The 124,691-nt window shown below is 40.5% G+C and overlaps 1 protein-coding gene across 1 annotated transcript; it reads left to right on the top strand.

Moving 5' to 3' along the window:
• Positions 1-66,640: 66,640 nt before the first annotated feature.
• Positions 66,641-108,759, top strand: LOC136877831 (uncharacterized). The gene is made up of 4 exons (XM_067152032.2): positions 66,641-66,734; positions 66,817-66,975; positions 79,918-80,088; positions 108,601-108,759. The coding sequence occupies exons 1-4, from the start codon at positions 66,672-66,674 to the stop codon at positions 108,757-108,759; spliced, it is 552 nt and encodes a 183-aa protein (XP_067008133.2). The 5' UTR covers positions 66,641-66,671.
• Positions 108,760-124,691: the final 15,932 nt, after the last annotated feature.

The raw sequence follows: 124,691 nt of genomic DNA, 5'->3' as shown, positions 1-124,691 counted from the left end.
ATGAGCGAGCTTACACCATTACATGTATTGTCTCTAAAATATATCTGAGTAAGTTTTTAGACATGAACATCATCTTTCGTAGGAACACAACACATAGATTACTCCTATCCTTTAAAGAAATGAATGGATGAGGGTTTTCTTTTCGCATAGCTGCTTCCTTACAAGTATCACTTTGTAGAGAATTGACAAACATCTTTACCACAAATCCTGAGATATATATTTAATAATATTCTGTGATAATAAACCTAATACCTGTCGATTTAAGCAGGCTTACTAATCTTTCCACTCTAATGTTAACTGTAATCCTTACAACATATCCTTAAAGAATAGAAGAGACCAAGGCCACTATTGTTTCATTACTAATATAACTAAAACAAAATCTCAGCATATAACCAAGTGTTGCAGTATCATTAATGTTATTATGTTATTATGAGTACATCCATTTAGGAAGGCTAGGCTTGTGCCGGTAACATAATGGGCTGACTCGGCATAATCAAAGATTCCCCATCTTGATTATGAAACTATACAGATACTGTATACACAAATATTTACAACAGATTATTATTATTATTATTATTATTATTATTATTATTATTATTATTATTATTCCGCTCTCCATAACAAGGGGGCTAATGCTAACAAATATACATCGGAAGGAAGTTATTAGGTATCTTTCATAGTAAATTTAATAGCATTAATAACTAGAGAACAAGTGTACATGAGTACATGTGAGCCACTTACAGGTGTATTGAAACTCCTGTTCCTTCGTTCTTCTTTCTTCGTGAATAGGAAAAAACCACACCCAAACACGACGCCTATTCTACCACACAGCAGTCTGTCGAAAATAATAGAAAAATGTACATAAAAACAATCTAAACCAAAACCGCACGCAACATAGTAACATGCATGTTTACAGTGGAACTGTAGGGACGTAAGATGGCTGCGGCTGCAACTTCCCGGCTTCACTAGCACCAATGCTGCCTGTATATTTACTCTATGTCTGTGGTGCAGCTAAACATTAGGTACCAACCGTGCAAACTGGTAATACCTAGGGGGACGAAATTAGGTGCGGAGATGGAATTTGCCCCACCCCTTCTTATAAGTAAATACGCCCTTGCTCACGACACATACTGTTTATAGTGCAGAGTACCTTCTGATATTTGACAATGTGATAGTGACTGATGTATGAGCAATAGTAGTAATGCCATTCGTAATGCAGCCCGTCCCCTGTTATGAATGGTGTGAAAATGTCACTCTTTTCAGTGGGCTTGGCGGATTGGTACGTAATAGCAACTTCTAGCTATGTGAATTAACCAACGGGAAATGACCAAGCTGGTGCGCCATTTGTGAAAGCTGTTGGTTGATAATTTGAGGATCCTACCAGCCTTCGTGATAAGTACTGAGGATACCAACATACATCATCTGTTTCATAACATCTGGCTGGTTTTTATTACATTTCCCGCAGTTAGATGGATAATAGTATCTGAATTAAATTAGGCAATCAATAAGTCACTCATTCAGTGCTGTCGCTTCAGATTCCCTTACTGTTTTTACCCAGATTTTCCTTAAATGACATCAAAGAACTTGGAAATTTATGAAACATTTTCCTTGCTAAATTATTCCAATCCCTAATTCGACTTCCTATAAACAAGTATATTCCCCAGTCCGTCCTCTTGAATTCCAAATTTATTTTCATGTTATGACTTTGAAGACATTTAAAAACTCCACCCACTAATGTTAATCCAAGTCTTTTGTCCACTGGCAGCTCGAAATATTTCGCTTAGTTGACCTGTTCGTCTCCGTACTTACAAGTCTTCCCTGCCCAAACTTTGTAACATTTTTGTAACACTACTCTGAGATCATACGAACGTCCAGTGGCTTCTAAGATTGTTGTCTTTTGTACAGTGAGTTTCTTTCCTAGGTTGGCTGGCAGGCGGGTCCGGCTTATCTGCCTCCTGTTGGCTCATCACTTCCCGTTACAGCACGAGAATGCCCGCAGTTCAGTTCCGTGCTTAGAACTCCAAGTGTTCTCGAGTTATGAAGTGTTACTTCAGGGTATAATTCTCATAATGCTTCCATATGTGTACACGATAAAGGATAATTATGTGAAATCAGAGTCTTACAGGGAAGTCGTTAGGAAATTTGTAACACAATTTGCAGGTGTACGCCCTCCACATGGACAGACCATGTGGAAACTGGTAAACAAATTAAGAGGAGCTGATTCTTTAGTCGATAAGAACCGATGTGTTAAAAACGTGTACTTAACGAAGAAAAAGTAAAAATCCCTAAGACGACTTGGACAAGAAGGAGGTGTTTCGAAGAGCTCAGCATAGCGGGCTATGAAAATGTTAAAATGGAAACCATACAAGGTAATTTAACTGTAGTAGACGAACCACATCCACGTGAACATGATAAGCGGGTACGTTTTAGTAATTGAATGTTGCTAAAAGTTCATGATGAAATAATTAATCCATGGTTAATATTTTTCTCTGAAGAAGCATGGTTCCATTTGTACGGGTATGTTTCGACGCAGAATAACAGATGTTGGAGTATAGAAAACCCCCATCGCACGTATGAAATTCCTTGACATGACGAACGGATCGGAGTATGGTGCGCAAGGAATGGATATAGAATTATAGGACCTATATTTTTTCAGGGAACTATTAATGCACAAAGATACAGGGATAATATTCTGAAACCATTTATTGACGAACTGACTGATATTTTCAGCAAGACTATGTCACGGCACATACAGCTAATGACACATTAAACTTAACTGAGGAAATGTTTTAAAACCGTGTCATTAGTGCGGGCTCATGGCCAACATGGTTCCCTGATTTAAAAAAATAAAGTGTATGCAAGAAACCCTCACATGTTGGACGAACTAAAACAACATATCCGGAGAGAAATAGCCTCAATTACGGAAGACGAACTTAAGCGCGTAAATCGGGAGTTTCCTAAGCCGATGCCAGAAATTTGTGGATGCAGGAGAACATTTTCAACATCTCCTGTCACAAGGTACGAGCTTATTTTCTTACTTCTTATTTTCATAATTTTACTTGTTATCTCATGTGATACACGGGTAAAGTGAGCGAAGTCCTCTCCTTGTTGGTATGCCGCAGTGCGGGGAGTGATGAGTCAACGGGAGGCAGATAAGCTGGGCGCACTTGCCGATGAGAGAAACTCACTGTATTAATGTCCGGCTCCATGGCTATATGGTTAGCGTGCTGGCCTTTGGTCAGAGGGGTCCCGGGTTCAATTCCCGGTAGGGTCGGGAATTTTAACCATCATTGGTTAATTTCACCGGCTCGAGGGCTGGGTGTATGTGTCATCTTCATCATCATCTCATCCTCATCACGGCGCGCAGGTCGCCTATGGGAGTCAGATCAAAAGACCTGCACCAGGCGAGCCGAACATGTCCTCGGACACTCCCGGCACTAAAAGCCATACGCCATTTCATTTCACTGTATTAATAAGAATCACTACCACTGGTGAACAATAAGTGAATTTTGCGAATATCCATGCTCAAAGTTGTTTCAAATTATGCAAGGAAAACTGCAAGCAATTAAGAAGGATATCTCCTAAATCTATATATATAAAATAGCTTGTCCTGACTGACTGACTGACTGACTGACTGACTGACTGATTCATTCATCATCGCCGAGCCAAAACTACTACACATAAAGAAATGAAATTTTGGGGATTCATTCGTATTAAGATGTAGGTGCTCGCTAAGAGAGGATTTTTGGATATTCCGTCGCTAAGGGGGTGAAAAGGGGGGTGAAATTTTAAAATGAGTGTATCTATATCTCAAAACTTTAAAAGTTTACAAATGTGAAAATTGGTATTTAGAATATTCTTTATAAATAAGGAAACACGTATTTTTTTGTTTTCAGAAAATCCCAATAGGACGGGTGAAAAAGGGTGAAAAATGTGTTGAATGCTTTTAATCAGGGTACCGGTACTTATAACTCAGAAACTGAAGGTATTACAGACCTGAAAATTGGTACGTTTGATCTCTTTTAAAAATAAAGAAATACGTATTTTTTTGTTTTTGCAAAATCCAATTAATGGGAGGGTGAAAAGGGGAGTGAATTTTTAAAATGAGTGTATCTATATCTCAAAACTTTGAAAGTTTACAGATGTAAAAATTGGTATTTAGAATCTTCATTAAAAAAAAGGAAACACATATTTTTTTGTTTTCGGAAAATACCGATAGCAAGGGTGGAAAAGGGTGAAAATGTGTTGAATGCCTTTAATGAGGCTGATTATATTTCAGAATCTGAAGATATTACAGACCTGAAAATTGGTATTTGGGATCTACTTAAAAAATAATAAAGAAACAGGTATTTTTCGTTTTTGGAAAATCCCAATAATGGGGGGGGGGGTGAAAAGGGGGGTGAATTTTTAAAAGGATCGTATCTAAATCTTAAAATTTTAAAAGATTACAGATGTGAAAATTGGTATTTTGAATCTCCTTTAAAAATAAAGAAACGTGTATTTTTTTGTTTTCGGAAAATCCCAATTGGAGGGGTGTAAAAAGGTGAATAATGGGTTGAATGCCTTTAATGAGGATACACATATCTCAGAAACTGAAGATATTATAGAACTGAAAATTTGTATATGGGATCTCCTTTAAAAATAAAGAAACACGTATTTTTTTTGTTTTTGGAAAATCCAATTGATAGCGGTTAAACAGGAGTGACATATTGGGATGAATTTTTTGAAAGACTATATCTACAGAATATCTGAGAAACGTAGAATGTTACAGACGTAAAAAGTGATATTTGGAATCTCCTATAAATGTAAAGAAACATCGGCGATTTGTTTTTGGAAACTCCTCTTAAGGGGAACTAAAAAGGGGGTGAAATTTTAAAATGAGAATTTATACAGTACATCTAATAAAACTTAGCATGTTACAGAAGTGAAAAATGGTATTTCTATCTCTATTAAAAATAAGGAAACGTGAATTTTTACTTTTCGGCAATACCATTTGGGTGGAAGTGGGGGGAGATAAAAGTGACTGAAAATGGTATTGAATTTTTTGAATTAGGCTACTGTTATCTCAAACATGAAGATGTTACAGACGTGAAATTCGATATTTGGAATCTGCTTTAAAAGCAAAGAAACTCGAATTCTCGGAAAATCCAATGAATGGGGGGGAGGTGAAAGAATTGAAAAATTAATTGACTTAATTGTACGAGAATACTTACATTCAATAAAACTACAGTTGTTAGGGCCTACAGACGTGAAAATTGGTATTTGGATTTCCTTTAAAAACAAAGAAAAGCCCGTTTGTTGGGGGGGGGGAATCATCTTTGGGGCCGGGAGTGAAAATGAGTTGAATTCCTTTCATGAGGACATAAATCAAAAATTGAAGAAGTTACAGTCGTGATAATTGGTATTTAGAAGATCCTTTACTATTAAAGAAACAAGTATTTTTGCTGAAAAAAGTCACTTGGTGGGGGAAAGAGTGTGAAAGTGAAAAAATGAATTATTTTAATCTCAAAACTGAAGGTAATAGACGTAAACAATGGTGTTTGAAATATTCTTTAAACAAAAAGAAAGACGCCTTCTTTTAATTCTTTTGGTGGTGGGGGGGGTTAAATAAACTTAACGGCGGTGGGGTGTAAAAGGAGGTGAGACCAATTGATTTTACTGTTCATAATGTATTTATAAGGAGCCTCCGTTGCTCAGGCGGCAGCGCGCCGGCCTCTCACAGCTGGGTTCCGTGGTTCAAATCCCTTTCTCTCCATGTGACATTCGTGCTGGACAAAACGTAGGCGGGTACTCCGGTTTTCCCTGTCATCATTCATTCTAGCAACACTGTCCAATATAATTTCATTTCATTTGTCACCCATTAATCATTGCCCCAGAGGAGTGCGACAGGTTTCGGCTGCCGGCACAATTCCTATTGTCGCCGCTAGATGGGGCTTTATTCATTCCATTCCTGACCCTGTCGAATGACTGGAAACAGGCTGTAGATTTTCGATGTACTTATTCTGATCATAAACCGATCATTTTTAATCTTTCCTGGGTTCGTTTTCAAGAGCCACCTTTTCCTTCGGAGGACGTTCTTAGATTACAGTAGATTTTTCTGGCATATAAATAAAAATTTAAACACATTTGAAATAAACGATAGGAATGCGATTGACCGTCCAATTGTTCACCTCTATAATATGGTCAATAATGCACGGAAGTATGTCATTCGTATGGCCAGAAATCCCCCACACTTGCCTACGCGCAACAATGGTGCTGTCACATTCTGAACAATAACAATGGCAGCAGATGTAATTTACCGCCAAGTAGCGGTCTTGCATCTTGCTGTTGGGTCCAGAGCATCTATTATTATTATTATTATTATTATTATTATTATTATTATTATTATTATTATTATTATTATTATTATTATTATTATGTTCTGGACCGTCGTCAAATGTGCGGAACGCGGTGGAAACGGGTCCTGGACGGGTAATGCAGTCCAGTCGCGGGTTCAATACCGCCAAGGCACCCAAGACGACACCACGCCTGATCTCCTGAAGGATTTGTTGCATATTAAAAACGCTTATAGGAAAAGATGGCAAATATGTAGGGACCCAAGTGACCGGGTGGAATACCTGGACCTAGCTCGGGAAGTACGAAATCGATTGCTGGAAAGAAAGATTGAAAAATGGGAGGAAACTTGCCGTAATCTAATTTATTAGAAAACGAGTCAGATCGCAAATTTTGGCGGATTCTCCCAGAAAAAGTCAGATAGCGAATTTCGGCGGATTATATATAAAACAATAAGCATTCAAATATAAATATCAGTATAATACCGTAGCGAAGCACGGGTATCTTGCTAGTATAAGTATAATTAATTCATAAATCCACTTTTCGAACCAGAATCTACATTATTCAACCAATTCGTCTGCAATGTTTACAGTGAAACACTTGCATTTAGGGAAGATATTTACACCACAAGAATTTCACACATAGTCTCTGATTCTTACATATATGAAAAATTTCAAAATCTTGCATACATTTCTAATAATAGTAGTTTTATTGCTAATATTCCTCTTCCAAGCATATTTGCACAGAATGTGTCCAAATAATCCTCAAACTGGCGTGAACTGAACGGAATATAAGAATTAACTTATGCGAAGATATTTGAATATAATTTCAATGAAATGCAAAATGTTAGAATTTGTAATTTTTTCTTAAGTGACCTTTATATCATAAAGTTGTTAAATACTGTTACCGTGGTTGGTGGGTTAGCAGAGGTGAAAGAAGGTGCCGGGGTGAAGGGGTCTAACTACCAAATCAACGTTAATTTAAAACAGTAACAAGGTTATGTTTTCTTTTTCTCTCTCTTTTTTTTAAAAAACAAAACAACAAGTAACAAGATAACCGATACCAGTAGCAAGAACAAGTCTAGGAAAGACAAGATTGGCGGTATAAACAGAACTTGGGCTTCAAGCCCTCACTTTACACTTCCTGAGCTACACGCCTTACTTAAGGGCAGAAATCCCCTAATGCAGGGTCGGCAAACCGGCTGGCGTGTAATGTAAGAGAGACCGTGTGACGTCGGAGAGACCATGTGACGTAAGAGCGCAGAAGGTGGGGAGCCGCTGTCGTAGACTGGAGACGAAGAGACAGCCTCGCTTTGTACAAAACACGTGAAGTGCCATACATGCTGATGGCTACGGCTTTTATAGACACTTTTCACAACAAGCCATACAAATCCTTCTTATTTAAAAATTTATCTCTTAGTTCTCTATCACACTGTAAATGTAATAACTCTAACTGTAGGTCCAGATAAACGTTATCTGCAACACCTGAAAATGGCGTGGTTAAAAGTTGAATATAAGTTTCCAGACATTCCAAATTGTTAAATCTAGGATCAAATTCCGAAAAAAGATTTTTTAATGATTTTGACATACCTATCAATATCCTCAGCCGTATAGTGTTAGTGGTACAGTACATAAGTATGGACGAACCGGGCACATCACGGTGTTGAAAATGATAGGATTGCTACAGCTAAATGTTTAGTTGGCAGAAAAGAGCTACAGTATGTAAAAATATATAATTTACAACGCCACTACAGTTTGTATCACGCTGCAGACTATGATCAGTATCAAGGCGAGGAAAGGGTACGTGTAATTACAGAACTAAAAGGTAAATTAAATAACCATGTCGAGCATTCGATCAGTGAGTCTGAGTCAGCAGTTCGACTGAGTTATAAAATTTCATATTTAATTGCAAAGAAACTTAAAAACCGTTCAGTGGTGGTGAGTTCGTAAAGGAATGTTAAATTCTGGCAGGTGAGGAGTTTTGTCTAAATATCATTCAAGAGTTCGAAGCTACCAGCTTGTCCGCGCACACAGTGTCGACAAAAATTCAAGACCTATCTGATGATATCCACCTACAATTATTAGAACTGACAAAAAGCTTCCGGGCATACTCCTTAGCAATTGACGAGGGCACAGATATTTCTGACATGGCCCAGCTAGCCGTTTTCATACGAGGGGTTGACAAAAACTTTACAATTTGGGAGGAAATACTGGATTTAGTGCCTATGAAGAATACCACGAAAGGCATCGACATTTTCAAGTGCATTGTAAGTGTTGTTGAGAATGCTTCTTTGCCATGGAACAAACTAGTTTCAATAGCAACAGATGGTGCATCTTCTATGTTAGGGCGCAATTCTGGAGTAGTTGGGCTCATAATATTTAAAAAAAGGTTTCCCCGATTGCATAGGTTTGCAGCGAGAATGTTAAGTATTTTCTGTTCCACATATGCCTGTGAACGAAACTTTTCTATTTTAAATCAACAAAACAAAAACATTGAAGCCAGTTGTCAGATCACGATTTGAAGTGTGCTCTTAAACATAGTGTTTCCTCAAACATTAACTTCAAATATTGCAAAACTAGTAAACGAAACAAGACTACAAAAATCAAGGAAACCCACGAGTGGCAACTGAGTATCGATATCATGAGATAAAACGTATGTTTTGAGTTTACAGGTTACTCTCTGTACTATTTTTGTTGTAAAACTGTGCTGTTTGTCACTATTAGCACTATTTTTTACAGTGGGTGATATTGTAAAACACAGCAATCTTGTGTTCAATATAAATTCCGAAGATTCACCGGAAAAAAGGCTAGTTTAGTTTGTATATGTAGAAATAAAGTAGCTTTATAAATTTTAAGTTAATTCATAACAAAGTTACGTTACAATAAATTATGTGGAGAGAAATATGTACTACACATAACCGCAATGTACTACCTGCAGCCCTTGGGCCTCCCCCTAGAAATGACGTTGTGATTCCCCTCGCCACTCTAGCCTTCACTTCTCAGTTACTGTACTAAGTACCTCGTATCGCTGCCCGAGCAGAGTGTGTGACGTGTTACCTGACATCACACGTACACGCAGTTGGCTGACCCTGCCCTAATGCCTGGAGCACATGCTCCCAAACTATCAATGTCAAGCCTCCCAGAGGCACTTTTACAACGCTTGAAAAGAGCTGACACGCTCTCAGTTTTCCAAGCCTCTTAAAGGCAATACCAGACTTTACAATTAATTGCCATCAAGGCACAACTTACAAAAAATGACACGGGGGTACCTTGTACCCAACATACTGGGCCTTAGCGGAAAAAGAACAGGTTAAGTAAATGGCCCGAAATACCAAAATGTACTTGCACTCCTAAATACTCATTCTAAAACCTAAAAGGCACTAGGCCGATGAAACAGGGGCTATTCCCAAACTATGGAGGTGACTCGCATAAGAATAATTTAAGACATTACAGAAAGGAAGACAACCAGCTACGAAACGTAGTCACCTAAAACCAATATGAAGGGGAGCTCGAGAGGGTACAGCACTCTCTATCTCCGATTTACAGTTAGAGATTTTATGAAGTTTCACATAAGCCAGCAAAATTTACTTATTTAGAAAAGTAGGTTACATGGAAAAGTTTCGGACCTATCCCTCGGGTTAAACTGCGGAGCTAGCAAGAAATAAAGATGTTAAATGGCCATTACCTTTCTGAAGACCTGCTGCCTGATGAAAGAGGCACCTCGCGCCTCCTGCTTCACATACACACACTTAGTTAGATGTTGATCAAGTGGCCAAGAGACGTGAAAATTCGCAGTTTATAAACCCTCAGGGAAGGTTCGAGACCTTTCCTGAATAATCAAGACACACCTACGGCGTTTTATTGGTTGACATCAAAAGTTACACTCAAAATCGAAGAAGAAATACGTGATAGGCTGAAAATTAATTACAGAAATTAGGGATTGGCTGAATTCAAAACTGGCGGAAAGAAAAGATAAATATTGCCAACCCAATGATGAATGAACAAAATATAGTAAAGAAAAAACTTATGAATACAAAATTTCTTCAAAAAAGGTTCTTTCACTTCGCACCAGGGTGCATGATCATAGTTTTTGTAGTGACACATATGGGAGAATGTATACACTTCTTGATCAATGGAAAACAAAACAAGTTGAAATTCACACAGTACTGGCAACTACATAATCACAAAATTACGGTAGTGACATCTTCTGAGGAAAAGTTTAAGTAGGTCTAGTTCCAAGTTCAGTGTTTCTCCTGCAGAGGAGTTCTAATTGGCGCAAGATTTAAATGTGCGGCGTAGAGGTGTACCTCCCGGTACAAATACTATCATTATCTCAGATCATTATACGTTTAATAGTCTAAAATTTGAGATATCAATGGCTTGTATAACTTAAAATTTGAGGAAACTATGATTTTTTTGAATTATGAGAAATGTGGGGGAAATTGACTGGATGGAAATTAGAGCTCGATCATCTCCTGGAACTGAGGAATCGTGTTGGCAGTGGTACATTTAAACGCGATTTATAACCTTCAATGATTCATGTTTGGAATCTAGAAACATCATGCTTTCATATGATATAAAAAACTAAAAATTGATTATGTTGTCCTAAGTAACTATGAATATATACCTTGCTCTTAATAACCTAAAGACTAACAAGTTCTATGTATATTAATTATAGGAATAATGTTTTTCAAAATTTCAAAATATGCATCGGAACACATGAGAAAATGTGTACACAAATTTGAAATTATCCAAAAACTGCATTATACCATAAAATGGGACACTGGCTGTTCCATTATATACCTTATGGCATTATGTGTCTCTAAGGTTAGCCCTACATTAATATGAGGGTTTCTAATATTTAAAAAAGCTGCTGTGTACCCATAACTGGGGGTTAGTTTTATAATTGCTGCAATAGTAGAGATGACTGGCGACAGAACACATCTCAACTAACAACAGTCAGTCACTTTTTACTCAATTGTTTGTCAGTTTATGGGACAAATGAACGGTTAGGGTCGCGCAGCTGTGAGCTTGCATTGGAGAGATAGTGGGTTCCAATTCCCACTGCCGGCAGTCCTGAAGATGTTTTTCGACACCAGGCCAATGTACCTTAATTAAGGCCAAGGCCGCTTCCTTCCCACTGTTAGGCCTTTCCTATCCCATCATCGCCTTGAGACCTCTCTGTGTCGGAGTGAAGTAAAGCAAATTGTAATTGTATCTTCTTGTTCAATAGGGCAAGTGGTCAAGTAGCTCACAAGAACAATCACAGCCACTACGATCACCGCCAGTTACTTTGTTACCATTGTCACTCAAGAGCATTTTTACATCAGTGATGTTCGCCGTTTATAAACTCTGCTTGGGTGCTAAGCAGCGTGTGCTTTAACATGTAAAAGCATAATTTCCTGGAGAACTATTTAACTTAAAAAGAAAATGCACTTGACATTTTTTAAGGAAAGCTGAATTTGAATTACACTTCTTGGCGTATTTTAATATAAATGTGTCATATGCCTGAGGGTCATCACGAAATTAGCGGTACAAAAAGTGTTGTGCCATGATACCTAGCAGGTGGTGGTGGTGATTATTGTTTTAAGAGGAAGTACAACTGGGCAAGCATGCTCTATTAACAATAATTGGGGAGAAAAGTGGAAGGGATCTGACACTTGGAATAAAAAAGAAGATATTGGCCAGAGAAGACAAGGGTCGCGAGGGGCAACCTAATACCGTCGAAAAGAATAAACTTGATCAAGGGAGGTCGGATAGGATAGATGAAAGTGAGAAGCCTGGCACAAGTAATTGTAAGCAATGCCAGGAATCAGTTAAGGGTCCCGTGGTCGCCAACTCACACTCTCTAGTCAGAGGTCTTGAGACCCTTTTAGTCGCCTCTTACAACAGGCAGGAAATACCGTGTGTGTTATTCTACCGCCCCCACCCACAGGGGGATGTTACCTAGCAACTGTGCAGGCTGTGATGTGAAGTATTGATGGATGGCCATGGCCGTGCGACATATAGAGGTCTCAGATTATGAACTCATAGTTCCACAGCCCATAGTCTGTTTCTCCCTTTGGACGCAGTGAATCCTACACTTGTCGACGCAAAATTCCACACTGATGTGTCCCGAAAACTATTCTTTAGGTACAAATACATTAAAGGTTATCAGTTTCATTCGTTGAAAGACATTTTTATGATCATTTGATTCTCCCAAAGAAAAATTTCACACTTTTTTGTGGTAGGTCTAGCGGTTATTGGCGCATTAAAATAAAAAGAATGGAATTTAGAAGCTATAAACTAGAGGACTCGTACTGCTCCACTCGTCTTCATATGTCTGTCGTAGTCACATTGTGTTGCCTGCTCATTTCAATGATTTTATGAACATTTAATAATAAGCCGCAGTTCGCAGTCAGAATTCATCCATTCTCACGTCATCATGCCGTCTGTTTAGTAGAAATCTGTCCATATGTTCGCTTTCTTATCCTGCAGTTCGTGATGTAAAGCTTGGTGTTGTGTCGCAGAACGGTTGTCTTGTGAGAGCCAGCATCATCGTGATGATTGGTTCGTTTCGTAAAATTAATTTTACGGAATAGAAGATGTCCTATTTTATGAAAAGTGTTATCAAAGGTTTCATAAAAGTTGAATTTGACCATGAGCAACAGAAATTTTATAAAATTAAATTATTGCACAATATAATAATTTCGTGTGGCTATTTCTAGCTGAATGCAGCCCTTGTAATGCAGACCCTCCGATGAGGGTGGGCGCCATCTGCCATATGTAGGTAACTGCGTGTTATTGTGGTGGAGGATAGTGTTATGTATGGTGTGTGAGTTGCAGGGATGTTGGGGCCAGCGCAAACACCCAGCCCCCGGGCCACTGGAATTAACCAATGAAGGTTAAAATTCCCCGACCCGGCCGGGAATCCAACCCGGGACCCTGTGATCCGAAGGACAGTATGCTGACCATTCAGCCAACAAGTCGGATATTGCACAATAAGTTTGACAGAAAATTTTACCGTGAGCAACAGGCATATTAGTTCGTATATAATTATACACAGCGTTAGAACTACCATGTTTTGCTCTACAGGGGGGGGGGGGGGGGGGCTGGCCGTTGGTTTCAAGCGATAGCCACACCGAGTAGTGTAGCGGGCAGCTCACTGAAAATGTTACTCTCCTTTTGACAATTGTAAGTTGTGCAAATTATTTGCTTCAGTTGTTGGTATACTGGTGTCTGCTGCTTTCTATGTGATTTTCATTCGTTTACTCTGCCTCTTTACTGTAAAACCGTTTAAACCTGTTCAACAATTGTCAGGAAGGTTTCCTCAAAAAGATGTAATTATTGTGTTGTCACTATTAGCACTAATTATACAATTTTTGTTTAGGATGTTAGCCTACAATGTAAATTAAGTCTATTAATAATATACTGGTTTTCAAAAAATGGACTGGGAAGACTTAGGAGTATGGGAGACGAGATACGCTCGACTATGTGCTATGTTCCGAGCTGTCAGTGGAGAGATGTCGTGGAATGACATACTGTAAGTAGAAGAATAAGCTTTCAAAAGTAGGAAAGATCCTAATATGAAGATAAAGTTGCAATTCGAGAGGAGAGATTGGTGCAAATATTCATTTATAGGAGGAGGCGAAGTAAGGGATCGGAATAAATGATCAAGGAAAATGTTCGATAAATTTTACAACTTCCTTGAAAATAGTTAAGGGTCTGCTAGGAAAACAATTGGTAGGGAATTTTCCATGTGGACGACAGCCCAAATTACAGATGATTGATTGATTGATTGATTGATTGATTGATTGATTGATTGATTGATTGATTGATTGATTGATTGATTGATTGATTGATTGATTGATTGATTGATTGATTGATTGATTGATTGATTGATTGATTGATTGATTGATTGATTGATTGATTGATTGATTGATTGATTGATTGATTGATTGATTGATTGATTGATTGATTGATTGATTCCCAGTTGTACTTTCTCACAAAACAATAATCTTCGCAACCACCACCTCCAAGTCCACTGTCTTGAAAGCCCTCTCTGAATGTCAGCCTGCTGATCCCAAGATTCTGGGCTCAAGTGCGGCAGAGTCGGATGTTTGGATGACGTAAACAGTCTTTTCGGTACCCCTTGACATAGGATGCGATGTAGGCATATAAATGACCTCTGGTGACCTTTGGTACTTGCCCTACAAACTGAATTAAAACTCATCCATACTTCACCTAACAGACTTTCCGTTTATTTGCTTCGTACCGAGCTCGATAGCTGAAGTCGCTTAAGTATGGCCAATATTTAGTGTTCGGGGGATAGTGGGTTCGGATCCCACTGTCGGTAGCTCTGAAGATAGTCTTCCGTGGTTTCCCATTTTCATGCAAAGCAAATGATGGGGCTGCAACTTAATTAAGGCCACCGGTGCTTCCTTCCCACTCCCAAACCCCTTTACTGTTCCATTGTCGTCATGAGACCTATCTGTGTCGGTGCGACGTAAAATAATTTGTAAAAAGAAAAAAGCATCTTTGCTACGTTACGACGGAACGTCGAAACTGACACTAGGGCAGCCTAAAAGGTGTCAGAGTAGGATGGCTGCAGATCGTCGTGAGAACCGGATGCAGTAAATGCTCACGGAAGCGTCTCGTTGATGTATTCACTGAATAGTTGGCTGCATGATATTATCAGCGGAACATTTACGTAATGTAATCACAGAAGCATGGCGATTGTATTAATGGGGGAGCTTTATTTTTCCCACACAGCATGGATCAACGTCATTCAAGGTCAACTGATTTGAAATCTCCCCTTTTACTGGCATTCAATACAAATACGAATAGTTACGCAGAGTTGCAATGGACGAAGTTAAGGATTATCTTAGGGGATACGACTGCATAATGCAACCCATGTAAGTCTACCGAAGGTCTGTAGCAAAAAGAGGAGTGTCTGTCTGTCTGTCTGTCTGTCTGTCTGTCTGTCTGTCTGTCTGTCTGTCTGTCTGTCTGTCTGTCTGTCTGTCTGTCTGTCTGTCTGTCTGTCCGGAAATGTGCACGCGATGCCCAACCAAATCTACGGCACGCAGAGATCTGAAAATTTTAACACACTTGGAGGGAAGGCGATCCAAATGCACCTCGAAGCCGGATTTTTCGTTTTCGCATGCGTTGGATAGTTATAAACAAAAAAACGGCGGGAAACTTGGGCTGGGAGACGACAATCCAACGCGCGAATAGTGCAACGACCCCCTCTGAATCACATGTGAACAGACACGGAGTACATGTCCCCCGCCGCCTGCAACGCTGCTGTCGATGTAAAGGCAAGTAGGCGCGCATTTTGACGGCCTAAAGCAGAAGTGTGTAAACATATTCTCGTCATTTTCGGTAGTATACAATACAATCAATACTGATCTGCATTTAGGGCAGTCGCCCAGGTGGCAGATTCCCTATCTGTTGTTTTCCTAGCCTTTTCCTAAATGATTTCAAAGAAATTGGAAATTTATTGAACATCCCCCTTGGTAAGTTATTCCAATCCCTAACTCCCCTTCCTATAAATGAATATTTGCCCCAGTTTGTCCTCTTGAATTCCAACTTTATCTTCATATTGTGATCTTTCCTACTTTTATAAACGCCATTCAAACTTATTCGTCTACTAATGCCATTCCACGCCATCTCTCCGCTGACAGCTCGGAACATACCACTTAGTCGAGCAGCTCTTCTTCTTTCTCTCAATTCTTCCCAACCGAAACATTGCAATATTTTTGTAACGCTACTCTTTTGTCGGAAATCACCCATAACAAATCGAGCTGCTTTTCTTTGGATTTTTCCAGTTCTTGAATTAGGTAATCCTAGTGAGCGTCCCATACACTGGAATCGTACTCTAGTTGGGGTCTTACCAGAGACTTATATGCACTCTCCTTTACATCCTTACTACAACCCTTAAACACCCTCATAACCATGTGCAGAGATCTGTACCCTTTATTTACAATCCCATGTATGTGATTACCCCAATGAAGGTCTTTCCTTATATTATCACCTAGATACTTACAATGATCCCCGAAAGGAACTTTCACCCCATCAACGCAGTAATTAAAACTGAGAGTACTTTTCCTATTTGTGAAACTCACAGCCTGACTTTTAACCCCGTTTATCAACATGCCATTGCCTGCTGTCCATCTCACAACATTTTCGAGGTCACGTTGCAGTTGCTCACAATCTTGTAACTTATTTATCACTCTATAGAGAATGACATCATCCGCAAAACGCCTTACCTCCGATTCCACTCCTTTACTCATATCATTCATATATGTAAGAACACATAAAGGTCCGATAACACTGCCTAGAGGAATTCCCCTCTTAATTATTACAGGGTCAGATAAAGCTTCACCTACTCTAATTCTCTGAGATCTATGTTCTAGAAATATAGCAACCCATTCAGTCACTCTTTTGTCTAGTCCAATTGCACCCATTTTTGCCAGTAGTATCCCATGATCCACCCTATCAAATGCTTTAGATAGGTCAATTGCGATACAGTCTATTTGCTCTCCAGAATCCAAGATATCTGCTATATCTTGCTGGAATCCTACAAGTTGAGCTTCAGTGGAATAACCTTTCCTAAAACCGAATTGCCTTCTATCGAACCAGTTATTGATTTCACAAACATGTCTAATATAATCAGAAAGAATGCCTTCCCAAAGCTTACATACAATGCATGTCAAACTTACTGGCCTGTAATTTTCACCTTTATGTCTATCACCCTTTCCTTTATATACAGTGGCTACTATAGCAACTCTCCATTCATCTGGTATAGCTCCTCCGACCAAACAATAATCAAATAAGTACTTCAGATATGGTACTATATCCCAACCCATTGTCTTTAGTATATCCCCAGAAATCTGATCAATTCCAGCCGCTTTTCTAGTTTTCAACTTTTGTATCTTATTGTAAATGTCATTGTTATCATATGTAAATTTTATTTCTTCTTTGGCCTTAGTCTCCTCCTCTATCTCGACATTATCCTTGTAACCAACAATCTTTACATACTGCTGGCTGAATACTTCTGCCTTTTGAAGATCCTCACATACACACTCCCCTTGTTCATTAATTATTCCTGGAATGTCCTTCTTGGAACCTGTTTCTGCCTTAAAATACCTATACATACCCTTCCATGTTTCACTAAAATTCGTATGATTGCCAATTATGCTTGCCATCATGTTATCCTTACTTGCCTTCTTTGCTAGATTCAATTTTCTAGTAAGTTCCTTCAATTTCTCCTTACTTCCACAGCCATTTCTAACTCTATTTCTTTCCAGTCTGCACCTCCTTCTTAGTCTCTTTATTTCTCTATTATAATAAGATGGGTCTTTACCATTCCTTACCACCCTTAATGGTACAAACCTGTCTTCGCATTCCTCAACAATTTCTTTAACCCCATCCCCGAGTCTGTTTACATTTTTATTTACCGTTTTCCACCGATCATAGTTACTTTTTAGAAACTGCCTCATGCCTGCTTTATCAGCCATATGGTACTGCCTAACAGTCCTACTTTTAAGACCTTTCTTTCTATCACGTAGTTTTATATGTGCCGGATATCTGGCGTTAACTTTATGTCAAGTGAAAAGTGGTGGTGATTACTATTTTAAGAGGACGTACAACTACGCAACCATCCTCTACATAACACTAATCAGAGAAAAAAAGATGGAAAGGGATCCGACACTCCGAAAAATGAATGTATCGGCCAAAGAAAGACAAAGGCCACGAAGGGTGTGAAAATGAAGGACTCCCTACGCCTCGAAAATCTAATACCTCGGGGTCGTAAAATACAAGAGTTGGCTAAGGGAGGTTGGATAGGATAGATGAAAGTAAGGAGCCTGTCACAAGTAAGTGTATGGAGTGCCAGGACTTAGCTATGTGTTCCGTGGTCGCCAGACCACGCTTCCAAGTTCAGAGTCCCTGGGGCCCCTATTAGCAGCCACTTACGACAGGATGGGGATACCGTGGGTGTTTTTCTACCGTTCCCACCCACAGGGGGTTTTTAACTGAAAAGCGAAACTCTTTTATTATTAAAGATCCCATTCTGTTCTCCAACTGGTCGAAGGCTATTCCACGACTAGATCTGCCTTTGAGTGATAAAAGTCGTGCCCGAGATTTGCATTGTACCGTTCAATCCAAAAATAAGACAGTTTCATTATTAATGCTGAAAAAGTGGAAATTCCAAGACAAAGACGAAGCTGAATTCCACAACAGTCCCACACATTTGTTAGGTATTTATCTGATGTCATCCCGATTAATTGCAATGATCCCATGTGTGCTTCTAACTTACCGTAGAAATGAGCTATTTCAAGCCTGGCTTGGGTCTCTGTTACATTCTTTATCACGAGCCCTAGTATCATTTTCAGTAGATGCGGGGAAACTCTCTACAATCACTCTGGCTAGTGAACCTTCTACTGTAGCCTGAAGCAAATACTGAAATTTATCTGCATCCTCCATATCTCTCTCTTCATCAGGTTTTTTTTTTTTAGTGGTTCCAAAAACTCTAAAAGTATTTTTTTACATTTCCACTGAATTGTTTCAGCTCTACTTTAGGAAGTTTAAATTTTCTCCCACTTGAGGTTAGGGATGAAATAACCAACTGGGCATCATTGACTAGTCCTACTTCAGCGCATTTTATAACAAATGTTTCCATCTTCACCTTAACATGATTCATTCGTTCTCTATATGCTTCTGCAGTGTTATATTCTGTTTCAAAGTCAGCATTTTAATCATCTAAGATCAACGTGACCATCTGTTCCTCTACTTTATTAAGATCGCCACTTAAGTCACGGGTTCTGCCGCCACAACCGCCACAGTAGGGTCTCCTCCTCCTCACGCTGACTAAGAGCTCGACCCTCACCTCACATCCGCCATCTTGGCGGGGCTTAACCTAACTTTTTATGCGTAAGAGAGCTAGCATAACCTCAGTTTTACAGCCGGATGCGATAACTGACACCTAAGAGCATGAACGTAACCTCGCAATCACTACCTTGGAGGGGCTTAACCTAACTTTTTATGCGCAAGAGAGCTAGCCTAACCTCACGGCAGGGCCTAACCTCAGTTTTACGGCCGGATACCCTTCCCGACGCCTAAGAGAATGAGCCTAACCTCACATTTGCTATCTTGGAGGGGCTTAACCTAACTTTTGATGCACAAGACAGCAAGCCTAACCTCATGGAAAGGTCTAACCTCAGTTTTACGACAGGCTGCCCTTTCCGACGCCAATTACACAAGATGGCGACTATACATGACTCATTATGAAACGCCTTAAGGGTGCTTGCGCAAGAACTTTTGACGCGCAAGACAGCAAGCTTAACCTCATGGAAGGACAACCTCAGTTTTACGGCCGGATGCCCTTCCCGACGCAAATTGCACAAGATGGCTGCTATACATGGCTGCTTATGAGATGCCTTAAGGGTCCTTGCGCAAGATGGTGGTCGCAAGATGGCTGCTATACATAGCCTCTTATGAGACTCCCTAGGGATGCTTGCGCACGATGGTGGACACAAGATGGCGGCTATACACAGCTCCTTAGGGGACACCTTAAGGGCGCTTGCGCAAGATGGCTGCTGCTCTTTTGAGACGCTTGGGATGCTTGCGCAAGATGACGGACACAAGACGGCGGCTAGACACGGCTCCTTATGAGACGGCCTAGGGGTGCTCGCACAAGATGGTGGTTATACACGGGCTCTTATGTACAAAGCTAGCTTAGAGGCTACTGCGCAAGATGGCGGCTGCTGTTATGCATGCGGTGGAGGGCAATTTGAAATTCCACGTTCTCTTGTTTGTAAACAAAGCTACGTACGTTTTGACAGCGGCCATCTCTAGTCAACAGAGCATCGTGCTGCGATCTTCAGCTACTACCTTTGAAATGTGGTGGCGGCAATGTCCACGTGACAGCTGGCATCCGCCACCTTTAATTAACAGAGCACCGTGCTTCCATCTTTAGCTACTACATTTGCAATGTGGTGTTGGGAATTTGAAAAAATCTACGTGATTGTGATAGCTGTCAACCGCCATATTTAAACAACAACGCGTCGTGCAGCTATCTTTACGGCACTAAACTTCATCCTTATACATGTGGTGGAGGGTGATTTAAAAAATCCACGTGCTTTTTTGACAGCTGTCATCCGCCATTTTTTACCAACAGAGCATTGAAAATTGTCCTACATGATATCTAATGACGTCTCTTGTGATAGCTTCAGGAAAATGCATTTTCCACACTCTTTGCAAATATACCTAGAAATAGGTTTTGCTATGGCGAACTTTTATCTTCTGGTAAAAGATACTTCTTTAAATCTGCTAGACACTTGTTGCTACTTCGATGTTGCGAACAGCTTAGCACAAAGATAATCAATTCCATGTTCTACGTCGTTAAGAGCAGCATTCAGAATAGCCCTGTTTAAAAGCGTGTACACATCACCTATCGATGATGCATGCATCGACTATCGTACTAAACTTCTTCCGCTAGAGCATGTAGCAATCGCATATGTGTATGGCTAACCTATTTGCACGATCTTAAAGCACATACAATAGCCATGTTTGAAAGCGTGTACACATCACCTATCGATAATGCATGCATCGACTATCGTACTAAACTTCTTCCACTACAGCGTGCGACAATCGCTTATGTGTGCTGGTATCTTAACACAACCTATGTGCACGAACTTAAAGCACAGAGAATAGCTATGTGTAAACATAGCAGAGTTTTAACCACGTGGGCGTGGATTTCGAACTCGCAAGCTGACGTAGCATACCACGAGACCGTAACATCACGACCACGTGCACTTGTTTGCAAAAAAATCCACTTGCTTTTCTTGACAGCTCTCACCTTGATGATCCCTATCCTCAATTTTGAGGAGAATAGGGCATCGCTAACCTCACTGCCGCCATCTTTATGGCGCTAAACCTTAAGGCTGCCACCTTACGTATGTTGTAACGCGGAATTTAAAATCCAACAACAGAACATCGCTAACCTCACTGCTGCCATCTTGACTGGGTTAAACCTAACTGTTGCTACTTTGGTAATACGCTTTTGTGTTAGTTTACTGTTAATCGCTAAGCTGTTTGCATCATCGAAATAGCGAGTAACAAATGTCTAGCAGATTTAAAGAAGAATCGGTTAGCAGAAGATAAAAGTCCGTCATGGAAAAACCTATTTTAGGTATATTTGCAAAGAGTGTGGAAAAACATTTCCCCGAAGCTATCACAAGAGACGTCATCAGATATCATGTAGGACAATGTTTCAATGCAAACATTGTAGAAAAGAGTTCAAGAACGCATACAACGCTCAACGTCATGAAGCTGCGTGTAATGTAGCTTCCTCGAGAAGAAAATACAATGAGCTCAACCATAGTCAAGCGAAAACTGATTTATTTATAAAAAGTACACCTCTGCGAGAGAATTTTAATTCTCCCTTGTTGTCTAGGCCTGCTACAAGTTCTGTTACTAAGCACAAACTTCAAGATAAAGAGAGGCAGGATCATGATTATGATAGTAAGGATAATGATGTTGATCAAACCAGTAGGAAAGGGAAAGTAGAAGAAAAGAAAAAGAAGAAGGTCTCAATGTTACAGCGCCATTAGAGCTTGATGATGTTACTTCATTTTTAAGCCTAGTACACGTTCTGTCGCCGTGCAAACATCTCAAGAAGAGATGCAAGATGAAGAAGAAGAAAAGTTCAACGCTTCATTGCTATCGAAACAAATTAAGTTTATACCTAGAAATGCTACTGCTGAAGCACGTATTACATCAAAAGAAGTCCTTACACATCAACTGTCTGCAAGTTCATAACAAGCCTCTGTTACACTATGTAGACATAAGATACTGTAAAGACTCCAACGTATTCGTAAAACGTTAGCAACTGCTAAGAGCCTATCATGATGCTGGTTACACAGAGTACAAAGCAGATATGTTTTAAAAGAGCAAGAAGTACGTCGTGTAGGTAGTATTAAGTAATAGCTCTCTCTCGACAGTACAACAGCTTAAAAATATTCCTACATTACGAGCGCTTACCCTCACCTAAGTCATCCTTCTGTAGTATATAGTCGATCCAGTAGCTATATTCGTATAGATTAATTTCCAACATTCTCCCTTCCTTAGGGTGTTAATTCCGCCTCTAGATATAGAGCCTGTCTCAAACCCAGATATAGAAAGGAGAGGCACCCTAGCCCATTAGGCTTTTAGCCCATTAGCCCTTTAGCCCATTAGGCCTTTAGCCCTTTAACTTATTAGCCTATTAGCCCTTTAGCCCTACAACTAATGAGCGGTAATCTGATCTTCTTAGAACAAAGGTATCCCTAACATGTTCTAAACACATGTTGTGTCGGGTACAGTGTTCGACTCTAGTCTTGTATTACTTATTTAGTGATCTGAACACATCAAACAATGTTCTGAACGCATGTTGAAGTTAACGACATCGAGCACAGTATTCGATTCTAGTTTTGTTATGTATCATTCACTTCTTTTTTAATCTGCAAATCTAAAAATGCAAAACTATGATGACGTCATCGCTGCAGCACATGCACACTCTCGCTTTCATGATGCATACTTATTGCATTCCTTTGCCTCCTTACCCTTGATGAAAAGATCAAGTCTAAACTTGCACAATGACTTCATCACTGCAGAACGTGCTCACTCTAGCCTTCGCGATGCATGTTTAAATTTGTACCTTAACACAGTAGAAGGTCATAACAGCAGCCTCCATCTTGTGTAGTAACCTCTAAGTGCTATCTTGTGTAATTTAGAGTTGGGAAGGGCATCTTGTCGTAAACTATGGATAGTCTCCTTCAAGATGGTAGATAAGAGGTTAGGTTCGCGAATGCACTAAAGTTTTACTGTTTAAAGATAATAGCTAAGGGAATTTTTAAAATTACCCACCATTACATTTCAAAGGTATGAGGTTTAGTAATGTAAAGATAGCAGCACGATGCTCTGTTGGTAAAAAATGGCGGATGACAGCTGTCAAAAAAGCACGTGGATTTTTTAAATCACCCTCCACCACATGTATAAGGATGAAGTTTAGTGCCGTAAAGATAGCTGCACGATGCGTTGTTGTTTAAATATGGCGGTTGACAGCTATCACAATCACGTAGATTTTTTCAAATTCCCACCACCACATTGCAAATGTAGTAGCTAAAGATGGAAGCACGGTGCTCTGTTAATGAAAGGTGGCGGATGCCAGCTGTCACGTGGACATTGCGGCCACCACATTTCAAAGGTAGTAGCTAAGGATGGCAGCACGATGCTCTGTTGATTAGAGATGGCCGCTGTCAAGAAAGAATGTAGCTTTGTTTACAAACAAGAGAACGTAGAATTTCAAATTGCCCTCCACCGCATGCATAACAGCAGCCGCCACCTTGCGTAGTAGCCTCTAAGCTAGTTTTGTACATAAGAGCTCGTGTATAATCGCCATCTTGTGCGAGCACCCCTAGGCCTTTTCATAAGGAGCTGTGTATAACCGCCATCTTGTGGCTGCCATCTCGCGCAAGCATCGCTAGGGTGTTTCATACGAGCCTATGTATAGCAGCCATCTTGCGACCACCATCTTGCGCAAGCACCCTTAAGGCGTCTCATAAGGAGCCATTAATAGCCGCTATCTTGTTTAATTGGTGTCAGGAAGGGCATCTGGCCGTAAAACTGAGGTTAGGTCCTTCCATGAGGTTAGGTTTGCTGTCTTGCGCATCAAAAATTCCTGCGCAAGCACTCTTAAGGCGTCTCATAAGAGTCTTGTATAGCCACCATCTTGTGCAATTGGCGTTGGGACGGGCATCCGGCCGTAAAACTGAGGTTAGGCCCTTCTATGAGGTTAGGCTTGCTGTCTCGTGCATCAAAAGTTAGGTTAAGCCCCTCCAAGATAGCGAATGTGAGGTTAGGCTCACTCTCTTAGCCGTCGGGAAGGGCATCCGGCCGTAAAACTGAATTTAGGGCTTCCGTGAGCTTAGACTAGCTCTCTTACGCATAAGGAGTTAGGATAAGCCCCTCCAAGGTAGTGAATGTGAGGTAGGTTCACGCTCTTAGGAGTCAGGAAGGGCACGCGGCTGTAAAACTGAGGTTAGGCCCTTTCATGAGTTTAGGCTAGCTCTCTTATGCATAAAAGTTAGGTTAAGCCCCTCCAAGATGGCGGATGTGACGTTAGGGTCGCACTCTTAGCCAGCGGGATGGGGAGACCTCTCCCGAGAGCCTGCGGTGGCGGTGGTGGCGGAGGCCTCTGCGGAGAGCCGGTGGCGGTGGTGGCGGAGACCTCTCCCGAGAGCCTGCGATGGCGGTGGTGGCGGAGACCTCTGCGGAGAGCCGGTGGCGGTGGTGGCGGCAGAACCCGTGACTTACACTACTCACATAACCTATCTAATGTAAAAAACCTTAATTTCACAGTTTGCTCTTTCGGATTCTCAGAGTGTATTTCTTGTGGAAAACTGTCATAAGTTTTAGTGAAACATGCTCTCACCACTACGTTTCTATTGCCTCCATTTCTTCCGTTACGATAATAGACCTATAATAATCAGATTGTGACTCGCCGGTATCTGCGTTATTATATCACGTCGGGGTCAGCGAGTTATGTTGGAACAGCAATGAAACTACCCGTTTCACTCCTTCCCCAAATTCTGAAACCGTATATTTAGATATTCAGTCAATTTCACAGCAATTACATAGCAAAACAAAAGGATCATTCTTTTTTGTTTTTAAAACTTAACTAAGAAGTTCACCGCCTTCTCGATTCACAATAACATTACTTGTCCATACGCAACATTGTTCCAAATCTTCCGATATCTTTATTCTGAAACGTCATAGTAAGAACATCAACATATATCAACACCAATCAGATGTCCTTTTCACTCACGATTATTATATACTGAACTCCCGAAGTATAAGAGTATCATAACATGTATAAATAAACAATATCAAGTTAATTGGCAATGGAGAATAGCATCAAATAAAAGAGCATATAAAGAAATTTTACCGGTATTGAGCACGATTAGGAAAACTCATTCTTTGGACGTCTTATCAGAACACCTGGCAGCGGAATCAGCAGAAAAAGAATAGAAACATTGTGGAATAGTAAGACCAAGGTTAAATGGATTTTGGAAATTAAGGATGATATTAAAGAACTACAAACTGGCGGCATTTCTATATATAGAAGAAGCCTTCAGCAATATGACTCTATGATCAAAGCATTGGAAAAGAGCAAGGTGAGTAAAACCGTCGTCAAATGGATTAAATCCATTTTGGACGGTAGGAAGATAAAAGCAACCTGTTTGAAGAAACGCTGACGGTTAGGGCCACCCGAGGTTGTGCTCAGGGAGGAGGTCTTTTGCCTCTGCTGTTTAACCTTGTGATGAACAAAATCATAGCTATGCTCAACGAACAGGTTTTTTATGCACAATGATACGCTGATGAACTAGTGATTGTGGTACGAGGTAAGGTGATGAGTGTTATCCAGGACCTCATGCAAAGATCACTCAACCTCGTGGAGAACTGGTGTCGAGATGAACAACTATCAGTCAACCCGAACAAGATAACTGTGGTCCCTCTTACAAGAAGGAGAAAATTGGAGGGAAAGAGATCACTGAAGTTATTTGTACAATATATATTGTGACCGTATCGGCACAAGTAATATTGATTTCAGGTGATATGCTTGGTAAGGAAGCAGGCAGCAAGCTTTCTTTGTGTGGATGTTGGAAATAGCATCAGGTTGTGCAATAGGACGCCCGCCAGAGAGGCGCCTCACACGCCCACAGGGTGGCTTAATGAATCCCCGAACTAGGCACACGTCATAGAAGAAGCAGCAGAAGAACACTATTTAGCGACTCCTATTGAAAAACAAATGCCAGCGTGCAGCGATGCCAGAGCGATCGGGCCAAATTTAATGTGTTTTCGGCGTAAATAAGGCTTGATTAACAAAACTGCATCCGTCAGAGCAGTGTGCAGAATTTTGGTTGAATTATGAAGTCAGGAGTTCTGATAGAAAATACTCTCCAAGCGAAAGGCGTTGGTAAACAACTTATATAACTGCGTTAGCGTACGGACGCGATGGCTGAAACCAGATGTCTTTGGGGGTTCACCATTTCCCCGCCGATGTTATAAATTAATTACGGCAGATCCGCCGAACATAATCAACTCCGCATGGCATAGCGCACTTATGCGTAACATAGTCACACAATCCAGCGTATTGCTGATTTCGACAGGCTGGTTTATCCAGGAAAGGCCAGAATAAGAGTGGGGGAGGGACACGCTAACCACCCCTATTCCCGGTTTGGCTATAAGTTGTTGCAGTTCCTCGGGGGAGTCAGTAGTCGAGAACGAGATTCAGAGGTGGAACGACGGTCGGTCGGCGAGCGCTACCTACCTCTGCTTTGTCTGAATAACTGACACAAAGAAACGGCAGTGAAGTTCTAAAATGTTTCCCAGTGTGCAGTGATAATAGGAAATGTAACTATATGACAAGGATATTTATGCGACATCCGATCGCGAATAAAATCTGAATATTTGTCATTATGTCGTAGGTAGTGACTGTGAAAAGTTGAGTCGCCGTGAGGATCAAACTCTAGACGGAGAACGCTCATCGCGAGGGTGATGTCTGTAGCAGTAAGGGAGCTCAACTTTCGAGGAGTCTAACTTTGGGATTTGGTAAACTTTGTTCAAAAGAAAATCAGATCGTGTGAAGAAATACTATCAGTTTAAATCCATGTAACATTGAGAGCAGGATTTCAGGATCAGACTATCACACTAAGTAACGGGGAATGATAAGTACAGGATCTGAATGATCCAGACAAGAAATTAGGAGAAGGACGGTTGATGTAGGTCACAGAAGTAGGAGGCGATAGACTTGGGAAGGAGGAGACCATAAATTTTCAACTCGCCTAATTTAAACGAAATAGTCTAGCTGAGATATCCATCATAATTAGCATCACGGAACTTGCATCGGTCTAGAACGATAGAGGGGAAGTTGGATGGTGTCGAGTGATCAACAAGTGTGCAAGATTGTGTAAATATAATTGCATTGATTTGTTTACCAGGAAGATGGATTACTCCGGCAAAGTCATCAAACTCCTAGAAGCCGGGACTGCACGAGCCAGCGACATGGAGTGAGCACCAATGGCAGGCCCCTGAAAACTTCAGGCGGGGGCCAGAAAAACATCATAAACTGTTGAGTATTGAGCTATTTTCTTCCAATGTTAGTATTTCTCCTTGTAAATAGAGTTACTGTAAAGATAGGGTTAATGATGATGTAATTGATAGGTTAATTACCTGGAGTGGTCGGATGACCCTTGTTTACTTTGATTTTTGTAAGTAGATATGGGAAGGAAGTGAACCAGGAAGGATGTATAGAGTTTGGGACCCCTTTTAGAGGATGCATGTGCATGCTATATTATATTTTTTTGTTATGAGTGCTGAGAAGGATTTAAGGGGGAAAATAAATAGAAAATTGAACAGGTTAATGCCGTAAATTTCATCTGCGTGACTGCATAATACGAGCAGGGATTAGTAGGTGTCAGGATCATTAACATGTGCCTATACAGAAGTTAATGTGGGATAGTGACAGCACTAAATTCATAAAAGTAGAGGCAGTAGTTTGTTTTTGCATGCTAGTGTATAAGTTTGGCTGTAACTGAAGACGTTCGAGAAGATATGTGCGGAGGTTCAAACCTGGTCCACCCTACACATTAGCTAGGCTAATAAAGTAGAGATTTTTCTAGTTGAGTTTGATCATGTCTGAATATTATTATTATTATTATTATCATTATTATTATTATTATTATTATTATTATTATTATTATTATTATTATTATTATTATTATTATTTTCTTAATGTAACTTGATCAGTGTTTTATACCGATACATTTCAAGTAACAGGTTATAGGATTATTATTATTATTATTATTATTATTATTATTATTATTATTATTATTATTATTATTATTATTATTATTAATTTCTTAAAGTATTTTGATCGGTGATTTGATACCGATAGATCTCGAACAGTAGGGTAGTATCTGACAGGTACACAATCTCGCCTCTAAGGGGAGAGATTAGGAGACATTGCTCTTTGGTAAAGGCTGACGAATGTACGATGAAGGCTACGGGAAGAAATGTGTGCTTGAACTCCAGACTTCTGGAAAAATGAGGGAATTTTGCGATAATATGGCTGCTTAATTTGAGAAGTGAATTGTTGGATCATAATGATAGTATGAGTTAATTCGAGCAGGTGTACCCTGCATTAGCTCAATTGTATGGTTTTATTGACCCAGTGACTGCCGCTATTGTGCGTGCTAAATGTCCTTTCGCCCGTGCTGTGGAAGGGAGCTTTGACAAGCAGTGAGTTGTTGCCCGAGGGGACAGGTCCGAGTAAGAAGCAGCTTAGAGAACTTGCCTCGCCAGAGAAGTGTTTCTTTTAAAACGTAGCAGTTTTCTGTGAGAAGAGGGACAGAATATTGATGTAACCACCACACCCAGTCCGTGAGCCATGACCCGAAAGCAATGTAGAATATTTTTATGACTGTTCTCTACATGATTAGACTAATTAGGGCTTGATTACAGTACCCCTGATGGAGACGACCAGAGTCTCAGGTTCGAACCTCAATAGAGCACAGAAGGGACCGATAGCTCGCTCAAGTAGCGGGTGCTACGAGATGAAATACAGCCATGTATACTTTGTGTTGTTGTATAATATGTGTTTCTTTTTCAGAGTGTGATCTTGTTTTATGTTATGTACTGTTCTGCGCGAATTTAGACTTCGTGAAATTTCACTGGTAGTTGTTGGAAGTGACGGTTTCGTTGTCGAGCCTGTGTTCGTGTGATTTCTATTTCATTTGTCTTCCAATTGGTGGAAACGCGTAACCTTATTTTCTTTTCCATGGTTTACGTAAACATATGTTTCTTTCTCCAGCATACTCTTTATTCACGTAGATATTTGGTGGCGGTAGATATCAGATAAATGACCACTCCGGGGTAATAGAGTTAGTGTAAGTAAAGTTTTAACTTCATGATATGGGATTCGGTCCCAGGGAATACTGATATTTGGAGGAAAATGGTTCATAATTGTAAGTGTAAATAGGTAATTTGTGTTTTATTTTGTTTTGTGTAACACTCAACAGTTTTGATATCCAACGGGTGATAGACAGACAAAACCGATGGTATGAATGTAGTATGTCTACGAGAATGGCCATCCCTCGGGGATGTATATTTTTCTGTGTATGTCAAATCAGGTATCCATCAGATTGTTGGTTCAGATGGAAGTCTTCTCTCATTTGAAATATACTTAGGAACTGTGCTCATCCACATAAATATTCTAATGGAATGTGGATGAAGTTTAGCTGATGGATGGTAGCACGGATTTTACCGTTGCTAAGTATTTGTATTCAACTTGTCAATTTATATTAGTTTACCAAGGATGTCAGAGTGTTTGTATAGATTTCAACGAGCGTCTTAGTAAATTTGGAAAACTTATTTGTGCTTATTCTTTGCCGAAAAACAAGCATCCAAAAACCTCTTCCGTTCATTGTAGGCCTTTAAGTTAAAGTTTGATAGCCTCTACATGCCGCGAACGGTCTTCGACCCTGAGGAGTCCGTGTTCAGACCTCAGGAACGAGAGAGTGGTTTTGACCTGGCCGTGCTGTATGGCCGATAACTCTTCATGTGAGTGGATTAATGATACAATCCCAATGAGGGGAAATCGGCACAGGCCGAATAGGTCCCTTGACTATCGACTCCCGTGGAGCATGGTCCCATGTGTTCGTGACCCGAAAGGGTTGGTTTTGGTGTCACATGGTCCCATGAGTCATCGGGGACGGTGGGAAAGGTCCCAATATATATAGGACGTAGGAAAATCAAAAGGAGGAGGATATTAATCCAACAGTTATGGAGATAATACATGTTTGTACAATAATGATGAGGGGGTATGAACCCATTAGCTTATATTTAGCTTACCTTTTTGTTAAAGTTTATGAATATATCTAGGTGTATGAAGCACGAAAGCATTAGTCTTTTAATTGAAGGCTGGAATGAATGGTTTGACGAAACATTATCCACAAATGCTCTATTAAATCGAATCAACAAATAAACCCCTGCCGTAACCAATGTTGATGAATGTACCAAGGCTGATACAGGTGTCGGGGCTGCCATAGCCGCTGGTAATCTTCAGAGGAATCTGTCCTGTAATCGATAGTACACGTTATAATCGACTTGATTTTTTATACCTTTCATGGTTTGTATTGAAACTATTAGAAATATCATTCGCCTGTCAATAAACCCGCATTATAAGATTTAACATTTTGGTAGTAAATAACTAAGCAATAAGGTAGATTGACAGATCAATACTTTTTGAGTGCAAATCAAATGAGTTTGAGGGTTTAGAGGAAGTTATACACTTATGATTGCTCATGGGTTGTGTTCTTAGACCAAATTTAATTAGAATCCTATTGGGCTGAGACGGATTAGGATTTGTTTCTTATTGCTTAGTTATTTACTACCAAAATGTTAAATCTTATAATGCGGGTTTATATATATATGAAAGAACAGGCACTGCACCTAGGTGTAGTGTTAGACTAAAATCTAACCTGGAATCCACATATAGAAAGGAACAAAACCCGGGCCAAGAACTTGCTGTGTGCATGTAAAAGAGCCGTCGGGATGATATGGGGCCTAAGATCATCAGTGGTAAGTTGGATATACACAATGATCATTAGACCGTTGATGGTCTATGCTGCAATCATCTAGTGGCAGAAAGTAAGTCAAGGAAAAGCCAGCAGTAGATTGGATAGCCTACAGAGAATGGCATGCATAGCCATAACTGGGGCTATGAGAACTACGCCGACAGAAGCCTTGAGTACTTTACTAGACCTCCCATCACTATGCAATTTCATAAAAGGACAGGCTAGTTGAGTTCATATAGATTGGCACAATCAGAGTGCTGGAATGCACAAAGACGCAATCTAGGACACTGTAAAATTAACAGAGTAATGACAGAGGAAGCTCTACACATGGCTTCTAATCATATGTTACCAAAGTACAAGTTTGAAAAACTGTTTGAAACCCAGATAATTAAAAAAATAAGACTGAGATATCAACAAATGGAATACCGATAGAGAAGATATAGTGTGGTGGACTGATGGCTCAAAGACTTTGGTTGGCACAGGAGGAGGGATCAACGGGAGAAGACCTGAGAGATCAATGCAGATGATCCTTGGCAAACACACTACAGTCTTTCAAGCTGAAGTGATAGCTATCACAATATGTCTTGAAGAAAATCTGAAAATGAACTATACGAATAAGAACATTTTCATTTTTACGGACAGTCAAGCAGTCATTAAGGCACTAGAAGCAATGCGGATAATATTCAGAAATGTCTGGTATTGCCATTCACTTATCCTGAAGCTCTCAAGGTACAACATTGTCAAAATAATATGGGTACCAGGGCATGCTGGTATAGAAGGAAATGAAGAGGCAGATAAATTGGCCAGGAAAGGGACAGAAACATATTTTGTAGGCCCAGAACCTGTATGCGGGATTTCCTATGGACAAGCCCGACACTACATAGGAAAATGGGTACAAAAGAAACAAATGGAAAACTGGAAAAATACTAAAGGTTGCAGGCTTTCAAAGAAACTGATAAAAGGACCAAACAAGAACATACTAAAATGTAAGATGGGTAATATGACTGTTGACAGGACACTGCCATCCTAAAAACACCTACATAGAATTTGAGTAATAAGAGACAATATATGTAGAAATTGCCATGAAGCAGAGGAATCAGCTGAACACATACGTTTTGAATGTGATGCGCTGGGTAGAATCAGACTCCCCACTCTACGAATAGGACTACCAGGTGAAGAGACAGAAAAATCCAAGAAGACCCAATAAGAACAACCTGCAGCTTTGTGAAGGGAGCAGGTATATCTAGGTGGGAATGAAGGAAAAACATGGTAGCGAAAGATCGACACTAATTAGGAGCTAATATTTAGAGGACCCACGAAGAAAAGAAGAAGAAGAACTGCAGCAGCTGATCTTAAAAAGAAACCAGACATAATTAAGATACTTCAAGACACACCCACCAAGCTACAGACGAAGATCAATAAAAGGTCTAACTGGAGTATGTTTTCAGTTGAAGAGAGGACGACAGCATCTCTTAGAATGAATAAATGTAGGGCTGATAGGAAATCAAAAAATTCTTTGTATAACTAGCACGCTGCCCTAACCCCTGCGCTACCGGGTCTTTTTTACGTGTAATTGACTGCAGTGGTCGAATGTAAGCCGAAAATGTAAAATAAATAATAATAAATAGATGTAGAATTCAATAACAAGAGAGAGAGGGGCACCTAATGAATGAGAAACCAGCGTAACGGCTTCAGCTGTGTGTCCAGCTGATTGCCCCAGACAGTAGAAGCGATTTCATTGTGCTCAGGTACGGATCCTCAAGGAGGTATATTTACTGGCAAGTAAAAGAAATACTGCTGCGGGAAAAAATTATGCCACTCGCAGATCTTCGAAATGCACACTGCCATACACTGCAGAAACACGTAATTATTCAATACATTCTTCTACACAGGGTTGGTGTCATGAAGGACGTTCAGTCATAAAACCGGGCCAAGTCCACTCCCTAGGTCTGAACGTTGGGATCAGATCAGAGAAAGAGTTGACCAAGGAAGGTTGAGAACGAGGAGGCTGGTGGAAGTACAGACTCATCTAGGGATTCCCTGGTCGCCATTTCACACTAAAAAGTTGAGAAACCCTGGTTAGTAAAGTCTTATGACATGTACGATGTACCATGCATGTATTCTATATCCTGTCCTCAAGGAGGTACGAAAATTAAAATTTTGGCTTCGTCTCGCAAGACAAATATTGTCGAGATCGGAAGACTATATGAGGTTCGATAGAAAGACGAAAGTGGTGAAACTGGCAGAAGTGGAAGCAATGTCATACATGGCTAGGGGTCCCGTGATTTGAAGTTTAGAATTAGGGTTACCTCTTTTAGTGGCATCTTACGAGAGGCAGAGGACACCGTAGACATATCCTATGCCCCAACCAACAGGCGTACCGTCCATTTGTTGCACAGGCACTCTCAGAAGGTAACAACAATTACAGCCATAAGTAACGAAAAACAACACCTAAGAAACTACAACAAAAATAAAATTCACAGTTGAGAGCACAATTTAAAAAAGCAGTGGTATCTTCCTCTACATGTGTGAATTTCCCATTGAACTGCTCTACGTGTTACTGCTAAACCTTAACAATGAATCATATAGTGATAGGCAAATTGGCGGGTAAGCTCTCTCTCAGAAACTGCAAGTGGTAATGAAATGAAGCATGACTTCCTGTTTGCAGTGCATGATTTTAATGTTATTTTATGATGCCGAATTTTCCTTCTTAATTCTTCTCATAACCAAACAACTGCCGTCCAGATTACCTGCGCTCATTTTACCGTAGCATTATGAACTCATTGAACTGATAATAAGGTTAAAGGATTAAACGTACACATTTACTGTCACTAGCTAACCTATTTCCTCTTCTTGATACGCATTAATTATTCGATGTATCTTTATACACGTAAATATGTGTTTCCATTCATTATTTAGGCGTTGTGCTATCTATAAGCTGTATGATACGATTAAAAATACCCTGCATTAATATATTTGATTCCAGGATATTGAATCAAACATCAGGTCGACTAGTGCGCGGTGACGTAGACAAACGGAATGGGTATTAACTGTGTGTGTATCTGTGCCATAGATAATGAAGATTTTCAGCGCCTAGGACTATGGACTTCTGCAGCAGCAGTCACAGCCAGCAGATGGAATCTACAGCTATCAACATGGACATGAGTCATCACCAGGATAGCTAACCGAGGTGTCATCGAGGGACAATAAAGCTGAGTAATACCATTTTATTATGCATGACGCGAGGGGTACGAAGAATACATTCTTAAATACTGTAGCTAGTAATTGATAAGGATTCTTAATTTGTTAATTGTAAATGTGCAAATGCATGGCACAGAGTTTATTTTACTAACAAGTCTGAGTGACTCAGAATTAACCCCGCATCACAGCTCATTATAGTGTGCTTATACTATTACACGTCTCCCTTCTCTGTCTCTGCCGACGGAAGCAATAATAATAATAATAATAATAATAATAATAATAATAATAATAATAATAATAATAATAATAATAATAATAATAATAATAATAATAATAATAATAGACCAATTATAATAATTCCAGGAGTTCAAATTATTCTTCAAAAATCATCAACATTATTCCACCGCGCACTTAATTATATCCCCTTTCTTAGTTCTACGCATACATTACTTGAATAAAGTCGTTTCGACTATCCTCTGCATTGAAAGTTCACACACAAAGGAAACTTTACCTTGATACCGGCACACGTCTGTCCCTTGCGAGGTAGAAAACACAGACTGGCTGGGATGACGCTTCCCAAATCTTATATTAGCTGAGAAGTTCCCCCTCTAAAATTTCCTATACACCCTATTCTCGGCGTATTAGAGGAAACATAGTGCAATAATCAGGTAACCAGTTATCTTGTAATATGGTTAAGTGTCGCCGGACGAAATCTGATCGCAGAATCCCCAGTAATAAATAATTAACTGTCTCCAATCTTCAGCTCGCTCACGGGGTTCCCCCTATCAAGTGGGCGCCAAGACATTTAACACACGGCCTTTGTAACTTTCCACTGTTATGTAATCACCTATTCCTTCTTTTAACAGAAGATTATCCCCATAAAGGACGTCACACACTCTAAATAAATTCACAAATCACTAACAGCTCTTTTGAATCGCTGTACAGTGCAGTATTATTAAAATATTTAATTCCTTTAAGGTAGAAAACGAAGTTGGTCAAGCAGTTTCGAAAATGGTTCCAAGATCACGATGTTAAAATGCGCCTCTCCCACTCACCAATGACTTGTGGTGGGGATAACTTTTCCTTCCTTTCCATCAAAGGATTCCCTAGCTCTGCTTTTGGGAAATACATTCTAGCCTCGTCCGTGGCGTTCCAAGCTTCGAGATCCCAAGTGCTTGCTCGCGGATTAAGAAATAGCGTCCTCTTGATCACTAGCCCTTGGTTAATGTCCCAGTCGAGTACAATATATCCAAGTAAACCAACCTTACTACGGCAAAGGAAAGAAAGGCTTAAGGCTTAAACATAAGTTTATTGAAAAGGTTCAAGTGGATGATAAATAAATTCATAACTAGAAAAAAATACAGATCATAAATTCTTTTAGAGAGTACTTACAAATGATTGCGTGTGAATATTGTCAACATATCGCCTTCGTAGCGACCTTCATAAGATAACACAATTTGTGTTCTTCAGTAAAAGAGCTGGGCTAGGGTCCCTACTCATTCTTTCATCAGGAGAAAACTCTTCGCATAATATCCCGTTTGCCTCCGAGATGATATATTTCGATATTAAAAAATTATTTCAAAATAATTTATAACGTACCACAGAGAAGGTACAGACCGCAGAGAAAATAAAAACTCCTCAATAATAGAGCTATTGTTTGTAAACAAAGCCACGTGCTTGGCCACGTGCTTTCTTGACAGCTGCCATCTCGACGGACCCTAACCTGATTTTTTGGACAACAGAGCATCGCTAACCTCACTGCTGCTAACCTGACGGGGTTAAATCTCACTTTTGCCATCTTATGCATGTGGTGGCGTGGGATTTGAAATCCACGTGCTTATTGACATCTGTTAAGATGACAGCTGCCATCTTCAACCACGTGGATTTTAAAAGTGTGAACGTGGGCTAACCTCAGTGCTGCCATCTTATGCATGTAGTGGCGGGCAATTTAGAAACCACATGCTTTTTTGACATCTGTTAAGATGACAGCTGCCATTTTTAACAACGTTGTAATGGTTTTTATTGCCTCAAAGCTGCTACCTTGACGGAGCTAAACCTCATTGTTGCCACCTTAAGCATGAAGTGGTGCGGAATTTAAATTCATCTTGGCGGGACTTAGCCACGCCGCGGAGTTTGAGGACATAGCCAGGGGTCCTAACCACAGCCAAGCTGCCCTTCTCGACATACCTCCATCTTATAACAAGCTGCTTTCTTCGACATACCACCATCTTAAGGCAAGCTGCCCTTCTCAACACACTTACCACCTTATAGCAAGCTGCCCTTCTCAACACTCTCAGACTTTAACCTTACTGCTGTTATCTTAACTACGTTGTCTATGGAATTTGAAAATGTAACGGCCTCCTTCCCCTCCTCCTACTCCTCCTAACGACATAGTTCCTTCTCGACAATTCGAATAGCAAAAGGGCTCCTCATCGCAAAAGGGCTCCTCCTTTTCCTCCTCATCCGTTTAACAAAGGACAAAAAGTTTCCTCCTCCGCAACTATATGGCAAAAGCCAAAAAAGCTCCTCGTCCTGGCGAAAGGGCACATCTTCCACCTCCTGGCCAAAAGGCAAAAGGAATCTTCTTGCTGGCATAATGGCCAAAGAGCACCTCTTCCTGGCAAAAAGGCAATAGGGCTCTTTCTCTTCCTCCTCTTCCTGGCAATAGGGCAAAAGGGCATCTCTCCCTGTCAAAAGGGCTTCTCCTCCTAGCAAAAGGGCTTCTCTTGACAGTTACTGAGGTTAACTCAATTCCTTCCTCCTACGGAGAGATGTCTTCCAGCACAAATAGAATTGAACGTCACATTACAAAAAAATATGCGTACGTTATGTAGCGTTGTCCTCGTCGCATAAGTTTTTCGATTGGGGAGGTAGCGGTAGGAGGAGGAGGCCGTAAGGAGAAAGTAATAATTTTTTTATTACAATCAGCATGCAAAAATATTGTGGGATAAAGCAATGCTGTATCCGACAAGACAAAAGGGGTTCAATCGACTTACAGAATGCAATTAGAAAAAAATATAGAATTGACTTGCTAATGATGTATATCTTCATCCGACAAGACAAAATACAGTATGTTGACTATTAAACAGAAAAAACGTTTAACGCTACTGTGCTGTATGTCTCGATTCGACAAGACAAAATGAATCCTGTTAAAATAGCACACACTAGAATTGATTGTAGAACAACCTAACGCTGTATGTTTTATCCCACAAAACAAAACGTTTTGACTTAGTGTTTGGAACAGAAAACTTTTAACGCTACTGTGCTGTATGTCTCTATCCGACAAGAAAAGTTGCAATTATCACAAACTAGAATTGATTATAGAACACGACAAAACATTATAGCTATTAGTGTTTAGAACAGAAAAGTTATAACGCAAAAGTTTATGAGTTTAATCTCTCTTTTGATACAAACGCACTTCTATCCAATCAGCGCGCACACCTAGAATTGCAAACGTTGTTTATCTCTATCCGATCTACTTCTTCTTAATCACTCCAGATAAAATGATTACTACATAGAAAGGGATACGCTTGTCATAAGGAGATGGATTTTGCAGGATTCGAACACATGCAACATCTGTATAGGGACTTCGTTACCGAAACAGAATAAAACTCATACTACTGTTACAAGAGAGTAATAGAAGTGTACTTCCTCTTAAATCATGCTGGTAAAATATGCTCTGACAGGTATCGGAAATATATATTGTTAACTTACCTTGATTTTAGGGACGGCTACTAACGCGACAATCTTTTTTAGTCGACAGGTGTTCTTAATTGATGTACCTCAACGAACGGAAACCTCAGCCTCATAAACTAGGTCTGAATGCCGACACTTACAAATGGTGTTTTGTGTTTGAAATACTGAACGCCTTATAGAAATATTTCGTGATTATAGATTTAAACAGTAGAGTGATTCTATTACTTGCTGTGATGTTTACATGACTAGAATCGAACAAGAGATAGCCACATGCCCTAACCGCGCAGCCAATTTGCTCGGTGATGCAGGAACATTACAAAATATCATTACAGCTAAGATACAACTTTCATCCTTTGCCAAGAGTGAAAATAAAAAAAACTGCGTAAACATGCCCAAACCGCGCAGCTAATTCGCTCGGCGATGCAGCTACATTACAAAATATCATTACAGCTAAGATACAACTTCCATCATTTGCCTGGTGTGAAAATAAAAAACCGCGGAAACACATATTGCCCTAACCCCGCAGCTAATTCGCTCGGTGATGCAGCTACATTACAATATATTATTACAGCTAAAATCAGAAACCACGGAAACACATATTGCCCTAACCGCACAGCCAATTAGCTCGTTGATAGCTACTTTACAAAATATTATTACAGCTAAGATAAAACTTTCATCAATTGCCTGGTGCGAAAATCTGAAACCACGGAAACACATATTGCAGTACCGCGCAGCTACATCACCCGCCGCGTAACCAACGACCGCTGCTCAGCGTCTTAGCACCTCTGACAATACTAATTATACAATTTATTCGTATTTTTATACATATATGTAATCGCTAATAGGTATAAAAGATAGTCTGCATTCAGTAAGGTAGGTAAGGTAAGGGTTGTTCTGCCCGAAGGCAGGTTCGAACCTCCGCAGAGGTGTTCCTGAGCCGGAGTTTACGTGCGGTAGGGTGGCCAGTTCCTTTCCGCTCCTCCATTCCCTTATCCCCACCAACAGCGCGTGGCAACCCATCCAACTCCTGACCACACCCAATGTTAGTTAACTTCGGAGATCTCACGGGATCCGGTGTTTCAACACGGCTACGGCCGTTGGCGCATTCAGTAAAAGAATGGAATATTTTTGCGATGTGCACGCGAAATCTTGCAGTGTAAATTGCTGGCAAATTTTGAACTTTGGGACAAAATCTTGCAGTGCAGTAAAAATGCTGACATCGGTATATCCGATATTGGCATGCGAATGTTCACATTCTTTTTCTGAATGTAGACCATCACTTACGTATTTATTGCATGTAAGTATAATGAACAGGTGTAAAGTTTACAAATAATATTGTCGGAGGTGCTAGAGAAACTGAGCCGCGGTCACTGGCTGCGCGGCTAGGGCAACATGTGTTTCCGTGGTTTCTGATTTTCGCACCGTGCAAATGATGGAAGTAGTATCTTAGCTGTATTCATATTTAGTAATGTAGCCGCATCTCCGAGCGAATTGGCTGCGTGGTTAGGCAATGTGGCTATCTCTTGTTCGATTCTAGTCATGTAAACATTACAGCAGATCATAAAATCGCTCTACTGTTTAAATCTATAACCGCGAAATGTTTCAATCAGACATTCAGTGTTCTAAGCACAAAACACCTGTTGTAAGTGTCGGCATTCAGTCCTAGTTTATGAGGCTGAGGGTTCCATTCGTGGAAGTAAATCCTTCGAGGTTACATCAATTCAAAGCACCTGTCGTTTAAAAAAGAGTGTCGCTTGGGGAGCCGTCCCTAAAATCAAGGTAAGTTAACAATATATATTTCCGATCCCTATCCTGACAGTAGCAATTATTGATTTAAGAGGAAGTACACCTCAATTCCTCTCCCTTGTAAACAAAGTTTGAATCCAATGATTTTTTATTGTGTTAGAAGAGGGTTTAAATCCATAATTCTTCTCCTTAAGACAATATGGTGTAGGACAAAGTTATATCCTGCTAAGTATTAAAATCGTTTTATCAGCGCATTAGTATGATTTTTAATTATTTTTCGCTGACCTGAGTTTCTCAGACAGTTGAGGCGCTGGCCTACTGACCCCAACTTGACGGGTTCCATCATGGCTCAGCTCGGTGGTATTTGAATGTGCTCAAATACATCAGTCTCGTGTCGGTAGATTTATTGGCACGTAAAAGAACTGCTGCGGGACTAAATTCTGGCACCTCGGCTTCTCCGAAAACCGTAAATGTAGTTTGTGGGACGTAAAGTAGATAATAATATTATTATTTATTTCTGTTTCGGTAAGTAAATCTCTGTACAGATGTTGGATGTGTTCGAATCTCGCAAAATCCATCTCCTTATGACAAAGGTATCCCCTGCTAATTATTAATCATTTTATCTTTAGTGATTAAGAAGAAGTCGGATAGAGGTATAAAATATTTGCAGTTCTGTGTGTGTGCGCTGATTGCATAGAAGTGTGTTTGTATCACCAGAGAGACTAATCTCATAATGTTTTGCGTTATAAGCTTTTCTGTTGCAAACACTAATACCCAACTTGTTTTGTCTTGTTCTAAAATCAGTTCTACTGTGTGTTAATTGTAATTTGTCCTGATAAATTGAGACATAGAACACAGTAGCGTTAAATGTTTTCTGTTCTAAACACCAATAGTCAACATGGTTTATCTTGTCGGATAAAGACATACAGCATTAACTTTCTTTACAATCAATTGTAGTGTGTGCAAATTGTAACAAGATTCAACTTTAGTCAACATATTTGGTCTTGTCGGATAAAGACATACAGCATCAGCATATAAATTCTATATTTTTGCGAATTACAATCTGTAACTCGATTGAACCTGTTTTATCTTGTCGGATACAGCATTAGCTTATCCTACAATATTTTTGCATGCTGATTGCAGTCAGAAAGTATTACCTCTCCTTACCGCCTCCTCCTCCTCCTACCGCTCCCTCCTCAATCGAAAAACATTTGCCACGAGGGCAACGCTACATAACGTACGTATATTTTTTAGTAATGTGATGTTTAATTCTATTTGCGCACGAAGGCACTGTCCTTATGAGGAGGGGATTGAGCTAACCTAAGTAACTGTAAGAAGGAGCCGTTTTGCCCTTTTAATGGGAGGAGAAGCCCTTTTGCCCTTTTTCCAGGAAGAGGAGGAAGAGAAAGGGACCTCTTGCCCTTTCGCCAGGAAGAGGTGCCCTTTTACCATTTTGCTAGGAAGAGGAGCCCTTTTGCTCTTTTGCCAGGAAGAGGGGGGGGGAGGAGGAGCATGAGCCCTTTTGCCAGGAAGACGTGCCCTTTTTCCCCTTTGCCAGGAGGAGGAGCGCTTTTGCCAGGAAGAGTTGCCCTTTCCCCAGGACGTGGAGCCCTTTTTGCCATTTAGATGAGGAGTAGGAGCCCCTTTGTCCTTTTGTTAAATGATGAGAAGGCGAAGGAGGAGCCCTTTTGCAAAGAGAAGCCCTTTTGCAAAGAGAAGCCCTTTTGCTATACGGATTGTCGGGAAGGAACTATCTATAACAGGAGGAGAGGAGTAGGAGGCTGGTCTGAGAGTGTTGAGGAAGGCAGCTTGCTATAAGATGGTAAGTATGTCGAGAAGGACAGTTTGCCTTAAGATGGTGGTATGTCGTGAAAAGCAGTTTGCTGTAAGATAGAGGTATGTCGAGAAAGGCAGCTTGACTGTGGTTAGGCCCCGTGGCTATGTCCTCAAATTCCGCGGCGTGGCTAAGTCCTGTCAAGGTGAATTTAAATTCCACACCACTTTGTGCATAAGGTGGCAGCAATAACGTTTAGCTCCGTCAAGATAGCAGCAGAGAGCTAAGCCATGTTCACTCTTTTGAAAACCATGCCCACGTGGTTTAAGATGGCAGCTGTCATGGCATGTAATTGAATAAATAAGAATGAGTTATTACTTATTAATTACTAAGACTTGTAATGTTCGTTATTAAGATAGAAGAATTTTTCAATGCAATTGAATGAATATTTTAGGTAATAAGAATTGTGTTTTTAGTTATTGAAATATGCAACTTTTATCAATGTAATTGAATGAATATTTTAGTTATTAAGAAATTTACTTTAAGTTATTAAGATGTACGACTTTTATCAACGTAATTGAATTAAAAATTTAGTTATTAAGAATTTTATTTTTAGTTATTAAGATCGAAGACTTGTGTAAATGTAATTTAATAAATACTAAATATTTTAGGTTGACTGTAATTGAGGATTATTAACCTGTTGTAAATCGCCAATTAAATAAAAAAATATGATATAGTAAGTAGGCCTGCATTGTGTTTCTGGACTCCATTTTGCTTTTCTCGGAAGTTCAAGGAATAAATATCATTAAGAGTCATAAAAAAGAGGAGATAAGAACGTCAGAGGTACGAGAGAGGACACTATTGCCATCTTGTGACATTATGATAAACTCTCATATGTAAGATTGCCAGAAGATAAAGAAAACAAAGATTTCGGAACATTAATTAAACATACTTGAAACTGAAGACATTCTTTGTAATGGATTAGGGATTTAGACCGGTGACGTCCCAGCCGGCCTGAAGGGCATGGCCGGCCTCGCATTGCATTGTGCATTTGTCTGTTTTCGCTGTGCCCTCTTGGAACTGGGAACGAGAACCTTCCCTTTCTTTCGGAGCCCCGAATACTCTAGTACTAAACCATCAGGATGTGAAAATGAGTCCAGCCTGCCACTGTTTGAGTTGAGTAATTGAACGGGGGCGGCAGTATGGCTGGCTGTACCATCGGCGTCGGAGTATCGTCTTGTACTGAACGGATCACTGCCTGTGCACTGTCTTGGAGTTATGTTTGTGTATCGAAGTGGGTGAGTGATTATAGCCGGTCGACAGTAATTCTAGTTGTCGTCATTGTTCCACAAGTAGCACATTATCGTCGTCTACTGAGTGGAAGTGTGTAATGCTTCGGGATACTGTGTGTGCAGTACCGTGGAATTTTGAACGATGTGGGGTCTGTGAAAGAACTGGTACGAGTAAAATTGAAATAATATTAAATACCATTGTTGTGAGGAAAATTGTAGCGCTGAATAGCACTGTTTAGTTTCTGGTGTAGCGTGATCGCTGCTTAGTTGTCATTGTTGAATAGATCACTGTGTTGTGCATGAGAGTGGTAGACTTTCTCTGGAGTTATACAGTCGTATGTTCTTGTGGCCAGTAGTCCTGTGTTCGTATCTGTCTGCATGCAGCGGCTGTGCGGCGTGTCTGGACTTGAGAGGGAAAGTGAAAGTAACATGGGTTGTCAATCAGAATTACCGCCTTCCAGGTAATACCAGAGAGCCAGGCTACCTACTGTGAGGAGACAAAGTAAATAGACAGTAATTAGTGGAGTGTGGTCATTCATGGTAGAATACCAGGCGGCCAGCCAGCTCCGTTCTTTCTACTTATAAGTGTCCCGCATACACTAATGATGAATGGGATGCCTGGTAAAAATTTTCACAGGGGTATTTCTGCCTGCAGGTTATTTACGTCAGAATACGGAGAGATAAAATCCTGACGGTTCTCACTTCATGTTCCTCATCGCTAAACATCAAATGCGTCCCCTTTCGTTAGTAAGCCCCGTTTTCGAACGCTCAATAGTAGGCTGATATTTGATAGAGTAGCACTACAGTTGCTGTCAACACATCTGGTGTGTACAACAACTGCGAATATACAGACATAATTTTAATCTATGGGGAGTCTGGTAGGAATGCACCCGAAGCTCACAGACGGTATACGCAGGAGTTTCCAAATAGCGGAATACTTATACGGTTAAGTGGTTAAAATCACTGAAGCAGGTATCTAATGTGCTGAAGAAGACAATGTTGTTATATTCTCGAAACATGTACTTGTACAACTAGGTATTGTACTGTACTGGCAAGGCGGATCTTGCTTATTGTTCTGTCAGTAATTTGTTCGGAGACCACCCCTTTGTTTGAGGGTGTGTTTTGTTTTATTTTTATGGGGATCATTATGTAGGTTTTGCTGATTTCTGTTCTCAATTTCATTTGCATTTTGATTTTTTATGAGGAATTTTTATTAACTTTTTTGAATTAAGGTTGAATTTAATTGGAAGTGTTATTCTTATTGGAATCTTATAAATTTTCAATCTGGAAATTCATGTGGGCATTCATGCACAACTACACACATTCCCTAATTAATATTTCTACTATTTAAGTCTAATTTTTAAAACATCACGATCTACCCTTATTTTATCTTTATTTATTTATTTCTTCTTTCCTATGAGGTCTGCTAAGGACCACGTTCCAAATTCAATTCAGTTCTTCATACTGTGTTGTTTTCTCTTCTGCTCCTTCCAATATTCTTTCATCCTTTCACTATGCTGTTTCCTTCTGTCCTCGGACCACTTCGCACTAGGCTTCTTGTTCAATCTTCCTTGGAATCCTTCCATACTTACTACCCTCTTTCTAAAAATGTATCTGTCCATGTTTCTTCTTCTCTTATATTGTTTCTTTATAAATCTTTCCTTATTTATTTATTTATTTATTTATTTATTTATTTATTTATTTATTTATTTATTTATTTATTTATTTATTTATTTATTTATTTATTTATTTATTTATTTATTTATTTATTTGAGTCACCTAACAATCTTAAACTTTGCTACTCAATAAATTTTGTTTCATTCTATAAGCATTTATTTATTCCGAGCATTTATTTCTCAACCTACGTAATTTTGTGCCGTGTAATCGTGGTGTGTTCGCACCCCTTTATTGATTACTTCATGGACTTCTTCCACAATTGTTTTGATGTATTTATTTACCGACACTAAGATATGTGTGAAGATAGCTGTTTTTTATTCTGTATTTACTTGAGTGATTCTAATCCGTGGTGTTCCTGTTTCATTTCGCGTTTGCTATTATTTGTTGTAACATACTTGATTGCAAATTCCTTCTCAGTAATGATTACAAAAATATAACGATTATAATTTTATTTCAAGAAGTAAATCACGAGTCTGTGGTGTAGTGGTTAGTGTGATTAGCTGCCACCCCCGGAGGCCCGGGTTCGGTTCCTGGCTCTGCCACGAAATTTGAAACGTGGACCTGGGTCCACTCGACCTCGGAGGGTAAACTGAGTGGAGGGAGGTTTTATATCCACCCCAGCTATCCTCGAAGTGGTTTTCCATGGGTTCCATCTTCTCCTCCAGGCAAATGCCGGGATGGTAACTAACTTGGGCCACGTCCGATACCTTCCCTCTTCCTTGTCTATCCCTTCCAATCTTCCCACCCCGCTGCGCGGTAGCATAGCAGGTGAGGCCGCCTGGGCGATGTACTGGTCGTCCTCCCCCGTTGTACACCCCCGACTCAAAGTCTCACACTCCAGGACACTGCTCTTGAGGCGGTACAGGTGGGATCCCTCGCTGAGTCCGAGGCAAAAGCCAAGCCTGGAGATTAAATGGATTAAGAAAGAATGAAAGTAAATCATGTATAAAAATTACATTTGTGAGAAGTAACCATTACAAGTAAAAATGGCAGAAAATTTAATCGTTGTAAGTTATTGAATTACTTTTACTTTCCAACTTTGAGTGTAGAGGACAATAGATTTCTATTTAGTGAGGCTCCTTATCAGAGGAAATATTGACATCTTGGAAGAGTACTTGAAAATGGATCATCAGTTCTTTGGTAACATTAGTGAAAATAGAAACATGTTTTATTTCATATTTGTATACGTTTTGGTTCACGTCGTATCGACACAGATAAGCGTTATGGAATGGCTTAGGAATGGGAAGAAATAGACCGTGGCCTTAGTTAAGGTAACCCCTTGCATTTGCCTAGTGTGAAAATGGTAATCCACGGGAAACCATCTTCAGGCTGCCGACTGTCGGGTTCGAACCCAATATCTCCCGGATGCAAGCTCACAGCTGCGTGCCCCTAACCGAACGGCCGACTCTCTCGGGGGAAATAATGTAGTTTATCTACCTTGATATAATGCCACCTCCATATACCGCTGGTTTAAAATTATCGGCAGGAACCCGGAAATGCCTTTTTTTTTTGTGGAAACATGGCTCTTATCTGATCCTTTGTTTGTTGTTTGTTGTTAAAAGGGGCCTAACATCTAGGTCATCTTCCCTATCTGATCCTTTAGGAATGTAAGCAGGTTGAATGTACTACCGACCTTCATTACCTGTCACTCATCATCTCGAGTGGCATGGAGCGGGGGATTTACTTGCTGTGGGTTTGAATAGTCTTGTCGTACATGGGAATGTCCTTGAGGCTTACCATAATGGACTCTTACTCCAATGAGTGAAAGAATTCCCTTGGGGATCCACCTATTCAATACTTCACATGATCCTATTTATTAGATATACCTTCATTAAAAAATCCACTTACGGTACATGTCTCGCCTTAAATTTAAGGCATCTTCAGCGCCATATTAAAAGTTGGACGGTTAAAATTGTTAAGGAGATCCTTAGGCTATAAAACAACTGTTCTGTCCCTTATTGAGGTTATTAAACACAATGTGCCTGCTCTTGCCTTTGGAACATATGAATTAAAATACAATCCAGATTAAGGGAAGAATTCCCACAGCATCGTCATTTAAAAACATATAAACATATATAAAAATTGAAAAATGCTACGAGAGGAATAGGCAGTTGTGTTTATGTTTCGTAGATCTAGAGAAAGCATATGACAGGGTACAAAGGGAAAAGATGTTCGCCATACTGGGGGACTAGGGAATTAAAGGTAGATTATTAAAAGCAATCAAAGGCATTTATGTTGACAATTGGGCTTCAGTGAGAATTGATGGTAGAATGAGTTCTTGGATCAGCGTACTTACAGGGGTTAGACAAGGCTGTAATCTTTCACCTTTGCTGTTCGTAGTTTACATGGATCATCTGCTGAAAGGTATCAAATGGCAGGGAGGGATTCAGTTAGGTGGAAATGTAGTAAGCAGTCTGGCCTATGCTGACGACTTGGTCTTAATGGCAGATTGTGCCGAAAGCCTGCTGTGTAATATCTTGGAACTTCAAAATAGATGCAATGAGTATGGTATGAAAATGAGACTCTCGAAGACTAAATTGATGTCGCTAGGTAAGAAATTCAACAAAATTGAATGTCAGATTGGTGATACAAAGCTAGACCAGGTCGATAATTTCAAGTATTTAGGTTGTGTGTTCTCCCAGGATGGTAATATAGTAAGTGAGATTGAATCAAGGTGTCGTAAAGGTAATGCAGTGAGCTCGCAATTGCGATCAACTGTATTCTGTAAGAAGGAAGTGAGCTCCCAGACGAAACTATCTTTACATCGGTCTGTTTTCAGACCAATTTTGCTTTACGGGAGCGAAAGCTGGGTGGACTCAGGATATCTTATTCATAAGTTAGAAGTAACAGACATGAAAGTAGCAAGAATGATAGCTGGTACAAACAGGTGGGAACAATGGCAGGAGGGTACTCGGAATGAGGAGATAAAGGCTAATTTAGGAATGAACTCGATGGATGAAGCTGTACGCATAAACCGGCTTCGGTGGTGGGATCATGTGAGACGAATGGAGGAGGATAGGTTACCTAGGAGAATAATGGACTCTGCTATGGAGGGTAAGAGAAGTAGAGGTATACCAAGACGTCGATGGTTAGACTCGGTTTCTAACGATTTAAAGATAAGAGGTATAAAACTAAATGAGGCCACAACACTCGTTGCAAATCGAGGATTGTGGCGACGTTTAGTAAGTTCTCAGAGGCTTGCAGTCTGAACGCTGAAAGGCATAACAGTCTATAATGATAATGTATGTATGTATAAAAAGAGTCCGACAGTATGTAGATAAAGAAATCGATGTAGTATCACATGTCTCTTGTAATAACTTGCGATATTTATAAATTCATTAAAGTAAGGCTGTTTTTATATGTTACACATATTTAGCGTAGGGAAGAGGGGACTCTGGCGAATTACTCGGACCTTGTTTTATCACGGCAAAATGGGAAATGTCGAGCATGGTCTTATTAAATGTACGTTTACTTCCTCTATTGCAGTTGTCCCCTCTTCCGTACTCTAAGTGTAATGTAAAAGCAGCCCTACTCTAATGAATTTCTAAATATCGCAAGTTATTACAATAGACATGTGATAAGTTATTGACTACATCAATTTTTTACACACATACAGTACATATTGCGAACTATTTTTTAGATATGATTTCTTTAAACGATGATACTGTGTGGACTATTCTCTTATTTTGCATTGCATGTTCATTCATGTAAGCTCAAAAGACAAGGGCAACCACATTGTGTCATACCTTTATAAGGGACAGAACATTTGTTTTATGGCCTAAGTATCTCCTTAACAATTTTAATCTTAAACTCTTATTAGGCAGTTGGAGTTGCCTTAAATTTAAGGTGGTGGTAGTTGTGATTATTGTTTTAAGAGGAAGTACAACTGGGCAAGCATCCTCTATATAACACTAATCAGAAATAAAGCATGCAACGCATCCTACACTTCGAAAAATGAAGGTATCGACCAAAGAAAGTCAAGGGCCACGAAGGACATGAAGAAGAGACTCACTAGGCCTCGAGTGCTCTAAAACCTCCTGGGTCGGAAGAGAACAAGATTGACTAAGGGAGGTCGGATGGGATATATTAAAATGAAGAGCCTGTCATAAGGAAGTGTAAGCAATGCCAGGACTCAGCTCAGGCCCCTGTGGTCACCATCCCACGCTCCCAGGTTGAGAGCTCCTTGGGCTTCGTTTAGTCGACTCCTACGACAGGCAAGGGTTACCGTGGGTATTATCTTACCGCCGCCACCCTCAGCGGGACCTTAAATTTAAGGCGAAACATGTACCGTAATTGGACTTTTTAATAAATGTATGAATTATAATCATTAAGGTTATATGAAGTATTGAATAGTTGGAACCTCAAGGGAATTCTTTCACTCATTGGAATAACATATTCTTCAGTACGGACCAAACTCATGAAACTTATAACATGTTATAATGGACTGTTTTAGAAAAAATCTTCGAAAGCCTAGGCGAAGCAATTTGAGGGCTTTGAGCTTGACAGTAGCACATCTTGACCTGTTTTAAATTTCAGCCCTGACTATCCTGTTTTTACTATGAATAAACACATTATTTTATGCTTGAGTCCAGTTCAATGGCTGAATGGTTAGCGTGCTGGCCTTTGGTTACAGGGGTCCCGGGTTCGATTCCCGGCAGGGTCGCGAATTTTAACCATCATTGGTTAATTTCGCTGGCACGGGGGCTGGGTGTATGTGTCGTCTTCATCATCATTCCATCCTCATCACGATGCGCAGGTCACCTACGAGCGTCAAATCAAAAGACCTACACCTGGCGAGCCGAACATGTCCTCGGACACTCCCGGCTCTAAGAGCCATACGCCATTTAATTTATGCTTGAAATTTCCCGCACACTTCCATTCTGCCGTTATCCACTTCAAAATCTTGTCTCCGTTATATGGTTGAGCTAACAACTTCAACTGCTGTTCAATCATAAATCTAGGTCTCTTTTTAACCGTTTCCTTACACACTGTCTATAAATGGAAATCCTCTCTCACCTCGCCACATAATATGCACACCGTATTTTCTTTTAACTTAGTCCAGCCTCTGTTCATACACATTCCTAAAATCCACCATATTCAACCTCTTCTCTTCAACCTGTTCACATTAGCCACTTTCAAATTCGATACCAGATTTAAACTTATAAACATCTTTAGGGAAGCTCTAATTCTGCATTCGGCCATCAGTTCTTGTTCTGCAATGTCTCTTGCCCTCTTTATCACATATTTCCAATATACTACTCTCCTCCTCTCCCAGTCTATTATTGTAATAATCCCCTGCCCAATATTGGCCCCCAATTACTCTTTCCTTGATACTGATAAGCCGACTGCAGAATTTCACCCCCTTCACCTTTTTTTCCAATCTTCACATGTATCCAAGCACCTTTTCTAAAATATCAACCTTTATATACACATTACATTTGCTCCTGCACTCGCAGCGCAAAGTAGCAGCCCCATAGCAATTTTACTAAACTTACGCCCTATTTGTTCTAAACTCCTGCATTCTTTCTCAACCCCCCAGACCTCTGCCACATGCAGCATTCTACTCTTCACCGCTGTATTAAATATAATTCTTTGTATGCTATAATCTACATTCCGGAATCTATATTCCAATATTCTAATTACTGCGAGAGCTCCTTCTCCTTTTCAATTGGCTCGCCTTAACTTGATCTGCCCAACTACCATTTCTACTTATCATCAGCCCCAAATACTCCAGATTCTCCACCACGTCTATTTCTTCCCCATTCATTATCCACTTTCCCCCTGGTTTATTTTTGTTCCCTTTCCCTTTCTTCATATATACCATCACCTTTGTCTTGCTACTATTGATCTTCAATGACCATTTCTTCGCAAAATTGCGAACCTCATCTAAACTCCTTTGCAAGCCTCCAGCAGTCAACGTCAGCAATAATACGTCATCAGTAAAAGTCTACCCTGGGATTTTTTGTGTCCCTACCACTGGACAGAGCCATTTTCCCTCCCCATGACCCACCAATAGATCATTTAGAAACAACATGAAAAGAATTGGCGACAGTTTGCACCCCTGTTTCAGCCCAACATTCGATTCTATCTATTCACTAACCTCCCCGTCCTCTACCCTCATACTGCAATAGACATTTTTATAAACGCTTTTAATCGCTCTTTTCATCTTTTCCACCACAACTACCCTCCCCAGGATTTCAAACAGGGCCTCTATGCTCACCGTACCGAAGGCCTCCTGAAAGTCTATAGCTGACATAAACACTTTGGTACCTTCTTTCCTCACGTATGCGTCTCATATTGTTCTAACAACCATTAAGTTATCCGTCGTCCTCCTCCATTTTCCAAATCCACTCTGGAATATCGTTAAAATCGAGTAGTCTTCGGCTCACTTCCTCAACCTATTTGACAATATTCCCGTGTATACCTTACTCAGGAAGTCCAGCAAGGTTATACCTCTATGTTACTCGGGTTGGCCCTCTCCCTTTTGTTTTTATAGATACGACAAAATGATTCCTTTCCGCCATTCACTCGAAAAATTAGCCCCATCAAATATCTTATTTAGGAATGTAACCAACCTCTCCCTCATCTGACCATTCTTTACTACTTCCTTCCAATACACATTATTCATACCATTCTCTCCTCTCGCTGTCCTGTTCTTTAACTTGCTTTTCACTTCCAGCAACTCATAACCTATTATTCCTTTGTCTTACTCAAGACTACCCACCTCTAAACCCGTCTCAACCTCATATCCTCCTTTCGCCCCTACCTACTCCTCCTTATCTCCCAATAGCTTCTGAAAATACCTCACCCAATTTCCATACTCAATTTTTGACTCTGAAATTCTACTTGCGCCCCTGTTTATTTTATTTTTCCTCGCCCACACCTTATCTCCTTCCCCGTCTTTACACTCTCTATTTATCGCTTCAGTTTAGGCCTTTTTCCAAGCCTTTTTCCTCTCTGCTAGCATTTTCTTACATTCTTTTCTCAACCTGAAAAACTGCTCCCTTAAACTCCTTCCTCCATATTTCCTGCAATCACCTAGTGCTTTGATCAATAGTTTCCTCTTCTCTTTGCACTCTTTATTGTACCAGCACTCTCCCTCTTCTCTAAACGTTTTTCTCCCTGCTTTCTCCATCACCACTTTCCTGCTAGGATATTTCAGTAACTCTAGCGCCCTATCAGTAGTATTACCCTCTAATGCTGCATCGATCCCTGCCCTAATAATCTGAAATTCAGTATCTTCCAGGTATTTATTTAACTTCGCACTACTCTCCTCTGTCCATATATACTTTAGAATTTCACGTCCTATTACCTTCCTCCTGTTTTACTAATCCCCTCGCTTCTACTATCTCTCTTCTGCTTACAATTACATACACCGGGGAATGGTGAGATTCCACCCAGTCGACAACCTCAATCCTGCTTACTCTATCCAACATATCCTCCGAACTAATCACCAGATCATTAACACTTCCTCCTTTCTTTGTAATGTATGTCATCTTATCTTCCCCATTCCCCTCCCACCACCCGTTCAGAATGTACAAGTTGCTCACCCCACATAATTCTAGCAACTCCTGACCGTAGCCGTTTCTCCCTTTCTCTTCACTTCTTATGCTTTAGCCCAGTGTATAGTAAAGAGGGGACAGGATTGAAGATGGGAAGCATAAGAAGTGAAGAGAAAGGGAGAAACGGCTACGGTCAGGAGTTGCTAGAATTATGTGGGGTGAGCAACTTGTACATTCTCGCATTCCAGTCCCCTAACAAAATTAATCTAACCTCTTCATACTTAGCATTAATCATACTTATTTCCTCCTCCAATCCTTCAAAAAAATGTTCATTCGAATATATCGAGCCTCTCGGATTGTTGTATATAAAACCTAGACACACCTCCTTCCTCTCTCCATCATAATCCCTACCCACATCACCTCTTCTATCTCATTCTCTATTTCTACAATTAAATCACTTACCTCTTCCTTTATTAATATCAATATGTCCCCAGGGTTCCTTCCCTTCTTACCCTGCTTCTGTCTAGTTGTATTCCTAACCACGAATCCCTTTCATGTTAAAATGTTTTCCTTCTACGAGTCATGTCTCAAGGAGGGCCACTATATCAAAACTCTCCACCATCTTAACTACTTCTACATCACCCAGCTTGCTTATTACCCCTTCAACATTCACAAAGCTTATCTTCCACCCCAGCTATCTGCTACCCTCTTTTTTCCACCCTTTTTCTTCCTTATTTCTATTTACCTGCCCTATTTCTATTTGCCGTTCAGCTCTGAGTTCTTCGCATTCCTTCTCTTTCTTCACTGCTCTCATCCTTTTCTTGATGTCTCAGCCATTCCCTTAATCCCCTCTCTTCCTGCCCTTCACTTTTCTTTCCCCACAGATCTTTTAGACTTAAGCTGCTTGCCAGTGTCGCTCCGTTTCCCCCTCCTCTCGTCTCTCGTTGATCGGTCGCATCTTCGACCTTCCGCTCTTCTATTCTGACCCTTCTTCCTTCACCCTGGACTTTTCTCTTCTCGTCACCTTCATCCTTTGCCCCGTCATCACCCGCCGGAGCCTCCTCGTATCTTCTTACACTTTTCGCAACCGTTTGCATAACAGTCTGTATATATAATAACCTCCCAATTGCTTTCAGATCAGTTACAGATCCATTGAAGGTTACGTTAAAGAAGAGGTCAACGAAAATTACGCGGAAATATACGTCCAGCCATATACGCCCAGTTGTTATACGTCCAAGTGTGTCTGTCAGCCGCGATAACTCCCTCAATTAAACAAGAAATTTGATAGAAATAGACACTTCATCCTGTTTCGCATTTTCTTCTAACCATATATAAAAATATTCTTCTTTCTTCATTCCCGGTCACCATACTCTACTTCTCTCTTCAGATAAGACACTTCTTCCTCCAGGAACTGCTCTTTCTTACGCATTCTTTCCATGTCCTCCACATTACTCTCAACCTTTCCTTTTTATCTACTCCACTTCCTTCTAAATGCATTGTTTTAAGTCATTTAGCTCCTTTGCATGATCCCTATTCATTTCCTTTAATTGATCTATCTGGCAACGTCTTTTGTCGCATCAATTTCGTCCCACCCAAGGACGCCTAGTGGACCCAGCCAAGGGTTAATTTCTACATCACCTATTATCAGCAACGCTACCATCACCACCGCCACCAGCAACCCTGCCTCTTTCCTATTTCTCCTCCCTTAATTCTCTTGCATAATTTCGTAGCCTTCTTCCTCCTACACTGCCAACATCCAATCCTCACTCAGTACAGCTCCAACGGAATCCCCACTCCTCCGCACTAGCTCAGCACATCCGTTCGCACTGCTTACTCAGTCAAGACTTATGTAGTATTTATCGATAGGACCACTAATAACATAGATATTTGAGGATTAAATATAAGGCCTTCCCCTAAACTACCATTTCACTCAGTGTGAATAAAATTATTTATAGCCTAGGTTGTAGTGCCTCATTCCCCAAATTTAGGTACCGATTTTAATTACATTTTCTTGAGCAATTTTCTCGTGATGCCCGTACAGACAGACAGACAGACAGACAGACAGACAGACAGACAGACAGACAGACAGACAGACAGACAGACAGACAGACAGACAGACAGACTGACAGACAGACAGACAGACAGACAGACAGACAGACAGACAGACAGACAGACAGACAGAGATGACGGGAAAATGAAGATTCCATTTCCTAGTTACGGTGACACGACCGATATATAAATACCATTATTTTTAATTTCTGAGCAATGTACAAACAAAACCCTGATTTTATACATATATCCATAGACAGAATAAATTCATTTAATTCAACATAAGTTCATTCCCCATAGTACTCTACAACCACTAAAATTATGAGTTTACGTTACTCATTTCGAAATGAATAATAATTTTGTTGCTAAATTAATGTTCTTCTGTTTCTTCTGGTGGATTTAAAATTCAGACTGCAAGATGACTGCCCTTTGGTTCGATCATTAACATCTCATTTTTCGGTACTCATCCCTAAGGCTGATTGGATCCTCAACAGCTCCACCATCAGCTGTCATAGATGGCTTAGGCATCACTGAAGAGGCGTACTAGGGAAATGAGGAGTGAGGCAGTTTACCGTTGCTTTCCTCAAACATCTCATTAATAACATTAAAAATCCCTGTCCGTGGCAGTACCGTAGACAAGTATTTCGATATCTGTAACAGATTACAAGTTCACTGCTATACTGGAGCGAAACGTTGCTAATTTTGCGATTGAAAAAGCCTAAAAACTTTAACAGCTTAAATGAACATTTATAATTGATGAAATCAAATTTTGGTTTCCTTATAGGAACCTTACTTTTGATACAGGCTAAAGGCAGGCATTTTTACAAGTGGAGGCACATGCTTCCCCCCAGTGCACCGTCACTGCACTCTGCTACATAGGAGGCTTGCTGTGGTGTCTCAACGGCGCAACTACAATCAAAGTCGACACTCAGAAAGGACCTCTCAATACCTCGGCGCTTGTTATATTTCCCCTTCAGCCACGTCCGATTCAGCTGACTTGGAGAAAGTCATTCAGGTTGGCACCCAATGTATTCTATCTGGAGATTCAACGCCGAAAAACTCGGTAGAATAGTAGAACCACCAATCGTGGAGGTAATCTCCTTTCCGGATACCGTGATAGAAACCACCTACCGGGTGAATTGGCCGGGCGGTTAGGGGCGCATGGCTCTGAGCTTGCATCCGGGATATAGTGGGTTTGAGCCCACTGTCGGCAGCTCTGAAGATAGTTTTCCGTGGTTTCCAATTTTCACCCAGGCAAGTGCTGGGGCTGCACCTTAATTAAGGCCACGGCCGCTCCCTTCCCATTCCTAGGCCTTTCCTATCCAGTCGTCGCCATAAGACCTATCTGTGTCGGTGCGAGGTAAAGCAAATAGCAAAAAAAAGAAATCGACTTACTCATGGTCCAGACAAACCAACGTATTACTCCTACAACCCTAATGTGAGACCTGAGACACTAAACATTGCCATTTCACACAGGATCAGACACGACATCCAACTCAACACCACAGACGCCCTCGATTCAGATCACCTTTTAGTACTCATGACCATTTCCTTTTCACCCATTATCACCCCCCTACACATCCCAAACTTCAATCGTAAAATTAATTGGCTAAACTTTAGAGAGTATATAGCGAGTCATATACATGGCATTCCCGATGTGAAAGGTCCTGAAGAAATAGATGCCCTAGTGACCGAAATAACTGACATCATTATTTCGGCCGCTGAATCATCCGCCGTGGGACCGGCAGTGGTACAGTCCAGAAAGGCCGCACTCCCAAAGAAATTCTGGGCCAAATTAAAATAAAAGATAAGACCAGGAAACTCTGGCAAATTACTCGAGACCCCCAAATCAAAGCCATGGAATAGGCCTCCTTATAGGCCTACTCATTTAACACCCCAGGATGAATGCCTGGAAATCCAGACTAGCTGAATTGAACGTGGTTGACAATTCTCTTCATAGGATGTCTAGGAAATTCGATAGAAAACGGACTGGCATACCCTTTCTACATGGACTGAGAGTTTTGGTCTATACAGACCTGGATAAAGCAAACGCACTCGCAGAAAACACCTGCATCTCAAACGATGAACGTTCTGACGATCACTTCATCGATCAAGTTGAGGATGAGGTCGAAGAACTAGGTGACACTAAATTTCCCATAACTTCATATTCACCTCACCTCAAGAACTGTTTTAGGCCATTCTGAAACTTAAAAACGGAAAATCCCCAGGTCTGGATAACATTGCTGCATCCTTTCTGAAAAAACTCCCAAAAAGACACTCACATGCTTCACTGAGCTCTTCAACGCCGTATTTCGATATGGCCATTCTCCCACTTCCTGGGAAGCAGCCAAGGTCATCATGATCCCATAACCCCTCTCAAATGCCGCATTTCTACAAAATTACAGGCCAATCTCTCTTCTTTCCAATCTTTCTAAATGATTCGAATCACTTCTACTCACCAGGTTAAACACCATCATTGAAGACAACAATTTAATTAACGAAGAACAGTTCGGCTTCTGACGTAAACACTGAACGGTCCACCAACTCATGAGGCTTACAGAGGAAATCACCAAAAACTTCGAAGATAGAAGACACACGGAAGTCTGTTTCCTAGACATATCGCGTGCATTCGACAGTTGATGGCATGAAGGTCTTATATTTAAACTCCAAACTTTAGGTCTCTCTTCTTACATGATTCAGAAATTCAAAAGCTATCTTTCAGACAGGAAATTTCAGGTTCAAGTCAACAAAACCCCGCTGAGCCCCCGCTCTACCTTTGCTGGTGTTCCACACGGTGGAGTTCTCTCCCTGATTCTTTTCAACTTGCACATGGCCTACATACCTAAGCCGACGCACGCGAAGTTCTACATGTATGTTGATGATACGGCAATTTCCTCTGTCCCTTGGCAACCGCCTGGAGTTCTAAATTACATCTAAGGCACCCTCTCTATTCTCGAACCACAATTTCGAAAGTGGAGATTCAAAATTAACTTTAACAAAATCAATGCAACTCTATTTTCAAAATATACCAGGACTAAACCTCTCCCACTGGTCTTTTTGGCTAAGCGATCCGATGGAGAAATGCGACTAAATACCTAGGTTATCCTAGACAGGGGACTAACCTTTAAAGATCACATTAATTCGATTACAACACAAACGATAGGTCTTGTCCTGTCTTGTCTTGTCTTGTTTTGTCTTGATAATTTGATGGGCTTCGCGTGATAGCGGTGGTGTACCCAGTCACAAACGATAGGTCTTTTCTGCTCTGATGGTGGGCGGCCCACATGCTGTCAGGGGAAGTGGGGTGCGAGCTGTATGTCACTGCCCAGTCAGGTAAAAGTTCGTCTGGTGGTGACACTGAGAGCTATTCAGTCGCCCGGGGTGTTTGCCTCGCTCACTTCGCTCTCCGAACTGCTGTGTTGCCGAGTAGTCTTACAGTGTGGGTGTGGGTATTAAAAAGAGCTTGCTTGACGAGTTTGTTTACGATAATTCTTGTTTTATGAGTAATTCTTGCCGCGTCCTTTACTACATTCTTCGACTAGCGTGTTCGTGGCATGTGATGTGACGTTAGTTTGTTTCTATTTGCATTGCTCTATGTTGTTGTTGTTGTTGTATGTAATAATTGCACTATATATCCAACAATGGCGAAGAAGAAGAAGATAAGGAGCCAGGGTAGAAAAATGATCAGCAATATTCATGAATATTTTCAAAAGGAAGCAGAAAATAATTGCCTTTAGTGAGTGCGTATTAAGTGCAGCAGAGAGTGTCTGAAGCTTGTCAAGTTAGTACAAGAACCGTGCAGCGTGTAGCAAAAGGAAGCTAATGACAGTACCCAGTGAGTGCAATTAGATTAGACAAAGGAGTGACTGAATGGGTGGCTCTGTTTCTAAAAAATATGACTCAGAGAATTAGAGTAGGTGAAGCTTTATCTGTCCCTGTAATAATTAAGAGGGAAATTCCTCAAGGCAGTATTATTGGACCTTTGTTTTCTTATATATATCAATGATATGTGTAAAAAAGTGGAATCAGAGATGAGGATTTTTGAAGATGATGTTATTCTGTACAGAGTAATAAATAAGTTACAAAATTGTGAGCAACTGCAAAATGACCTCGATAATGTTGTAAGATGTACAGTAGGCAATGGTATGATGATAAACGGGGATAAAAGTCAGGTTGTGAGTTTTACAAATAGGAAAAGTCCTCTCAGTTTAATTACTGCCGTTGATAGGGTGAAAGTTCCCTTTGGGGATTATTGTAAATACCTAGGTATTAACATAAGGAAAAATCTTCATTGGGGTAATCACATCAATGGAATTGTAAATAAAGGGTACAGATCTCTGCACATGGTTATGAGAGTATTTAGGGGTTGTAGGAAAAATGTAAAGGAGAGAGCATATTTGTCTCTGGTGAGACCCTAACTAGAGTATGGTTCCAGTGTATGGGACCCTCACCACGATTACTTGATTCAGGAACTGGAAAAATCCAAAAAAAAAAAAAAAAAAAAAAAGCAGCTCGATTTGTTCTGGCCGATTTCCGACAAAAGAGTTGCTTTACAAAAATGTTACAAAGTTTGGGCTGGGAAGATTTGGGAGAAAGGAGACGAGCTGCTCGACTAAGTTGTAAGTTCCGAACTGTCAGTGGAGAGATGGCGTGGAATGACATAGTAGACGAATAAATTTGAATGGCGTTTATAAAAGTAGTAAAGATCACAATATGAAGATAAACTTGGAATTCAGGAGGACAAATTGGGGCAAATATTTCTTTATAGGAAGGGGAGTTAGGGATTGGAATAACTTACCAAGGGAGATGTTCAATAAATTTCCAATTTCTTTGCAATCATTTAAGAAAAGGCTAGGAAAACAACAGATAGGGAATCTGCCACCTGGCGACTGCCCTAAATGCAGATCAGAATTGATTGATTGATTGATTGATTGATTGATTGATTGATTGATTGATTGATTGATTGATTGATTGATTGATTGATTGATTGATTGATTGATTGATTGATTGATTGATTGATTGATTGATTGATTGATTGATTGATTGATTGATTGATTGATTGATTGATTGATTGATTGATTGATTGATTGATTGATTGATTGATTGATCGATTGATTGATTGATTGATTGATCTGGTTTCATCTCATTTCAATCACCGCGCAAACGAATGAAAATAACTGTATAACAAATGCAATCGACTGACCCCATAAAGATGTAATAAGAAGAACTCTCCTCAGTTATTACATAAAAAGTGAATACCCGACACTGAAAAAAATGTGTTGTGTAACTCGGTAGTTTTGAACGAATTATTTTTCGGCCTGTTGTCAATGCACTTTCTATATGCATTATTAATTAACTTCTATCATAAATAAATAAATAAATAAATAAATAAATAAATAAATATAATAAAACTCATCCACAGGCCATACTCGAACTGTACGAAGTAGCTGGCAACGTTGTAATAGTGGCCTCTGTGTCTTTCCGTTAACGGCCTGTCGCATCGTGCTGGATTTGTCGATCCCATGCTCCACGCTTCTCCTGACAGCATGTTGGCCATCCGTCATCAGAGCAGAAAAGACCTAGAATATACGCTTATCTGAAATGTTACCCCTTATGAAAGCCGATCAAGGCCTTAATCTAGAAAACAGGCTCACGCTCTACAAGACATCAATTCGACCAATTCTAGAGAATGCCAGTCCGGTCTGGGGAGTGGAAGCCAAAACCCACCTGGATAAATGCAGCGCATCCAAAACCGTGAGCTGCGTCTCATCTCATGTGCACAATGGTTTGAACGGAGTTGGTACATCCATCAATCCATAAACATTGATGCGAATAGAACCAGAATGAAGAAGACGTCCACGAAATTCTATTCTGGACTAATCCACAAGCCCAGTCCCCTCATTCTTACGTTGGGTAAGTATGATACCCTTGACCTTCGCTACAAGCGACCCAAGGTCATTCTAAATTAATCACCCCTAAAAAGGGCGCAGATCATATTTGTTGTAACCAAGGTTGAAGTTTACAGAACACAACTTTATTTGCTTCACTTTATAATATTTACACAAATAACTGAAATTTATTTTGAAGCAAAAAGGAATATTGAATCTTGAGAAAAGTCTGTCTTTATACAATATGTACAGGTTTGCAGTCTTTATATACACTTCTATCTTGAAAAGATAGTCTTCGTGAATTGACACGTTGATAGTCGAGAACTATCTGGCACACTAACATAAATGTTCATGAGAGTCCTTGTTTGTTGAAGTGCCTGAATTCCTAAAAAGCAAGTTCAATTGATTGAAGAAATTCCACCTAGCGAAACTAAGGGAGCTTGCATAAATTAGGGAATGAAAATGGCTTGTAAAAGAATTACGGAACATAGGCAGCGGAAACAGGTAAGGGAGCGGTGACCAGAGGTGAAACCTCGTACTGCCAGAAATTCAGTCCACCTGGTCGAAGCACATTTTCAAGAGGAGTAGCCTCCGTGCTCGACGTAGGGTGTATTCTGGAGCTGGACACCGGGGCAAGTGGGCAAGTGAGCAGGCCGGGAGCTCCTATTTATAGTACACTCGATGGTCAGGCACGCGCACTGAGGGCTGCGCGTCGAAGCTAGCAGAATGATACACAGGCGCGCGTGCAGCTGGCTGGCTGAGCGAGAAGGGGGCGCCGGACATACAACACCCTCCCCTCCTAAATACGCCGGTACGGCGTGAAACGGCGGCGGCGCTGGCGGCGACTGCGATGCTGGGGCGGAGCTGCTGAGATCTCCGTTGTATTGTCCGGAGCTGGAACTGGGCGGAGTGGCGCTGTCTCGTCCTGAAAGGAACCCATTGTTATTAAATGACCTAAAGCTCTTTCAGCAATAGATTTATCAGGTTTAGCAATAGCATCAATAGCTGGACAGGGGCGGTAGCGCAGACGTATCTGATCTTGATGGCGGCAGATACGTTTCTCCGTAGTCTGTATCTCGTAGAGACGATGACCCAAAGATCTGCAGATGACTCCAGGTATCCAGAGTGGGTTGGATTTGAATGTCCTGGTGTAGACCTTGTCGTTGAGGGAGAACTTCGTTGGTGAGGTCTTATGCTGGGCCGGAAGAGGCTGTAACAGAGAAAGTAAAGTTCTGTGAGGTCGTCCATGGAGCTTCTGTGCAGGAGTGATATTATCAGCGCCGGGTAGAGTTCTGTAGGTGTTTAAGAGTTGGAGCAAGGCTTGGTCTTTAGTTAAGCCTGAAGAGACAGCTTTCTTCATACTTCTTTTAAATGTTTGTACGAAGCGTTCAGCTTCACCATTAGATTGAGGGTGAAAAGGTGGTGCTAGGATATGACGAATGCCATTATGTGTACAAAAGTTCTGAAAAGCAGTAGCTGTAAATTGAGGTCCGTTGTCCGAAATGAGTACTTGCGGTAAACCTTCTGTAGTAAAGATTTTCTGGAGAGCACGAATGGTAGCTTCGGTTGTAGTAGTCGAATGCATATCCACGACATATGGAAAGTTGGATAGTGAATCGATGACTATTAACCACATGGAATTGAGGAAAGGACCTGCGAAATCGATGTGAACTCGTTCCCATGGAGTAGTAGCAGGAGGCCATGAAGCAAGATCAGAAGACGGGGCGTTCTGATTCGTTTGACATTGTTCACAATGACGTATTAGCTTTTCGATGGCGGCATCAATACCGGGCCAGTAGCAGTGTTGACGGGCGAGTTGCTTTGTTCTGGAGATACCCCAATGGCTTTGGTGTAATAATTCGAGAACTTGTTTCTGTAGGCTAAGTGGGATAACCACTCGGAAGATGGTGCCTGCTTCTAGTAGTACAACTCCGGCACGAGTCGTGAGACGATGCTGCATACGATGATAAGGTGCCAGGTGGGCAGGAAGTGTGTTCTGAAGAGGCCAACCGTTGCGGATGTAAGTACGTACAGTAGCAAGTGTACTGTCCTTATCCGTAGCTTTAGCTATGCAGGTAGCATCAATAGGAAAACTGGATACAGTATCTTCAAGGTCTATGTCCAACTGAAGACATTCAGATTCTTGAGAATCGAAGGCAGTATCAGGACCAACGGGTAAGCGGGAAAGGGCATCAGCATTACAATGCTGGGATGTGGCTCTATATACAATCTGATAGGAATAATCAGAAAGGAACATGGACCATCTTTGAAGCTTTCTGAGGGAATTCTCTGGGATCTTATTACCAGGATGGAATAAGTGTACAAGAGGCTTATGATCGGTAATGATCAGGAAATGGTTGCCATAAAGATATTCATTGAAACGGCGAATACCAAAGATGATGGCTAAAGCTTCTTTCTCTATCTGTGAGTATCGACGTTGATGGTCATTAAGTGTTTTCGAAGCGAAGGCGATGGGGCGTTCTTGTCCATGACGATCCTTCAGGGAGAGAACTGCACCGACACCGTAGTCTGAAGCGTCAGTAGCTAGCGTGATGATCTTGTCGGGCTGAAAATGAGTGAGTTGTATAGCTTGAATTAAGGCGTTGTTGATTGTTTTCCATGCCTGTTGGCATTGCGGAGTCCACTGAAACTTAACACCTTTTTTACGTAGAGCGTTTAATGGAGCTGCCACCGTAGCGAAGCGTGGAATGAACTTATTATAATAGTTCGCTTTTCCTATGAAGGACTGAAGCTGCTTGAGGTTCTGAGGTGCTGGCATGTTTACTATCGCGGAGACATTCTGCATACTAGGACGAATTCCATTCTTATCAAGTATATGTCCGAGGTAGTGAACTTGAGGCTGAAAGAAGGTACATTTAGCGAGATGCGCTCGTAGGCCATTGTCTTTCAATTTCTGGAGAAGAAGGCGGAGATTGGTTAGATGTTCCTGATGATCTTTTCCAGTAACAATAATATCATCCAGGTAGTTAGCACAACCGGGAATTGAGGCGGTGAGTTGAGCCAAATAGCGCTGAAAAATAGCCGCTGAGGATGAAACACCGAATGGGAGCCGCTGGAGCTGGAGCAGTCCGAGAGGAGTGTTGAGTGTGAGAAATTTCTTAGATTCTTCGTCTAAAAGTAGCTGGAGATATGCTTCTTTAAGATCAACTCGAGAGAAGAATTGTCCACCAGAGAGACGACGGAATAAGTCTTCTGGACGTGGAATAGGAAAGATATCGGTTTCGAGTTGTGCGTTGACTGTAGATCGAAAATCGCCACAAAGTCGAACATTACCATCAGGTTTCTTGATTACCACGAGTGGAGTAGCCCATTGACTAGAAGTAACTGGTACGACAATTCCAGTTTGTATCCATCTTTCTAATTCTTTCGTGACCTGGTCTTGAAGTGCTAGGGGTACTGGGCGTGCTTTGAGGAAGCGAGGCTTAGCTCCGGATTTCAGCTGTATGTGAGCGGTATAGGCTTTTGCTGTTCCGAGCTGAGAGTCGAAGACTTCAGGAAACTGCGCTAGGAGAGCGGTAACGTCAGAAGTAGGATGCAATGTAGATACGACGTGAATGTTGTCATGTATCTGGAAACCAAATAAGTTAAATAGATCCATGCCCATAATGTTTGATGCAGTGTAGTTGTTAACTACGAGAAGAGGAATGGCCTTCTGAATTCCTTTATAACTAGCCTGAAGCTTAATTTGACCTTTGATGTCAATTTTCTTCTTGTTAAATGTCACGAGCTGGATGTCAGCTGGAGAGCATGAAGGTGAACTTAAGTCGTGGTAGGTAGTCAGGTTAATAATAGAGACAGGTGATCCAGTGTCTAATTGAAAATCGACAGACCGATCAGAGAATGAGAGAGGAATGATGATTTTGTGAGAATCCTTTGTGGGAAGAATAAGATTGATCTGATCAACTTCCATGTCTTGGCGGGGCTGTATATGCTTCCGGCGCGCTGCAGGAGTCTTAGCAGGGCGGAGCGAACTTTGACAGACAGTCTGAATGTGTCCAAGTTTATTACATCGTTCACAAGTAGCTTTGAAAAAACGACAGTCACGACGTTCATGATGCTTGAAACAACCTCGGCAGGAAGGCAGGAGTTTCGAGGTGCTTTTAGAATTGGGCTTCCGTGTAGCATTACGAGAGGGAACCTGGCGAGAATGCTTGGTGGAGAGCGCCTTATCCGTACGGTTCACTGTAGCAGAGGACTTGCGGGCCTGAGGCGAGACTTGTGCAACTTCGTGTGGAGAAGCTATGGCTGCGGCAGTCTTGGTAGTAAGCTCATAAACCGTAGCAATACGCTGGACGTCTTCTAAAGAAGGGTTACTCTGCTTGACAGCGTCAAAACGTATTTTGTCTTCAGGAGTATGTAAAATTATCATGTCCCGAATGAGAGAATCAGTGTAGGATGAACCACAACCGTCCTTGGAGCAGATGAACTGGCAGGGTTTAGCTAGACCACGCAATTCAGTTATCCATTCAGTATGTGTCTGATGGGGTTGCTTTCTGCTCTGAAAAAATTTATAGCGAGCAGCCACTATGTGAGGAGCTTTGGCATAGTGTTCCGTGAGACGGGCCAAGAGCTGCGTGAAGGGTACCTCAGATAAGTGTTCTTCTGGACTTAATTTACGTAGTAATTCACACGTAGCATTGCCAACCGAACTAAGAAATAGTGCGCGGCGGCGTTGATCATCTGTGACAGAATGGCAGATGAAATGCTGTTGCAAGCGGGCTAAATAAACTGACCATTCTTCCTTAGCCGGGTCAAAAGCAGAGAACGGAGGAATAGCTGATGGCTGTGTAGAGACAGAAATAGCTTGAATAGCCTGAATTAATGCTGCCTGTTGTTGTTGCATAAACTGTTGTTGTTGCTGCTGTAAGGCTTGGAAAACCGTAGCGAGTTGTTCCGCAGTAGCCATTGCGAGATGCGTGCAAGAAAGAGGAAGGTAAGCTGTGTGTCAGAACTGGTTGGAGTGTCGTTGTTGTTTAGCACGTCGCCGTAGAGTTGACAACTGGGCCCGTTGAATTGTAGTGTTGGTTTCGTGTTTACCTCGGCGCTATAGAGTTGGCAACTGGGGCCGAAGAATTGTAGTTTGTTGCTTTTTTTACCTCGTCGCCATAGAGTTGGCGACTGGGGCCGATGAATTGTAGTGTCGCGTTTTTACCTCGTCGCCATAGAGTTGTGTTGTAACCAAGGTTGAAGTTTACAGAACACAACTTTATTTGCTTCACTTTATAATATTTACACAAATAACTGAAATTTATTTTGAAGCAAAAAGGAATATTGAATCTTGAGAAAAGTCTGTCTTTATACAATATGTACAGGTTTGCAGTCTTTATATACACTTCTATCTTGAAAAGATAGTCTTCGTGAATTGACACGTTGATAGTCGAGAACTATCTGGCACACTAACATAAATGTTCATGAGAGTCCTTGTTTGTTGAAGTGCCTGAATTCCTAAAAAGCAAGTTCAATTGATTGAAGAAATTCCACCTAGCGAAACTAAGGGAGCTTGCATAAATTAGGGAATGAAAATGGCTTGTAAAAGAATTACGGAACATAGGCAGCGGAAACAGGTAAGGGAGCGGTGACCAGAGGTGAAACCTCGTACTGCCAGAAATTCAGTCCACCTGGTCGAAGCACATTTTCAAGAGGAGTAGCCTCCGTGCTCGACGTAGGGTGTATTCTGGAGCTGGACACCGGGGCAAGTGGGCAAGTGAGCAGGCCGGGAGCTCCTATTTATAGTACACTCGATGGTCAGGCACGCGCACTGAGGGCTGCGCGTCGAAGCTAGTAGAATGATACACAGGCGCGCGTGCAGCTGGCTGGCTGAGCGAGAAGGGGGCGCCGGACATACAACAATATTCTGACCCGTTCCGATTCCGTTCCAACAGGTCTCGTCACCTTCACATCAATGCAGCCCTAGTTAGACAAGTCATGTAATAGCACCCAAGACCCTTACAGGTCGGAGAACTTAAATCCTCATCAGAAACTACACTTCCGTTTTCTGTTTGAGACTTGAGGCATGGAACGGCGTACTAGCGCCAGCGTCTTGGAAAGGGGTAGTATTCCAACTGATGAGCCCACTGCTACACTGGGGCGAAACGCTGGTAATTTCACGATTTATTAAGATCTTAAGTTTACAAGTTATTTGAGATGAATATTTTAAGGACTCACTCTGTAAACTAAGAGTAACCGAGCGAGTTGCCCGTGAGGTTAGGGGCACGCAGCTGTGAGCTTACATCTGGGAGGTAGTAGATTCGAGCCCCACTGTCGGCAGCCCTGAAGATGATTTCCATGGTTTCCAATTTTCATACCAGGCAAGTGCTGGAGCTGTGCCGTAATTAAGACCACGGCCGCTTTCTTCCCACTCCTAGCTCTTTCCTATTCCATCTTTGGCACTAGACTTGTCTGTGTCGGTGCGTCGTAAAGCAAGTTGTAAGGTAAAAAAGAAACTAGGAAGAAATGCAACTAACAGCGTTAAGCTTAATTTCCTAGTGAAGTAACAATGAGAGGATACTGTGACGTAAACGATCAGATACTGAGATATATTTATTCAAACAAATAATTTCAAGCTCATGCCAACTATGGAAGCTGTAAATTTATTTCGTTCACCACCGCTTGCTTATCTCTAGCAGCAGTACAGGAAGACAGTTTAGAATTGAATGCGGAGTTCTGATGTATATCTGGCCAATATACGGATATCCTCCTGTAATGCTTTTCATCAGCAACAACATCAGCCGTTTGCTACAAATACTTTCTCATGTACACTATTTATAGAGATCGTCATTTGAAATTACGCACTAGTTTTCCGATAACTTCACTGTAGTCATCACAGCATCAATGTTCTTGACAATAGCATGTCTTTCATTATTAGGATTTTCGAGGGCTTCTGAAGACAGCTTGGTTTGCAACACATTTCCCTTACTTCGAAAACTGCCACTGTTAAAAATGTTTGGGTTGCTACAGTAATGTTCTTCTGTTTCAGTTGGGAGGTTTGAAATTTAACCTAGAAGATTACTACCCATGTGGAGAAGAGGCATATATAATGGAGTATAGTGATATAAACGTCGGTCGTTTCAATCGATCGACGATAATCTTAAACGCAACGCTCACCTACCACGAAGATGTGTCTGATAAGTTTCATGTGAGTACAAGATCTCAACTTTCAATACCTGCTGACAAGTGAAAAGTTCTTTTGTAGTATTAGTAATATTCATGAGGCTTTGAATGATTGGTAATAATGTAAAAGATAGATCGCAATTGGGAAATATCCCGGTGGCAATGCACATTTACAGTAGTGTGATAAAAAAAGAAACTTAACATAATTACCCAACAAAAACAACAACAACAACAAAAGTACAACAATGAATTCCATGGAAAGGAAATATTACAAGGAATATTACTAGTTTAACATTCTAAATTCAGCATCAAAACATATATATGAATTCACACACGACTTAGATATGTCCAGTGCTTAACACTAGGGTTTACAACACCATACGGTGTACGTGCGTATGAAAGGGTACATGTCGGGTACTGAGATAAAGGTACTGTCGTGTTCCATAATATGCAGCTAATATCATATAATTGAACTGAATGTCTCCAAAACAAATTAAGGCCTTATCTTGTAATATTACAACATATGATCTCATAACTTTTCAGTAGAGCTGTTTTAAAATTTGGTAGGCCGATGACCTTTGATGTTAGGCCCCTTAAACCAACAAGCATCATCATCATCATCATCATCATTAAAAATTTGGTTACTTTGTGACACAAATAACTACTAAACTATTTGAAAGTTACGTTGGCGTTAACATTTTAATGTTCACCGATAATCTGACAGAAATTTTTTAACAAAAATTACCAACAGATATTATTTACGGTCTAATTTTTTCGCGGAGATCTATCTATCGATGCTCAGTCTCTGAGGTTTTATGACTTGCAGAAGGTCACTGAAGACAATTAATTGCAACACTACTGCACTATACAAAAATTATCACATACCGGTACCTTAATGATCGTTAATCACAGCCAGCATAAGACAGGGATATCAGTTATTCATGCTGTAGCCTGCATTTTGGGGTTATCATATGCCCTTTGATCGTCCAGTCCCAGTGTCCTGCCTCTCCACAGTAGCTGCAGGTGGGTCGAGACCTCTTCTTTGCGGAGAATTTTCTTGGAGTTGGTGGTTTCCTCTTCTGAGCCTTACTTGTTTTCTTAGGTATAACACTTTTTGAAGAAGGTGATAATGGTGTAATTATTGGCAGAAGAGGAGAGACAGAAGCCGGTTCAGTAAGATTTTCACTTGCAATGGTTGGTGGCGGCGTTACTGGAGCAGGGAAAGATGTTACAGCAGGAAATAGTACAATTTTCTTATCTTCTGATACGAAGGGTCTAATGTTTTCATGGAGATACATCTGTCTATCGATGCTAAATCCTTGAGGTTTGATGACTTGCGGAAGGTCAATGAAGTCAGGCGATGGATTTTCTGGAAGGATGGTGCAGCGTACTTCGTCAGAAACTATGGATTTCTTCGTCAACACTACACCAGGTTGCTCTTTCATATACACAAACTGATGTATCTGGGTTATTTGTGGAATGTATTCATTCCATCACGGAACTTGTTTTGCCGGTCATATAGGAATTGTTACATTTCCTGATTCTGTGTCTTAGTATTAAATAAACCCCATGTTTCAGCAGTGATTATTGTCAGAGAGCTCTTAAACTCACGCAGTGAGTAGATGACAGTCTAAGCAATACATAGGTATCAAAAATGAAAAATCGACATTTTACTCCCTTCAGTGGTTTTTTAAAGATTATTTCGTGAACTGTTGACCGAGAAATGGTCCCTTTTCTTGCGTACGCACGCAACCTATTAGGTTGCGCTTACTACTAGCTTAACATTACAAGTGATAATAAAGTAAACTTAAAACATAACTAGTTTTTCATAGTAATCCACTAAAATATACTTAGTTACATACATATTATATTTTCCGTTACTTTAATGTATATTTTCCACTTGCGTGATGTCACTTTAAATCCAAATACGCCGGGCTGAGTGGCTCAGACGGTTAAGGCGCTGGCCTCCTAACCCCAACTTGGCAGGTTCAATCCTGGCTCAGTCCGGTGGTATTTGAAGGTGCTCAAATACGACAGCCCCGTGTCGGTAGATTTACTGGCACGTAAAAGAACTCCTGCGGGACTAAATTCCGGCACCTCGGCGTCTCCGAAGACCTTAAAAAGTAGTTAGTGGGACGTAAAGCAAATAACATTATTATTATTAAATCCAAATACTGACATACTCGTATGAAATTCTAAGAAGTCATTTTAAATGTCATTGAAATTTAGACATTACTGTGCATTCCCAGGCTTACAGAACTACTAGGTTTCAATCTCTTTACTCCGCTCCTTTATCCCTTCCCTGGTTGAATCGCGCGTGGGTATTGTACATGTAGAATTGGCCCAGTTTTGTGACCGAGTGTCCTTTCTAACAAGCAAGCCATCAACCAGCTTGTAGTCATAATTTTGTGCTGATGACGTGATCATATCCCCCTGTGGGTGGGGGCGGTAGAATAACACCCACGGTATCCCCTGCCTGTCGTAAGAGGCGACTAAAAGGGGCCCCAGGGGCTCTGAACTTTGGAGCGTGGGTTGGCGACCACGGGGCCCTCAGCTGAGTCCTGGAATTGCTTCCACTTACTTGTGCCAGGCTCCTCACTTTCATCTATCCTATCCGACCTCACTTGGTCAACTCTTGTTCTTTTCCGACCCCGACGCTATTAGGTTTGCGAGGGCTAGGGAGTCCTTCATTTTCATGCCCTTCGTGGCCCTTGCCTTTCTTTGGCCGATACCTTCATTTTTCGAAGTGTCGGACCCCTTCCATTTTTTCTCTCTGATTAGTGTTATATAGAGGATGGTTGCCTAGTTGTACTTCCTCTTAAAACAATAATCACCACCACCACCACCTGACGTGATCATAAACATGGCCACCACTTAACGTAGAATCCGAACCAAAAGGCCGTGACATTCATTTAAAAAATCCCACGTACATTGGCCGGAATTTAAAATACGGTCACCTCGGTGGGATGCGAGTGACTCAGTCTATTAGTAGTTTATCATTGCCCTCGAACGCTAGTCACATCTCTACTGAACGTCGTTCGGGGTCGCTGTGGACGATGTTTGAAGGGTAATCAGCTTATAAAAAGCCATATCGCGAACAACGATCCTGCTTAGTTGGATACGCAGCATTTCTAGCTATAGCTCGACAACGTAATTTCGATTGCGCCAGAAATTTCTGCAGAACTAGCATGTCTATCCTACTCCTACTCGCAGGCTTTTCAGAGGCCATTGATAGTGTGTGGACGTATATATCCTTAGGACCCTTAAGAAGTCCAAATGCATACAAGTCCATGGATGACCTATCGGGTGCCTTAAAAGGAATTACAGTAAAAGAAACTGCACGGACTCCATTCCGTCTCAATTCCCTCTAAGAACAGACGGGTAGAACGAAAGGTGTGGTCGGATGCCTTATCTTGATGTACTCATACCTTATTTTTCGCGCTCCCATACAGTGCTGGGATATCTGCATTGTAAATGGGTGTTAAAACCTCATGCTGAGATTAAGCAGAATTCACCTTCACATTATTAGCGACACGGCGAATGGTTAACTTACCGTTGTTAAAGTATCCAGTATTGATCATGAAACCGCTTGGAAAACTTTCCTGGCATTCTTTATACAATGTTTTCTCTCTAGGGCGGTAGTAAATGGAGCGGGATTTGTTACAGTCACTAAAGTACACAGCACATTCTCCGTCTCAAGTCACCATATTTCTCCACCTGACTCTGCCGGATAGCACTCATACGGCTTTCTTGCGTTAGTGTGACGTTCCAAAATGTGACGAGGCAACAACTTATGAACTCGACGCTCATGCCGCTTTTCTAATTGCAGATATTCGTTCATTGTGGTGTTAGCTGTTGAAACGGACATCCCGAACTTACGTGAGATAGTTTTTCTTGGGTAGGATTACCACTGAAACAAGGGCCTTTACTTATCTCACCGCTTCTGGTGTACGGTTGGTCGTGGATTTGCCTGCTTTTTCCTCATTGGAATTAAGCCCAGTCGGCCTTTCACAATTTAATTAAATTACAACACTGATCCCGTTCTTTGACATCAAGAAATCACTCTTTATTACATTCCTTGCATTGCAGAATAGCTGCATTTAGCATCGGAAAGTGCTGTTATGTAGCCCTCCCACTCAGGGTCAATACGCTTGGGTATCGTTGCAACTAATGTCACGAAACTGTACAAGCACGTTCTCAGTACTGTCGTGATCATCAATCCGCCTTTGGACGTGCTAAAGTTTTTACGATTACCACCAGCTCTGGGTTCGACTCTCTGCCAGGTCCCATCTGCCTATCTGAGAAGCTATCTCACGGTGAGGTGACGACCCCTGTTCAGAAATCTAAGAGGAGTGACCTGGTAGGCAAAGGCCTATGCGGCTTTTGGTTTGATTTTTCTTCTAGAGTTATCAACCCCATTCACAAGTTGGTGACCATTACTAAGTATATTTTAATATTTTAGCTTCTTTCCGTGTTAGGGCCATCGTATCATGGACATCGACCCATTGTCAATCCAGACGAACATTTTCACGTTTACCTTCTATGATCAGTCTGTATTGGTCATTTCAGAAAATGTGACCGAAGAAGACTGCTTCCCTACGTTCATCGATGGTCAAGACCTCGCATGATTTGCCAACACACCCTACAGGTACACAGCCTCGGTATTCTCACATGTCGCAAGAAGTGACCGAAAGGCGACCAGGGGGTCACAACTTGGGAACGTGCGCTGGAGAAAAAGGTTCCCCAGGACCAGGGGTTCCCGACTAGGGAGCGTGGGCTGGCGAAAAGTGTTACCCAGGACAAGTGGCTCTCGATTACGGAGATCGGGCTGGCGACCAAGGTTCCCCAGGACCAGGGGCTCTCGACTTGGGAACGTGGGCTGGCAAAAAATGTTACCCAGGACCAGGGGCTCTCGATTAGGGAGCGTGGGCTGGCGACCAAGGTTCCCCAGCACCAGGGGCTCTCGACTTGGGAGCGTGGGCTGGCAAAAAATGTTACCCAGGACCAGGGGCTCTCGATTAGGGAGCGTGGGCTGGCGACCAAGGTTCCCCAGCACCAGGGGCTCTCGATTAGGGAGCGTGGGCTGGCGACCAAGGTTCCCGAGGACCAGGGGCTCTCGACTTGGGAGAGTGGGCTGGCGACCAAGGTACCCCAGCACCAGGGGCCCTCGGCTTGGGAGCGTGGGCAGGCAACCAAGGTTCCCCAGCACCAGGGGCTCTCGACTTGAGAGCGTTGGCTGGCGACCAAGGTTCTCCAGGACCAGGGGCTCTCGACTTGGAAGCGTGGGCTGGCGACCAAGGTTCCCCAGCACCACGGGCTGAAGACTTGGGAGCGTTGTCTGGCGACCAAGCTTCCCCAGCACCAGAGGCTCTGGACTTGGGAGCGTTGTCTGGCGACCAAGGTTCCCCAGCACCAGGGGCTCTGGACTTCGGAGCATTGTCTGGCGACCAAGCTTCCCCAGCACCAGAGGCTCTGGACTTGGGAGCGTTGTCTGGCGACCAAGGTTTCCCAGCACCAGGGGCTCTCGACTTCAGAGCGTTGTCTGGTAACCAAGGTTCCCCAGCACCAGGGGCTCTCGATTAGAGAGCGCGGGCTGGCGACCAAGGTTCCCGAGGGCCAGGGGCTCTCGACTTGGGAGCGTGGGTTGGCGACCAAGGTTCCCCAGCACCACGGGTTGAAGACTTGAGACCGTTGGCTGGCGACCAAGGTTCTCCAGGACCAGGGGCTCTCGACTTGGGAGCGTGGGCTGGCCACCAAGGTTCCCCAGCACCACGGGCTGAAGACTTGGGAGCGTTGTCTGGCGACCAAGGTTCCCCAGCACCAGGGGCTCTGGACTTGGGAGCGTTGTCTGGCGACCAAGGTTCCCCAGCACCAGGGGCTCTCGACTTGAGAGCGTTGTCTGGTGACCAAGGTTCCCCAGCACCAGGGGCTCTCGACTTGAGATAATTGGCTGGCGACCAAGGTTCCCGAGGACCAGGGGCTCTCGACTTGAGAGCGTGGGCTGGTGACCAATGTTCCCCAGCACCAGCGGTTGTAGACTTGGAAGCGGTGTCTGGCGACAAAGGCTCCCCAGCACCAGGGGCTTTCGACTTGAGAGCGTTGTCTGGCGACCAAGTTTCCCCAGCACCAGGGGCTCTCGACTTGAGAGCGTTGGCTGGCGACCAAGGTTCTCCAGGACCAGGGGCTGTCGACTTGGGAGCGTGGGCTGGCGACCAAGGTTAACCAGCACCACGGGCAGAAGACTTGGGAGCGTTGTCTGGCGACCAAGGTTCCCCAGCACCAGGGGCTCTGGACTTGGGAGCGTTGCCTGGCGACCAAGGTTCCCCAGCAGCAGGGGCTCTTGACTTGAGAGCGTTGTCTGGTGACCAAGGTTCCCCAGCACCAGCGGTTGTAGACTTGGAAGCGGTGTCTGGCGACCAAGGCTCCCAAGCACCAGGGGCTTTCGACTTGAGAGCGTTGTCTGGTGACCAAGTTTCCCCAGCACCAGGGGCTCTCGACTTGAGAGCGTTGGCTGGCGACCAGTCTTTCCCAGGACCAGGGGCTCTCGACTTGAGAGCGTTGGCTTGTGAACTATGTTCCCCAAGATCGGAGGCCCTCAACTTGTGAGCGTGGGCTTGCGACCAAGGCTCCCCAACACCAGGGGCTCTCGACTTGGGAGCGTTGGCTGGAGGCAAAGGTTCCCCAGGGCCAGGGGCTCTCAACTTGAGAGCGTGGGCTCGTGAACTATGTTCCCCAAGATCGGAGGCCCTCAACTTGTGAGCGTGGGCTTGCGACCAAGGCTCCCCAACACCAGGGGCTCTCGACTTGGGAGCGTTGGCTGGCGGCAAAGGTTCCCCAGGACCAGGGGCCCTCGACTTGAGGGTGTGGCCTCGCGAACAATATTCCCCAGCACCAGGGGCTCTCAACTTGAGAGCGTTGTCTGGCGACCAAGGTTCCCCAGCACCATGGGCTCTCAACTTCGGAGCGTGGGCTCGCGACCAATGTTCCTAGGTTTCCCAGCCCGACGCTGGCATTGCTTCTAGGGGCCGCCACTGACAGAATACGAAATTAGGGGAATGTCTGTATATATCAGCGCGGGCGATTTGAATTGTGCTGAATCAGGAAGTAATACCAATATAAATGGTCCGTTATTGGACATTATAAATTTTCCAGCTAACTAATTCCTGGTTGCCAGTGTTTCGCCCCCGTGTGCTACGTCGGACTCATCAGTTGGTACCTAGGGCACCTACCATTGGCAGGAATAGTCAGCTGGAAAATTTATAATGCCCAATAACGGCCCATTTATATTTGTATTATAAATGTACTCATTCGGAACAAATATTTCTGATTCCCTATGGGAATCAACATCTATAGAATGAGGAAGTGTCAACGACCCGTGACGTGATTGTGATCAGCCGTGTGTGCTGCCGTAACAGTGATCAAAGGAGGAGTATCCCCATGATTGCCAACAGTATGCATATCTGTAATTTATTAATTTTGCTTGAAATAAAATAAACTTATTTTAAGTAAAAATTATTTACCAAGTGTATGCATAAGTTTTTTTTTTTTTTTTTTTTTTTTGTGGTAAACACAACACGCAATTTACAAGGGATATTCACTTCTTGTTTATTCAAAGTGTTGCCAATCTACTTCTACACATTTCGCCCAGATCAATTCGCCAAAGCTGTTTTTAGTAATTTCTTTTAATATATAGATTAATTGGAATAAAATATGAAAACTTTTAAACGGAGAAACCCACAACGACAATTTAAGCCGCAGCGCGTACTTAAGAAATAAAAATCGTCAGGAAAAAAGCAATTAAGTGGGTATTTGAGAAAATACAAAATCAGAATTCACAATCACTTTCTGTAGGTAACCATAAAACCTTTTCTCTTACTGAAATATCGTATCGTTTATTTTTACTCCCATGGAGTCTGAAATATTTTATATTAAATCGGAAGTCTCCATAAAATTGAAATCAATTACCCTTAAGTTACCAGTAATAATATTTCGTAAACTTCACAAGTGTTTCACAGTTATCAATCAATCAATCAATCAATCAATCAATACTGATCTGCATTTAGGGCAGTCGCCCAGGTGGCTGATTTCCTATCTGTTGCTTTCCTAGCCTTTTCCGAAATGATTTCAAAGAAATTGGAAATTTATTGAACATCTCGCCTGGTAAGTTATTCCAATCCCTAACTCCCCTTCCTATAAATTAATATTTGCCCCAGTTTGTCCTCTTGAATTCCAACTTTATCTTCATATTGTGATCTTTCCTACTTTTATAGACGCCATTCAAACCTATTCGTCTACTAATGTCATTCCACGCCATCTCTCCGCTGACAGCTCGGAACATACCACTTAGTCGAGCAGCTCTTCTTCTTTCTCTCAATTCTTCCCAACCCAAACATTGCAACATTTGTGTAACGCTACTCTTTTGTCGGAAATCACCCGTAGGATACGTGATGTTTAATTTACACTGTCTTTATAACGTAATCAGAACAACCCTCTTGAGACTTGAATTCCTTTCTACGAAGCTTGAAAAGTTGGTCAACATTAATTAAATTTCCAGGAAAATGTCTCAAAATTATCAAGAAGTCACATCACAGAAAAACAGTTTCATCAAAACCGCAGCACATCTCACATAACGATCAAGTTTAAATTCAAATGATTTACATTCCAACTTTACATTACAACAGTTGACACAAGACCCGAGACACGAACACGTCTATACGCCAAGAACAATTCGTCCAGCTGATGCAATTTAATAACAATACACAGTGAGAAGGAGCTGAGATAAGACAAAGATCACCAAGGAGAAAATAACCCAAGCAACCGAAATACAACAATAATGAAAGCGATAACAATTCAAACTTCGTAATATTTCCATCAGAATTGAGTACAATTACCCTAAATTGCATACTAAAATCTTGCATCATACTTACGAGTATAATCATTTCATTACCCAAAGCGAGTGCACTGCTCGTCGTAAATTAGAATACAGAAAAGACACAGGCAAGATGATGCAGAAGAAAAATTAATAAAAATAACAACAAAATATAGACAGATATTAAGTTAAAACAATAGAGCGTTCCCTATGGAACTTTTCATACACCGGTAATTCCCAGATGAACACAAATAATTTAGAACGCCACGCCAGGCCACGAATTTTGAATGCAAACAGTTATCCAACGAAGCACACGCAAATTATTTCAAACACTTCAAACACGTTAGTTATTAATGTTTTATTTTACGTTATATTCCTGTAGTAGATCACACACGCTGTTGATTAGGAGTCGTCCCAACCTTCTTCCGAGTGGAAAATAAATGAAGTATACTCACTCAGGATGAAAAATCAAGTCATTAACATTGTTCGGCACAGTCACATTTTAAAATAAACATCAACCATATTACTTCAGTGCGCAGAGACGCTGTAATATCAAAAACAGAGCCTTTAGCCCGTATCAAGAATTATGGCCATGAGTTGGCTGTTATACAGTCTGGAGGCCATTACAGTCCAGACAAATCAACTCAGCAACAAGACACTCGCGTCTAGCGACTGACACTCAGGAGCCATCATCGGCTATATTCGCTGTCACTCGGCTCCTAGAGTCGAACGCATCGTGTCGTCACAACTCCCGCTCAGCTTTGATTCTTTGAGAATCTTGGAATTAAATGATTAATTAAGCTAGTGTATTATTGAATTCTAAGAGTGTCATGAATAACTTCGTGTGCCCAGTATGTTCTACCGGTACATCCTTTAATTATATACAAAATTTCTTTCCTTTCTGGTAGTGTATGCTTTCCCGAAGATCCCGCGCAAAAAGATGCTTTCTCTCACTTTGTAATCTGCAGCTTGCGGTAGTCAGATGAAGTTTGTTAAAACGAAGACTTGAGTTTATTCTTTGAGAATTTTGGGTTGAAATTATTAATTAAGGTAGTGTATTAATTCTAAAGTAATCATGAATAATTTGGTATTCTCAATATGTTCTATATCCTTTAATTATTTTAAGTTGAAACATTCAAGTAAAGCAGTGACATTTACATGTGACTTCTGCGTCTACATCAGCATCTTCCATCATAACGATATGAATATTTATAAGTAGATGTATGTCTTTTATAATAATATTTGCCACTTATTTTATCTTTAGGGTGTTATAAATAATGAATGTGTACGACGTAGCATTAGAAACGCAATATCATTGTGCGCGTTTAATTATATCACTGAGGCTGTAATTCTGTCTACACTACACTGAACTCGAGGAAAATGAAAATTCTTACTTTTGAAAAGCTCAAGGAGAGTGAGGGTGTGGCTAAATATTCTGCCTCGACGATGGTGCTCGAACTTAGCTGATGACGGCTTCTGAATGTCAGGCGCCAGAACAAAGTCAACTAGACGGGCGAGTTACTGCTTGGAGGCGAAGATTCGGTCCGGTCAGTAGCACACACACACACACACACACACACACACACACACACACACACACACAGAGAGAGAGAGAGAAAGAGAGAGAGGTACGGGCTCGCACACAAGCCCACAGTTTAAATTCGTGCCGTTAGATGGCACACACATCCTGTACATGTTATGTTACTCACAGATAGTACATATAAAATATACACGCAGCGTTCTGGGCAAAAACTGTTTCAAGTCTTTCCATCCCACAAACAATGCGGCGATATAATGCGCATTAACTCGCTGTCGGTATATTGATAACGCTTGAGAAGGTGCTAGCATTAAGGCCTAGGGAAACAGGAACATGCCCAGAGAGGAAGCTAGGTGGACCGAGGTTAGGAAGCTTTCCATCCATAAATTCATCCATCTTTTATTCAATGGTAACAACATATTTACAATACCATAACTGAAGAACCTTTTCAAAGTAATCCAATACACTTATATTGGCCTCATACATAAAACCGAGAACATAATACCTATACTCCACAGGTAATATAGCAGAAATACAAGTTTTACTAGAATATAATATTTGAAAAACACATATTACAAAAGAAACGGCCTTCAACTGGCCATGTGCCCCTGGACTACGAACCCGGCACTTCCACACAGTACAGCACACACAGAAGCACAACTCTAACCCAGTTACACACCCATTCGTGGCCACAAACATTAAGCTTTCACTCAATATACACATCCAACATTCACTCACTAGTTACGCTCCGATGTTCGCAGCCCAGAAGCCTCGGGTTCGAAAGGAACCCCCAAGTAGATGCTCTAGAGAGCAACAAACAAATAATGAGAGTTGAACGCTGGATACAACCAGCCACCAAGACTACGCTTGAGAAGGGAAGGGGAAGGGACAGGAGGGTGAACAACCAATGTAGAAACAGAAAATACACTCAACTCACAACGCAGGCCCACTTCAAGTGTCTGTCAGAGTCTTGAGTCTGAGAGCGTAATTACAAGTATCTCGTTATACAATTTTTTAAATACATGAAAACATCTGTGATACGCTACACGACTAACAGCTCAACACGGTCATATAAATACAGCCGGCTCACTGCCCCCATAACAGCTCTCTGTAAACAAATACATATTGCTTTTCTGATAAAATCCCTCGTAGCTAACATTCACATCAAACCATTCAAGTGCTTACAGCTGAACTACCGATCCGTTCGAAGAGGTCGAGTTGTGAACTTTATCCTTCCAGTATCATATCAAATTTCGTTCTGCTCGGCTGCGGAATGAATTCTCACCATAGACAAAATAAATATATGTTGAAAAATTTTCTAAAGGGGTAAAAATAATGTATATGTAACGAAACCTTTTGAACATAGCATAATTTTCTGCTGTGTGAATGTTCGGTATGCCTGAGAAGACGGATGAAAGTTTATGTGATCCCGAGCGAATAAGACTGTATGTGGGTGTGAGTGAGCCGGCCTAGCTGAAGTCTGTGCGTAGAATTACTTGAATGCTGAACAGATAAATACGGTACCTGTATATAAGCACATTCTGCACCCTATAATATTGTAATATTTAGTGTTGTAGTTTTAAGTGGGGGATGAAGGTATCTTCGTGTATGTTGTGTTGTGCCCTTTCTCCATTCACTATCCCTGAATTGTATCCACAATTTGTGGAAATTGAATAATAATAATAATAATAATAATAATAATAATAATAATAATAATAATAATAATAATAATAATACTGCCACTCTAAAATTGAAAATGAAAGACAAGAAAGGATAATTCTCCAGAAAATGTATGGCCCCACGAGAGAAATTGGAATGTGGATTAAGAGGAGAACAGCGGACCTCTACTCATTAAGTGACAGGTTCACTGATGCCGTACGCAAGAGACGCCTGAAATTCTACGGCAATATCTATAGAATGGGCAGCGACACAATACTATTTAAAGTAATCGACTCAAAGAAGGTCAAAATAAACTGGCTAGAAGAAACTAAGGTCGACCTCCAGGAAATGAATATCATGGACGACATTGTAGAAGATCGTGGAGCCTTTTGGTACAATAACAACCAAGCACAAATTCATGAAGAGATTTTGGGAGGATAAGTAGGTGAAAACCATCAGGCCAACGAACAAGTTCAAACGCTCTCTTTGAATGGGCATAACGAAGAAATAAAGGAAGAAAGAAAGAAAGAAAGAAAGAAAGAATAATAATATTGCAATTGTAGAAAAATCTCTGTAAGACTTGTGACACATAAGTAAGCACTAAATAAACTAAGGAAGGGGAAGAAGATAGATGTTGTCGTAGACTATATAATATTGTTAACGTCTAGGACAAGATAAATAATATTTAGTGTACTAATAGTCAAATAATTACCAGAGGAAAATGTAACGCATGTATTAAAAGTAATGAATTGCAAGAAACGAATGCTCTCTTCCCAGTTGCAGGTGAACCGGAACTAGGGGTGGGAGTATTCTTCTCTATTAATAAAATGAATTAGTTAAAATTAATGTGTACCCTAATGTTTTTATTTCAAATATTATTGAAACAAATTTAATGGTTACAGATAACAGCAGAGCTGACGAAATGTGACAGTAAGCAGCAGAAGGATTCATGCCAATTCTTCTACGCCCTAGAAATCAAAGAAATATGCAAAAACTGGGATAATCCATTGGCTCTTGAACATCAATTCGAGGAAAGTTTAGTTAACATGAAAAAAGAGTGTCCTATGCCAGCTGTAAGTATATTATCAAATCAAAATCTCTTTATTTGCAAATGAGGTGTCTACCTCGGTGGCAAATTGTACACTAAAATACATTATTGTCAAGCACTAAATATTAAATTAACAAGAGAAGAAAATTTTCCTATAATACAAATATTATACAATTTACGCTAACAATTTTTTCTATTAAACACACAGCTCACCCTTAATAAATTTATATTGTTTACAAAATTCTACTTATAATATCTCCTGTACTACTTACAAATATAGTCAACTGATATACAGTATGTGGAATTACTTCAAATGATACTATACAACTGGTATAAGATTAATATTTACATTTGATTTATTTATATACTTTTCTTTTTACCCGTTCTGGAATCTAAGTAGCATAACGACCTGTTGCGTCTTAACCAGAGCCCCTGTTGCCACCACTTTTCAGAGTTCCTGAAGGGCCTTCACAACTACCGTAGCGGTCCCAGGGCCCTCGAAGTCCCCACTGTACTTCACCCCTACAGGCAGTCCCTTACTTTGGCTGTCCAAAGTCCTTAGACCAGGGGATGGAATTAATTTATTCACACATATTTTTTTATTTAAAATAACCTGCACTGGTCGAATGCCCTCTAAAACTTCATTTATTTTCTCTGTTGCTGTTTATTCTCTTCTTAAATATCTGTACAGATTTTGGAAAAGGATCAAACACTACCCCTGGTGAACTGTTCCACTCCTTCACACCCTTCCCAATGAATGAAAATTTACCCCAATCGTTTCTGCAAAAATTCCTTCTAATTTTATATTTGTGGTCAGTCCTGCCGATATAATTATTTTCCAACTGAAGCCTCTCACGGATATCTCCCCATGCTTCTTCTCTTGTATAGGCACTATATAATCCTATAAGTCTAGTTTTCTCCCTTCTCTTACTTAAAGTTTCCCACCCAAGTTCCTTTAACATTTCTGATACACTACTCTTTCTCCTGAAATCCCCTGTTACAAATATTGCTGCTTTCCTCTGCACACTATCTATTTCTTTTATTAGGTATTCTTGGTGAGGATCCCAAACACTGTTTGCATATTCCAATAATGAACGAACCATACTCAAGTAACTTTTTTCTTTTAATTCTTTGTTGCATCCTTTAAGTAGCCTCATTATGACATGTAACGATCTGTATGCTTTCGCTACAATATCATCAACATGACCCTTCCAGTCCAAATTACTTTCAAATTTCACACCTAAGTATTTGCACTTGCCATCTTTTGGGATAACTACCTCGTCCAAAGTATATTCAAATTCAGTTTTAAAGCTCCTGTTTGTAAAAGTTGTAACAGTTGATTTGACTCCATTAACCTTCATATTATTTTCTTCAACCCATTGTTGGATAATTTCAAGGTCCCTTTGTAATTCTGAACAATCCTCAATGTTGTTTATTTCCCTATAAACAATTATGTCATCTGCATACAATCTTATTTTTGATGTTATATTGTTCCCTAAATCATTTGCGTATATTAAGAAAAGTAACGGACCGATTATACTACCCTGTGCAATTCCCTTCCAAACTTTCTCTTCCTGAGATACATTATTTCCTACTTTGACTTTCTGAACCCTTGAATTTAGAAATGTTTTTATCCAATGTGTAACTCTTACGTCCAATCCTATTCCCTCCAATTTCTTTAATAATATTCCATGTTCCACTCTATCAAGGGCTTTGGAAAGATCTATGGCTATGCAATCTAACTGACCTCCTGAATCCAATTGATCTGATATGTCCTACTGAAATTCCACCAGTTGTGCCTCACAAGAAAATTTCTTTCTAAATCCATACTGGCTCCTCATGAACCAATTTTTATCATCACATATCCCTCTGATGTACTTTGATATTAAACTCTCCAGTATTTTACAAACTATACTGGTCAGGCTGATTGGTCTGTAGTTCTCTGGTTTCCTTTTTTCACCCTTTCCTTTATAAATTGGTATTATTATAGATTCCTTCCATTCCTTTGGTATTACACTATTATTTATGACATAGTCAAAGAGAAATATTTAAATAAGGCACTATGTACCACCCCATTGTCTTTAACACCTCCCCAGTAATTTGATCACTTCCTGCTCCTTTTCCTTGCTGAAGCAGTTGGATTTCTCTTAAAATATCTTCATTTGTGAATGAGAAGCTTCTTGTTTCCCTCTGTGTCTCTCCCTCTCTATCTTCTGTTTCGGTTTCCAACTCCTGACAATCATCTACTGAATCTCTGAATTCCCTACTAAATAGGTTTGCTTTCTCAGTATCTGTTAAATATAGTTCACCCTCTTCTCCCGCCATTGTAGGAACTTGGATTCCTTTTCCTTTTTGATTCCTGATATATGAATACAGCTTTCTCCATTTCCCTTTGTGGTCATTACTCTCTTGAAGTATGCCATTCATATATTTCTCTTTTGCTTCCTTTTTCACTCTATTCAGTTCCCTCATTAGCTGTTTTCTAGTTTCTCTACTCTCCCTACCCTCTTTGATTTTCCTGTTTACATTTATACATTTTCTTTTTAATTTTCTTATTTCCCTTGTATAATAAACAGGGTCTGATGTCATTTTACCCTTCTTAACAGGTACAAATCTCTTCTCTCCTTCCCAAATGATTCCTTTAAATTTAGCCCAAAGTGTATCCACGTTACTCCCTTCACTTATCCAACAACTGAATTGTGATTTAAGGTAAGTTCCAAATCCATCAAGTTTAGTTTTCCTGTTCAATTTCTTGTCTTGTGTAGCCCTCTTATTAAGCCTTTTTGGTACGAGTCCTACATCCGTTATTACAGCCTTATGGTCACCTATTCCTTCAATTACCTCAGTTTTATCAACAATTTCCCATGGTTTAACCAAGAATACATCTAGTAAGTTATTGAGACGAGTCGGTTCTTGTACTACTTGTGTAAATCCTCCCTCCCAAATTAACTTATTTGCCAGTTTCTGTTCGTGGGCTTCACAAGCAGCTCCATTCCATTTAACTTCAGGCAAATTTAGATCTTCCCCAATTATTACCATAGCGCTATTATTGTTTTTATGAGTATAATCTATTATTTTCTCAAATATTTCCATGTCTCTTTCCTCTCTTCCAGGCCTGTATGTTCCTATAATTCCCAGCTCCTTCATATTATCACAAACTATTTTTATCCCTAATATTTCATCCTTTTCATCTGTAAACCATTCATGTGAACAGTAAGTTTCCTTCACCAGAATAAACACCCCCTCCCTTTTTATCTCCTCGGTCTCTACGATAGACTGTGTACCCTTCTGGAAATACTTCTCTATTACCCACCCCTTCTCTCAACCACGATTCCACTCCTATCACCACATCAGTCTCATAAGATTGCATCAATGTACCAAATTTTAATTGTTTATTTACTACACTTTGACAGTTTACCAAGAGCAATCTCAGACCGCCTTCATCCCTAAAACTTAACTGTTGCAATTGGGTAACTAGAAATTCCTTACTATCCTCAGTTTCATTTTCTAGTTGACTGAGCCAGCTTGAAGTACAGCTGGCTCTTTCTACTAGTTTTCCTGGTCAGTATTATAACTCAAGGGAGTTTTACAGTACATATCTTAAGATTAATAAAATCTAGAACAATATTTGCTATCTTTCGTTTACCTGAACTGTTTAGATGGAGGCCATGTTTTGTATAACAGTATCTCTCAAAACTGCTGCATTCAATAACCTGAGTATTCCGAAAATGTTTACAAATTTTAACAATATCTGTATTGACCTTGTCCACTTCTATGTTCACACACGAGTCTCTACGCAAATCATGGCTGGGGGGCACGTTCACTACAAAGACTTTAGTGTGGGGTCAGCTTCCCTAGTGTATGTTTAAGTTGTGATCTTACATTCTTGGCGTCGTCGTGAGCTACGTCGTTCGTCCCACCGATGATAAGCACTGCATCGCCGCTCCCGAAGTTCCTAGTTGCTGCTTCTACGTTTTCCACAACACTGCTGATAGAAGCTCCTGGATATATATTCTCCTGTTGCTGATATATTCTCGTCGTTAATCAAGCCCGCAATTCCCCTTCCTTGGCTATCACCAAACACAGCTACCTTTGCTGATTTAGGCCTAACTGGGTCTTGAATCTGAATTCTAGGCCTAAATTTTAAACTCGTCACGGCAACGGCAGCGGATCGCGATGATTTGGTTTCACGAGCGCGATCGTTGTCTTCCAGAATTAAATTATTTAGGACAGAAAACCTATTTCTGATGTTTATTTCTGGAAATTCAGTTGTAGATTTCTTCTTAGCCAGCCATCCACGAACTACTTGACACCACGTGCTCGAGTTTGTTACTGGTACCGGTATATCACTGGAAGAATGGTCAGTCCCAAATTCTAGCGATCGCAGTCTTTCTTTTAACTCTTGATTTTCAACTTTAAGAGTCTCATTGTCCTTTTGTAGAATGTTTATAATTTCTAACGCACTTTTATATTCCTCATCGATTGTTTTCGGTGCTTCATCGTCAACGCCGTCGCCAGCTACAACATTCCGAACACACTGCTCACAAATCCAGTCAACATTTTCATTAGTTTTTACGTCTCTAGGGCAATTTCCGCACTTATAATGCCGCCATCGATCACATAAATCACACAACATTCCATTTTTAACTAATCTTCGACATTTTCCGCACTTTTCGTCACATTTTACGGTTAATTTACTAGGAGGATAAAACACTACGTTGTCATTACCAGGCGCCGTTTTGGAAAAAAACAACTTATGCCTCTCTTTATCATTCTCGAACTTCCAATTTCGAAGTATGCAAACTCGATATCGATTAATATCGTACGAGAAACAACCATCACGTCTTGAAGGTAATAATTGATAAATAAAACAGTCAAATAAACATTAACCCAATTTCAAACACTCCACTGGGAATTCATTTGCGGCATATATCTCACAAACTGCACATTTAACAACCTGTATCTAAAATCATAATGATGATGTTTGCTGCTTAAAGGGGTTAAAATATGCAAACCACATCCCTAGTCCGTGCATACCATTGTTGAACTGGTCCGGAACACTCATGATCACTATCATGCCTGCCATCTATCGAGAACAAGATGAATACTAAACATTTCATCTCAATAATATACACTTCCCTCCTATGTAATGGGCGCCAACTGCTCGTCCCAGAGTCGAAAACCGGGTGATCCCAGGTGATATTTCGAGATAAAACAAAATGAAAGAACTAATCTTAATTAACCAGGTAGCGGAGGATATAGAGTTAAGATAATAAAAATAATGGATGAGAACTATTTTTCAGTACTACATTTATTCCATACTTGTCATAAAAATCAACACTGAGGCAATTAAACGAAATCTCAATAATAATTAAAAACAGTAGGTCATCTGACACAAATTAATAGACATTCCCCTCCGATAATTAAAGTTCTCAATGTCCTTCAGACATTATCGTCCAACTTGATTAATTCAAAATAAATTATTCTTTAGTTGGTTTGTCATTTCACAAGCATAAACAATAGTTCGTTACTTAATCCATTACACAATCGAGAAATTCCTAAATCAGTTGTGTGCTCTATTACGTGTGCACTGAAGTGATGTTCAGTCCCCCTAAGCATCATTGTTATTGTTATATGGTCATGGCCTTACATGTCCGGCTCCATGGCTAAATGGTTAGCGTGCTGATGACCTTTGATCACAGGGGTCCCGGGTTAGATTCCCGGCAGTGTCGGGAATTTTAACCATCGTTGGTTAATATCTCTGGCAAGGGGGGAGCTGGGCGTATGTGTCGTCTTCATCATCATTTCATCCTCATCACGACGCGCAGGTCGCCTACAGGAGTCAGATCGAAAGACATGTCCTCGGACACTCTCGGCACTAAAAGCCATACGCCATTTCATTTCTTCTTTACAAATTGTTGTTTGGAGTTTCTTACTGAAAGTAAACATTGAAATTAATTATACAATGACTACCTTTAAATGACGTGTATTCAATAACATGATTCACAAAAACAAAATACAAGAAACAAGAAACATTTTTTCGCCGCAACATTCATCCTACTAATTAGCTAGAATAGGACCGCAAGTCAACCGAGAACTTAAGATATAAAATCGCCCCCGTGAGCAAGCATTATTGAACAAGCATAAGCAAACAAACGCCATTAACCAGACGTCATAATAATCCTAAAATACACAAATCATCATTCGTTTAATTGAAATGCATAAATACGCACGTACGTAGCAAAGTATCCTAACTTAATGAACAGCAACAGCAACAAAAAAGAACCACCAAAACCTAAATACTTCTACGGCTATGGGGTTAGAACCCACGCCCCAAGTATCAACCGTGTGGAATAAATCCACGACAACAGGAAAGAAATACAATACAACCACATATATGAATCTGTGTTGTTCAAACATGTGTCACAATGAAAAACAATAATATCTATATTTATCCCTTTCAGACCGAGTACGCACAATTGTGCGGGTTCGTATTTTAGTTATCCCTAACCGTATTTGATGTTTTTTCGGCGCTACACCGGACTGCAGTGATTGTGCAGGACACGTGGTGTGTATTTCAATTGATTTTAGTATGCGCTTGACCGCCAGGGCGAAGGAAGAAGAGTTTAAAAAGCACAGTTGATCGGCGAGATGGCAGGAAGCAGTAGTGCCGAAAGTAAGTATTTATTTACTGCGTTTATATTAATCTAGAAGCTTTACTGAATACCGGAATATATTCAGTGAAGTGTGTACATTGGTTAGTGAACGTAAATTTTGAAGCTACACCATCGTACGTGATACAACGAGGTTTTGAATTTTGATACGCACAATTGTGTGGGTCCTGTTTTTCGGATGTTAGTTTTTATTTTGTAAAATAAACTATTAATATGTGTATTGAGGAGAATTTTAGTCAGTTCTTGACGTACAAACAAAAATTCACACCTCCAGTTTTCTTTCAGGTCTGAAAGGGATATAAAATAACTTGTCCTGACTGACTGACTGACTGACTGATTCATCATCGCCGAGCCAAAACTACTGGACATAAAGAAATGAAATTTTGGAGATATATTCATATTAAGATGCAGGTGCTCCCTAAGAGAGGATTTTTGGATATTCCATAGCTAAGGGGGTGAAAAGGGGGGTGAAATTTTAAAATGAGTGTATCTATATCTCAAAACTCTAAAAGATTACAGATGTAAACATTGCTATTTAGAATCTTCTTTAAAAGTAAGGAAACACGTATTTTTTTTGTTTTCAGAAAATCACAATAGGAGGGGTGAAAAGGGGTGAAAGGGGATTGAATGCCTTTAATCAGGATACCGGTACTTATATCTCAGAAAGTGAAGATATTACAGACCTGAAAATTAGCACTTTTGATCTCTTTCAAAAATAAAGAAGCACGTATTTTTTTGTTTTTGGAAAATCCAATTAATGGAAGGGTGAAAAGGGGGTGAATTTGTAAAATGAGTGCATCTATATCTCGAAACTTTTAAAGTTTACAGATGTAAAAATTGGTATTTAGAATCTTCATTAAAAATAAAGAAACACGTATTTTTTTGTTTTCGGAAAATCCCAATAGGAGGGGTGAAAAGGGGTGAAAAAAGGTTGAATGCCTTTAATGAGGATACTTATATCTCAGAAACTGAAGATATTACAGGCCTGAAAATTTGTGTTTGGGATCTCCTTTAAAAATAAAGAAACACGTATTTTGTTTGTTATTTGAAATTCCAATTAATGGGGGTGAATTTTTAAAATGAGTGTATCTATATCTCAAAACTTTTAAAGTTTATAGATGTAAAAATTGGTATTTATAATCTCCTTTAAAAATAAAGAAACATGTATTATTTTGTTTTCGAAAAATCCCAATAGGAAGGATGGAAAAGGGTGAAAAAGAGGTTGAATGCCTTTAATGAGGCTACTTACAATTCAGAACCTGAAGATATTACAGACCTGAAAATTGGTATTTGGCATCAACTTTAAAAATAAAGAAATAGGTATTTTTTCGTTTTTGGAAAATTCAAATAGTGGGAGGTGAAAAGGGGGGTGAATTTTTAAAATGAGTGTGCCTACATCTTAAAACTTTAAACGTTTACAGATGTAAAAATGGGTTTTTAGAATCTCCTTTAAAAATAAAGGAACACGTATTTTTTGTTTTCTGTAAATCCGAATAGGAGGGGTGTAAAAGGGTGAATAATTGGTTGAATGCCTTTAATGAGGAGACATATATCTCAGAAAGTGAAGATATTACAGAACTGAAAATTTGTATATGGGATTTCCTTTAAAAATAACGAAACACGTATTTTTTTGTTTTTGGAAAATCCAGTTAATGGCGGTTAAACAGGAGTGACAAATTGGGGTGAATTTTTTGAAAGACTATATCTACAGAATATCTGAAAAACGTAAAATGTTACAGACATAAAAAGTGGGTATTTGGAATCTCCTGTAAATGTAAAGAAACACAGGTGATTTGTTTTTGAAAACTCCACTTAAGGGGAACTAAAAAGGAGTGAAATTTCAAAATGAGAATTTCAACAGTATATCTCAAAAAACTTAACAAGTTACAGAAGTGAAAACTGGTATTTTTTATCGCTATTAAAAATAAAGAGACGTGTATTTTTAGTTTTCGGAAATACAACTTGGGTTGAGGGGGGTAAATGTGACTGAAAATGGTGTTGAACTGTTTTAGTTAGGCTACTGATATCTCAATAATGAAGGTTACAGACGTGAAATTTGATATTTGGAATCTGCTTTAAAAGTAAAGAAACGCGTATTTTCGGAAAATCCAATGAACGGGGGGGGGGGGGTTGAAAGAACTAAAAATTAATTGTCTTAATTGTATGAGAATACATACATCTAATAAAAATTAATGTTGTTACAGACGTGAAAATTGGTATTTGGATCTCCTTTAAAAACAAAGAAAAACGCATTTTAGGGGGAAACCATCTTGGGGGGCGGGAGTAAAAAGGAGTTGAATTTCTTTCATGAGGACACATAAATCCAAAACTGAAGAAGTTATAGTCGTGATAATTGGTATTCAGAAGATCCTTTACTATTAAAGAAAAAATAATTTTTTGCCGAAAAATTCACTTAGCGGAGGAGGAGTGTGAAAGGAAGCCGAAAAAGTGAATTATTTTTATTGGGATACTGATATCTCAAAACTGAAGGTAATAGACGTGAACATTGGTGTTTGGAATCTCCTTTAAACATAAAGAAACACACCTTCTTTTAATTTTTTTTGGGGGGGGGGGTAAATGAACTTAACGGCGGTGGGGTGTAAAGGAGGTGAGACCAATTGATTTTCCTGTTCATAATGTACTTATAAGGAGCCTCTGTTGATCAGGCGGCAGCGCGCCGGCCTCTCACAGCTGGGTTCCGTGGTTCAAATCCCGGTCACTCCATGTGATATTCGTGCTCGACAAAACGGATGCGGGACAGGTTTTCCTCCGGATAATCCGGTTTTCCCTGTCATCATTCATTCCAGCAACACTGTCCAATATTTCATTTCATTTGTCATTCATCGATCATTGCCCCAGAGGTGTACTTCGGCAGCCGGCATAATTCGTATTGTCGCCGCTATATGGGATTTATTCATTCCATTCCTCACCCTGTCGAATGACTGGAAACAATGACAATGGCAGCAGATGTAATTTATCGCCAAGTAGCGGTCTTGCATCTTGCTGTGGGGTCCAGAACGTATAATAATAATAATAATAATAATAATAATAATAATAATAATAATAATAATAATAATAATAATAATAATAATAATAATAATAATAATAATAATAATAATGTTCTGGTAAGTCGTCAAATGTGCGGACCGCGCTGGAAGCGGGTTCTGGACGGGTAATGACTAAGAATGGTCTCCGGCCGCGGGTTCAGTACCGCCAAGGCACCCAAGACGACACCACGCCGGATCTCTTGAAGGATTTGATCCATATTAAAAATGCTTATAGGAAAAGATGACAAAGATTTAGGGACCCAACTGACCGGGTGGAATACCTGGGCCTAGCCCGGGAAGTACAAGATCGATTGTTGGACAGAAAGATTGAAAAATGGGAGGAAACTTGCCGTAATCTATTAGAAAACGAGTCAGATCGCGAATATTGGCGGATTCTCTCAGAAAACGAGTCACATCGCGAATTTCGGCGGATTTTATATAAAACAAAAAGCATTCAATTATAAATTTCAGTATAATACCGTAGCGAAGCACGGGTATCTTGCTAGTACCAACATATAAAAATCCAATGCTGCACCTATCTTCCATGAGATAACCATAACCTGCGACGTGGGTAAGGATTGAACAGATGTCCTGCTGACCGAAGAAACAGTCTATCTGAAATCCCTACATTCTTCAATCTGCATTACATTATTAACAACGCTTGACAAAACTGAATCAATGCTATGTACCTGCTCCATCGAACAGGTAATCTTATTATTTTGACACCATACGAGGAATAACATACTATAAAAGGTCCCTAACACAACATTTTTCAAACGGACACGGATTTATGGTTCAAGCATTGGGAACTCTCTCTCATCACTGACACATACATACCTTAGTAAAAAGTATACAGGCGAAATCCCCTATCAACTAATTAACACTTCCTCATATTCTGACACACGATCTTCCTCAAGGCACTTCTCAAACCATCTGGTGCTTACTTCACAACGAATAAATCATTCTATTATTTCTTGTTTACTCATATTTCACTTCATTTCCACACGTACTATTTCTACACTCAAATACGGAACAAATCTGCATCCATCTGCAATCACTGTGTCGTATTCATCTTAATTCGCCAATTACTTTCCCTACACATACCGTTCCACTGACTACTTCTTCTTCTTCTTTGTCTCCTTAACCCGAAGGTTGGTGGGCAGCATGATCTTCGGCTCTTGAGCCTTCCTTTTATGTCATCTAGAGATTTTGTTCTTGGTCGACCTCTTTTTGGTCTCCCTTCCGTTTGTCCTTCGATCAGTGAAATGCTCCAGAATGAATGACGCAATAGATGATCAACCCAGCTGTTCCATCGATTTTCAATATCTGGAAACTATGAGCGTTTCTCTTCCACCCTATTCAGAACTTCATAGTTTGTAACCTGACTTGTCCATGGTATTCGTAGGATTCGACGCAAACACCACATTTCAAAAGCTGTCCTTCTTCAACAGAGTCCCGGTTTCTGAGGTGTAGGTTGCAATGCGACAAACTAAGCTTTTAGTAAAATGTTTCCTCACTGAAAGCGAGGTAGCCTTTAATGTTAGTAGAATTCTCTTTTTATTGAAGGCTTCTTTGGCCTGAGCAATACCAGAGCCGACATCATTTCTACATCATCCATCTGACGAGATGATACTTCCCAAGTATTTGAACTGTTTCACTGGGTAAGTCTTTCCATCTAAGCAGACATTTGCAGTCTGATTTCAGTCACGTGTGCACAGTATTATCTTCGTTTTTGATTCGTTTATCTTCATGTTGCTGATGCATCTTAATAAGTCATTCAATTTCTTTAGAGAAATCTCTAGATCTTGTTCATTTTCTGCAATCAGAGCAATGTCATCAGAAAAGCGTATTGTTTTAAATGTTTCACCATTGATTTTAATCCCATGTGTGGATTCAGACGCGAACTCTTTCATTACTCAATCAATGTATATGTTAAAAACTAGAGGCGATAGACAGCATCCTTACCTCACTCCTTGGTATTTTAGCTTTCTTTCCTCTCTGCCCTATTAGTGCATTTTAATTCTTGTCAATTGGAATATGACACTTCGATCTCTTTAATCTACTTTTAGATTTTTAAGAATTCTGAACAGGCTATTACAATTTACGTTATGAGAAGCCTTTTCTATGTCAATAAATGGTATTGCAACTTTCTTGTCCATTTTCAGAGATTTCGCTATTAATAATTTGAGACTTAGAATTGCCTGTCATGTTCCCCTGTTTCGTCTGAAACCAAACTCATCTTCAGAAAAAACTCATCTATTTTCTTTTCCATGAAGCGGTACAGAATTCTCGTCAAACTTTTGGACGCATGGGTTGTTAGGCTTATTGTCCTGTAGTCCTCACATCTTTGTGCACCCTTCTTTTTTGGAATTAGAATCATGATGATTTGTGCAAAATTTTCTGGCATTTCTTCGGTAAGGTAAATATGATTTATAAGGTCGAACAGTGTTGTATTTGCATCTTCCCCAAGACCTTGAAAAATTTCTCCTGGATTTAAGTCCGGCCCTGGTGCTTTTCTTTGTTTTAGTTCTCTCAAGGCTTTATAAAGTTCTTCCTTGAGTATTGGTGGTCCGATTTCATCTTGTACTATAGCACTTTCTTATTGTATTAAGGTCTCATCTAAATGGCCTAAATATAAATTCTCGACGTATTCTTTCCATTTTCTGCTGCTTCATTCTTGTCGATTATTATATTCAGAGGTTTTATCTTCTTGCCGAACAGTTCTTGTACTTCTGAAAATGTTTTCTTAATATTACTTCTATTCATATTTTCGTCTATTTCCTTACATTTCGATATATTCTTCTTTTGTCTGCTTAACGTCAAGGTGGATTTTATTCCGTAGTTTCCTGTATTTTTCTTGATTTCCCTTAGTTTTGGCCGTTTGTCGTTCAGTCATGAGCCTCAAAATTTATTTTGTTTCCCAAGGCTGGAAGGGCATTTTTCTTCTCTTCCAGAAAGCTGTTCTTCTGCAGCTGTCATCTCTTTCCTAATGTTTTTCCATTTTTCCTCAACACTGTGACCTAATATCTTCGTTGGGTGAATTCTGTCGTTAGTGTCTTCCTTAAACTTTTCAGTAGCTCCAACGTCATATTTTACGTTGTTCAGGCTCCATTTTGCTGCATGTCTCTGCATTCTCCGTTTTTAAAAATGCAATTGGTACCGTATGTCATTACTACCAGATTGTGATCAGAATCTATATCAGCTCCTGGGTAAACCTTGCTTGATTTTCCTTGACGCAACAGCATCAAAATATAATCTGGTTGATACCTATTACCATTTCCTGGCATGGTCCATGTATACCGTACTATTTTAGGTTTTGTAAACAGGATGTTAGTAATTACGAGGGAATGGCTTCGGCAGAAATCGAATACTGTGTCACCTCTCTTGTTCCTTCAGCCAGGACCAAAGTCTCCCACCGTTGAACCCTCCTTGCTTTCTCCTACCACTGCATTCATGTCTCCTAGAATTATCAGATTGTCCTGGTATTTTGCCTTCATTAACACCTCTTCAGTTTGGTCGTACACCTGATCTACTTCATTATCTGTATATGCAGATTGGGCATGTATAACTGAATCAGTTTCAGTATCCGTAGGATTTGTGCTTAACTTGATAAGCGATATCCTTTCATTGTAGCCCCATATACTGGATACCTGTTATCCTCATTATTTTGTCAATATAAACCCGAATCCTCCACTTCCATCTAGCAGCCTGAGTACAAAATTCTAAAGTATCCCCTCCAAAAGTCTCCGCTGCCTGGCCATCTCATCTCACTTATTTCTATAACATCCATTTCTAACCACTAAGAATATCTGAACATTTTAACATTATGTCTTTTATACCCACTGTAATAAGTACCTCACAGTATTCTGCAACTTCAAGTTTTTACACATTTCCTGAAGCTCAGTGTACAAACGCACTGCAGTTATCTGTGACCTGATTCCAAGAACTTTCTGTAAACAGTAATATGATTTATTTATTTATTTATTTATTTATTTATTGATGTCTTTATTTGTGGCGAAGTTAGGGCTCTTGGCCCTCTCTTACACTTAACCACATTATGCGGCTTAATACTGAATCCAAACTTAATATTCAAACTTAACACAGTGTATATAATATAATGGTAATATAACTTAATAAACTCTAAAACTAAAAGATTACATCCTAAGTCTAAATTTAGAAAAATAAATTCAATATTAACTACTCTAGGTGGAAATCATAAAATATAACATTGATTTATGTAAACTTTTGGGAACTATTTACTCCAGACATTCACTCTCACATTCACACATAACTACATGATATAGCCTACGTATTCAAGAGGAAATCTTTAGACTGTCTTTTGAAAGTAATTAATGAGGAACAATTTCTAATTTCAGGGGGTAAAGCATTCCATATTCTAGCGCCCGACACAAGGAAAGAATTACTGAAGGCAGATGTATGATGTGGAGGTATTGCAATTGTTGACCCAGATCGCGTGTCACGGTCATGAAAGGAGGATAGAAAACGGAAATTACTGGAGAGATATTCAGGTATATTTTCGGTCAAGAGTCGATAGATAAGGGTTGATACATGGTGATTCCTCTGCTGCTCTACTTTTAACCAAGAAAGTTGTGCATAAAAAGGGGATACATGCGAGGCAAAATTCAATGAAAAAATAAATCTAATGCAGGAGTTTAAAGCTCTCTGCAATTTCCTATTTTGTTCACTTGTAGCATCCAGCAACACAACATCACAATAGTTAAAAATTGGAAGTATCAATGTTTGAACCAGTTTTATTTTTAAGTTGAGAGGTAATACGGTCTGGTGAATCTTAAGGGGATGAAGTGATGAGTGAACTTTCCTGCATACGTTAGTGACATGCTCATCCCAGTTTAAAGTTTCATTTATAGTGACTCCAACGCTTTTTACTGATTTACAGAATGGGATAGCAACGCCATTTAGTTGAATGACTGGAATTTGTAGACTGTGTAGATGGGCAAGCAGTTTTCTCTGGCCTAGTATAATAGCTTATGTTTTCGTTGGGTTGATGGAGAGAGAATTCTCAGCTGCATAACAGCTGATCTGTTCTAAGTTTCGGTTCATATTTTCAATAGCTCCATTTATGTCATTCACTTTTGTGTGACAGTAAATTTGAAGGTCGTCGGCATAGAGATGGTAGTTGCAGTTTTTCAACTTAGAAGAGATGTCATTCAAATATAAAATAAACAACAGGCGGCCGAGTATAGAACCTTGTGGCACACCATTAACTTTGTACTTCCACTCCGTTCTCTTATCATTCATGACAACACACTGTCGTCGGTTATGGAGGTAGGAAGCGAACAATTTGAGAGCAGCGTGGCTAAAATGGAAGGAATGCAATTTCGCTATTAATATGTCCGTACTGATAGTGTCAAAAGCACTGCTGAAGTCTAGGAGAATGAGCACGGTCACTTTGCGTTCGTCCATTGCTTTCCTTACGTCATCCGTAACTTTTAGAAGAGCAGTAGATGTACTATGTCCTTTTTTAAATCCAGATTGCAGGTGATCAAGTAACGAATGATGCATCAAATATTGGAGCAGTTGTTCATGCATGAGTTTTTCTAAGACTTTCGAAAGTGAAGAAAGTATACAGACAGGTCGATAGTCGGATGGAGAATTCGCTAGAGATTTTTTTGGTACTGGGAAAATTAAGGCATCCTTCCAAACAGTTGGGAAGTAGCCTTCCAAAAGACATGAGTTACATATGTGATTTAAAATTGGCAGTACTAAATCTATCAAGGTAACGACGAAGGATATCGGGATGTCGTCCACTCCGATTGCTTGCGATTTGATTGATGTTAGTTTTCTTCTTACGTCGTTTTCATTTACTTTACGAAATTTGAACAAAGGCCGTTGTGGTAATGGAGTAGATTGAAGAGAATTTATTGTTGTTTGTATAATATGAGGGTGGGTATTAACTATTTCTCTAGTAAAGTGGGCATTTAATTCATCTGGATTTATGTCATGCGTATTGGAGTTTGTAGTTTGCCTCCCAATACCTACGGATCTGAGTTGTTTCCAGGTACATTTTGTGTTTAAGTTACTGGCTAATTGTTGGAAGTACGCATATTTTTTGTTTCCGATTATTTGTTTAACTTTATTTCTAAGCACACGGTACTTTTCAAAATCTTCAGTTGATAATGTCTGCTTGTAACATCTGTGTAGTGCATCTCGTTCAGCCATTGCGGACTTAATGTCATTTATGGTCATACGAATTTTATGTCAACCATTGTAAATGTATTTAGGCAGTTTCCATGTTGATTATTATTATTAAGATCCTGCGATTTATTTATTTATTTATCGTGAACGGATGATGATTCCAAGGGAATCTAAACCGCTTTTCGCTCCAGGCCTGGATTCGCGTACCATCAAAGAAGGAATGTTTCTCGCTCTCTCATCTCTCTTAGTATACGGGCTTTTAGCGCGCGAAAATTGGTAAGAAGTTTGCATCACATTACAAAATTTCATTATCCCACGTGTCTCATCTCTGGTGTTGGTTCAGAAAAATTCGAAGAATATGAATCTCATGATTTTATGATTTTAATTTGCCTCTTAGTGGTCTAAAACACTAAAGCGTGGGTTGAAGAAATACCTTTTCCCCTCCATAATGACATATACGTGTAGCTTCGAATCTTCCCATGGTCCAGCGCAATCTTTCCATTTGTGGTCAGAAGAGGTTTGATTACAGTTCATTTCAGTTTACTAGGCATCCACTGTACCGTTCCAAGATTTAAGATTTAATTATCGTATTTTAGAAATTAGCCTCGAGTATGCTAATCGTTCACAAATTCTTCCCTAGGATCTTATAAATCTCGATTCCTTTCCTGTCCAAATAGATTGCAATTCGACTTCGACGCTCTTGTATCGTGCTTACGAAACATGAAGAGGACACAGGGCGTTCATCCAGTAATGATGAAAAATGGATGCTCATTTCTCAACTACGTATCTCGCGGCTAGGTTCACTAGTAGGTTTAGGTATCCCTTTCGACGACTGTGAATGATGGGTTAACAATGTCGGCTCTCAGGTACAAGGACAACACCGATATCTCGGCGCACCACCACCGACTGGTAAAATGTGCCTGCGGCTCTCTTTGTTGCTATAAACCGCAGGAAATGGATCAGTGTGACTTCAGCAGACGTGCAAGATGCCTCGCAGATGTATGCGAGAACCGTGCCGTCAAATGGGTTAGTTAGAAAGAAGGCGCATTATTGGCATGAGAGGACGTGATGCATTCATCCGAGAAATTCCTGCTTGTGTGGGACGAAGTGCGTCGGCAGGGCGACGGGTGTGTGCATAATTTTTAACAAAAAGCCGTAGAACACGACGAAATGGGTCTGGTCGCACCACCCAGACCATCTCCCGAGAAGATCGATACCTCATCCGAATGGCATTGCAGGACAGATTTGTGTCATCCTAGGCTCTGGCGCAACAGGGGAACAGTGTAATACATCGTACGCTAGCAGGTCTGCTGTCCGTCGCCGTTTATTACGGTCTGGGTTACCGGCGCGTCGTCCAGTTCTCCACCGACATTTGACTAATGTGCATAGCATTGGTGTATGGAACGACGTCGCTGGGAGCAGGAATGGCAGCAGAGAGTGTTTACGGACGAATCCAGGTTCTGTTTGTTTGAAAATGATGGCCGCATTTTGGTTCGCCGCAGACGGGGGGGGGGGGGGGGAGAGGCGTCATATTAACTGCATTCGCGCAAGACATACAGCGCCAACTCGAGGGCTTGATATATGGGGTGCTATTGGGTACAACCACAAATCACAGTTGCTGCGTGTCCAGGGCACTGTGAACAGTTTGACCTACGTGAAAGACACCCTGCGACCCGTAGCCATACCCTTTCTGCACGACACCCCAGACGCCATATATCAGCAGGATAAGGCGCGACCACATTTTGCTGCACGAACACGTGCCTTCTTGTTGTCACAGCATGTCAGACTGTTGCCCAGGCCCCCTGATCACCAGACTTGTTGCCAATCGAAAATGTGTGGGATATTGTGAAGCAACGGGTGCGGCGCTCTGACTCAATGCCAACCACCAGAGATGAACTGTGGAACCAGTTGAATGCAGCATGAATGGCTGTACTCCAGGACGCCATTCGCGCCTTATACACGTCGATGCGATCACGCATGGAATAAGTCATCAGTGCCCATTAGGCAACAGGACCCATGCTCAAGCTAGGTGACTAAAATGTTAATCGTTTCTCCAGTACATACTAATGAGAGTGTTCTGTCTCTAGGCTTTCAAGATGTTCTTTTTTATGAACGTCGGTGTACATTATTTACATCTGCCGTCATATTCAAATATTCCACTTGAGCGTTTAGGTCATCCAAACAATCATTTCATATTGGTACCAATGCAGTAATTCTCTTTGTGCAATAATTAGCACCACTCCTACTGACTATTTCAAATTCTCCCTCAGTTGATACTAATATTCTCCTCTTACTCTAATATTTGCTTGCTCACTCTCACATGTTACGGAAAAGTATTCTGACCCAATTTCATCACATCCTTAATTAAACACATTTGTCCATCCAGCGCCAAGATTCTACTGCCACGTGTCGTAACATTCGGCTACAACTTATCCCACATTTATATTATCTTTCTTTACTAATAAATTCACGTTTAATAAACCAATGACAATGAATCATTCGCGTTCAGTACATAAAACTGAATGTTCTTTTTTGTGTCATTTTTATACTCAAAAACGACCGGATTGATTTCGCTTAATATTTCATCATTTGATCTTATTATTCCTTACAGGGTTTAGGAAGTGGTTTGAACGACATCCGATCGATAGTTCGGCATTTGGCGAGAGAAGGGGTGAGAAAGATTGTAGGGGCAAGCAAATCACAAGACATATCTGATCAGTGGGTTACCAAACCAACAGTATGTGGATATTAGATTATGATGTGTTTTTTATAGCTAATCTTCTATCTACTTCTTGTTCTTCTTTCTATCTTCTATATATAATAGCATAAGAGGTGAAAAATAAAACGTCAACAATTACAGGAATTACGGGTGAATGTGAGTATGTTCCAGCATAGCTCTCAATCAAACTTGCTCTATCTCCAAAAATCACTGCAGCAGCAAGAAACTCCTAGCGCCCGTAAGGGAAGGAGGTGAAGTATAAAAATCTGAAAATGACCAATATAGTGGTGAAACCATAGTCTATGTGGTAGCTGAGATGAACTGGGATACTCTCGATGCCGTTTAAGTCAAAGTTCATTCCCAATAGGTATGGTATGGTTAGAAGGGTTGATAAAGAATGTCCAGAATGACCGACATTATGAATGTACGTGTGTATATTCCAGTATAGCTTCCAACCAAACGTGATACATATGTGACTTACTATTTGGAAAATAAAATTGTAGGGTAAGACACCCCTACGGGTGGGGATTGAAAGGGGAGTGAAATATTAAAATAATAGAAGACGACCAATATCAATTGTGGAAACTATTTATGTTAATAAATATATTTTTCCTTTTGATTTGAAATATAGAAACATTTAACGCAGTAAAATTAATAAACGCGGGTGAAGCCGTGGGCACCTGCTAGTACTCAATAAAGTAAAAATGTAAGATACGGGGGTCATTCCATAAGTCATGGCAACCATGGTATATATTGCACTAATGCAACAACATGGGAATTCCACTATGTGCATTGAACCGGTAATGCAGTGTGTATCTTAATGACAACATAAAATAGGGTTCCAATATAGGAGGTCAAGGCAAAGTCTGAAATGATACGCATGCATTTGAACTCTGTGTAAATTTATTGTACACGAGTACAAATGGAACAAAAATTAATCAAAATCAGACTCAAACACAGTCCCCAAGTGCATCCACACAGTGTAGCTAACGAAGGGGAAGGCGTTGAATGCCATTGGCATAGCCAACAGTGTATTCCGCCTGTCACCAATATGCCGTGATGATATCCGCCCTGTTTGCAAAGCGCCTCCCACGCAATAGTTTCTTCAGTTGTGGTATGAAGTCGAAGTCGCATGGACTGAAGTCTGGTGAGTAGGAGGGTGAGTGTAGGATTGTCCACACCCCCACCCCTACCGCTGTACGCAGTTCTTGACGACGTCTGCAGTATGGCCTCTGATGTTATTATGGAGTATGATTGCATTACCCAGCAGTGCTGGACGTTTGGAACAGTAGAACGTTGCGGCAGTATGGTGTGGCCTTCCGTAACGGGGTGACACTTCAGAGTACCGTGGCTGTGATATGACAAAATGAGCATGGCCTTCGTGGGCGATGGATTCTATCGTACCTTCTATTGTCGTCGTGAACCTGGTTTGTGTCTTCAATTCTGGTTCATAGGGTCGTGGCCAGGTTTCGTCAAATTTCAAAAATGTAATTTCTTCGCCTCCTCCCCCCTCTCCCACAGGTGTTGGTGATTATTGTTTAAAGAGGAAGTACAACTACGTAACAATCCTCTATATAACACTAATCATAGGGAAAAAAAGGATGGGATCCGACACTTCGGAAAATAAAGATATTGGCCAAAGAAAGACAAGGGCCACTTTTTGGAATTTTTCGCGTGCTACCGTCTAATATAAATTAGTATTCCCACTTCCAAGTGTCTAGATCAGGGGTTCTCAAAGGGTGTTCCGAGAAATTGCCGGACTGTGCCGCCAAATAAGTCCTTGTGTATTCAACATTGTAGTAGTACTGTTTACTAATATTACAGAACGGCGTAAGCCTACATGCAGTAAGAGTTCAAAAAATAAGATGCTTTGTCAATAATATTACATTATTGGTGAATTTTATTGGGAAAAGTGGGCTTGTTTAATTCTGCACAACTGTTCGTTGCGAGGAGGAATCGCAGAAAAACACAACCGTAGTTTTTGGTCTACAGAAAGAAGTCACTCGCGTTTCTTACCTTTAATGCAGGTCAGTGCCGAAAATCCCTGATCACACAGATATGTTGTTGAAAACTGTATAAATATAGACATGGCGTGCTGTGATAACACTGAGAACTCTCTTTTCACTGAAATCCAGAACTGAAGTTTTTTCTCTAAATTTCAACTTCGAAATTCGATTGGCTTTGAGTTCAGCTAGTCCTTCTGCTTCTTCCAATGGTGTATGTTTATTGTCCTCAACAGTAACGGCAAAGGGATTGCGAACCCATTAGCATTCTTATACGTTGAGGGAAGGAAAATATTATTGCAATTTATTCCCCAAAACAGAAAGATGTTCTAAAATCAGACTGGAGCAGATGTCGGTGTCAGCTGTGAGAGAAAACATTTCAAAATCACGTTCTTTTCAACTTTTGACTTCCGCAGTTAAATTCTTATTAAGAACCCACTCAGCTTGTCAGTTGATTTAAGAATATTCTCTTTCTTTCCCTGCATGCTGGTATTGAGATTATTCAAAATGTCCAAAAGTATCAGCTAGGTATGCAACTTTCGAACACCAAGTTTCATCCCTAATGAGGTCAGCAAACTCAAGATTTTCTGTGGCAAATATTTGTAACAACTCATTTCGATGTTCGTAAAATCTGAAAAGTGCACTTCCTTTGGACAACCAGGGAATTTCGGTGTGAAGGACCAGAGATTCATGAACAGATCCTGCTTCTTGACACATGACTTTGAAAAGTCTAAATTTTAGAGCTCTACTTTTAATGTAATTAACCATTTCAACAACTGAGCTCATTACATTCCTTAGATCTGAAGGCATGATTTTTTTTACACAAAAGCTTTCCATTGTAAAAACAATGCATGGATCCAATGTGTGGAAAATCTTGCTTAAACCTTGAAGTAAAACCTCTCATTCGACCATTCATTGCTGGCGCTCCATCAGTGCACATTGACATTCAATTGTTTCAACTCAGTCCATTTTCTCCCAATGTCTCTGTCGTAGAATTATGTGTGTCTGATACTGTGACGTCAGAGATAATGATTTTCAGGATAGGAACTGTTCAGTAAGTGATTCTTCGTTCAAAAATCGTATGTAGCTCTTTAATTGATTTTTATGTCTGTTGATTCGTACAGTTGAAGTGCAAATTTTGTACCATCACGTAATTTTTCCACTAGTTGTTTTTAATATCAGCTGACATCAGCAGTTGTATCGTTTGACAAAGGTACTTTGGCAGCCTCTTCTAACATGGATTTAACTATTTCTTTACAAGCAGGTACAATCAAACTTTCTGCTGCTGTAGGTGACTGCGTATTCCAGACAATTAATTATTACTGCTACTGTAATTATTTTATTCATTGTCTTGCCTTCTTTAATTTGGGAACAGTGTAAATGACTGAAATAAGCTTTATCTTTATTTTCCAAGTGACTATGTTTCGTTTTGATAGATAGATAGATAGATGGATAGATAGATAGATATTGGTGGCGAAATTAGGACTCAAAGCCCTCTCTTACACTTAACCACTAGATGAGTATACACGTACATAGCTTATACAGTACTTACAAATACAAATAACACAAATAATATTAATAGCAAAAACAGTAGTAATAATATCAAAAATGACAATAATAGAATCCTTAATTTTAAAATACACAAAGTAAAATACACTTAAGTGATGTAACTGCAATAATCCGTTCATTCTTTCATTCACTCAACAATGTCAGCAGGATCTGTTCAACAAATACTCGCGGCACGCCACTTTAAACTTGCGATCAGAGGGATTGTCCCTAATGTTCACAGGTAGCAAATTCTATGCCCTGGACGCAGAGATTATGAAGGAGCTGTTGGAAGCAGCAGTGCGGTTTACAGGTATGGTAAGAGAGGAGCCAGATCTCGAGTTGTGGTCATGATATGACGAGAGATTAAAAAAAGTGAAGAAAGATAGTTGGAGTATTTTGTGCAGAAGTGATAGCGTGTGAAATTCACGGTGCTGCTGCACTCAAAGCCACGACAGGTCCTTATAATAAGGTGAAGTGTCTCTTTAGTTTGCTTGGAACCATACATTCATTGCTTAATGTTTCGCCACATACAACACACTCAGGAAATTCACGATTTCCAGGTTCAGTAAATGTAAATCCGAAGCTTAAATTAGAATCGTGATACCGGCGCCCAGCACGGGACGCGAACTGCTCTGCTGCAGAAGTAGCTTTTCATTGACACTTGATCCGGGTGATTCAGTTGTTCTGTTTTCACTCTGATGTCCTTCACTGATGTTTAAGCGTTTAATAAACACCTATGGGCCGATGCAAATCCGCATGGGGTGGAAGAGAGAGAACGCCACCGCAAATTTATTACGAACGTATGGACAGGCATAACGGGGACGGTTTGATAGGATCTTACATTCTGCACAATAGATGGAATGATCCTACGTATCTCAGCTGGCTTAGGGAACACGTACTTTTGTTGCAAAATGTGCCACTACAGGTGTGGTACATGCATGATGGGGCATCGACCGATTTTCATCCGAGGGTCAGCGACACAAAACACGGGTTTTCCATGAGCGATGGATTGATCGGAGAGGGCCGATACCTTGGCTTGCCCTTTCACCTGACCTTAACCGTTTATATTATTGGCTTTGGGGACATGTAATGACCAATGTGTATGCGGTACCCATAAATGATGTGGCCACTACGAGAACGCGGGTTCAATGCTTGTGGTACAATCCGGCAATATCCAGGGGTGTTCCAACTAATGCATGATTCCATGCGACGTAGTGTTGAAGGCTGCGTTGCAATGGATGGGGGTCACGTAGAACACATGTTGTGCAAGAAACGGAATGAGACATGAATGTAGGTAACGGACCATAACTCCGAAGATATTGGGTTAGTGACCGATGTTCAAAGGACCTTTCTTGCTTTCTTTGTTGCGTGCTGCCTCTTTCGTAAATACTGGAACATTTTGAAGGTCATCCTGTATAAATCACCAATAAACGGTTTACAACTGTTATAAAGTTCATAAGAATGAACCTAGACTCTAATTTTCATCCGACGTAAGTATCACTGGCGAGGAATGTTTCACATTACTTGCCTGATTAACGTAACCAGAAAATAGCAATATAAATAGAATTTGAATCTAAACATCAAGATTGTATCTCTACATTTTAGTTTCATCCTTTACCTATTATGATCGTGTATCCATGAAAATCCACAGCCTGTTTCCAGTCATTCGACCGGGTCAGGAATGGATAAATGAAACTGCCCATCCAGCAGCGAGGGTAGGAACTGTGCCGGCTGCCAAAGCCTGTCACACTCCTCTAGGGCAATGATTAATGACTGACAGATGAAATTATATTGGAGAGTCTTGCTGGAATGAAAGATGGCTGGGAAAACCACAGTACCCGGATCAAAACCTGTCCCATCTCAGCTTTGTCCAGCACAAATCTCACGTGGGGTGACCGGCATTTGAACCTCGGAACCCAGCGGGCAGAGGCCATTACTCTACCGCCTGTGCAAAATTTACAATTAACTATACGCTACGAAAGATAACGCGCAATTGTCCTTAAAGCCTACATCTTCACCTTAACAGACATTTAAAAAAATAGATATTTTGAAATTCAGGAAATATTGGGCAAAAGTATTTATTTTCACTTCTTTTTTATCAGTTCAATGTGTAAACGAAGATAACACAGCCGAAAGTAGTTATCTTCATATTTCTTCCCACTCGGTAGATGACATGTGTAACTGTTCGCTCTCCTAACTTCGACATTAGAGGAGACCAAAGCTAATACATGGGGACACATGAATATAAATATAACTATATGTGGCTTGCCCGCAAATTTCCACGCAAATAGAATTAATTAACATTTCATGGTTTCCCATTTCTCTATGTAATGTTTGGGCGCCAGCGTTACAGTTTTAAACAAAACTGTAAAGCAAAATTTATATTTACTAGCATAGAGACTTATACTTTAATCACAGGGGTAGGATTTTAAATAATTAACCATTAAGTATCGCTTAAGAAAGAAAATTAACGCAATATAAAATACAAATGAATTTATTATGCAAAAAAATGAGGTGAATCGGAAAAGTTCCTTTAAGCGTGAAGGGACTTAAGAATTTACGTTACTGAAATTAACTGTTGCTTGCTTTATCTAATTGAAGCTCACCAATTGCAGCTTCCGTTGAGGTCATCTATTTTCCGTGGTTACTCGTTCCCCTCTTCTCGTTGTAGAATTGGCTCCATGGATATCCTTCCTTCCTTCTGTGATGTGATTTGGGCTATCTGGACTAGCACTCCCTAACTGCCTAGTCTTTAAATTAGATATTGGCCCTATACTTGCGAAAATTGATCTCCGTTTATCGTAGGAGGACAAAATTGAGAGATGTGAATTTTTCCATGTTAGCAGAAATCTCAATCCAACTTAGCTAATCTGCTGATACTATACAGACTTGTACCAAATGCCATGGACTTGAACTAAACGTAGTTCTTCGTCCAGAATAATTACTGAATATCTCACAAGCCGTAAGCTTGTTTCGTCTCACGCAGATTCGACAGCATCACAGCAGCTAAGTACTGTCTCGAAGCGACAACACGCTGTACAAAAATTACTATGTCTCGAAGCGAGCACACACTGTCTCAAAAATCGATAAAGTAGTTGTAGTTCTGGTAGTCGTGTGTGTGTCGAGGGTTGCTCCGCACTAGATAGTATATCACCGGGCTCTCCCCACTCCTGATAACAGATCGATACCAAATCACAATACAACGAAGCATCTGATTCGTAGATCGCATCATCATCTCCCCCTCTTCGTTCTTGACAAGTCCAGTAGGCGTGGCGATGATGTAGAATCCAAGCTTGCTAGCCTTGCACGTGGGTAGCTGTGTAGTGCCTCTTGCTCATGAGTAAACCCCGTGAGTCATGGAACTTCCCCGCTTCAAGAATAACTTTTACGTGTACACAAGTATGAGATGAAATGACAACTCTGTCTCCACATTGACCATATTTACAGTACATAATGAATTCCTATCCTACATAATATAATAATTTGAATAATAAATGATGTTCTAATATATACAATATGATTCCAAAAATCTTATTTACAAATGATTGAAGTTAAAATAAGTATGTCATATAAATAATTGTCGATGGCGGATAATCTTGATATCGAGTGATATCACGTAAAAGTATGGCTGGAGAAGCCTGGACGGTTACACATGTAAATCTGAGTGTTCGATTTGCAAACTATGCTTTTCCATTGTCGGCAACCTATAACCATGATGAGTAGAACACCTAGTGTGATCACTCCGTTCTCTCAACGTAGTCATTGGTGGCCTCGCCGGAGTGTGGCGCTGCAGTCGCAACGAACCAGCTGCAACAACACGTGCATCAAATTGTCAACGAAGGTTAGAGCGAGTGTTCGTAAAGTCATGGTAATAATTTTAAAGTCTATCAAGTATATCTGTGCAGTGCTTTGTGTGTGCAGTCAAACAGTTTTCTACTATTTCGATAAAATGTCATACTGTGTCGCTCCTGGTTATAAATCTGATTACGGAAGGAAGCCTGATGGTAGCCGACTTTTTATATCGCTAAAACAAAATAATCAGTTTGCAAAGTTGACCAGAGTTATTCCGCGGAAAGCTAAACAATCGTCAGCCAAAAGCACAATATTTGACCTGCATGTTTCGGCAGTTTTCATTAACTTACTAGGTAAACCCGGCCACATTTCGCTGTGGCTCAGTCTGACATGAAGTGAATGGGTAAGTAAATAAACGTGTTCTAGCGAACATGAGATCAGTCGCAATTTTGAACATCCGAATTAATTTGGTCATGTAATTTTTTTTTGCAAGGAATCAACAAAAATATGCCTTCTGATTCCAGGAGAGATTTGGCAGCAAGCATTCAATTGGGCGTTTCCATCTCCTATGAAATAGATTTGAGAAATTCTTTATTATTGCTACGAAAAGGAAGCAAAGATTAATGATCTGCAGTAAATTTGTCCCTGAATTTTAAAAGTCGGCATAAAATGCTTTGCTATAACGTTAGCACCGAATGAAGTCATCTGAAAACAGCAATTGTAATTTCTTATGGTTCTGAGGAAATGTTTTGAATCATCATTAATTCCTTTTAACAAACTTTTCAGTGGTTCTTTTGGCTGCTCAAGTTCAGGTAACTTCATTTTTTCACTCGTGCAGCACATTACCGGAGTTTTGCCTTTATATTTAATAGCTTTGCAGTGAAAACAAACCTTGTCAATTTTTCCGCTTTGAACGAATTTCCGGTTCGAATGAAAAATCAATTCGGTGATATGAAGCTCCATCATTTGTATGTTACAACTGCATACGTCTTCTCTGTTGGTGTAATTGTTCTTGGCGGTGTTGTTAATATTGTGCTTTTCTTCTTCTCGATTCAACTCATAAAACTCGTACTTTGGCTGGCAAAAACACGGACGATGATCGACTACTTGAGTTTTTCGAGCACACGACACATTTATTCATGTTTATTCACATTTACAATTATAGGTAATGAGTTGCTTCCTTACATGAAAGTACATCTAGATCATGGTATATTGAATTCCTATTTCCAAATAACAGACAATGAATTGCTTTATTACATGAATCTCCTCGCAAGAAAGGTACCTCATAAAACATGGCGGCCTGTTTCCATCTTCCTATATACAACAATTCTTACCGGGCTATAATAATATAGCGTAAGTCGTTGTCGCCTAGCGACAATCCGGCCATCAAAGTCGAGCTAATCTTGATGCGGCTTTGTAATTAAATTAATTCCACAAAATTACTCATTATTAAAAGCCTACCATTCCGATTTCGTTCAAACCACTTCCTAAACACGCTCGTATTTGAGTGCAACGTTGTGTGAAAATTTCAAGTCAATCGACCAACTACTTTTTTAGTTTTGCGATCACAAACATGTCCAGGCTGAAATTTTACATATAAAGATAAAGGCGGGCGGTTTCGTTGTGAACGGTAAAAACGTTCAAGTTCCTTGTGTGAGGTGGAATTTAAAACCGGGAGTGGTGTCTCAAATTTTTCCAAATATACCCAAATACCAAGCCACTGAGGTAAAATGGCGAAAGGTACCCAGAGGAAAAGGAAAGAAGGCAGTATCAAGAGAATAAAAAGGAACAAAAATCACTTTGTGAGTGAAGCAGTGACGGCAACAGTGAGCGATAAGGTTTTATGTCATTCTAGTTGTAGTCACATTCACGGCCAGTCTAATTCTTTTATCGATGCCCAAAAGCCAATAGTGTCTCTCAAAAGGCGACTAAAGAATGAAACTCGTAATTTAATGCGAGCTAAATGCCTGTTTCCTCAGTCAAAGGTAGGATGAATTTCCTACAGGCGCAGATTGAGAACACGGAATGTTTAATGTTTATGTGCTCAGTTTCAGTTTAAAAAGTACCGTTTTTAAGTATGTAAAGCGCACTATTGCTTTCGCCTTCCGTAATATTCAATTTTATCTCGTGTGTTCCGTTATTAAAGTCCAAAGATATTCATTCGTGGGGCTGAGAATATTATTTTCAACTCTCAGGCAGTATTATTCACACGACTAAACAACTGGGTGTTGTATTTGGATATTGGCGTATCAATGTAGCTCCCACTAAAACATCTGACAGTGTATCGGTGGTGATTGGCTCCACTAGCGCCGCTCTGCGGAAGCGCGCTTGAACTCGGTAAATGATCTCCACGGCCGACTGGATTCCTCGCTGCGCTAGATCGACGCATCAATTCGGCCGTGATAATCTCACCAGGTATTCTATAAGTCACGCTATAAATATAACTATGACTCTGTGACAAAGTTGTTACGGCGTTGTTTGCAAATAGACCTAGTTATTTTGTGATTAATGGAGATGAAATTATTAATGAATTATTTTGTGCGTATATATTCAACTTACGGTATTGTTTTGTTCCAGGGTGTTTACAACGTAGTTAATGCAATGTTCGACATCAAAGACATTGAAAGAACACCTGGCTACTGTGGCTATTGGTATGTAAAGTTTATCGCATATGATGGTGACAAGGAAATTGGCTGTTTTATTGCTGAAGTAAATGTATCTAAAAAGAGAAACTAAAAAGTGTCAATAAAGTGTTAGATGAATGACATGTGAATCAGAGTTTTCATATCTTACTTACCACATCTACTTTCACAAAACACCATTAACACTGTCCCATACTAGCTGAAGAAAGCCCGCTTCGCTGGGTTATTCCTACATCCGGCGGTTTTCTCTATACAGGATGATCTGAAGCAACGTAAACTGGACATATGAGCATTAGAGGGTTGGTCATACTGATACAAAATTTCTGTCGACAAACCTGAAGATGGTTTTCCGTGGTTTCACATTTACACACTAGGCAAATGCTGGGACTGTATCTTACTTAAGACCACGGCCGCTTCCTTCTCAGTCCTAGCCCTTTCCTGTCCAATCGTGGATAAATGAGCTATCTGTGTCGGTGCGACGTAAAGCAACTTGTAAAAAAATGCATTATTTGGAAGAAATACTTTGATATCTCGCGATGTTGTCATTGCATCAACTGATGAAATTAGCCAATCAGATTGCTTCGCGGGAGACTTCAGAGGGGCTTTGTGAGGCGGTGAATTAAATGTGCACGTGGGTTAGAGCGTTGATTTTGACCACCGTTTATAATACAGAAAACGTGCATTAAAAAAACTACGCTTTTTCTATTTCTACTTCTATTCTTATCATTTTTGCGGACTACATAAACATCTTACGTACTAATTTAATAAAAATACATTCTTATACACTACATTTGATGTCTTGTTGCCTGGCGCATGCACAAACATGCTTACCCAACACGTGAGAAAGCCATGTGAGAAACAGGAATCTTTCAAATTGTTACCGCAATAGTGGAACGTTTGACCCTGAGACTTATTGGTAGTCATACTATAAAGCCAATCTCACTCGAAATTGTAATCGTTTGAAACAAAATGACAAATCATTTTAGATCAATGGGAGGTATGAAAACCGATTTCGTTTTTCTTTCCAGGTTAGGATTACCGCCTCAGTGATACTGTTAAGGAACTATTTCAGTAAGTATCGGCTTTTATACTTAAGAATTACAAAAAGTACTCAGAGCTGTACTCAAGCACCAAACTGTTATGGTTCTGAGATCACCATACACCTGCCAGATAAATCATAGATGGTATATAAATCCAAGCGGTACACATCACTGCCTTCTAGAGTGCGTTCTGCCGGGCTGAGTGGCTCAGACGGTTAAGGCGCTGGCCTTCTAACACCAACTTGGCAGGTTCGATCCTGACTCAGTCCGGTGGTATTTGAAGGTGCTCAAATACGACAGCCCCGTGTCGGTAGATTTACTGGCACGTTAAAGAACTCCTGCGGGACTAAATTCCGGCACCTCGGCATCTCCGAACACCTTAAAAAGTAGTTAGTGGGACGTAAAGCAAATAACATTATTAGAGTGCGTTCTCACCCCGATCCTTCCAGTACACTCTCTCTCATTTTAATATATTCAATGACGAAGTCAGCCAATTTTAACACCCACATCTCCCACACCACCACACATTGCACAGTGGGAGACTTGAGGACACTACCGCACACAAACACCAGCGGTCAGCGATGGGAGTTGTGGATGAAAGCTGAAATATAAGTAACGCACACAAACGTCTATTTTTATACATAGTCGGCCCATTTCAACCCCTATATCTCCCACATTACCACATCTACATACACACAACCGCTATAGTGCACGGTGGGAGATTCGAGGCTAGTATCACACGCTGTCAACAGTGGTCTGAGATGGCTGCAAGGAGAAATATACGGGCACACGCGTGTATCTTTATATATATAATCGGCCACTTTCAACCCCCACACCTACCACACCACTAGAGCTAAGGACGCACAACTACTATAGTGTACGATGGAAGACCTCGAGGCTACTACCGCACACTAATACCAGTGGTCTGCTGTGGTTAGTTGTGGCTGCAAGGTAAAATATACGAACACAGATGTCTATTTGGATATGTAGTTAGCCAACTTCATACCCCATATCTGCCACGCCCCTACAGCTATCGAGATAGGACAACACCTCCTAGATAATATTATCTAGGAGGTGTGGGATAGGACCACCAAAGTGCACAATGGAAAACTCGAGTCTATTACCACACATGAACACCAGTGATATGCGGTTGGTAGTTTTGGCTTCAAGGTAAATATTCAGACACAAACGTCTATTTATATACATATATATGCATATATACATACTTTCCAAAATATTTCTAACTTTAGGTATGATGAAAGTTTTTAAAATACCACCATTTTCATAAATCCAAAACAAATCGCGCGTCCATCACACGGGTACGCTTTATGGTTCCTCTATTCTAGTCGTAGTACGAAAGACAGATATTCAACAACTTGATCATTGGGGATCATTGTAAGTATCTAGGTGTTAATATAAGGAAAGATCTTCATTGGGGTAATCACATAAATGGGATTGTAAATAAAGGGTACAGATCTCTGCACATGGTTATGAGGGTGTTTAGGGGTTGTAGTAAGGATGTAAAGGAGAGGGCATGTAAGTCTCTGGTAAGACCCCAACTAGAGTATGGCTCCTGTGTATGGGACCCTCACCAGGATTACATGATTCAAGAACTGGAAAAAATCCAAAGAAAAGCAGCTCGATTTGTTCTGGGTGATTTCCGACAAAAGAGCAGCGTTACAAAAATGTTGCAATGTTTGGGTTGGGAAGAATTGAGAGAAAGAAGAAGAGCTGCTCGACTCAGTGGTATGTTTCGAGCTGTCAGCGGAGAGATGGCGTGGAATGACATTAGTAGACGAATAAGTTTGAATGGCGTTTATAAAAGTAGGAAAGATCACAATATGAAGATAAAGTTGGAATTCAAGAGGACAAACTGGGGCATATATTCATTTATAGGAAGGGGAGTTAGGGACTGGAATAACTTACCAAGGGAGATGTTCAATAAATTTCCAATTTCTTTGAAATCATTTAGGAAAAGGCTAGGAAAGCAACAGATAGGGAATCTGCCACCTGGGCGACTGCCCTAAATGCAGATCAGTATTGATTTTATTGTATTGTATTGATATTGAAATAGCAGTCTATAAATCTGAAGGGGGAAATGAATAGACTGAATATAGATGTAGTTGGTACATGTGAAATTCCTTCGCTGGAAGAGCAAGATTTCTCGTCAGGCTAATAATAATAATAATAATAATAATAATAATAATAATAATAATAATAATAATAATATAAAGGACGAGTTGGCCGTGCGGTTAGGGGCGCGCGGCTGTGAGCTTGCATCCGGGAAATAGTGGGTTCGAATCCCACTGTCGGCAGCCCTGAAGATGGTTTTCCGTAGTTTTCCATTTTCACACCAGGTAAATGCTGGGGCTGTACCTTAATGAAGGCCACGACCGTTTCCTTCCAACTCCTAGGCCTTTCCTATCCCATCGTCGCCATAAGATCTATCAGTGTCGGTGCGACGTAAATCCACTAATAATAATAATAATAATAATAATAATAATAATAATAATAATAATAATAATAATAATAATAATAATAATAATAATAATAATAATTGCACCGGGAGGTACATCCACCCCTTCATTGAAATCAAGCGCCTGGAAGAACGCTATCTGTCATCCTAAAGTTACAACTACTAATACAAGAAGTTTGGACTTTTCTCTACAGATGTCTGTACCGAAAAAAGTCTTATGTTATGCCCTCTGGTGTGAAGAGAAACTATTAAAGTTGCAAAGCAATTTGTTATTTGAAGGTTTACTAAACTGAATTTTTATTGATTGTTTTTCATATGTTAAAGTTAACAACACATCTAGCTCTCCCCGCCATAGTCAGAAGCTAGCCAAAAGGAAATTTTGTATATGTATCTTTCCACCAATAATATGTATCTTTTATCTAGTTAATTATTACCCGATGGAAATTGGGGATGTGTCGGGCCTTAGCCGAGAGTATTCTGGATCTTCCCTCTCGGGTATAAAAGCTGGCACTTTTTTGACCGGGTGGTCTTATTCATCGCTCCAGTCTAGTGTGTGTTTGTAAAGGAGGCAGGGAACAGAGTAATCCATAAGCTCAAGGTAATGGCAGCCCTATTATAAGTGACAGCCTTTGAAAGCTAGTTCGAGAGGAAGGTTCCATATCTTTACTTATGTAGCTTTCAAGCAAGTCAGTAGAACTCAGCCGAAATCAGAGAATAGAGAGTGGGATAATCCTCTCGCATTCCCTATCAACTTGTTTTTGAGGTGACTATGATTTCGTAATATTTTTCAGTGTGAAGCCGTTGTAATTTAAATATTCTGTCCATCTAGTTACCTCGGTAGTATAGGCTTAACCTCTGTAACTTCGCGCCTGAAGCTCAAATAGGGTTTAAATCTTTTAATTGAAAATTCGAAGGAATGCAGCTGTCCTCCTCCCTATCATTTCGATTTTTGGCCAGTAACTTTAACCTGTTGCTTTCCACAAAGGCCCGGTAGAATGGGTATTCGATACCCCTGTAAAATTCAGTTTCATTCTTTTATGTTAAAAGATTAGACTGCTGAGTGTCTGAGATAGTGAATACTGTTCGAATTGTAAAATATACGTTGTGCCTTTGATAGGCCTGGACCTTTCTGGAACTAGGTTTCCAAGTGTAAACTTTTAATAGAGCAAAGACGCTCCTTCCCTGTAATGGTTAAATTGTGCCTTTGGTATAATGCTTGGAGAGTGGTCTCCTAGACAGTTTTGTGGAGGAAAAGGTGCTCCTGAAACACTGTATATTTTGAATACTCCGTAAAAGGAATTGGGAGGTCGTGTCCTTCACAGTTTTTAAGGAGCCACTGCGCTCATGGAGAATGTATAATTAGGGAGCTTGAGTTCAAGGTTGTTGTTGTTCGATATTCTAAAATTGTTACCCTATCTTATGAACTTTTGTACCTGAATGACAAAGTTTCTCTAAAAAAGAGATAAACGAGAAAAGAAACATAACGCTAATTGTAAAGTTTTTAATTAATCTTTAGACTGTCTTAGATAGACCCATTCTTGACCGCACCTTCTTTCACCTCTGTCCACCACGGTATCCCCGTAACAAGTGGTAGCAGAGCGTGGTTGAATGGATCTGGATCAAGCCCCTTTTAACGGCTACTTGTAGAAAACAACTCCGAACTCAACAAATTTTCATGGTTGATGGAATTTTTCTAAATTCATTAGATTTTCCATCAATATGTCTGGTCCTCGTGAAGTCCTTGCAATCGGGTGTTTGCACAAGGAGGAATTGATTTATGAGCTTCTAATTAGGAAGGTCCTATCTGGCGGCATGCTTGTGGCAGGTATTGCCTAACTTAAGGAATTTTTAGAACTTTCTGTTTGTATCCCGGTATTTAGGGAGAAGGACATTGATGAGGCTCTGTCCACGATCACTGTTAATACCACCGAGCTAGCTTCTGTACTTAGTTTTTTGAAGGAAGTGATCCCCCTGCTAATCAACTTAAAAGAGTTCAAGCCAGACTGTTTCATTTCTACAATAGGGCTAGGGAAAATGAAATGTCGTATGCCTTTTAGTGCCGGGATATCCCAGGACGGGTTTGGCTCGCCAGGTGCAGGTCTTTCTATTTAACACCCGTAGGCGACCTGCGCGTCATGATGAGGATGAAATGATGATGAAGACAACACATACGCCCAGCCCCCGTGCCATTGGAATTAACCAATTAAGATTAAAATCCCCGACCCGGCCGGGAATCGAACCCGGGACCCTCTGAACCGAAGGCCAATACGCTGACCGTTCAGCCAACGAGTCGGACAATAGGGCTAGGGACCTATTGTCTCTAAAATTGAAGGATGATCATGCTAAGGAAGCGAGTAATCTATTGGAACAGCTGTCGGATATGTCGTTCACAGTTAGTCAATTGTTATCGGGAACCACTAATGCTAAATTTGACCCTGTTCAAACTGCAAACTTGGATGCGGAAGAGGACTCATCCTGTTAGGGCTATGGAGAGTAGGAAATCAGAGGATACGCAGCAAACATCTGCCCAATCGCAACAAGTGTCTGATCATGTAAGACTACATCCATCTTTCTTCATGAGTAATGCAATGTTTGAACTTTCTCAACCTCCAGCGCCGTCCCCTATTATATCACCCGGCTTTAGCAGTTTGCCCTACCCCTTAGCCATGTTGCATAAAGGCATATCCAAGTTTTCCATTAACTCAACTAATGAGGTCAGTACATGTCTAAGCTGATAGATCTTCGATAGAAGATTTCCATGCCCATCTTCTAGCTAACTTTATGTCGGCTAGAGCAATGTCGTCCCTAATAAAGAAGTACTACTTCAGAGTACAGAGGTTGGACGAGAACCTTGCCGACTTTATCCAAGATATAGAATTATATACGAGGATATTTGCTCTTCATTTTCCAGAAGATCAAATTGTGCAAACCATAGTAGAAGGAATTTCTCCGCCCTATATATCGTACTTACGTTTTGCCGCTTGACCCCAAACGTTCACGGAACTTAAGGCAATGGCAGTGTCAGCCGACGGAGTGAGGTACGCTGACACCTAACGATTCGTCAGGGAGCCCCCTCCGTCATCTAACAGTTCTCGGCCACCACGTCGCCGAACCTTCCCCACACGCAAGTGTTATGCGTGGGGATCGCCCGAACACCTTAGAAATAAATGCCCCTTGCTAAAATCTAGTGGAACTAGGAACGGAGCAGGTCCTTCCCAATCTTGTTTCAAGTGCTGGTCGTTTTCCATCCTGCCAAGAATTGCACTTCACTTAACAGCACACCATCTTATTCAACTTCTGGTGCTACCTCCACGAACCCAGTCATTTCCTGACATTTTTTCAGAACCCCTTGGTGTCACTGACTTTATTGAATATAAGATTGAGCTAACAGACTCTATTCCAGTTAGGTTTCCCCCTTATAGACTATCTCCACCTGAAATGAAGGCTCTTAAGGAGATTATCGACCAAATGTTGAAGGACGGTATGATTCGACCTTCCAAGTCGGCGTATTCAAGGTGGTTTCAGGCCTGCTATTGATTATAGGGCTTTGAACTGTAAGGTCGAATTACAGTCTGTGTCCCTTCCGGATCTTCGTTCTTCTTTATCATGGTTTAGCAAGGCTAAGTTCTTTACCATCTTAGATATTAACCAGGCATAAAACCAAATACCTATGGCAGAAGAATCCAAATATCTAACGGACTTCGCCGCGAATTGGAATTTGTAGGAATACAAACGCATGCCTTTCGGGCTCCCGGGTGCGGCTGTTCTTACTAGACTGCTGGATAGGGTCTTCTCCGACTTTAAATCTGAATATATTTATCATTACCTCGACGAAGTCATTGTGTTTTCGGAGACTTTCGAAGAGCACTTAGATCATCTGAAGGAAGTCCTAAATCACCTTCGTAAGGCAGCATTGACACTTACATTTTCTAAGGTAGTTTTCGCTAAGACTTCTATGTCATTCTTAGGACATATTTTATCGCCCGATGATGTTTCTATCGACCATTCCTGAACAAAGGCTATTCGTGACTTCAAGCCTCCTAAGGACATCAAAAGAATTGCTAGATTCAGAGGTATGGTGAATTTCTTCAGGAAGATTATTCATAACTTCGCTAACAAGGTGGAGCCCCTGAACCTACTTCGTAGGAAAGGTGTCAAATTCGAACGGGGCCGTAGCAGCAAGCCGCTTTTGAAGACATTAATTTAGCTCTTTGTAAGGCCCCTGTGTTAGTCATGCCCGATTTCTCTAAGAAATTCATAGTCCAGTTTCTTTTTTTTTTTTTGGCACATAGGCCACTAAATCATGGCAGTAATAAAAAAGGTTATATTTCTTTCATGAACAGCCTAGAAATTGAAAAATTATTTAGGTAAATGTTAAATTAAAACATGAGGCCTTCTGCCCCAAGGATATAGTTAGTGTATTTCCTTTTATTGTTCCAGTTGTGTACAAACTTTCCACTATAATAAGGTTTAATTTTCAGTTCCCTGACTGAAATTACCTTATCCCCCGCCTCCAAAACTAAACCTGCAAGTCACACACTCATCCTTAATGCCGCCCGTCTCATCTGAAAATGCAGCTCAAAGAATGAACAAACTCTTGCTCTCCATCAAATAATCACTGTCACCAAGTAAATTACTGTTTCAGTGCCTTCTTTGTCGTCTGCGGCCGAGATACAACATCTCGCTGGTGATGCTGGCGTGGGGTAAGGGTCCACTCTGATCTGACTCAGTATCCTTCATAATGGCGTGCCGGAGCATTATCCTTCCCGTGAGGGCTGAGGTGCGGTAACTTAACCGCCTACCCATCTTGGAGCAGTGCCTCCATATCTGTTCTGTGTCGACCATCACAATGGCTACCCCTCTCACGGTAGCGGGATAGTTGTATCTGAGAGTACATGGGGGGTTTGAAGGACCCCCTAAAGGTATCGGTTGCGGCTGCCACTCTTGCTGTCAAACTTGAACTCTACATCCCGGACTGGTACGGCTGCAGGAAGATGTCAAGACTTGTTTTCAAGTAATTTCTTAAAAATGAACTTTCTTCAATATAGTTTCTATCTGCTAAAGTCCACTTCAGTTTTTTTCTAAGAAGCTAAAAGTGAAACTGTCACCGCAAGGGAGGTCATTCGGAGGGGGAGTTCTGTACCGGCAGGTACACCCGCCCCGTTCATTTAAATCAAGCGCCAGGAAGAATGCTATATGCCATCCTAAAGTTACAACTACTAATACGAGAAGTTTGGACTTTTCTCTACAGATGTCTGTACACAAAAAACTTATGTTATGCCCTCTGGTGTGAAGAGGGACTATTAAGATTGCAAAGTAATTTGTTATTTTATGGTTTACTAAACTGAGTCGATTATTCTTTATTTTTGGCATGTTAAAATTTACAACATTTCTAGCTCCTCTCGCCAAAGTAAGATGTGGGTCAATAGGAAATTTTATATGCTTTCTCCACCAATAACATGTATCTTTTATCTAGTTAATTGCCCAATGAAAATTGGGGGTGTGTCGGGCCTTAGCCCAGAATATTCTGGATTTTTTCTGTCGGGTATGAAATATGGCATATTTTTCGATCAGGTGGTCTTATACATCGCTCCAGTCTAGTGTGTGTTTGTAAAGGAGGCAGGGAGCCTCATCCATAGCAGAGTAACATTTTTCAGTTTGAAGTCTTTGTAATTTAAATATTCTTTCCATCTGGTCACCTCGGTAGTATAGGCTTAACCTCTGTAACTTCGGGCCAGAAGCCCAAATAGGTTTTTAATGTTTTAATTGCAAATTTGAAGGAGTGCAGGTGTCCGCCTCCATATCATTTCGATTTTTTGGCGAGTAACTTTAACCTGTTGTTTTCCACAAAGGCCCGGTAAATGGGTATTCGATACCCCTGTAAAATTCGATTTCATTCTTTTATGTTAAGAGGTTACACTGATGAGTGTGTAAGACAGTGAATACTGTTTGAATTGTAAAATGTACGTTGTGCCTTTGATAGGCCTGGACCTTTCTGGAACTAGGTTTCCAAGTGTAAACTTTTAATAGAGCAAAGACGCTCCTTCTCTCTAATGGTTAAATAGTGCCTTTGGAAGGCCGGTGTGATATAATGTTTGGAGAGTGGTCTCCTAGACACTTTTGTGGAGGAAAGGGTGCTCTTGAAACACTGTATATTTTGAATACTCTGTAAAAGGAATTGGGAGGTTCGTCTCTTTTACTGTTTTTAAGGAGCCACAGCGCTCACTGGAGAAGGCATAATTAGGGAGCTTGAAGTTAAAGGTTGTTGTTTCTCGATATTCTGAAGTTGTTACCCTATCTTATGAACTCTTGTACCTGAATTATAAAGTTTGTCTTTGAAAAAAAAAAGATAACCGAGAAAAGAAATATAAAGCCAATTTCAAAGTTTTTAAATAATCTTTAGACTTTCTTAGATAGACCCATTCTTGACCGCACCTTCTTTCACCTCTGTCCACCACGGTATCCCCGTAACAATAATAATAATAGTTAATATTTAATAATTTTTAACACAAAATCGAATAGGAAGTAAGGGAACGAGGAAGTTACTACGATCAGCATAGTGAACGGATTATTGTTGTCAAGATAGACATGAAGCCAGTACCCACCATAATAGTGCATGTCCTCATGCCCACTGGTTCAAGTGATGACGAAGAAATGGAATGCATGTGCAGAGAGTGAATATTTAATACAACATGATAAAGGAATTGCAAAAAATTGTGATAGGAGTCTGGAATACAGTGGTAGACCAAGGAAGACAGAATTACAATATAATATGGGCTGAAAGAAATAAATGGAAAAGGTAATCTGCAGTAGAATCCTGCATTGATCATGATTTATTCCCTGATAACTAATGGTTTAAAAAACACAAACGACGGCTATACAATTTGTCAATACTAGAAGTCACTGGAAGATACCTAAAGGACATTATGTACATTAAATGTGCTGCTCCGCCTCTGTGGTGTAGTGGTTAGTGTGATTAGCTGCCATCCCCGGAGGCCCAGGTTCGATTCCCACCTCTCCCACGAAATTTAAAAAGTGGTATAAGGGCTGGAACGGGGTCCACTCTGCCTCGGGAGGTCAACCGAGTAGAGGTGGTTTCCATTCCCACCTCAGCCATCCTCGAAGTGGTTTTCCGTGGTTTCCCACTTCTCCTCCAGGCATATGTCGGACTGGTACCTAACTTAAGGCCACGGCCGCTTTCGTCCCTCTTTCTTGTCTATCCGTTCCAATTTTCCTCTCCCTCAACCCCCCCCCCCCCCGCTCTAAAGCCCTTGTTCAGCATAGTAGGTGAGTTCACCTGGGCGAGGTATCGGTCTTCATCCCAAATTGTATCCCCAACCCAAAGTCTCACTCTCCAGGACACTGCCCTAAAGGTGGGATCCCGCGCTGAGTCCGAGGGAAAAACCCACCCTGGAGGGTAACGGATTAAGAAAGAAAGAAAGAAAAAAAGATGTGCTGCTTCCACGCTATGTAAAATCACTGTTGGTTTCTCTCCTTTGGGTTGGATCGTATAGATTTTTGTACCTTATGAACAGGTTTCCCACGTTTCTACTACTTCGCAGTATTCTTTACCAAAGTAACTCATGTAGATAATATTAACTACGAAGTGCACGTACAGGAGGGAAGGACAAGTTACCATAAAACTGGGCCAGATCAGGAGGAAGACACTACTAGAATGATGAAGAGGAGGAAGGAAGGGTATCTGACCGTAGAACTGGGCTAGATGAGGAGGATGGAAGGGCATCTGACCATAAAACGAGGTCAAATCATGAGTACGGTATTAGAGTGATGATGAGGAGGGAAGGGCATCTAGCCATAAAACTAGGTCACATGAGGAGGGAAAGGCATCTGGCCATAAAACTGGGCCAGATGAGGAGGATTGAAGGGCACCTGACCGTAAAATTGAGTCAAATCAGGATGAGTACAGTACTAGGGTAATGATGAGGAGGGAAGGGCATTTTAGCCCTAAGATTAGGCGAGATGAGGAGCAGGGAAGGGCATCTGACCGTAAACTCGGCCAAATGAGGAGGGAAGGTCATCTTACCGTAAAACTGGGCCATATGAGGAGGAGGGAAGGGCATCTGACAACACAACTTGATCAAATTAGGAGGAGTACTGTACTAGTGTGATGATCAGGAGGTAAGAGCATCTAGCCATAAAACTAGGCCGAATGAGGATGAGGGAAGGGCAAATGACTGTAAACTGATCAACATGAGGAGGGCAGGGCATCTGAACGTAACACTTGGTTAAATCAGGAGGATTACAGTACTAGGGTGATGAGGAAGGAAAGGCATCTAGCCGTAAAGCCAGATGATCAGGGTATCTGACCGTAAAAGTGGGCCAGATCAGCAGGAGGAAAGGGTATCTGACCGTAAAACTGGGTCAAATCAGGAAGAGTACAGTGCTAGGATGACGATGAGGAGGGAAGAGCATCTAGTCGTAAAAACTAAACTGGATGAGGAGGGAAGGGCATCTGACCGTAAAACTGGGTCAGATAAGAGGAGTAGCTAGGTTAGGCCCCTCCAAAATGGAGTCTGTGAGATTAGGCTTGCTCTCGTACGCAAAATCCGCGAATCACCATACCATAGCCATACTACTCAACTAGGGGTTAATAACCGCAGGTAAAAACACCCCTAGCCTTACTACTCAACTAGGGGTCAATGAGCTCGTGAGAAGGTGCTGACTAAGCGCTGACTCGGTGTTCTAGAGTCAGCCTTGCCCTACAACTGAGTATTAATGGTCGGCGCTTGGTTGCTAGGCATGCTGGGTTTGCCGGAAATGGAAATCAAAACAATAAAAGTGGCTTCGTCTTCATAACCGAGGGATTTTGTTTGTGTATTAATCGCTAAGTATGAGGCACATCACTGCCTGTATTCAGTGGACTTCGTATGCTGACAATGGTTATTTCTCCATTTTTAGGTACGCTCAGGTAAAAGGTCCTTTGTCCTATAGATTTGAAACTTTATAGTGTTATTGTATGAACTGTGTTCTTTACAGTGCTGTCTTTAGTTTTAGGATTAGATGCATGGTTTTGTTTGGGCATTTTTTTCCAAATTTAAAAAATTTTCATGAAAAATCTGAGTAATAATTTTTTTCTTGTCTCATATATTAACATATCTAAAATAACCTGGTAGCTTTACAGAGAGAAGGTGTGGAAGTATCACTGATAATTATTTCAGATTTCTACCTTTTAGTTTTTTGACTGAGCGTACCTATATAAGGAAAAAACAAAAGCAGAGAAATTTAACTTTAATGTTTAGCTTATATAAATCTTAGTTGAGGTATAGTCTAGAACCCTCCTGCTGCATATTCCTCATTCTACTTGTCCTCCAGACTCCTTTTCATTGCTCTCATTGACTTACTTATCTTGGCTTCCACTATAAACTGCTTTTTATCCTCCATTTTGGTCCGACGAACATCAATAGCTTGAAACGCACTGAGCGAATTCCACCCTGGTTGGATCCCCAGCTGTTCTAGAACTTTAATTCTGCCTGAAATTCCCATATTAAATGATAAAACAGCATCATGTACTCCTAATTTTAAAGTTTTATATCCAACAAAAATATTTTTAGGTACCGGTACACTGCTCCAAATAACACTGTTAAAAGACTCGTCTACATTTTGGGTTTTCCAATGCAAACATTTCTTCAATAAATCGGGATGGACAAGATCCTTATAAATGGGCTTAATCGGAAGCATCACTCCTCCTGGAAGTCCATGGAGTTTGTAGGTTTCTTTGTCTTTATTATACGTGCACCAAGAACCACGACAAGCAACTCAGTAACCCTAAATAATAAGTTAACATAAAAACCTTGAAGAAAAATCTAGCCTAATATTGCTATAACTTGAAGTTGGATTAAAGAGATTACCTGTAAAAAATTGTGAAGGTGGATTAAAGGTATTCAGATCCTAGATATTATCTGTACATCATACGGTATAATTATGTCTTGGAAAACTTCATGTTAGTTTGTTCTCTTTTTCTGTCTAATCTTGGGCAAGTTTCGGTACTGATGCCGTTTGTGCTATTTTGGATATTTGTTGCTGTGGGCAACTTTTCTTCATACGATTTCGACTGATGAAAAGCTCCAACATAGTCTATGCGGTTCACTAATGGACTTTTATTTCCTAGAACTAGAAAGTTATCAAAAAGTAAAACCCAGGCTACAGTCAGAAGAGGGCGTGGCATTTGTAAATGGGAGGGGCCATGGAATATCCAAATTATGGGCACTTGTAACGCCATTTCACTAAAATAAAAAACGGTGCTCTATTGTACATATACCAAAGAATACTAAAATACATTAAAATGAAATTCGCAAATTATTGCAAAAATTGAGGTACGTACTCCCCTTAAGAAGAAAACAATTCATTGTAATATTCACGGAGCAATACACAAGATGCTGTTATCGCCGACGAGACAATTCAAAATAATCATAACTTATATAACTGCCAAGCACAAAAGATAATCAACAATCGGCAGAATAGATAAGAACAGAAACCCATATCTCTCCCACTAGGGCTGTCCAAGATGCTCAATTAAAATTCCTGGACGTTACAATTGCATTGTTGAAAAGTTAAGATAACATTAATGCGGGATTACACGAATAATTTGATTAGGATTGACATTAAACGCCCGCAATGGAAATGAAAATAAAGCATTCCAACCCAAATGAATTATTCCTCAAGAGATATAAAATGTACAAATTTACGAAACTCATAATAATAAATAAAATTTTTAACAAATAGATAGTAGTGTAAGCGCAGCATTAACTCGAAACACGGTCAAGAGAAGGCCGAAACACACGAAAGGAAGCAGGAATAAAAGGATGAAATACATAACCCAAAATAAACACAGATCCTCGCACAAACACGGCCACGCTAGCGATAAATAAAAAAATTAAATATATATGTTCAGATAGAAACCGCACACGCATCCAAGATAAAGCACATAAAACACTCGCAAATATACAGGAAAATAGAATTAATACAAGGGAAAACTTATTTAGATTAAGCAACGGAGAATTTCAACGGTTACCTAGGCATGACACTGGTCTTCAGCATAGTACACAATACTCACTTGAAGCACGACGCCACCGCGGAAAACTTAGATACAATTCACAATCAAATTAAATACAAATGGAATCTTCATGTTACACACCAATAAAATAATATTAACACAAATAATTCATACGGCGTACTTACAGGAATAGCATTCATGCCTAGATAACTCACTCGTGTTTTGAATTAACTACTGCACTTACCCGTAAAAAAATTACATACTACATATTTTCACAAGAAGACATATTATACAATAAATACAAAGTTAAAAGAGCACAATTCCCCAGCTGAGGTGGTTTTTAGGGCTTCACCCAATCCCAGATGGTAAATGCATAGTGTTAACAAAGGTAACGTAAGCCATCACTCCAAATCAACGTCTGCTTTCAAACAGTTTCAAGCGTAGATAGGCGCACTTCACAATCCGCCGCTAGAAGAGACACAGTCTCGCATTGGTATGCGCTCTGGTGAGAAAGTTCAGAACACAAAAATGAAGTTCAAATGATCGCACACAGATAGCGTATGAGTTCATGTTGCAGTACACAGTACAATAAAACCCACTAGAAATAACATGCAGTATAATTAGGTGCTGTCATGTCCTAATAGCCAATGGGTAGTTTACAAGTATATTAAATGTCCAGTGCGCACATGCACTAAAATTATCAGAGTCCACCAGATACGTAGTTTAGTCATCCAATTCGACAAATAGTGTTGGATTCCAGTCACAGCTCCCCGCGAATACAAGGTTCAGTGGCAGAATGCAACAATTCACAAAAGATTACTAGTGCCGATAAGGGACACAATTTAAATATATGTCGCGTAGACAGTTGATTGTCCAAATATATCACATTATTAGTGCATTTTGCATAATTACGCCTCAGCATACCAGGAGACTGGAGAAATATCTCAAGGAAGTGGACAGCTTTTATGTTTATGACCGTACGGTAACCTACGTCTTTGATTTGGTGGATTTTCGCAGACTTTACCTTCTGAATTATGCCATGAATGCGGGATTTTACTCTGTTGTACAATCACCGATAATAAGAAATTAACATCGGAAAGGCCAACAATGTAGCCTTGTCACATATCTGCAATTCGCAAGGCCATGGGCCAACAATGGTATGATATGACTGTTCGCGGCACTTCTTGAAATCACACTGACCAGACAGAACAAAAAAGACAAATAGCTGCCTCAAGAAGCGGCACATGCGCTCCAGGTCGCATTGTGTATTAACTGGAGCAACCCTCCGTACAAGCAGGCACTATCAGCAATGATCGATACATGATGATACTCGCTTTTATTATTATTATTATTATTATTATTATTATTATTATTATTATTATTATTATTATTATTATTATTATTATTATTGGTTCATGGTGTGCGTTACTCTAGTCACGTCCTAGTTCGTGAACTGTAACGTGCGGGAAGACACTTAACATACAATGACACTGTGA

Source organism: Anabrus simplex, chromosome 7 (assembly GCF_040414725.1).
Source record: "Anabrus simplex isolate iqAnaSimp1 chromosome 7, ASM4041472v1, whole genome shotgun sequence".
Lineage (NCBI taxonomy): Eukaryota > Metazoa > Arthropoda > Insecta > Orthoptera > Tettigoniidae > Anabrus > Anabrus simplex.
The sequence above is the reverse complement of the archived record's forward strand: the minus strand, read 5'-3'. Positions and strand labels throughout refer to the sequence as shown.

Bases quoted from the DNA above. Each gene is read 5' to 3' on its own strand.
- LOC136877831 (XM_067152032.2), top strand. From the start codon at position 66,672: ATGTTCTTGACAATAGCATGTCTTTCATTATTAGGATTTTCGAGGGCT. The intron at 66,976-79,917 runs GTGAGTACAAGA...TAATGGTTACAG, and splicing joins ATGTGTCTGATAAGTTTCAT to ATAACAGCAGAGCTGACGAA. The intron at 80,089-108,600 runs GTAAGTATATTA...GTTTTGTTCCAG, and splicing joins AAGAGTGTCCTATGCCAGCT to GGTGTTTACAACGTAGTTAA.